The sequence below is a fragment of the Sapajus apella genome, unplaced genomic scaffold (assembly GCF_009761245.1).
Source record: "Sapajus apella isolate SASKATOON/1434 unplaced genomic scaffold, GSC_monkey_1.0 scaffold14, whole genome shotgun sequence".
Classification (NCBI taxonomy): domain Eukaryota; kingdom Metazoa; phylum Chordata; class Mammalia; order Primates; family Cebidae; genus Sapajus; species Sapajus apella.
Window position 1 is genome coordinate 14030622 of NW_022436954.1, and position 122970 is coordinate 14153591.

Here is a 122970-nt window from a genome sequence, read left to right on the forward strand (position 1 = left end):
ACTTCTACTGTGCTGACCCACCACTCATTAAGCTTTCTTGCTCTGATACTTACATCAAAGAACTTGCCATGTTCATATTCGCTGGCTTCAACCTCTCCAGCTCCCTCACCATCATCCTGATGTCCTATGCCTTCATTATTGCCACCATCCTCCGGATCAAATCAGCAGAAGGAAGGCACAAGGCATTCTCCACCTGTGGTTCCCATATGATGGCTGTCACCTTGTTTTATGGGACTCTCTTTTGCATGTATGTAAGACCACCAACAGATGAGACTGTTGAGGAATCTAAAATAATAGCTGTGTTCTACACGTTTGTCAGTCCGGTACTTAATCCATTGATCTACAGTCTGCAGAATAAAGATGTGAAGCAGGCCTTGAAGAATGCTCTGAGATGAAGTAGGGTCATGGCCATGGCAGTGCCTTTGTTTCCTAATAAATCTTAACTCAAAATCTTTGGCTCAAATGTCCCTGCATTCTGATAGTGAGTTTTAATATTCTCTGCAAGTGTATCTTGAGTGTCTCAGCTAGAAAGCTCATGCTGGGGAAAAATCAGATTTTTCTAGGCTTTGCCCCTCCAAACGTTCCATGAATCAGCAGCATGAGCTCTACCTTGGAGGTTGTTGCACATACAGAATCATGTTCTGCACCTCAGGTGCACTGTATTTAAATATGTGTTTTATCCAACCCCCTAGGTGATTTATAAGCACATTCAATTTTGAGAAGCACTGCTGTGAATGAAACATGGCATGCCCGGGAACACTGTTGTGCTCTTTTTGTTTACAACGGTAAAGAAAATTAGTGTGCTCTCAGCTCAATTTCTTGAATTTATTCTCTTATTCCCACCTGCTGTTTCAGCAGGATGTCTTTAGAAACCCATTCTTCTGTATTCCAAGAAATCTATTCTTTTGTACTCCTCTCCTGACTTGCTGAATTAGATCAGAAACTAGGGGTCTTAGTGGTGGTTTCTAGTTTTTATAAATGCGCTTATGTAGTGAAGAGTGGCAATGGGAAAAGAGAAGAACAGAATAATTGTACACTCTTAAACTTGAGTTTATGGATTTATCTCTCTGAATTACACAAACCCACCTCCTCATTCGCAGCCTCCAGTCTAGGGATATTACTTTCTGTCTCACCTGATTTTGAAAAATTTAAGCAGGTCGATCTGAGAATAAGGACTAAAATTAGAATGGGAAATAAAACAACCAATAGGTCATACAATAGAGTATGCACCTTGCTTTGAATATTCCTTCTATTCCTAATTATGTTTAGGTAAGTAATGTTAATTTTTCTTTTCCTTAGCACCAGCCTGTTTATATGTGCCATGAAAGGAAGGATTTCTTCTAGGAGAAGAGAAGAAATTGCTCTGGCATCTTCAAAAACCCTGAGAAAGTAGAGAGAATTCCTTTTTAGGCATTGTGCCAAAATGAATGATTTAAAGAAGAAATAAAACATTATTTTTTTTCAATATAGATTTTCACTCTGTCACCCAGGTTGAAGTACAGTGACATGATCATATCAATAGCTCTCTCCAACTCCTGGGCTCAAGTGACCCTCCTACCTGAGCCTCCTGAGTAGCTAGGACCACAGGTGTGTGCTACCACAGTTGGCTAATTTTTAAAATTTTGTTATATATCTGAGATCTGTCCATGAGCTCAGGCAGCTCATAAACTCCTGAACTCAAGCAATTCTCCTACCTCAGCCTCCCAAAGTGCTGGGATTACAAGCATAAATAATATGCCCGGTCCAGATTCTTCTACTCTCCAAAATTTCTTATGCTTCAAAATACTAAATATTTTCTAAATACCTTTACTAGAAGACAAGTTCTGCCATTACAGCATTAGAAAATAAAAGGCATAAAATATTTTGTCCATATAAGTATATATTAAGTTGTACATTAAATAATTCTAGTTCTAAGGCTTCTGAATTTTTTTCTTGTTGTTTGAGTTTGTTGTTTGTTTTATAAGTCAAAAAAAGCCCCAAGCTATCTAGGTCAACAAGGAGAATTTATTACAAATATATGGTTATATTTCACAAAGTATAAGACAAGAGTACAGCTGGATCTCAGTAATCCACCAAAATGCTGAACTCTAAGACCACGAGAAACCTTATGTCTCATTGTCTATTTTATATCTGTCACTAGGATATATAATAATTGAGTTTAATTATGACCGTCATGTCCAGCAACCCTGCTCATTTGTTTTAATTATAGTAGAATTTTTGTTTATTTCTTCTATAAATTCTGTAAAATTTATGGCATTTCATCTGCAAATTAAGAGATTTTATTCCTTTTCAGTATTTATGAGTTTTATTTATTTTTCCTTCCTCATTGCATTGCATTGGCTTAGACTGAAATTACAATGTCAAATAGAGGTAATGAAAACCAATATCAATGCCTTGTTCTTCATTTCATGTATTTATTTATTTATTTGAGACACAGTCTTGCTCTTATTGCCCATGGACTGCAATGGCACAATCTCAGCTCACTGCAACCTCTGCCTTCTGGGTTCAAGCAATTCTCATGCTTCATCCTCCTGAGTAGCTGGAATTATAGGCGCCCGCCCCCAGTCCAGGCTAATTTTTGTATTTTTAGGAGAGATGGGGTTTCACCATGTTGGGCAGGCTTGTCTTGAACTCCTGACCTTGTGATCTGCCTGCCTTGGCCTCCCAAAGTGCTGGAATTACAAGCGTGAGCCACCAGGCCCGGCCTTGTTCCTCATTTTAGGGGGAACATATTTAATGTATCATCAGGTTGTATAATGCTCACTGTAGAATTTTCATAGAGGTACTATATCCATTTGAGCAATTTCCCTTCTATTATTTGACTTAATTACATTTTATTTATTTATTTATTTATTTTGAGAATTATTCAGTTTTTGCTTGGGTCATTAGTTTGATTATTTTTTTGGAGTATTATTGAGTAAGATTCCATTCTAAAATTTGACATGTTTATTTATCCATCTGTTGTTAGAAGTGGTATTGTTTTATTAAGCATCAAATTATCTTAAGTTTCAGGCTTAATGATAGTGTTATTTCTGGGGCATAAGGAAGATTTTCCCACTTATCCAATATAAACTCATTCTATGAGAGGCGTAGCTACAACGATTAACAACCATGAATTTCTACTTTTACGTGTGCAGGATGCTGTGTTCTCTTTTTCTCATCTGGTCAAGGCACCGTGGCTCCAACATCCTCATCTATGGGATATCTTGATGACTTTTATAGGTAGAAGTAAGCATTTTCTGCATTGTGTCCTTAATCTACTTTTTAATTAGAAATTTTAGTTAATTTCACACTATATTCATTTCTGTGGTCAAAAATTCAAATAAAATTGTGAAGTGGCGTGGTGGCTGAAGGATAGTAATGATACGGTTAGGCAATTTTGGTAAGTCATGAAATATTTTTTTCTTAAATGAAGAAATCAGCTATTCTGCTTCATCTACTTATTGCTATTATAGAAAGCAAACTAAGTATAGTCAGATTATTTGGATTGTATAAGAATTTCATAATGTAATTAATGTAAAGTTTATGAATTTAAAAAAAATCATGTGAACCAAAACACTTGTGGATATAATCAAGATTCTTGCTTTCAATACATTAACTCAAAAAAAAATTATTGATAACTTAGCATATTCTAGGCACTGAATATACTGAGTGCTGTGTATACAGAAAATATACTGAGTGCTGTGTATACAGTGAATATAAAATACAGTTTCTTCTTCTCCTGGGTAACAGGCTAGAGGGGAAGACATATTTTAAACAAATAAATTAAACTGCACTTAAAATTAAGATTGTGACAAGTGGCATAAATAAATAGAATAAGGCAACAGGAGAGAGAACAATTATGGTGGTAAGCAGGTTTTAATGTAGGTAGAGGATATCTTCTCTTAGGATTGATATTTAAGCTGGCATCTAAAGGATGGTTAGGGAATAACTAGAGGAAGTTTGGGAGAAATAGAATTCAAAGCAGTAACTAAACACCACATCAAAAAGATAGAAGTATCTCAAAATAACAACCTAACATCACAACTAAATAATATAGATAGGCTGCTAGCTAGACTAGTATGAAGAAAAGAGAGAGGGCCCAAAAAACAAAATTAGAAATGACCAAGGAAGTGTTACCAATAACCATCAGAGACTACTATAAGCATCTCTATGCACACAAACTACAAAATCTAGAAGAGATAGATAATTCCTGGACACACACACTCTCTCAAGACTGAGCCAGGAAGAAATTGATTTCCTGAACAGACCAATAATGAACTCCAACATTGAATCAGTAATAAGTAGCCTACCAACCAAAAAACTCCCAGTGCCAGTTGGATTCACCGCCAAATTCTACCAGATGTACAAAGAAGAGACAGTACCATTTGTACTGAACCTATTCAAAAAAATTTAGGATAAGGGATTCCTCCCCAGTCATTCTGTAAGGCCAGCATCATTCTGATATCAAAATCTGGCAAAGACACAACAAAAATGAAAATTTCAGGCAAATATATTTGATGATTATTAATGCAAAAATCCTCAACAAAATACTTGCAAACTTAATTCATGAGCATATCAAAAAGCTGACCCATCATAATCAAGTAGACTTGATCCCTGGGATATGAGGTTGGTTCAACTCACACAAACTTAAATGTGATTAATCACATAAACAGAACTAAAGACAAAAACTACATGGTTATTTCAATATATACAGAAAAGCCTTTTAGTAAAATTCAACATCCCTTCATGTTAAAACCTCTCAGTGAACTAGGTGTTGAAGAAACATACATCAAAATAATAAGAGCCATCTATGACAAATCCACAGCCAACATCACATGGAATGGGGAAAACCTGGAAGCATTCCCCTTAAAAACCCACACAAGGCAAAGATGCCTTCTCTCACCACTCCAACTCAACATGGTATCAGAAATGTTGGCCCAAGCAATTAGGGAAGAGAAAGAAGTAAAGGACATCCAAATAGGAAGAGAGGAATTCAAACTATGCCTGTTTGCAGTCAATGTAATTTTATATCTAGGAATACAACTAACCAGAAAGATGAAAGAGCACTATAATGTGAATTACAAAATATTGCTTAAAGAAATCAGAAACGACAAAAACAAATGGAAAAACATTCTGTGGTGGTGAATACTGAGTGTCAACTTGATTGGATTAGAGGATGCAAAGCATTGATCCTTGGTGTGTCTGCTGTGGGTAACCCCTCATATAGGCACCAAGGAATGAGAGCTAAGCAGAACCCTGGCACAGTTAGGGACTGAGGACTATCTCAATTTACAGTGCTACTACTCAGCTATTTCCTGTTACATAATCCTTTACATAATCATATATTAGTTTATAGAAATAGGGCTTGATGAATCCCTTTATATAATCTTCTATATATAATCATATAATAGTTGATAGTATGAGTGCCTAAAGAATATTTCCGTACATATATACCTACAATTATATCTTAGTTCATAATCGGAGGAATGCCTAGAGTGGACACAGTACAGAGTATGGATTAAGGAATAAGCAGCTTATAATCGGAGGAATGTCTAGAGCAGACACAGTGCAGGGCATGATTTAAGGGAAAAACAGTTATACCAGGACAAGAATCCATGGCCCAGGCGGCAGTGTTCAGTATCGTAAAGATACCCGCTGTATGGCGGGCTTGGGGCAAGAGCCACTCCTCCTGATAAAGGAGTTGTAGGACCTTGTTCCAGTTCTTGTGGAAGGCTGCCCTCAGACCAGTAATCCACCTTGGTGACTGTGAACTTTAACAGCTCTTGCTACTGTGCTCGTTGAAAAGCATCTTCCCATAAAACCCATTGGAAGCTGCCAGAAGGTGGCGGTAAACTCGACAGTTCTGTCACTGCTATGTGACTTAAAGCATCTTCCTATAAATCTTAGAAGTAGTTTGCCCATAGATAGAAGTATTGTACACCGCACCCTCTGCACTGCGCACGGCCCACCTTCAAGCCTCGGTGACCTAATAGGGGTGGACCCCTTACTGCACACGGCCCTTGCCTTCATGGGAATGGGCCCCTTGCTGCACACTGTCCACCTCCTGGCCTAGGTGACCTAATGGGGGTGGACCCCATGTTTTATTTCTCACGACCGTATCACTATCCTTAAAGATGATTTCACTCAGTGCCCTGCCCCCTATCCTATACACAATAAATACTCATGCTTCTGGACATTCGGGGCCTCGCCGGACTCCACTCATAGGTGGCGTGGCCCCCTGAGCCCAGCTGCATTTTCTTTGTACTCCAGTGTCCTGTCTCTTTATTTCTCAGTTCCTATGCCTCAGCGCAGCATAAGGCTCACTCCACGACCCTGTGGGGCTCTCAGCCCTACATTTGTGAGGGTGTTGCCAAAGGAGATTGACATTTGATTCAGCTGGGAAAGGCAGACCCACCCTTAATCTGGGTGGGCACAATCTAGTCAACTGTCAGTGTGGCCAGAATATAAAGCAGGCAGAAGAACATGAAAAGGTTAGACTGTCTTAGCCTCCCAGGCTGCATCTTTCTCCTGTGCTAGATGCTTCCTGCCTTCAAATATTGGACTCCAAGTTCTTCAGCTTTAGGACTCAGACTGGCTTTCTTGCTCCTCAGTTTGCAGATGGCCTATTGTAGGACCTTGTGATTGTATGAGTTAATATTATTTAACAAACTCCCCTTTATATGTATATGTATATATATATATATATATATATATATCTCCTATTAGTTATGTCTCTCTAGAGAACCCTGACTAATACATGTTACATGCTCCTAGTTAAGGAGAATTAATATTATTACAATGACCATATCGCCCAAAGTAATTTATAGATTCAATGCTACTCCTATCAAATTACCAATGAAATTCTTCATAGAATTAGAAAAAAATATTTTAAAATATATAGGGAAACTTGAACCTGAATAAACAAGGAAAACAAAAGAAAAAAAAAAAAAAAAAAAAAAAAAAAAAAAGCTGGAGCATCACATTACCTGACTTCAAACTATACTACAAGGCCACAGTAAGCAAAACGGCATGGTACTGGTGCAAAAACAGACACATAAAACAATGAAACAGAATAGAAAGGCCATGAATAAGACCACACATCTACAACCATCTGATCTTTGACAAAGCTGACAAAAACAAGCAATGTGGGAAAGGTTTCCCTACTCAATAAGTGGTGCTGGGCTAACTGGCTAGCCATATGCAGAAGATTGATATTGGATCCGTTTCTTATACCATACACAAAAATCAACTCAAAATAATTAAGGACTTAAATTTAAAACCAAACCTGTAAAAACCTTGGAAGACAACATAGGCAATACCATTCTGGACATAGGAACTGGCAGAGATTTCATAATGAAGGCACCAAAAACAATTGCAACAAAAGCAAAAATTGACAAGTGAAATATAAATAAACTTAAAAGCTTCTGCACAGCAAAAGAAACTATCAACAGAGTAAATAGACAACCTACAGAATGGGAGAAAATATTTGCAAACTATGCATCTGACAAAGGTCTAATATCCAGCATCTATAAGGAACTTAAACAAATTTACAAGAAAAAAATGATCCCATTAAAAAGTGGACAAAGGATATGAATGGATACTTTTCAAAAAAAGACATAAGTGGGAGTCAAATAATGAGAACACATGGATACTAAGATGAGAGCAGACACTCAGTCCTACTTGAAGATGAAAGATGGGAGCAGGAAAAGGATCAGAAAAAAATAACTGTTGGGTACTAGGCTCAGTACATGGGTGATGAGATAATATGTACAACAAACCCCCATGACATGAGTTTTTTACCTATATCACAAACCTTCACATATACCCCTGAACCTAAAAAAATTAAAAGATTGAAGAAAGGCTCTGTGAAGTTTCTGAGTTTGGAAAGGGCTTGACCCAAGACCAGTATGGCTATACCAGGGAATGAGGGAGAGAGTGACAGATAATGCAGATGTAGATGTAGACTACAGCAAAAGTTTTTGTTTTGATAGATCATTGGAAGAATGTGCTTCCAATGAAGTACTCATGTATCTCTTTTGCCTTCATAATTAGGGCAAATAATTGTATTATTTGAGCACATGTACAGGGTACATCTTATATTTGTATCTCATAGTTAAGTGAAAACCAGATATTTGGTAAAAGGGAGGAAAAGTAGGCAAAAACATTTTTATCTTTATTCTGTTTGTTTTCATAGGTTGGGAAATAAATAACATACTACTAAGTTACACATTCACCAGGTTTTCCATAAAATATTACTTCCCAACACCTGGATTAAATACCATGAACTAACTCTACTACAACAATTTTGAGGTCAAAATTATTTTATCCAGTTGATTTTACAATTTAACTTCTTTATTCTAGCCATTTTGTGGAAGGTAGTGTGCAACACACAATTCAGACTGAAAGAGAATCACAGAAACATCAAAGCTCATGAATTGTCATTTTTTACCTTTATTATTCATTCCGTTTGCCTGATTGAAATAAATAATGAACCATAATGCAAAAACCCCATGTGAATAAACTCCTGATCCCAAAGCAATCATCCCCTAGTGATTACAAATTGTTGCAATCAAGTTGCTTAAATCCCAAGTTTCTATTGAGCATGAGTCTGTACCAATTACTGCTTTTTCCCTGGAGTTGTCTTTTTTTGTAACACTGCAATTGTTTCTTCAAGAGTATGTTGAAAAATATTTTAGTGATAAAAGCTGCAAATTAAAAGATGAGTATAAATCATTCTTGGTGACTCATCTTTTAGACCACTAGTGTCTGTGAGAATATCTTTCTTGGCATCAGGTAAAAATTCCGACTTCTGCACTTGTACTTTCTCTTCTTGTTTCAGTTTTGGATTTGTATCAGTAGGATTCAGGTGACAATAAAAGTAGCTTTGAATGTTAGTTTAGATTCTCAGCCTTTAAAATGAGTCTCTATGCATTTCTTATGTAGATGGATGACTAGAAATTATTATTACACTTTAATCGATATTATTCACAACAACTGTTTCACTTTACAAGTAGCATTCTCACCATTTATTCAAATATTGAGCACACCTGAATAACTACCAGAGTAAACATTAATATGACGATAAATTCAAGTGCTGAACAGACCTTGACTACCCATTGGGGTAAATATTAATAAGACAATCAATTCAAGTGCTTACTGAAATAATATCTGTTGAAAGGACCCCTCCCCCAAAAAACCTCTTTTTCAAAAATTCAAAAGAGATTGTCTTTTTAATGGCTGAATAGTATTTCATGATATCATAGATGAAACTGGAAGACATTAAGTAAAATAAGCCAGTAAAAGAACATTAAATACTCTATGTTCTCACTCACATGTGGAAACTAAAAAATGTTTATCTCAGAGAAGTAAACAGTAGAAAAGGGGATACTAGAGGGTAGGAAGGGTAGAGAGAAGGGAAGATAGGCAGAAATTTGTTAAAGGATACAAATTCTAGCAAGGTAAGAGCAAGATGTTCTATAGTAGGTAGGATTACTATAATAATATAATAATATCTGTTAATACTATATAGTTTCAAAGAGCTAGAAGAAGGATAGTGAATGTTTCCATCATATAAAAGATAAATATTTGACATAATGGATATGCTAATTACCCTTATCTGATCACTATATCTCATACACATCAAAACGTCACTGTGTACCCACTAAAGATGAACAATTATTATATGTCAACTAAAAATAAAATAGAGGGGAAAATTCAAAAGAGGAACAGATCAATTAATAAGAAATTGTACTTTATCTAGAAAACATAAAACTCTTATAGAACTTTATCCACCTTTTTAAAAATTATCAGAGAAAATTTGGGGCAAATTTAATATTAACTAAGAAGTACATTACTAGTAATGAGTGTAGGATAGAAAAATCTATAGTTGCAAAATCAGAATGTTAGAAATTATGGGCACTTAAGAAACTATATTGTCAAAGTCTGACATTATATAGATCAGAATTCCGAAGTCCACAGAGAAAAAGTCACCATATCGAGGTAAAGAAGCCGTTTTCTTAATGAAGACTCAAATGAGTTTTTTTTTTGACCTATCATAGGGAAGAATAAAACCACAACACATAACATGACCTAGAATTTAGGTTAATGCACTGTGATTTGATAATGTGCCCTGTTATTTTATTCGTAAGACACTAGAATGGAAAACCAAGATGAAGGGATGGTGCTGAAGTCAAATATGGCAGCACAGCAAAGGAAGGTGCTCCTTGCTGCGACATTGATATTCACAGGAGATACTTGGCTACACAAACTACTGTACTTATTCACCTCTGTTTTAATTGAAATTCTTAAAATATCATTATTTTCCCAGCAGTTCTTGCAGTTGTAAATTTCTTAATGCTCAGTTGAGGTCGTTCCTGAGCTCAATAACTGAAGATAAGCTTCAGTAACTTTTACCTTTATTTTCTATGGCCTTTTCCTTGGGTTCAGTTTCTCCTAGTCTCCCACTGAGTCCATTTTATAGGATGACATAATGGTGACCTGATGCAGTAACTGTGAAAGCAGTTCCATGCTATCCTATCCTGCTATTTCAAACATTTGTATTTTATTATTTTATTTTATTTTATTCTATTTTATTTTTTTGTGAGACAGGATCTCACTCTGTCACCCAGGCTAAAGTGCAGTTGGTGCAATCATGGCATCCTAGACCCAAAGGATCCTCTTGCGTCAACCTCCCAAGTAGCTGGGACTACAGGCATCCACCATCACACCTGAATTTTTTTTTTTTTTTTTTTACTTTTGTAGAGATGGAGTCTCCCTGTGTTGCTCAGTCTTGCCTTGAACTCTTAGGTTCAAGCCTCAGCCTACCAAAGTTCTGGGCGTAAAGGCATGAGCCACAGTGCCTGACCTTGCATTTTCACTGAAGCCTGAGGAAAGAAAGCTTGATCCCAAATGAACATTTCCATAAGTAGTTCAGATATCAGTAACATTCGTAGAAATTAACTTTGCAACTTTTATCGAATGATTGTAATTTTCTTTCTTTTTTTTTTTTTTTTTGAGTTGGGAGAATAGGAAAATCTTGAAACTCCAAATTTCACCCAAATATTTACCATGTTTATCAATTTATCATAAACTATACCTCTAGTTTTCTGCTCAACCATATACTTAAACAACCTACTAAATGACAAAGAATGCTACTTGAAAAAATATCTTTATGTAATAAAAATAAAAATGTGGGTACAGATATCCTTGTGAATCAAAATTCACCATCATAAAAAGTATCTGTTGACTTTGTTATCTAGTTTATCTTTGGTAATTCTAATACAGTGAAAAGTAAGTTGACATTGTTGAAGCAGTGAAACACTATTTGGAGTTTTATTTTGGTTATCTTTCTTGCAACAAGAAATATAGACTTTAAAAACTCACTGCTGTCTACACTGATTCCTAATTGCCCAGAAATTTCAGATTAAACAGCAATATCATGGAAAACCCCCTTTGAAGAAGGATATCTGGTTTAATCCATCACTGAGGCTTAATTATTTTTTCTGTGTGATATTTCTCACATAGAGGACAAAATATGTATATCTATTACAAAACTGATTCAGCCGTCTCTCATACTCTCATATGAATTACTTGGCACCCTATATTGAAATACAAGTTAGAAAATAATAAGAGTCATGAATGATAAATTTGGCTACTTTTTACACATATATTAAATAAATGAGCACTTTTTCTAAGCACAGGGCACCCTGGGTACGGTAAACATTGAATAAGAAGCCATCAAAGGCAATTCTACAGGCATTAAACATAAACATTAGATATATCTCAGCAACACAAACTCTCTAAGCATTTGCTCAAAGAACTAGAAGTAATCTTCAGATTAAGTGTTATCAAATATTTCGTAATTATTCAGCTATTTATTTTCTGCAGACTAAAGGCTTTCGCTCTAATGCAGAAATTTTAAATATATCATATGTTATCAAAAGTATTTTAAATTTACCTATAGTATTTGTTATATGCACACTTTTAATAATCTCAGTTGAGCACCTCTACATGCACACACACACATGCAAACACACACACACACACACACACACACACACACACACATATATATACACACATACATTTATATATATGGGTGCTTGTATGTTGCACTGAGGCCCTCTAGAAATGAAACTTGACTGTTTTAATATGACTAAGTTCACAAATAATCTCCTGCCCAGGAAGTTATAAATTAAAATCATTCCAGATCTTGAAGATCTTTTCTTTATTGAAATATTGAGAAAGACATTTCCCAAATACCTTGGCCTTTAAAATATGATTCAGGCAAGAAACTAAATTAGAGAGGTCTTGGGAAGAAGGGTGTGGATAACAAAAGGAAAACGAGGAGAGAAAAAACTGAGGGTGTATGATCAAAGAACAGGTTAACACGTAAAAAATTCAAAAAAGGAAAAAAAATTCCTGCAAGTTATATGAGAGTATTTTAAATATTTGGAGGTTGCCTCATGGATTACATCTATCTATTTTTCTACGTATCTATCTCTATATGTAAGTTTGGCTTATGCATTACTCCCCAATAAACGCTTAAGCAATCATAATTATTTTTTAAATATGATATGGTGAACAAACAAACGCTAGCATTTAGGAGTTTCCATTACAGACCGTTTGAGAGCAGAATGGATTCACATCCACCTGCAATTGATATGAAGAGCTCTGATGTCACATTCTATTTTATTTCTCTCAGAGTTTAAGATTTTTTTCCTCCTGTTTCTGGTTTCTCCCTATTTATGAAGTGCATCTTCAATGCACAGTATTTACCCCAAGCGTTTTTATTTTCTATAATCAATGATAAATTCAAAAGCACTTTAGTTCTCTACTAGTGGCAGGGCTGAATGAAGCTCGTTTCCCAAATAATGCAGGTTGCTTTACTTCCTTGAATTTTGTTTAGTTTTTGAGGTTCAGGGATGACGGCATTCCCTGCTGCTCAGTGTGAAATTAGGGATTTTTAGCCTAAAGAGAAAATTTGATAGTGCTCTTGAGTCTTCAAACAATTAAGGTTGGGAAATGCTGAATGCCTTTGCCTACTTCCTGGAGCTTTACACTGCACATGTGCGTATGAAAGGATCTGTGACATTCTGCAGTACAGAAACCTATTTGACCTTTCCCCCCTTAATTCCAGTATTTTCAAACTTTTTTCTTTTAATCATAGGCCTATTTTGTTGCCTGATATTCAGTGGTTCTTCTGAACAAAGTTTTGAAAATTCTAATTAAAAAACTCAGGTGACAGCAAGATTAACATGTTTGCAACCCACTTTCCTTATTCCTAATGATACTTGCCCTGTATTAGTTTGAGGGCTTTTCTAAAGGTGAAATAAACAGAAGCATCATGATTGCTTTGTAGACCTAAAGTGCCTATGCCAATGGGAAGAGATACTATTAACAAAGCATGAATTTTCTCTTTAAGCTGTAGTGGGTGGGTTGCTGCATATGTTTAAAGGAAAGAGTAGAACATAGAAAATTAAATTACAATCTCTTGTCCTTTTATTTTTGTCATTATTTTATTATTTGTTAAATATAATATGATGATTAAATAGGTGATAACATATAAGACATGCTGCATAAATGTAAAGATTAAATAAATACCTTTATGCCATTAAAGCATAAGAGTTACATGTACCAAGGTGAATATTTTCCAAAATGATGCATTCTTCTGCAAAGTGAGGAAAAGGTAGTTTTACTCTTTACATAAATTTTGATTCTCTAATTATTGCATTTTCCTTCCAAAGGCCAAAGTTGTAGATTTAAGACAAGAAATTACTTCAATTTCTAAGTAACAGGGAATGCCAGTTTTAATTCAACATCATCAGTTGGATGCCATACACACATAGGCACACACACTCAAAAACTACGCGTCAAAGACAAATTAAAAAATGTGCTGCCTTGTAGCTTTCAGAAGGAATGTTCGCTCTTCTTGTTATGTGATGAAGACTTCAAGTTTTGACTACTTACTGCTTATTCAACATCTTATTTGCCATAATAGAAAAGTCATCCCTGCATCTATGTAGAATATCTTTATCTTCAAAGTGGCCTGAGAAAATTTTCTGCATGTGTTGTTCATACTGCCTAAAAATGCTCCCCACCCTTATTCCTCTAGGAAATCTCTGGTTATTTTTCAAGCCCCAGCTAGATTATTATTCTTAGATGCTTACCCTGATTCCTGAAACAATTATTTTGGTTGAATTTTTATTATTGGACTAATCACATTTAACTTTAATTTTCATGCTCTTTAGCATGAAAATCAACCCACTCCTTCAAGGCAAGCACTATTATCAGTTGTCTTCAGTTCCCCAGCAAAGCAACTCGCATGCATGGAGTGTCCAGTGATGTTTGTGGACAAGAGTAATCGTATTATAATGGTTAAATCACCCAGCATCCTGAAAGTATCACAGAGTCGAAGTAGATAACTCTTGTGGACACTTAGTTCAATTTCCAGGAATAGGTTAGGCACTGGAAGTTTGCAGTTGAAGACGTTATTGTTGCAAGAAATTGTATTTCACTAACTCAAGCCTACAGACTTCTGTTTTGTGCCGTGGATTAAGATAAATTTAAAAATTGAGTGAATTGCCAATACTATCTTTGGTAGATTTCACATAAAAACAATGAATTCTGATATTTAAAATTTAAAGCTCTTAAGACCTTACAACACAAGGCCCCTGCTGACATAAAGCAAAATCTATTGGCCTGAGTGACTTCTGAGCCTACACTGAGAACCACTCTATATTTCACTTCAGTTGACTCTTAAACCCAGCCCACTCCACTCATTCTTATTAGCTAAAAGGGCTCCCATAGACGTTTAAGTTTTGATCTCTTATCTCCTTTAGTGTTTTACTTATAAAATAACACAAGACAACATTGAAAATTTATAATAAAAATTTACTGCATAGAATCCTAGCACAATAATTCCCATTGTTTCATTTCATTACAATTGATATCATCTGAATTAATATTACCTGAAAGCATAATCTGTTCATTATAATTTGTATTGTTTGAACTATACCAAGAATAATCCTATCTCTCTTGATTAGTTTTTGTTCTACTATTCGGAACATTATAATACTAAAATGAAGAAGTTTGAACTACTTACAAATGCTGCTAGAAAGCTGAATCAAATCTGTTTTCCGTCAGCGGCACACATTTGTCAAATTCTGTTATATGCTGTGAACCCCTTAAATGCATTCAGGGATAAATTAAAACATAAATTGACCAGTAGATAAGAGCTGTGAAATAACACTTGGCAACTTCTCTGGCTTTACTCCGCAAACACCTGCGACTGAAAATTCCTTCATTAGTAGTTCATACAGGCCTTTGTTATTCCAAATTTAGAAACCGTATCTTTGGTTTTCTCACAGAGAAATGACTTGCTTTTGTAAGTTATGGTATGGCAGTAAAAAAGAATATGGAAAACAAAACGAAACAGAAGAAAGAATTTCCTTCAAACACTTATAATTCTGGACTCTCTGAAACAGCGTGTAGACAATGAAATTCTCAAAGGTGGAGACTCTAAAGCAGGGGTCCCTAACCCTCAGGTAAAGTCCATGGCCTTTTAGCAACTGGGTCGCACAGCAGGTGAGCCAGCAGCAAGCGAGCATTCCTGCCTGAGCTCTGCCTCCTGTTAGATCAGCGCTGGCAATAGATTCTCACAGGAGCATCAACCCTATTGTGAACTGCATGCACATGCCAGGAATGTAGGTTGCATGCCCTTATGAGAATCTAATGCTTGATTATCCCCAACCACCCCACCCTCCAACCCCTATGTAATGGAAAACTTATCTTCCACAAAACTGGTCCTTGGTGCCAAAAAGTTTGGGGACTGCTATTATAAAGGAAGCCCATGCTTGTATAGTCAAATGAAAGAGGAAGTCGGTGGCTTAATCCATTTTTCAACAAACTTTAGGACACTATTTCCCCATTCCAAAGGACATTGGTAACACAGAAACCATTCTGTTTAGGAATCATCTGCATATTATACACACAGTTAATTGGGGCCTTTGTCTTTTTAAGACAACCAGGCCCTATATTCCGGAGTCATGCCTAACTGGCTGTGTGAGGGAGAGTGAGAGAGAAAGAAAAAGAGAGAATAAGAGAAAAATAAAAAAGAAAGCATGTAATGGACTTCTCTTTCACTTTCCTGATTTATTTTAATCCATTTAAGTGGAAAATGCTGGCACCTAAGAAAATGGTCAGAAGAAATTCTACCTTGGTGACTGAATTCATTCTCTTGGGATTAACAGATCTTCCAGAGCTTCAGCCCATCCTCTTTGTGCTATTCCTGGTAATCTACTTGATCACTGTGGTGGGGAACCTCGGGATGCTGGTGTTGATCAGGATAGATTCACGCCTCCACACTCCCATGTACTTCTTTCTTGCCAGTTTGTCCTGCTTAGATTTGTGTTATTCCAGTAATGTGACCCCTAAGATGTTGGTGAACTTCTTATCAGACAAGAAAACCATTTCCTATGCTGCTTGTTTAGTCCAGTGCTATTTTTTCATTGCCATGGTGATTACTGAATATTATATGCTAGCTGTAATGGCCTATGATAGGTATGTGGCCATCTGTAGCCCTTTGCTTTATAGCAGCAAGATGTCCAAAGTGCTCTGTATTCGCCTAATTGCTGGTCCATATGTCTATGGGTTCCTTAGTGGCCTGATGGAAACCATGTGGACATACCACCTGACCTTCTGTGGTTCCAATATCATTAATCACTTCTATTGTGCTGACCCACCCCTCATCCGACTCTCCTGCTCTGACACTTTCATTAAGGAGACATCCATGTTTGTGGTAGCAGGATTCAACCTCTCCAGCTCCCTCCTCATAATCCTCATCTCCTACATCTTCATTCTCATTGCCGTCCTGAGGATGCATTCTGCTGAAGGCAGGCACAAAGTGTTCTCCACCTGTGGGTCCCACCTGGTGGCAGTGACTGTGTTTTATGGGACCCTGTTCTGCATGTATGTTAGACCTCCCACAGACAAGTCAGTGGAGCAATCCAAAGTCATTGCTGTTTTCTACACTTTTGTAAGCCCTATGTTGAACCCCATCATCTATAGTTTGAGGAACAAGGATGTGAAACAAGCTTTTTGGAAACTGATCAGAAGAAACGTGTTTTTGAAGTAAAATCAGTGTATCTTTCTTTATAAGTCAAATAAAATATCTCTCTATGAGAACTGTATTTAACTTCAGTAACTTTATAGTAAAGTCAATTTCAGATCAATGAAAAGCTATAATCTAACAACAAAACATAGACATAGATACAGAAGATTTATGGTTTTACATGTAACATAAGAGTTGAATGTGTGTGTGTGCACATACGGAGAATAATTATTATTTTATGCACTTTTACATTCATAACAATACATTATTTTTACATTATAAAAAATACATTGTTGTAATAAAACATTGGGTCTCTATGGAAATGTAAAAAGTAAGATAGATTATTTCCTTTTCTTTCCCACATCCTGGTTTTTTATTCTCACTTCCTAGTGATACTACGATTAACAGTTTCTTAAGTTTGAAAAAAATTTCTAAGCATCTACAAACAAATGTGTGGAGATACACACACACACACACACACACACACACACACAAGATTGTTAAAACACAAGCTGACTGTCATGCATTGCTTTTTGGGGTTTACAATTCTGTAGCTATTACTACGCAGAAACTTCAATCTCGTGTTTTGGAGGAATGTCACAACTGCTGATGAGACTTGCTGTCCCCACTAGGAGAGAAAGCTTATGATAACACCTCTGTGTCCATGCCTGACACCCACTTATGTCTCTCCACTTGTGAGAGTCACTTTCAATAAGACACTTTTCTCCTTCTGCCACAACAGGACATCAGTACAGCTCAGCAGTTATTTTTCAGACATTAACTCTGGAAGCAGGCAGAGAATGGCTCCTATAAGGATATATGACTGGCCACAAATAACTGTGACTTCTGCAGAGCTTATCCATTAAATTACACACTTCCAGGGTCTAGTGTTCTTCATGCTTTCTCTCACCCCTGCTTTACTAATCTACTTTTTAAAGGATTGATCATGCAGTTTTATTGGCAGCATCAAATTTTACTCACAGTGGTCCTTTGTCATGTTAGTTATTATATACCTAACTTTAGAATGACATATGTCAACTTGTTTGCAAGTATTTTAGTACGAAAGGAAGCAAGAACAAGTTGATATTTTAAGGATGTGACTGCAGTTGATAACATACGCAAAATTGACAAATATGTGCCGAGTATCGACAATAACTCACACCGCTCCTAATACCAAGGAATTTTCAAGGAGCTCTAGAATGGCATAGTTTTACAGGGGTCATGAAACTGTAAAGAGAAAGATCAATACAGCCTGTTAAAAGCTATAAGAATATGGAGGTGCTAATGAAACTAAAGAAAGAAAAGATTATCTCTGGGCAAATTGAAACTGACCATGTGATTGTCCAAGACAAGAACTTATGTCTGTTTTGTGCACCTTCCTCAGCCCTCCCACAGCTCCTAGTATGATGATATGGCAGGTGGGGTCTGAGCAAGATAATTAAGAATCAATTTGTGATTAAATGTGTAGATATTACTTTCAATGAAAAGGAAAAAAAACCATAAAACTCTAACAAGTCATAACTGAAAAAGACATATTTTTTCCTCAGTTGTATTTCAAAGCTTTCTTTGTACCTCCGAGTTGCTCTCTTTTTAATATTTCCTATGGAAATTTTCAAACTCATTCATTTTATAGTATTGCATATAATTATTTTAAACTTTTTACTACCACATGTTCCTATTTAAATACTTTTATTTTGAAAGTCAGATTGCCTACAAATTCTGTTAAAACACACACATAAATTAAAAAGCTGTTATTAACAGATTTTTTACATTTAATTAACAATTTGTTGAATTCCGCTTAGACACATACCTAGATATATTCTTGTTTAACACACACTTATTTTTAGTTTTGTAAACCTGGTTGCTTGATTTATCAAATTATCTGATATCAGGGCCCATGCTTCTATCTGGACAGCCTAGCTTGGCACTGAAGAAAGGTTCAACAATGACTGCAGCATGAAAAAGTACACACCATAAAAATCAACTTTTAAAAGTAAATGAATGTTCATTTTCCAAGTAAACAAAGTGCCTCAATTTTAGAATATATAAGGAAAGTGTCTTTGAATGGACCAACAGCTGACTCTGAGGGAATATGTTATAGGTCATAAGCCAACTTACTTTTCAGAAATGCAAGTGACCATAATGTCGTTGATGTTTATGACTGACTCTAGCAATAGAAAACCAATAGTTATGCCCATAGGCACACAAGTTTAAGATAAAAGAGGAATTACAGCAAGTACTTTCATGAATTGACTGGCGAGCTGGGATCACATCAATCAGCCTGTTAAGACTATCTAAGTCCATATGGCATTGTGTTAGACATAAAGTAAATACGTGCTAATGAAAATCTTTGGTATTAGTACATTATTTTAGTAGACCCTGGATTTTACCTAAAAATTAAGGAATAATTTTCTTATTAATGACATTATAATCCCACTATTAAAGTCTATCATAAGGGATTTCAGGAAGAGTCTCCAATTTCATGTTTCTTTTCTTTCAAAGTTAATTCTGCTGAATTTCTTATTTGTTGAATAAATTAGGCAATACAATGAAGAAATAATCAGAAAATATAGACAATATTTACTGTACTTTTGAAAAGAACAATAATTATGATATATTTTTTTCCTCACCCATACAAAAGATCTGTTATTTCTTTTGGGAAAACTTATACATGTGTATAAAAGACTAAATGTTACAGGGAACAGTTATGTTATGAGCCTAATTTCTTTGCTCATACAACAGGTATTTTTAGGAGCAATGAATAAGTGAAAAATATTTAGACCCTCACACTCACACATATATACAAAAATAAGAAAAACAAATACTTTTTATCATAGTTCAGGTAATATTTTAAACATAAGTTGTTTTTACTTAATCTGCCCATCAACACTATGAATTCAGTATTATAATCTCAATTTTAAAGAAAAGAAAACAGATTTACAAATTGTTAACCTAAAATCGCATAGATAGATCGGAAGGGGATTTCAAATATGCCTGGCTTTAAAGTTTGTCTATGTTCTTATTATCATATATTTTTGTCACCATACTTTATTGAAGGGAAAATCATATTTTCTATTTTCCAAAAGTGTTGCTGATCATGTGTTTGACAGCTGCATGCACACTGACGGATATAATGCACTATAAAAAACATTCTTTTTATAATGCATAGATAAATTTAACTTGTTCCATAAGATAAACTTTTGTAGTCAGATCCTGACTCCATCATTTACTAGCTAAATGAGTAATTATGAGCATGAACTCTGGAATCTGATTTACTGATCAAGTTATACAACCTCTCTCTGCTCAGTGTTTTCCTCTATAAGGTGAAGACATAGTACTTTTTCATAGGGATGCTATCTTCATAGAAGATATTGATTAACACATAAAACACACTTAGGACAGTACTTGATACATAGTATTTACTCAATAAAAGGTAGCTGTTTTAATTATTAACTGGAAAGTTACTTTGCCTTTCTTAGACTTAGGTTCCTTCTATAACTTTCTGTCTTTTCTTTTAATACATTTGTCACTCTTTGGATATAATTAATGTCTGTGTTCTCTATAACATTGTGAGTGACATGAGGTCAGAAACGATGTTTTGAGAGCAATTATTTTCTATTTCTCAGCCTGGCGTGTAGTGTGTGATTCCTAAAAAAGGATCTATAGATAGGTGATAGATAGGTAGATGATAGCTAGTTAGCTAGCTAGCTAGAAAAAAAGAAAAGTAAAAAAAAGTAATGGTGATTATATTAGTTTTGTAAAATAATAGGATTTTTCTGCAAAACAAAGCACACTGATTGTATCTTCAATGTCTATATTTTATTCATGTATAATCAGTCTGCTTTTGTTTCCTTCAACAGAATTCATCTGGAAATGTGCAGAATAAATCAAACCAGAGAGAAGAAATTTATCTTCCTGAGGTTGACAAGTTGCCTGGCATTGCACCTTGTCTGCTTTGTCTTAGCTTTATTAATTTGTATTTTTCTTTTTCTTGGTCCTAACTCTGCACATCACATCCTCACACTGTCTCCTTGCCAGTCTGTCAATCCTACAAATTCTAGTTAACTTATTTGGCAAGTTCAATTCCACAGCCAATTTATATGAATGGCATAACATGGTCACATTCCTGTTAACCCGATGTTTTGTCCCTGTAGCCATCTATGAAAATCACATCCACATGGTCATCTGCCTTCCACGTAGCCACAGTATTGGGTCCAAAGTGCTCCACATTTATATGGTTGTCCTTCTCTATGTTTGCGTTTTGTGTAGACTTATTTAACAATGTGGTTGTTTTCCCAGAGCTGACCACGTGGAATAGCATCATGTTCTGCCACCTTGTGGCTACTCTGATCACATAAAACCCTATTATACTATGTGCCATGTTGGACCTCCATAATGTGAAGGAAGTATATGGGAATTCTAACAATATTTTCCAAACAAATTTGGAATCTTTATACTCTTTGTCAGCCAGAAAAACTTCTGTTTTTAAATTTTGCCTCATAAATTTGTCTAGGTAATGGTACCTCCTTGAAGGAATCAGTAACAAAATTAAAATAGTAGCTGCCCTATATGTGTGTGACTCTTTTTGAACCACCAAATAAATAGAAATAGAAAGAATGTAATGTTTGAAAGTAGTAATGTAATGGTTAATTTTATGTATCAACTTGACTGGGCTAAGGGCTGCATAAATACTTGGTAAAATGTCATTTCTGGGTGTATCTGTGAATGTGTGTCTGGAAAAGATTACCATTTGAATTGGAAGACTGAGTAGAGGAGAGTGGGCTGGCATCATTCAATCTGTTGAGGGCCTGAATAGAACAGAAAGGCAAAAGAGAAGTGAATTTGTTTTCTCTGGGTGAGTTGGGACATCAATCTTCTGCTCTTGGACAATGTTGGTGCTCCTGGGTCTCGGACCTGCAGACTCTGACCAGGACTGAAACTATTTGTTCTCCTAGCTATTAAATGTTTGAACTCAGACTGAATTAAACTACCAGCTTTCCTGATTTTCCAGCCTGCAGGCAGGGAATCATAGGACTTCTTGGCCTCTATGGCTGCATGAGCCAATTTCCATTGTGTGTGTGTGTATGTGTATGTGTGTGTGTGTATGTGTGTGTGTGTGTATGTGTGTGTGTGTGTATGTGTGTGCGTGTGTGTGTGTGTGTGTGTGCAATACTTGTATAATACATATTCTCTCTGGAGAATCTTGACAAATACAGATTTTGGTATTGAGAGTGGTTCTATAGCAACATAGTTTTAAGGATATGTTTTCTGATCTGTTTCTGAGGTTTCTGGAATTGGCCCTTTCATTAGATTTCAAGATGCTAATGACTATTTACAGTAGTCAAAAAAGCATTGATAGCCCATGGCATAAACTTGTTATATGTATATGCAAAGCATCTGCATTGAATTATCCTCATCAAACACTTATAAGATGCAAGGAGCTATGTGACTTTCTATATGATACTTTTACACTTTATTGGAAAGCTAAGGAATATAATGACATTGAGTGGTTACTCTTAATGTCACTGGAAAAAGTGCTGAAAGATAAGGATGGGCTCAGGGATTTTAATACCCAGTCTAACCCTAAGAGCTTCTATACGTGTCCTGAAGGAGATCCTTGTTTCCTGTGCTTCGAATATAGAATTGCAGAAAGGGATCCCATGTGTTGAGTTGGGGACTTGTGGGAAGATCCTGATGAAGCTTGAGAGAGTCAGCCCCTAAGTTCTGATGAGTGCTCCCTGACAGTGAAAGAGGTGTCCCTACTCCTAGTGGAATTGGCCTCCCCGATCCCAGTGGTATCAACTTTTTCACCTACGTATTGAGTAATTAACACCATATTGCCAGAATAAATGGTAAAGATGTCCCCTGAGGCAGTTTACATACAAGACAATACTGATTCTTTTGGGGGCCCACCTTTACCACCCCTCTTTGCTTCTAAACTTATAACTAAAGTCAAGTCCCAGCAGGCTCTGAAAGAAGTGCAATGCAAGATCATGAAGAGGTTGATCACACTTCTCATAAAGCAGATGAGTTTTCTAATTTATACAAATTTGGAAACCTGTAGAAATGGATAGTAAGCATATGGTAAAATAGTGGGATGGAGATAAAGTTGAATCAGGTCTAAGTTATTAATATGAACTCACTAAACATAGATTCTCCATTTAACGTTGCAACTTGGGGAGTCAGAAAAAGCTCTAAGTTTGGTTGTTTGGCTGAAACAGGCATCAAAAGATGGTCCACTGTGAGTAAACTGGACGTGTCTAACTTCCCTTGGTTTAATGTAGAGGAAGGAATTTAAAGGTTTAGGGAAATTAAAATTTAAGAGTGGATTTGCCATTTAAAACCTACTCATCTTTACTGGAAGCGTTCATAAGACAAACTTTTTGCCAATACATTGATAAATAAACTTGTGAGGGGACCCCTGGCATCCTTGAAGAGGTATGTGATGCTTTGCTCTGTAAGTCAGACCTTATAGTGGAAACTGGAACCACACAATTGGAAAATCAAAATGTAGTAACAGTAACTAGACCATGGGGTGGCAGAGGCCAAATGGTGACTTTCAATGGCCCAAGGCAAGGTGGGCATAGTTACCACAGTGAACAGCAGGTTAAGCCGTCAAATAGGCTAGTCTAACTGGCACACAGCTATGACGTTGGCTAATCATGGCATTCCCAGTGGTATAAGTAAACAGAAAGCCTACTAAATTCTTACTTGATCTGTATATGCAAAAACGTTTTAGGTCAAGGGACAGAAGTCTAATCTGAATTATAACAATTGATCGTTATGGTCCCTTAATTAATTTGTAGATTAGAGCCAGGATACAGAGCCAGAACTCCTTGAATGAAGGTGAGACAAAGTCTTCTCAATGAAGATTTCCATATATTGCTAGGTCCCACAGAGACCTAAGGCCTTTGATGTGGGTAACTGCATTGGAGAAAAAGAAATAATCAGACTTTTGAGTACCAATTGACGCTGGCTCTGCACTGACAGTTTCAGGAGACTCACAGCATCATTATGCCCCTTCAGTGAGTAGGGGCTTCTGATGATTAGATGATCCATGAATTCCATCTCAAAGTGGCCCCAGTGGGGCCCCGAACTCATACTTGGTTATTTCTCTGGTTCCAAAATCCATAAATAGAATAGACATACTTGGCAGAATTCCCATGTCGGTTCTCATACTTGTGGATCTTGGCTAAAAGAAATATTTGAAATAATTTATTTAAAGTGTTTTGTGAGCACAGAGAAAGGAAAAATAATAATTCTGGCAAAAAGATTTGTGGGTAATTCTCCCAGAGAAGGTAGCCACTGAGGTAGATGGGTTTTAAAAGTTGAGTAGGAATTTCAAAGGGTGGAGGGTAGATTGCAAAGACATTCCCTAAAGAGTGAACCAACTGATCAAGAAGAATAGCTTGGTTGTGCTTGTGACACAAATAATAGATAAGAAAGTAATAAAAGTTGAAGCTGAATAGTAAACTAGATCATATAAGGCAAGAATAAAATGCTTTGTTAACAGACTTAATTGGATCTGCATGATGCCATGGTTTACACGTATCCTCCAAAAATAATACATTGGAAAGTTAATCACCAATGTAAGTGTTAGGAAGTGGGGCCTAATGGAATGTGTTTAGGTCACAAAGGTTACAGTCTAGTGGGATTAATAAAAAGGCCAAATAAAGAATGACATTTAAAAAAGCCAATTATGAAAAGGCTTGAGGCTGCAAGTCTTTAACTTGCTGTCACCCTCTCTTGCTCTCTGCCTCCCTCCATGCTGACGCAGCATGAAGACCTTTGATAGATGCCAGTATAATGCATTTTGATCTCTCAGTTACCAGAACTATAAAACAGATATGTTTCTGCTTACTGTAAATTACCTAGTCTGTGCTATTCTGTTGTAGTAGCATAAAACAGACTAAGAGAAATTTGGTAATCAGAATTGAACTGTACTATATCAGCTGAACATGTGAAAATGGCCTTGGAACTGAGTCATTAGTAAAGGCCAAAAGATTTTGCAGGAACAGAGTAGAAAAAGCCTAGATTGTCATTAATGGAGCTTTAAGGGTGATTATGGTGAGGGTGAAGAAATGTAGAAAAATTCTGGAACTTCTTTTTTTTTTTTATCGCTTGAACCCAGGAGACGGAGGTTGCAGGGAGCTGAGATCACACCACTGCACTCCACCATAGGCGACAGAACGAGACTCCATCTCAAAATAAAAAAATAAAAAAATAGCTGAGTGTGATCGCACACGCCTGTAGTCCCAACTATTCAGGAGCCTGAGGCCAGAAGGATCCCTTGAGCCCAGAAGTTCAAGGCTGCAGTGAGCTGTGATTGCACCACTGCACTCCAGTCTGGGCTATATGATGAGACCCCCATTTTTTTTTTTTTTTTTGCCAAAAACTCCGGAGAATATACCAAATAAGAGACCCCCATCTTAGAAAGAAAGAAAGAGAGAGAGAGGGGAAGGAAGAGAAAAGAAGAAAAGAAAGGAGAGAGGGAGGGAAGGGAAGGAAGGAAGATTCCTAAATTCAATTCAGAAACACAAAGATTGGAACTTCTTAAAGATTACATAAGCGGCTGTCATCAGAATGCTGGTAGAAATATGGGTAGCAAAGGCCATTCTTACGAGATCTCATGTGAAACTGAAAATCAATGTATGGAAAACTGGAGTGAATGTCATCTTTGTTATACAGTGGCAAATAAATTGGCAGAATTGTGTCCATATCATAGGGGTCTGTGGAATACAGAACTTAACACATGCACACATATGTTCATTGCAGCACTGTTTACAATAGCAAAGACTTAGAACCAACCCAAATGCCCAGTAATATGATAGACTGGATAAAGAAATGTGGCACATATATACCATGGAATACTATTCAGCCATATGAAAGGATGAATTCATGTCCTTTGCAGGGACATGGATGAAGCTGGAAACCATCATTCTCAGCAAACTGACACAAGAACAGAAAACCAAACACTGCATGTTCTCACTCATAGGTGAGTGTTGAACAATGAAAACACATGGATACAGGGAGGGGAGCATCACACACCGAGCCCTGCTGGGGGGTGGGGGAACTAGGGGAGGGATAGCAGGGGGTGGTGGGATTTGGGAGGGATAACATCAGGAGAAAAACCTAACATAGATAACAATGAGGGGATGGATGCAACAAACCACCGTGGCATGTGTATATGTAACAATCCTGCACTATCTGCACATATACTCCAGAACTTAATGTATAATAATAAACAAAAAAAGAGTAGTGAGCTAGTTATCTGGAAGAATAAATACCTGAGAAGCTAAAAATTAAAGGTACTGCACAGCTTATTTTGGGTGCTTACGGTAAAATGAGAGAAGAAAGAGAAAAAGATGGTATTTTTAATGAAAAGGAAGCAGCATGAAACAATTTAGAAAACTTTTAGCCTGACCATGTAAAGAATTTAAAAAAACAAAACATGTTTGGGACAGAATACTAAGGGAGTGATCATTTGCTAAAGAGATTAATATAAATAGAGGGAACACAGGTTGGATTTATCAAGACAGTGGGAGGATGATCCTGACAGCATTTCAAAGACCTTGTGGGCAAGCTGGAATTTTGAGGGCAAAGTATCCAGAGGGGTAAATAGATATATGTTTATTTAGAACTGGAAGTGAGCTGGGATGTACTAGATGCAGTACAAACATACATTTTAAAGATGTGGAAACTGAAAGAGTGTAACTGGCCTAAAGCTAATGGACTAGCTTGTGAAGACAGGATTTCTCAGTGGAACTAAACTGCATTTGCTTGGTTTTCTTTCTAGTTAAATGTTGTAATGAATTTATCAGATATTTCTTCCATGTACCTGGGAAGCATAAACATTTTGATTCGTTGTAATCAATGTTTAATCATGAAATGAGATAAAGTAACAACAAGTGAAGCATGTTAGTGCATGTTAGTGGCTAGAGATAGGAGATTCATGGTCAGATCTGCTTTCTTTTCTCAGCGAGCTCACTCAACAGCTTTTTGAATCAGTGAAAATTGAATTTTCTCTCTAAGGCTCAGTTCCTTCAATATATAATGGGTCTAATCATATCTATTTCAGATTTTTAATATTTACAATAAAATTATACATTAAAAATTTTGTATATTGAACTTATGAAAACTTTTTATTTTACTAATCAAATATATTAAATACACGTAATCACCACAAATTTTAACGTCTGCATATGGCACATCATGGCCTAGGAAAATAAAGATTTATAAAAATTATCCTAATCATTTGCACTCTTTCAATTTCTTCAATCATATTCATTTACTTTTCTGAGAACAAAACAACACAAAATAAACAAAGAAAAAGAAGGGGAACCAAAATACTCCATGACTTTTTTTTTCAAATGAATGTATGCTCACTGTAATGATACTGTGTAGTAGGACGTGTTTTGATGTATTAGTGGCCAAGTGAAATGCGTGTGTAAGGTGCTCTCTTTAGAGCGCACTTCTTTCTGCTGAGTGACGGAGGTACTGAGGTAGAACAATGCCCAATGACACATGATGAGCAATAAGTAAAGTAATTACCTAGAGAAGTGAAAAAGATGACACAGAAGACATATTAAGCCAGTTTTAACTCCCATGTTAAAAGTCACTGAGCTGTCTTCAGGGAACATTTAATTGGCAGAACTGACTGCTTCATTGTGATTTCTTTTTAACGCAGCAGGGAAAAGGAGTCAACTTTATAAACACACGCAAACATTTCCTTATTTATTATCTTTGGAGCCCCATTGGTTTTACGACTTCTTTACAGGTAGGGCTGTCTAGTGTGTGTGTGTGTTTGAAACTAGACAAAGTGTTGCTATTTATACCTAGAAGCCAAATACTTATTCGCTAGAGACGATGCATGATTAGAAATAGTTAAATGTCTTCATAGGAGCATGGATGGTTATATACGTATCAATGCACAACAGTCTGACAATCTGCATTTGTTCTAACTACTGAACAAAGGAGACTAAGAAACTACAATTACTGTGTAATGATATATATAATGTATGTAAAGATCTGACAACATGTGAGGCACATAAAGCCACATAAATGGCTTTTAATCCTCAAAAAAATCCCTTCAACAACATTTCGAGGTAAGAAAACTAAAGCTCATAAAAGTTATGTAAGTTGTCTATAATTGTAGAACTAATATACAGCATGGTTGTAATTTTTAAAAATGAAATCAAGCAAATTCCAAAACTTTGGAGCTGATTTTGGGAGATGAATACCAGTACTAAGGATGTTGGAAACATTTTGGCACAAAATAATTTTAACACTTTGGAAAGTACAAATGTACATGGCAGACTGTTTCTAAGGAAGGTGGAGTGTAAGGATAGGGCATGAATGTAAAGAAGAGTGCAAGATGATAGCCTAGTGTTCTCCAGAAAAAGATGAGGAAAAGATGGCAAAGCATCTAGCTATTCAATCCTCATGAAAATATATGCGTGCACACTGAAACAATTAAAAACTATTTACATGTGTATGCATGCATGCATGCATGTATATATGTGTGTATTATGTATTTCTATGTGTATACATACAATATGCATAGTGTGGGAGACTTTATATACATAGTCAGGGGAAAAGAGAGACATGGAGACAAAGAGAGAGGCTGAATCACCATCCTTCTAAAAATAATGGTTTCTGTTACATGAAGAGCCTTTTAGTTTTTCAAAGCACCTCAATATGTCCACTAGGCAAAGTTGGAGCTAGAGCAGGGCTTGAGATTAGGAGACTCAAAAAGGTGAACAACTTAGAATAAAAATATAGAGAAAAATACAGTTTTTGAGGTCATTTTAGAAGAGAAGGAAGGAGGGGTGAGAAATAGGAGGAGAGTAGAATTAAGAGAAACCAAAGAGGTATCATCAATTGGATTAAGTGCTGTAAAGTAATCAGTGACAAATCCTGTATGATTAGGCTACAGGTAGGAAATTTAAGAAATATAATACATTTGATGTTTTCATTTTAATTTTTATTCTCTTTTGCAATGAATATCTTTTACTTGCCTTCCACAGAGTTGCAATATTATCTGTGTCTGTGTGCTTGCATACTTATAAACATTAGGGATTTCTAAGTGGCATGGAATAGATAGGAATTTTAAGATGATTTTGAAAGGTCTCAAGATGATGAAATCAGGATTATCTAAGCATTATCCTTATATTTTATAAGTCATACCATAGTCCTTGAATAAAATCTCTCACAGATTAATTAAATTCTATCTAGTCATCACTTTATACATTTTCATCTTATATAGCAGTCAAGTTTACAGTAATCTTATGAAACACTGACCTTAAGAGTGTATATATTAGTTAGAAAATGGATTAAATTCCTATGGAAGCAAAACAAAATAACAGTCAAACCAATTAGAAATGTATTTCTCATTTATATAAAATTCTGAGCTGGTATGTCAGATCAGCTCTGCGAAGGTTTTAGGAGCTTCAACGAATTCACTCTTTTTTCTCTGCTGCCTGTAAAGAGTTGTTCACATCTATGTGATCCAGCATGGCTCAGTGCTATATCCACACTACAGCCAATGGGAGGCAGTAAAGAAGAAGGGAAAGGCAAGCCTTTTTTGTCAAGGGATGGATAAAAGTAGCATACTTTTCTTTCATCACATTCTCTTGGCCAGAAGATACTCTATCACCACAGCAAATCTAGATTGAAAATTAAAAAAAAAAAAAAAAAAAAAAGAAATTATGGTCATTTTTTATTTTGTTTTCCTTTTACTTATTTACTTTTTAAAAGCTGTCCCATAAATATCAGCTCTGGCTCTGAGGAGCAAATACTTACCTGGTTATGGGAGAGGTACTAGCTTCTAGTGCAGGTTCAGACTCTGTCAAGTCTGTCTGTTGTCTGGATGTCTGGATGATCACTTTGCTCTCTAGTCACTTTGCTATTCATGCTCAGTATGCACAAATTTAGATAGACATGTTGGACAAAGTCATTTCCATGCTCTAATTCAGGTCTGTTGTTCCAAAAAATTACCTTCTCTGAAGTTGATGAAATTAACTAGAATAATGTTGGTGGACATTCTGAAAGCTTTCCTGCAATATTTTCAATTGGGCCTCTTCAAATATTTATCTTCTTTTATTTTCCCCCAAAAGTAACAGCTAGTCTAAATTAGCATATTCTGTTTATATCACAAAAAGAATGAGCTAAAATGTATTCTAATTTTTTCTAACTACCCTTATAACAAGAACCTAAGGGATTTTTATCTGATACAGCATGGAAGAATAAACTATAATCAGAAAAAAATGTCTGGTAGCAAGTTCTCAACTTATAGCTAAGTTATCAAAATAATTAATTCAGATAAGCAGTGAGTATTCATTTGCTTATTAGCACTGGTAGCAAAATCTGAAACCTCAAAATCTGAGGTAAATGTTTTGTTTAATTCAAAAAAAATTCAAAAAAAGCAAAATGTAAAAAAAATAAAGTAGAAATGAAGATGAGTAAGAAATTAAATGACATGAACCAAAAAGATTAACAGAAAAAGAGAAATAAAAGGGCAATTATAAAAGCAAAAGGTCTGAAACTGAGTGGCAATTGAGACATAGCAGCCAGTTGACTGTTTATTAATGCTTAAATGTTTAATCAGACCCTGTTTCAACTAAATCACTATTTCTAGTGTCTCCAGAGACAGCACAAAGTCTGAAAAAATTGCAGAGGAGGAACGCAAAACAATATTCTAAGAAAATATAAAAATGTTTGCCCTTTAAAAATGTCTGTACTAATCCAACATTCTCATCTCCCACTGAAGGAAATGATGAGAAGAAACTTCACGTTGGTGACTGAGTTCATTCTTCTGGGACTGACCAGTCGCCGGGAATTACAGATTCTCTTCTTCACGCTGTTTCTGGCCGTTTATATGGTCACGGTGGCAGGGAACCTTGGCATGATTGTCCTCATCCAGGCCAACGCTCGGCTCCACACGCCCATGTACTTTTTCCTGAGCCACTTATCCTTCGTGGACCTGTGCTTCTCCTCCAATGTGACTCCAAAGATGCTGGAGATTTTCCTTTCAGAGAAGAAAAGCATTTCCTATTCTGCCTGTCTGGTACAGTGTTATCTTTTTATTGCCTTGGTCCATGTTGAGATCTACATCCTGGCTGTGATGGCCTTTGACCGGTACATGGCCATCTGCAACCCTCTGCTTTACGGCAGTAAAATGTCCAAGAGTGTGTGCTCTTTCCTCATCACGGTCCCTTATGTGTATGGAGCGCTCACTGGCCTGATGGAGACCATGTGGACCTACAACCTAACCTTCTGTGGCCCCAAGGAAATTAATCACTTCTATTGTGCTGACCCACCACTGATTAAGCTGGCTTGTTCTGACACCTACAACAAGGAGTTGTCAATGTTTGTTGTGGCTGGTTTCAACTTCACGTATTCTCTCCTTATCATCCTCATTTCCTATCTCTACATATTTCCTGCTACCCTAAGGATCCGCTCTATAGAGGGCAGGCGCAAAGCGTTTTCTACCTGTGGCTCTCATCTGACAGCTGTTACTATTTTCTATGCAGCTCTTTTCTTCATGTATCTCAGACCTCCCTCAAAGGAATCTGTGGAACAGGGAAAAATGGTAGCTGTATTTTATACCACTGTGATCCCCATGTTGAATCCCATGATCTACAGTCTGAGGAATAAGGATGTGAAAGAGGCTTTATCCAAAGAACTGTTCCAAAGGAAATTGTTTTCTAAATAAACATCAGTACTGATTTTTGTCATGTTTATATTTTATTTAGCCTATGATTTTTCATAGCGTTTAGTTAGATACAAATTTATCCAAAAATATATATTTTCCTTGAAGGGCTGGGGAATTTTTATGGAATGTCAATAAAAGAAATATGAGTGTTTACACCAATTAACAGAAATTTTGAATTCAATATAGCTTTGTCTGCCCATGCTCCAAAAGTAAGAAGCTCTATAGTAAGAAATCAATGTAAATTAAAAAAAGATCTAATTTATATTTTAGAAAATAAAACCCTTAAAACCAGACCTGAATTTTTTTTTTTTTGGAAGGAGTTGGGCATGCAGTTTTAGACTGCTTCTTAAACGTAAATTAAGCTCTTTGTTATTGTTGTTTGAAACAGCATCTCACTCCAACACCCAGGATGGACTGGAGCGCAATGGCATGATCACAGCTTACTGCAATCTTGATCTTAGGGATTCAAACCATCCTTCCGCCTCAACCCTTCACCCCTGCCGCACTAGCTGGGACTATAGGTGTGCCACCATACCTAATTTTTGTATTTTTTGTAGACATGGGGTTTCATCATGTTGCACAGACTGGTCTTGGATTGCTGAGCTCAAGTGACCTGCCTGTCTGGGCCTCCCAAGGTAGTGGGATTACATGGGTAAACCACTGTGTCTGGCACACTAAGCTTTAAAAAACATCTCTTCTGCTAACTCTACCAAATACTTTTGCATCTCTTGTAGAGGAAGTCAGCATTCCACTTTACCATGTCCGAGCTGAAATGTGAGCCTCACCCCTTGCATACCCAGCTGTCATCTCAGCGCTAGCCTCTGCCTATACTAACCCCATCTCAAGCCTAAAACACAACAGTGCTTTGGCCCACAATGAGGCACATTTCTGTTTCCACAGTCCATACCTGGTTTATTTCTTGGCTTTTTAGAGGAAGAATAAATGACCAGTAGGCTTCTAAATTAAACGTTACCTAAAAGTCTGTCTAAGGAGATACAAAGCTAATAGATAATCTGTTTAATGCATGTTTAAAACCACATCAACCCAAAAGGTATAAAATGTGGTTGTAATGATATTACTATCTCACATTCACATAGGATCACTGTCTTCCAATCTTGAAGATGTGTATTTTGTGGGTGTGGAGGCCTGCAGTTCCCCTATAGGTCACCTAGAACGTAAGATATCGTCACATACAAAGAAGATGAGAGACTAATGATGGAGTGCGTGCAAGGTGTGAAATGAGAGCACAGATGCCCTTATGAAATTACGATTATTGAAGGGCTACAATGTCTACAGTAGCACAGAGTCAACAGCAGCAACAATAAGGATGAAACTAGTCCATCTAGGCTGTGTTTGATGGAGGAGTTAAACAGTCTTATTTAAGAATTTATGACAATAGATTAATGCTCATGTCAGCATTTGTATTTACACTAGTTTTACGGGCTATTAAACCTCAAGCTAAAAAAAAAACATAAAGAGGCCCAGGTGAGAAGAAGCCTCATGACACTGGAATATGCAAACATAAATATAAATCGGAGAATGAGTTATCAACCACTCAGCCTTCAAAGATTTCCCACAGGTAAAGCTCTAATCCACATAAATTGTCCAGAAAAATAAGAAATAAAAAGGACAAATGAATATCTTCAATTTATTTCAGATATTAGGATTATTTCATGCAAATTATAAAAAAATTTAATCATTGAAATAAATGTGAAAATCCAAATCCTAATACCGTATATATGTGTATATATGTATGTGTACATATGTATATATGCAAAGAAGAATTATATAAAGCAACACTTATATATAATATGCAGAGTTCTGAGCTCATTAGCAGGCTGAAGGAGAGTGTCCATATTTCATAGGCATTGAAGCATTTTAGAGAAGATAGATAGATAGATGATAAATTTTCACCTTGAAAGGAAGAGGAAGAAACAGCTAAGTTCCTCCCATGAGGCAGTAAGCTGCCTTGGAGAGGGTCTCAGCAGGGAGGCAGCTTTTCTCTTCTTCCTCCTCAGTAAATTTTCTGCAGACCTGGGCAGCCTAATCGCTACAGTCCTGTAGCAGTGAGTCCTCTGAACTGACACTATAGTTCACTGGGAAATGCACTCTTCCACCAAGTTCAGAGAAGTGACCATCCACATTGTTAAGCGGAATAAAACAAAAATTGACTTTGTCATTTACCTGACGTCGGCCTTGCTGTGCCATAGCATCATAAACTGCCTGGAAAGCCTTATTATTTTCAAAGCATTTTGCACTGTCTTCAAGTGATATTTTTCTTCATGTCAGCAATAAAATGTTTCAGGACTGACCATCCTCAAATTTTGGTTAATCTTGATTATTGGTCACTGCATGTATAAGTCTAATGACAGAAGTTCCCAATGGTCTGCTTCATGAGGTACCCTTTAGGACTACCTTCTTGTCTCTTCAGTCCTTCAATCAACTCTTTCCTGAAACTGTTGTATGGTGCTCTGATACAAACAGCAGACAGGTGCTGGCTCCCAGCCCAGTGCCACCTCTTCTAGCCCTAGCACATCCTTAAAGCACCCCTGACCAGCAGCGTCAACCTGACCCAACAATTTTTTCAGCATCTGCACGTTAACCTTCATGGGCTTGAGCTGCACCTTCGCAGATCACAAAAGAAACCACAACCCAGAGTAGAGGAAAAACAGTCTTTCAAAATTAGTAAGGTTAGGGGTGGTGTTAAAATATCACCCTGCTTAAAAAAAAATAGATTGTAGAAAAACAGGCAAAATTCAAACCGGTGCTGTATAAAAATATTTTCAAAGAACCAAGTAACTATGACCGTGTGCTCAACTTTAATAATTATTAGGGAAATGTACATTACAATTATATGATAACTGTACCTTTATATATCTGTACCCATATGTCTATACCTATATGTTGGAGAATGACAGAAAAAAATGATATTTTAAGCATTGATGTGACTGTGGAACAAATAAGCCTCTCATATAATCCTAGTGGGAATGCAAATAGACATAACCAGTTTGGAAAACTATTAGCATAAATTTAAGCTGAAAATATTTTTAGTCCAGAAACCGGTACTTCTGCCCATAATGTGTTCATAATTCAATGCAGAAATGCATGAATGTGCTCATGTACAAGACTGAATTTTGTTATAGCCACATCTGGAAGTACCCTGTGTATGTATCAATAGTAGAAAAGATACATTAATTTTGGTGTACTTACTAAAGAGCAGTGGAGATGAAGGAATTATTTACATATTCATCACGCTCATCATCATGAATAAAAATCACCAGCATAATATTTAGCACCAGTGTAGTGTTCACTGAAAGACTAGACTTCACAGGATATGCACTATATAATTCCTATTACAGAAAATTTAAAAACATACACCATTAATCTATAGTGTTAAAAGTGAAGATGTAGATAATTTGAGGTCAGTGACTAGGAAACGGCATGAGGAGAGATTGCGGAGTACTGTTAATGTTCTATTTGAGGATTTAGAGGCAAGTTATACAAGTATGTTCACTTTGTAAAAATCCATGAAGCTGTACATTTACATTTTGTGCATATTTTCTGTGTGTATATTAGACTTCAATACAAAGGTTACTAAAAACAAATAAAAGTAGTACTAGTCTTTAAGGAAGCTAAGCTTCGTTACAACATCAAATCATTCTATTTGTTCGTCAGTACACAGAGTGTATTAGTTTGCTAGGGATGCCACAAATAAGTACCATGAACTCGGTGACTTAAACATGGAGATTTATTTCCTCACAGTTCTAGGTGCTAGAGGTCCAAGATCAAAGTGTGAGCAAAATTGGTTTCATTCTGAGTTCTCTTCCTGGCTTGTGAATGACCACCTTCTCCCGATGTTTTTACACAGTCTTTTCTTTTCATATGTCTGTATTCTAATCTCTTCTTACAAGGATACAAGTCATATTGGATTAGGGAATGGCCCCCCGACTAGACCTTATTTTACTTAAATGTTCTTTTTGGATATTGTGTCTCCAAAAGTCATGCTCTTGGAGTTAGAACTTCAGCATATGAATTTTGGAGAGTGAGGGGAGGGCCACAATCTAGTCCATAACACAGATTAACAAAGGTTAAATGCCAGTAGAATTTTGACACAAAGTTTGTGGCACTGGTGTGGGAGAAACTGTATCAGAAAAGTTGAATTAAGCTGAAAGTAACATGGTAAAACTAAGGCAATGTGGGAATCCATGGCAGACATCAATGTTATCATACGGATTTTCTAATATAAAAAGAAAAACACTGAGACTGAGAAGGCAGAGAAAAACTAGACAGTGGGGGGTTCCCATTGTAAATTTGCCTTGTGTCAATGCCTTCTCTCTAGAGAAATTATTCAGTGAGAAAAGAAATCTAACAGAGTAATTGCTTCATCTTTGCATATTTGTGAAATCCCTTAGGAAAATGGAGTTGTCATACAAATATAAATTCTTCCTGTATTTGTCACCAGAAAAGCCATTGATATTCTTTGTAAGGACAGCTCTTTCCTTATACATAGGTAGGTTTCTTTTTTCTGCATGGGTTCCTAATCCTGGAACTGTACTTGTTTGTACAATCATATGCATTATCAGACTTAGATCTGTGATTGTGATGATTAAATTACTAGGTGGAAAGAAGAATTCCAACTACCAGAAAAATGTAGACATTTAGTATTTAAGGCACTTTTTTAAGTTATTGATTAATGAAGATGGAAGTTAAAGGAATAAGACTATAAGTGGCATGCTGTAAGATTTTTACTTGATATAAATGATAGCTAATATTTATTGAGGGCTTACCATACATTGGGCACAGAGCCATGCATATTAACATACTCCATTTTGTGAGATCCTAAAAATAGTCCTTTTGTATTTATTAATTTCATTTGTAATAAAAACAAACTGTAGACCAGAATTATTAAGAAACGTGACCCAGACTACTGAGATCAGAAGTTCTGACATCACAATGTGAATTCAACCAGTCAACTCCAAAGCACATGTTTATACCAGTAAGTATGCTTTATGGCACGTAGAAGAATTTCCTTCTTTATTGACCTTGAGCGAAATATGTTAGTCTGCATTATCTATTACAGGCAGAATGTCATAGAATTAGTTTGAGGGTCAAATGTTTTAAATTTATAAAATAGATTAGAGTTTGGCATGTAAGAACAACCATGTAACTGCCAGTTAAATTACTGGTAAAACTAAAACACAGAATAAGGAACATGTCAAAGGAATAAAGCAGTATTTCGGAAACATCTAACTTGAGATCCTGTGAATTGATTTCATGCTAAGGTTATTGTATATTTATCAAGGCACCCATCTTTTCTTTGGTCTAGTCCTAAAAATTAAGAAGTTAACCGGATGTGTGCGTTTGTCAAACACACAAATTTGTACACTTTAAATATGTGAATTTAACTGTTTACAAATTCTTGCAAAAAGAACATTAAACAACAAAACAAAGGCAAAAGCTGAAGGGAGTTTGGCATACAAAAATGAATGAGGGTGCATCACTACTATGACTGAATAAATGTAGACACAAATTTTACTGGCTGTTTTATAAAACACAAATAAAACCTTTGTTTCAGATATTCAAAGAATAACTTTCTATAGGATGTTCTTGTGATTATAGATGAGTTTTATACAGAAAAACAGAATGTACATTTTATTGATATCAGTGTTATCAGTTTTTGTTGTTGTTGTTGTTGTTGAAAGTAACAGAAGACAGCTCTGGTTATGCTAAGCAACACTGGAATGCTCTGAAAGGATGTTAGGGCTCCTAAATCGATGTGCAGTTAAAAGAGCTGGCTTAGAGAACAGATAGCAGCCTGGGCAGGTGTGGAGGCCGAGCAGCTCAAAATACACAGAATCAGTGTTTCTTTGCAACATCAGTCTGATCTTCAAACCTCACTGTAATCTATTTGATGAAAAAATATTTTGTCAACCTCGAATCATGAACTCACTTAAGCACAGGTTAACATCTACCCCCTGCTTACTCCTTTCTAAACAGAGAATCTGGTCTTTCAGTGGAAACTGGAAGTGGAAGATCGAGAGGAGAGAATTTCCATGACTCTTAACTCCACACAACGGAAAATTTCCTCCAAAAATTTAAATAGACTGTTAATGGCTGGAGAATTTAAGAGCTGTGCAACCATCAAAATGCAAATAGGTAGACTGTTTTTTTAAAAAAAGAAAAAAAGAATAAAAATTAGGTCCCTCCTGGTAATTCCCTATTGCATTGAGTCTGGAGGAATAAAAAGCAACAAATGAGCCCATCTTGTTTGCTCAGGCTACTTCAGGAGAGGAAGAATTGGCGAAAACTGGATTGCTGAAAACTAGTCACAAAAAGCAAGGTCATTCGGGCAAATACTGCTCTTTGATACCTTAACCGTTTCTCTCAACTCATTCTCTGCCAGCATTATAATCAGAAATAAAGAAATTGCTTAGGTTTAAATGTCATGTTATGGGGCAAGTCTACCTGGAAAGTACATTTCTCAAATAAAAGGAGGTGTAGAACAAGAGAAAGAGAAAATATAGAAAAAGAATAGAAACAGAAGTTGAATTAGAAGGGAGTGAGAAGAAAGAAAAGGGAAAGAAAACAGGAAAAATAGAGGGCAATATCACAAAAGGCAGAGAGATGCTTTGAATATCCCTTGTTTAGGTTACTTGAAACAAATTTCAGTAGAAATAGAATGAGGAAAACTGCTGAAGAGAGGGAAAAATTTTTGGTAGAACAATCATTACTGTAATAGTGATAATCATGGTGCTATTGTGTTGTAATCTAATATATATGCAAAGTTTCTTTCTCCCACTGAAGGAAATGATGAGAAGAAACTTCACGTTGGTGACTGAGTTCATTCTTCTGGAACTGACCAGTAGCCGGGAATTACAGATTCTCTTCTTCATGCTGTTTCTGGCCGTTTACATGGTCACGGTGGCAGGGAACCTTGGCATGATTGTCCTCATCCAGGCCAACGCTCGGCTCCACACGCCCATGTACTTTTTCCTGAGCCACTTATCCTTCGTGGACCTGTGCTTCTCCTCCAATGTGACTCCAAAGATGCTGGAGATTTTCCTTTCAGAGAAGAAAAGCATTTCCTATTCTGCCTGTCTGGCACAGTGTTACCTTTTTATTGCCTTGGTCCATGTTGAGATGTACATCTTGGCTGTGATGGCCTTTGACCGGTACATGGCCATCTGCAACCCTCTGCTTTACGGCAGCAAAATGTCCAAGAGCGTGTGCTCTTTCCTCATCACGGTGCCTTATGTGTATGGAGCGCTCACTGGCCTGATGGAGACCATGTGGACCTACAACCTAGCCTTCTGTGGCCCCAAGGAAATTAATCACTTCTACTGTGCTGACCCACCACTGATTAAGCTGGCTTGTTCTGACACCTACAACAAGGAGTTGTCAATGTTTGCTGTGGCTGGATGGAACCTTTCTTTTTCTCTCTTTATTATATTTATTTCCTACTTTTACATTTTTCCTGCTGTCTTAAAGATTCACTCTGCAGAAGGCAGGCAAAAAGCTTTTTCTACCTGTGGCTCTCATCTGACAGCTGTCACTATATTTTATGCAACTCTTTTCTTCATGTATCTCAGACCTCCCTCAAAGGAATCTGTGGAACAGGGAAAAATGGTAGCTGTATTTTATACCACAATAATTCCTATGCTGAACCCTATGATTTATAGCCTTAGAAATAAAAATGTGAAAGAAGCATTAATCAAAGCGCTGTCAAGGAATAAATATTTTTCTTAAAAATCAGCATTCTTTTGGCTCCAAAGCTCTTTTTTCTTAAATTGAGAAATACAGTGGCATCAGTGGAGAGCACTGCAGTTTTAAAAGCTTTGTTTTCTAAAATTCATATACATACAATTTTGTTCACAAAATTTTTATGTTTGTAGTTGTCATTCATCTTATTTAAATTCTTTGTCTTTGTATACAGTATAGCTTTATACTTCCATGCTATTAGGTCTAGGTAAGAGCATGTAGCTATTTCTGGAAGATGAGCTTAAAATTCACATATATCACTTCTCAGTTGAACATCTAATTGTTTGTGAGATCATTTCTGAGTGGATTTGTTGTTGTTTTTAATTTTTCCATGGTGACCAGCAAGATTTAATATAGTGGCTGCTCAGTGAGGAGACATGAAACAGTCCTCATCTGACTCACAATGGCCGTACAGAATGGCTGTTAAATATCCTTCTTTTTATAAGGTACTGTGATGTGTGGAGTTTGCTTGTTTCCATAGCACAAAGTGGTCTATTCTGATTGATGGCATATTCATTATACAAATTCACACAGGCTTCATTACATAACATAGAAAGAGAACATCACAAACTTTGAAGAAATCACATTTGAGAGTTTGTTTTGTGTTTCTTCCAATGCTTTTATATACACACATGTGTTTAGTAAAATTATTTATTATAATTACCATTTGAACTTACTTATGATTAATGTATACAGTTTTAAATGTCAAATGATATTACAAGCCATATATAAATTCCTGTCTCACTCTCTAACTTACCGCTAACTCCCTGTAGATAACATTTTTTTGTTATTTTCTTTGGCAATCAACCTGTTTTAAATCATATGCTTGTATTCCTCTTTGCTGATTTTTCAAATATGCACATAATTTATTGACATCTGTTTATAAAGATAAGGTTATTGTTCTTTCACCAATCATTCATCCCTACCTATAATGAACACTTCTTTCTCTCATTGTCATAGGGTCATATTTGAACTTTTGGCTTAATGAGTATTGACTGTTAAAATTGCTAGGAATGTATCATGAATACTACCTGAAGAATACTATGAGTAATACTTTGAGCATTACTAACACTAGTATTAATTACTAATAACATGAGTACTACTATGGTTGTAATTCTCTTCTTGCACAGTTATTGGATTTTCATAACATTAATAATAATGGCCTCCAGTTTCCAGTTTTGTTCTTCTGTTTGTACAGTGGGTACTCTTCCCCAAGCTTTGACTAAACTATAAAGCACATTTACGTGGTCAAACACAATAGGTGACCTATAATTTCATTTTTTTTTCTCAGACGTTCTCTTTTCCCATTGGATTCTGCTCTGTTTGCAGAACTGTTATTTGGAGATAATGACTCCAATCATTGGTTTAAGGCATTTCTGTTATTTAACTTGATTACATGAAAATATGCAACAAACTGAAGACTCAACAACAAGTGAGACAGAAAAAAGTCTTAAAGATAATTTTGAGGAACAATTAATGAACTTTTCTACCATGATGAGTGGTGCAAGGTCGGTGATAACTAGGTCCGTGCATGTTTGTCAGATTTTTTTCTTCAGTGTCAGATTTTTATTGATGCTATTTCAATCATAAAAGTCACGAGCTATGTGGGGCTCCCAAGCAGGCAATTCTCCTTAATACTTCCTGTTCACTCAGTAGTCAGAGCCATGGGCAAAGAGGCTCAAGTCATTTGACAATTCAGTCAGTATTGCAGTTCATGAATTACAATATATTTAATCAGTGTGTAAATGTTATAGATTACACATTCTACAACAAGGAAAGTAACATTTAACATTAAGAATAAAGGGATTGAAAATGGGTTAAGGAACCAGTCCAGGAGGAGTGACATGAACAAAAAGAAAATCCTACGCAGGCCCTGGAGGTCCATGAATAATATTGTAAAGAAGAGTCTTTTATGTAAGCAAAGCCTTCAGTGGCAAATGCCAGGTGCTTATCTCAAGTGATAACAATTTAGTGTCTTTTAAGATGGCTGTTTCAAGCTGCTGAAGTCCTGCTCTTTTATAGCCACAAACTCCTCTAGTAAGAACTAATAGTGGAAAAGTGACTTTGTTATGCCTTTATTTGGTTGGATACAGTCTTTCTTGGTTAGGCAAAACATCTGGCCCTTGTTGGCATGATGCCTTTTAAAATGTAAGATGAAGTCTTTTTCTAAGGTGGAGTAACTTATGTCAAGGGCGCTCTATACTATTATTCAGCCCCAGGTTTCCTTCTACACTTTCCTTTACTCTTACCATTTCAGACTTAGCTGAAGGGCTGGGTGCAGTGGCTCACTCTTGTAAACCCAGCATTTTGTGAGGCCGAGGTGGGTGATCACCTGAGGTCAGGAGTTCGTGACCAGCCTGGCCAACATGGTGAAGCCCTGTCTCTACTAAAAATACAAAAATTGCCTAAGCATGATAGTGGGTGCATGTAATCCCAACTACTTGGGAAGCTAAGGCAGGAGAATTGCTTGAACTCAGGAGGCAGAGGTTGCAGTGAGCCAAGACCGCACCATTGCACTCCAGCCTGGGTAACAAGAGTGAAACTCCATTTCAGATAAAAAGACTTAGCTGAAGGATTATCTCTTCCTGCAAGGTTTCTTCAGTACACTCATGATGTGTAGTGTCAACTGAGGAATGATGAGATTCATAAATTTAGAAAGGAGGACTTTCTCATAAAGGGTTGCAGGGTGGCCATTCTGACAGGCTGTGAAACATATTCTCCCGCTAGAAGTTGGAAAAATACCCTTCAAGGATATGAAGACTAAGACAGGGATTTATGCTGAATGGAATGACCAAATATATACACATATATAATAATACATATTCAATAGGCTACAGAGAAAACTGAATATTCACAAAGAAGAGGCACAGGCATGAATAATAAGCTAATGTACACAACATGCATCCCATGTTCACTTTGGAGTGGAGACTTCCCATATAAATCTGTTATGATTAGACCCTATCCGCCAAAAGGCGAAGCAGAGGACACCAAGTCCTTCTGGGCACGGATTCTGTAGACTGGCCACAACCACTAGGTTATTGGTGGTCTTGCATCAGGAAGGAATGCTGCTCAATTGCTGTGTTGAAACCACAAAAAGAGGAGTCAAGGTCAGGCTGATATCAGTGGTGATGTGAATCTCACAAGGGCAGGCTTGTTTAGCCCTTATAGTAGAAAGCCTAATTGTGCTTAGCAAGGGAGGGGATATAACAAGGCATGTCTGACCTCCCAACCTTCATGGCAGGAACTCCGTTTTTAAGGTTTCTCTGAGGTTCCCTTGACTAAGAGGCAGTCTGTTCAATTGACTGGGGATTAGAGTTTTATTTTTATTTTCCATTAGGTATCTCATTATGATTTACCCACAGACTTACAATTTTATTATTACATTCATAAATGGTTCTATAATTATATGCATGTATATCTGTTCCTTCCACTATTTTAGTGAGTTCTCAAAGGAAAGGACCACAACTTTTCGTTTTTAAATTTTTACCGCCTTAAGACAGTGTTCAGTAAAGAGATGATGCCCATGTGTTTTTGAATGAGTGGGAATTTTGCAATCCTTTCCTCTTCCTGCCTTTGTCTGTATTTATGGCCAATTATGGATTTCCTCTATGATACTCCCTTCTTCCATACTAATGTAGAGTCACGGCAGAACAATAGATCATTTGGTTTGAAAAAATCATGTTCAAGCTCTTTATCATAAATGGCCCACTGAAACCCCATTAACATGAATCATTACTGAGCAAGGATTGGAGGATGTAATTTTTTTTATCGTGTTTTAGGTTTTGGGGTACACGTAAGAAACATGCAGGATTGTTGCATAGGTACATACATGGCAATGTGATTTGCTGCCTTCCTCCCCTTCACTTATATCTGGCATTTCTCCCCATGTTATCTCTCCCCAACTCCCCACCCCCTGCTGTCCCTCCCCTAGATCCCCCCCCCACAGACCTCAGTGTGTGATGCTCCCTTCCCTGTGTCCATGTGTTCTCATTGTTCAGCACCTGCCTATGAGTGAGAACATGCAGTGTTTGATTTCCTGTTCTTTTGTCAGTTTGCTGAGAATGATGGTTTCCAGGTTCATCCATGTCCCTACAAAGGACATGAACTCATCGTTTTTTATGGCTGCATAGTATTCCATGGTGTATATGCACCACATTTTCCCTGTCCAGCCTATTATGGATGGTCATTTGGGTTGGTTCCAAATCTTTGCTATTGTAAACAGTGCTGTAGTGAACATTTGTGTGCATGTGTCCTTATAATAGAATGATTTATAATCCTTTGGATATATACCCAGTAATGGGATTGCTGGGTGAAATGGAATTTCTATTTCTAGGTCCTTGAGGAATCGCCAAACTGTCTTCTACAATGGTTGAACTAATTTACACTCCACAATGGTTGAGCTAATTTACAACAGTGTATACTGTTGGTGGAGAATGTAATTTTATTGGCACCAGACAGAAATGGTCACATACTCCATTCCCTTTTTCATAGCAGAGAGACAGAAAACAGTAAGTGCTGGACTACAGTAAAATGTGTTAAGGGAAATACTTGTAAGAAATAAATCTTTGTACCAATGCATTTTTCTTGATATGGAATCATAATTATCCATAGTATTTGGGAAACAACTGACAATTTTTATAACCTTTACAAATATTATTTAGTTTTGATTTTTATACCAAAGTTACAATGGAAAAATCAGCTACTGTGTAATAATTTTTTTTTTAATGAACAGAAATAAACTAGGCTTTCTGGGACAGAGGAAAGGGAAGGCTGAGTTATGATTTAAAGTGCAGGAAACAAAAGGGACCTCATTGTTGCTCAGACAGGAAAGAGGTTTGGTGGGAATCAGACAACAGACATATATTGAGACAAGGAAATATCCAATCCTTGAACAAGTACATTCTTGTACATCACTTTTTCATAGCCAGCTGTCCTAAGATTTATGCCACCTGATACACTGATAATAAAACATTCTCTTCAAGTTCAGACAGAATGCTGTTGTGGAAAAATATTTGGCCTTGTAATTATTCAGAACTGAACCTGAGTCCTGGTTTTATTATTGTTTTGTTAGTTTGGTAAACTTGAGAATTCCCTCTCAGTATCAGTGTATTCAAAGGCAAAACGGGATTAGTGACAGCTATTTCATGTACATTTTCCTCAACTGCATTTTGAGGCAAGTATGCTGAGTTCCAGTGTGGACTCAATTTCATGAAAGTTTTTTAACATGGAAAACATGATAGAAACAATAAGTTAAATAAGTTATACATTTATTTAGCATTATGATTATTGTCTATGTCTTATGATTATTGTCTATGTCATTATGATTATTGTCTATTACTTATGATTATTGTCTATGTCAGGCAGTCTTGTCATTGGCAGTCATCAGTTTCTTCTACCTGTTTCACTGTTTCTTCATCAGTCTCTTTCTGTTTCATTGTTTCTTCTATGTGTTTCTAAAACATTTCATGTTTTTTTCCAGAAATTAATTGTTTATACCTCGTATTGTTTACCTATCTTAGGCATCCTATCAAGATGCAAATTCCCTTATAAAAGATATGCTTTTAAAATATTTTTACTATACAGATTAAACAGTATTAAAGTTTGACTTAGTACATATTCCTGTGTGAACTTGATAAAGTTCCCACAATGTGAGAAATATGGTAGTGCTCTTGAGATAGTAAGGACAATTACCTGAATTCAGGCTGCATGAGAAGTTAAGTGTCCTCAAGCTATTTAAAATGTGGTTTTCAGTATTGGTATAAAGTGCTATCCCAGTTTCATAACAGGAGATCGCCTTGAACTCTCCTGAGGTATAAAACACAGCCTTTTTCTAACATCTTGATGCAAGATAGCATAGAACAACCAATTAGCATTTCTTCCTTTGAGAATGATCTCCACTGTGATTTCACTTCTAATTGCCTCTTCTTATACATTTGGGGATTCTCCTGAGATATATGCTGATGCCAGTGATGTGGGTATATATCTTCTAGCACTGGCCGGAATTTGACCTTTGGTGTCATGGAAAAGACACCCTTATTTTCACAGGTAAAAAAGGAAATGTTTTTGCATATCATTTTTCAATATCTAATAATGTCTGTATTCACTTGGTTAAATTGTGTACCTTTTAGATAGCAATGTGTTTAAGTGGGTAGTTTTGGGGCAAATTTGCACAGACAATGCATTTTCATGAAAGAAAATCTGTAGGGAGCTTACTTAGCTTTGTCTTTCACTTTTATGATATTGTCAGTGTTATTGAAACATCCTGATAGAATTTCACAGTACAAATATTTCATCAGATGTTTCCACTGTTACTAGTTTCAATAAATATTATTTTTGTGTTTTCCATTTGCCTAATGTCTTGGTGTCTACCGTCACCAGTCTCCACAAGAAAAAGACAAATTGAAAATAATTTAGGTTTACATAGTTTAATTCATCATATAAAATTTTTCTGATGCCAAAGTAAATGCTCAAACAGACTTTATTGTGACCACTAAACATATGAGAAAGTGGTCCACTAGATTCAGTATGTGGAGCTAACAAATTTGAACGAACTGATCTTTAAGTCCTCCTGGATTCTCTAGATTACGGGTTCTTTTCCAATGCCCTATATCTGTCTAGAGACCTACTTTTTTTTACAACCAATACTTGTGCTTCAGGGAGACTTCAGTTTTCAGAATTTTTTTTTCAACAATGTACTTGAAACATAAATCAGTCTGATAATAATGAAGCCAGTCTAATTATAATCAAATAACTAAATTGTGTCAAGGCCCTTAAACAGTAAGTTGATGAATAAAATTCTCACCCCTATTTTTCTAGGCTGCATTTTCATCATCAAAGTTACTGACTACATTTGGTTGTTCATTTTGAGTGTTTCTTGCCTCTCAGCAGCAGTAGACACATTTCTCATGGGCTCTATGTCTGTATATTAGTTGTCTCTGTTTGTCATTTTCTCACAATTCTAGAATTAAAATATGGTTAATGATGATGGTGTCCACTAAAAGTGCATGTCCACATGACCAGTGAGACCTGAGCAAATTTGCAAAGCTCATTACAGACTAAGTTAGGACTAAAACCAAGATCTTGTACTGAAGAAGTTGCTCATCATCTGAGAGTTAAAAGAAGCACTGTGCCTTCCTCTTGCTAATTAAGTTACAATTCATAGGCATTATTCCAGATTCTTGGCCCTTTTTTGCATTCTTTACAGTAGGGCACTGATACCCTGGCTGGCTGGCTTTCTTCTTCCTCATCCATCTCTTATCTTTGTTAGAGTGCCTGTCACTATCGTCTGTAACTCAGAGAAAGCTTGAATTCAAGATCCTTATTTGTTCATATTTGTTTCCTCAGTAACCCATAGTGTTAATCATTGGGGCAGGATAAGGAGGCAATAATATTAGATAAAGTGAATTTTAACACTTCTGGAAACAATTTCTATCATTACCCAGCCAGTCAATGCAATTGAAGGAAGAGAGAGATTTTCCTGGGAAAGTAAAATATTATAGAAGAAGGGCGCTGCTCTTGTTCTTCAGAATTATAATATAGGATTCCTCTTCTTTTTTTTCTGCTTCTGAGTTGTAAGCTAGGACCAGAATATAAAATGCTCTGGGCCTGGTTACTCACTTAACTAAATTTATTTCCTCTATATTATCCACTGCTCCACTTCTACCATCCAGCACCATGTCTAGAACTTGAAAAATGCTCAGTGATTATTTACTCTAAGCATACATGCATAAACAAATGCATGGCTGCCATCGTTTTGCAAAGTAAATTAGTTTTCGAACTATAAAATCTCACTGTAATAAGAACTTAACAATTTTTGTAAGACCTCATACAATTTTATAGAAAATATGTGTCTAATATTCTTAGATCAGGCAAAAAATAAAGAGCTATTCATATTGAGTCCCTGAGCCTGCTCAGAAGAGGTAAGTTTTATCAGCCTCTGACAAGTTCTCTAATAATGACATTTGCTAATATCTGAATTGCCCCATGAGGAAAAACAAATCAGATGTAAATTTCATTTTATAAGCAATTGTTAGTATACTGAAATTGTTTGTTAAACAAAATTTGGTGACAGATGAACACATGATATTTTAACCTAATTGAATATATATTTAAAATAATTTTTGATACGTTCAGTGAATATATAATGTCTGTATAAATTATAAGCTACAAAATGCAGTGACTATACATTAAACCACTACCTGGAATTAGAAATAATTTCTGTGCATTGTGTAAAGTAAAGGTACAATTTAATAATTTTTCCATTTAAATAATCCACTAAGCCAATAGTAATTACTAATAGTAAATAGCCCCTCTTTCCAACCCTGATCTGAAATTCCATCTCTGTTATATGTCACATCACCTATGTACATACAGCCACTTCTGGACTTTCTGTTCTGGAACATTGGTTAAAGTATATATTTTTAAAAATTTCATGTCAATAACACACTATCCTGAATACTGTTTTTATAGAAAATTTTGATATCTAATAAGTAACTGCTTATTGTCCTTGGGAGATATTGACTCTTCCCATTATATGGAAATATTAGAATCAGTTTTTCCACAAAAATTGTGATTGAATTTTGATTGGAATTTGATTGACTATGGATCATTTAGGAAATATTGATCTTTTTATTATATTGAATCCTTCCATCAATGAACAAAGAATCTCTCTACATTTTTTTAAGGCCTTTCTTTTCTTTTCTTTTCTTTTCTTTTCTTTTCTTTTTTCTTTTCTTTCTTTCTTTCTTTTTCTTTCTTTCTTTCTTTCTTTCTTTCTTTCTTTCTTCTTTCTTTCTTTCTTTCTTTCTTTCTTTCTTTCTTTCTTTCTTTCTTTCTTTCTTTCTTTCTTTCTTTTACTTTTTTAAGATGGAATCTCACCTCCCTCTATCACCCAGGCTGGAGTGCAGTGGCATGATCTCAGCTCACTACAACCTCTGCCTCCTGTGTTCAAGTGATTCTCTTGCCTCAGTCTGTTGAGTACCTTGGGTTACAGGCATGCATCAGCATGCCTGAATGATTTTTTGTATTTTTAATAGAGATGGGGTTTCACCATGTTGGCCAAGTTGGTCTCGTGCTTATGACTAGAAGTGATCCACTTGTCTTGGCCTCCCAAAGTTTTGGAATTACAGGCATGAGCCACCATACCTGGCCCATTTTTAAGGCTTTTTAAATTTGTGTGGCAATGGCATCAAAGCAGGTCAGACCACTTATTCTGGGGATATTAGCAGTGAGTAAGTATAGATTGAGAACCTGAAAATAACTTTTTCATCATCTTAGGTGATTAAGTTAATTCCTTTTATCCTCATGACTAAACTACACATCAGGGTTAACATAATGGAGGAGTGGAAATTCACTGATATAGGACTTCTTATGCAAAAATATGAAAGAGCACGTGAGCCAAGCAGGGGATTTTACTAGTGGTTCTGTGCAGCATGAGTGTAGTAAAATAGTGAGAAATTGAAATATAGGAACAAATTAAAATATAGGCTGAAATCTCAAAGATAATAAATATTAAATTGTGTATAGAATTGAAATATTGATAAAGGAGTATAAATACACATGTTTAACCCAACAGACAGGCTAAATTGTGGTGTGGAAATTAGAAAAAATACTTATAAACACATGAATCAATGTTAAAGACTCAAATGAAAGGCTTTATTTACGAGTTCCCAAAAACTAACTTACAAAACAAAGAAACAACATACACATCACCACCAAAAGCACTACTACCAAGAACAACAAAATATATAAATACACCTTTAAGGTTCAAGACAGTAAGTTGAACTTGATGAGATATATAGCATATTAGCAGATCACTGAATGGGGATGTATAAGATGCGTGTCTGAGTGAGATAAGTCACTTCATCTCTCTGAGGTTCAGTTTCTCAATCTTCAGAATAAAGAACTTTGCCTGAGTTATCCTCAAAGTCCTTTCCACCTCTCTGTGTAGCTTTGTATGTATATGAAAGCAGGTCAGTAGAAGTTCAAAGCATTTCCAAATCTCTATTACAATTTTATCTTTAACATATTATCTAGATTTTTAAATTTCCCAAAGTATAGGAATACTTCAATTTATAATGGTGCATTAAGTCTCCAATTTAATTACACAGTGTGATTACCAATTTAGCCTAAATGGAAGCCACTTGTTGAAATGTTTAGACTTGCTTCATAGTATAACTATGCACCTTGTTACAAAACTGCTACTGAGATAACATAATTAAAGACTTTTTGATCTTTTTATACAAAGCATGATATTTAACCAGGGTCTTAGTGATTTTTAAAAAGTTTCTACTTTTCCTTAGATAATCAGACCAATGCCTCTCCTATGAGACAAAGAAACGTCCAGAAGAAACTACACTGAAGTAACAGAATTTGTTCTCTTGGGTCTGACAAGCCGTCCAGAGCTGCGAGTGGCTTTCTTTGTGTTGTTCCTTTTTGTCTACATAGCCACTGTGGTAGGAAACTTGGGGATGATTATTTTAATCAAAATTGATTCTCGACTTCACACTCCCATGTACTTTTTTCTCTCAAGTTTGTCCATTCTAGATCTGTGTTTCTCCACAAATGTCACTCCCAAAATGCTAGAAAATTTCTTATCGGAGAAGAAGACCATTTCATACTCAGGTTGTTTGGTGCAGTGCTATGTTGTTATTGCCGTGGTCCTTACAGAGCACTGTATGTTGGCGGTCATGGCGTACGACCGCTATATGGCCATCTGTAATCCTCTGCTCTACAGTAGCAAAATGTCCAGAGGTGTTTGTGTCCGCCTGGTCATTGTGCCTTATGTCTATGGCTTTCTTCTCAGTGTGATGGAAACCTTGAGAACATACAACCTCTCCTTCTGTGGTGCTAATGAAATCAACCATTTCTACTGTGCTGATCCTCCTCTTATCAAACTGGCATGCTCTGACACGTACAGCAAGGAGCTGTCCACGTATGTAGTAGCTGGCTACAGCAATGTCCAGTCCCTTCTGATCATTCTCACATCCTACATGTTCATCCTTGTCGCTATCCTCAGAAGCCGTGCTGCAGAGGGAAGAAAAAAAGCTTTTTCCACATGTGGCTCCCACCTGACAGTCGTTACAATCTTCTATGGAACCCTCTTCTGCATGCATTTGAGACGCCCCACAGAGGAGTCCGTGGAGCAGGGGAAAACGGTGGCTGTGTTTTACACTACAGTGATACCCATGCTGAACCCCATGATCTATGGCCTCAGGAATAAGGATGTGAAAGAGGCATTTAAAAAAGCAATAGGAAGGCAAAAATTGGAAAAATGAAAATGCTAATATATCATTAAAAATTTGTGAAGTAATGAGATCGAGATATAATATTGTTGGGTTAGATGTCACATTTTAGGCTACATTTGCACAATTCATATCTAATTTTCTATGTTAGGTAGCTGACTGGATTAAGCTTCCTGTAAGTAGCAGGTTAAAATGGGAAGAATAGAAGATGCCATTTAGGCAATTTATTTATTCTCATGCCTGCTTGTATCAGCAAGTGTCATTTCTTGCAAAAAATAGCGGCTTAAACAAAACTGAATTTTTGCCTTATTTTGTTTTGATAATAGTCATTCCATTAAAGTTATTTTGTAAATCATGATGTTTAGGTTTAGTTGTGTTTAGATGTGAACATGAGCAGGGAGGCTCACTCCAGTGCAAGTAAATTACTATATTTTTACTTTCCTTCCATTTCACTCATCATGATACCATGAAGGGTTTTAATATGGTCTCAGCCAAATTACAATATTCCTTAATCTTTAGAGATTGTTAGAGAAGTGTCAACATTGCTGATGTTAAATCAATGAACAGCAAGTGTGTGCTAACATTTTCTTATTTAGTTTCTCCATTTATTAACATTGTATCTTACAATATCTTTTTTTTTTTTTTTGAGATGTGTGGGGTTTCTCTCTGTCACCCAGGCTGCAGTGCAGTGACACAATCTCACCTCTGCCTCTCAGGGCCAAGCAATCCTTCCCCCTCAACTTCCCAAGTAGCTGAGACCACAGGAGCATGCCACCATGCCTGGCTAATTTTTGTGTATTTTTAATAGAGACAGGATTTTAACAAAAGAGGACTTGTGGTCTTCATGGACCATTGTCCTAAGGGAGCTTTCATAACTGTGAAACCATGGTGTAAAAAAATATTCTAAGCCAGGCAGTCACAGTGGCTCATGCCTGTAATCACAGCACTTTGGGAGGCTGAGGCGGGAGGATCACTTGAGCTCAGGAGTTCCAGGTTAGAGTGAGATGTGACTACACCACTCAGCCACTCACTCCAGCCTGAGCAACAGAGAAAGACCCTGTCTCTGAAAAAATAAAATAAAATAAAGAAATAAGAAATAAAATTAAATCCAAGTATGAGGAAAGAGTTGGAATCAGGTTATTTGGCTGTTTACCCAACCGTCTAAAAATTCTTCTCAGCCTGATGGAAATCATGAGGTTCTATAACTCCCCTTCCGTGGTGCTAAATCCCAATCACAGATGTGATCTGTCTTGACAAGTGTGCGCCTTGCTGAAATAGTGCTTGAAACCTGATCATTTTTAGAATGCCCTAGAAGAAGAACCCACAGCATTTATCCAGAAAGAGCCAGTCTAAACAGAAACAAAACTGTTAGGGATCACAAGCTAAGTTACTGCATAGTAAGAGAAGTACTACCTAGCAAAGATGTGCCTGATATTCTAAGCACTGACCAAGCCTGATGGTGTTTCTTCTCATATATAACCCTGCTTTAAAAGTTAAAGGCATGGATAAGGCAGTAATTTAAATACAATGACTATCATCATTTTGTTATTAACTAATAATATCTAACCATTAGTTCAATAAAGATATATTTGGATTGAAAACAATGTTTCCCGTAGAGGTACAATTTATCCTGTTAATTGTTATGCTTAGGAGAAAAGGGAATATGATCTTCAGAGACCTGTGAGCATTTACTAGAATCTTACTGACTGACAGATAACCCAAAGAGTCTTTTGTTCTAGACCATAATTTTATTGAGTCAATATTCCATGATCATATATGACTGAAAGAAAATCAAACTGTTTTACCTTCAACACACTCACACACACTTTCAGGTCCTAGTGTGTGTGTGTGTTTTCCACATTCTCTGTGGTTACCAACTTGTCCTACAATTCAATTCAATTCTGACACTATCTACCTGGCATTGCCTCAGACTGCACAGGCTCAGCCCCGCAACACTCCTTTGCCTCCCATCCCCCAGCCACTTCAGATACTGATGGCTAGTCTGTGATCCAGCATTGCATGATAGCTCTAAAATGCTCTGTGTTATTTGAAGGAAAAATAGTGTATAAAATTGGGGGAAAAAATGCCAGGCAGAGTGGCTCATGTCTATAATCCTAGCACTATGGGAGGCCGAGGCAGGAGGATTGCTGATTAGCCTGTGCAATATATTGAAATGTTGTCTGTACAAAACAAAAACAAAAAACCAACCAACCAACCAACAAACAAAAAACGTAGTCAGGAGCAGTGGCACATGCCTGTAGTTGCAGCTACTTGGGAAGCTGAGGTGGGAGAATTGCTTGAGACTGAGAGATTGAGGCTACAGTGGGCCTGTATTGTGCCTCTGCACTTTCAGCCTGGGAAACAAAGAGATACCCCTTCCCAAAAATAAAAAATAAAGTACAATTGGGGAAAAATTAAGAGGTCTCAAAGTTCTGAATACAGAAAACTCAGCAGTGATCAAATAAGAATAAGAATATATCACCAGAATATAAGATCCATGAGCATAGATACAACTTTTTGGACTATGTTCCAGGCACACAATAAATGCATAAATGAATAAATAAATGAGTGCCAATATCTATAGGTGATGACATCAAGATTAAGAATTGTGCTTTTTCACCAGGTGCTGTGACTCATGCCTGTAATACCAGTGCTTTGGGAGGCTGAAGTGGAACGATTGCTTAAGCCCCCAAGTTTGAGACCAGCCTGGGCAACATAGCAAAACCCCATCTCTAAAAACTGTACAAAAAGAAATTAGCTGGGTATGGTGGAATCAGTTTATAGTCCCAGTTACTGGGAGACTGAGGTGGGAGGATGGCTTAAGCCCAGGAATTTGAAGCTGCAGTGAGCCAAGGTTACACCACTGAATTTCAGCCTGGATGACAGAGCAGACCCTGTCTCAGAAACAGCCATCACCACCACCACCATCACCACCACCACCACCACAACAACAACAACAACTAACAATTGTTTTTCAATGCTTTAGAGTACATTCACCTGCTAGAAATCAGACACAGCCCTGTGGAAAGCAGGAAGAGAAACCAATCAAGTTAGTTTTTTCCAAAGTAAAAAACAGAACCTCAAAATATTAATCAAGCTCAATTAGAGAAATAAAGTTGCATGCTTTACGATACAGAGATTGTGAACTGAAAGTATATCCACTACATTTTCAAACAATTATCTTTGTCAATATCAATTTAAATCATATTTCTCAAGCGGGTTAACTTATTTTTCCTCCTAAAGTGGTAGAAACCATAAAGACTAGGAAAATAGCGATTTGAAATCAGTTTTATCAATAAAAACAATAAATCAAGGAATTATTTTTAATATTAAAAAAGAACAAAACAACACAAACAACAATAGGAAATTATCAACCCTAACCTAGGAATTAAATTGGTTTTAAAGAGTTATATCAATTGTTTCAGAAAGGAGAAGCCCATTTAGTGTTTATCAATGACATATTCATAGGAAATGTATTCTCCTTTATTCTCTCATTTTTTTTCTAATTATCTTACTCTAAAAGGGAAGAGGCTTTCTTCATTAATACAAAAAAGTGGTAGTATGCCTATTGTGAAGTCTAAATTATTTCAAATATATGTTGTGGCTGATGCAACATGGACATGATTATTATCACATGGGAAAACAAGACTTTTTTTTTAATTGCACTTTAGGTTCTGAGGTACATGTGCAGATCATGCAGGGTTGTTGCACAGGTAAGTGATTTGCTGCCTCCATTCCCTCGCCACCTATATTTGGCATTTCTCCCCATGTTATCCCTCCCCAACCTCTTCATGCCCCACTGTCCCTCCTCTAGACCCCCAACAAACTCCACTGTGTGATGCCATTTTCCCGCTCCAAACAAGTACAACACAGTCCCTAGGATACCTAGAAAACATTTTAAACAGGAAGAAAGCAAAATCTCAAGTTTTCCCAACTCTTGTTTTTAAAAATTCTAATTCTGTTGAGAGACATTTTGCTTTTGGGGGTCACTTTACATTGCAGATGATGCAATATGTAACATTTTAATTACTTCAGGTTTCTACCTGTATTCCCTAGTGAGAAAGCCCCATAGTGAGAAATCCAACACTTATAAATCCTTCTGAATTATTCATTGATCATGGCAGATGGGATGCTCCCAAGAAGATTTTTTTTCCCCATGCACAGGTAGGTATATGCACAGGGAAAATCAATGTGTTTTTAAAAAATCTGTCTAAATTGTCAGTTCTCTAAGCTGTCCTAATTTCTAGTAGGAAGATTTCTAATTCTGTGGAAGGTTTATAGGAAGTATTTTAGAAAGGCTTCTCTGTGGCAATGGAAGTTGGATGTGGATAGTGCTTTGGACTTGATGTTCCCAGTGCAAGAACTACAATTCAATAAGTCAAAGAAATGTATATTACTTTATCTGAACAATGGAAACCCTACACACAAGTGTCACTAAGTGGTAACCAAAAAAATAGTGTTTCTGTTTCATTTACTAAAGATATTTTCTTGGTAATACAAGTGATATCATTGATTTCTCTTTCTTTGTGTCTCTGTCTTTCTATCATACACATGTATGGAGTCATTGAATTAAACTTTTATGCAGTATGAGCATCTATACAATACCAACAATATGTTTTCAAACTCAGTTATTGACATAGAAGCCTTCTTGTCCACAGACATTAATAAATGATTCTACATTACTTAGAAACCACCAGGTTCTTTTTTCATTCTTCTTTCTCCAACCTCACTGGCTGGAGCTTTGCATGGACACAGCCTGAGAGAACGAGTCAGCTCTGTGTATCAGCTCTGCGTGTCATTTATAATTCTCTGCCCTCTTACAGGTAGCACTTCGTTACAGCTAGCTTGTAAGTCCCTTGCAGTTTATATAATGGGCTCTGACACTTTGTAGGGTGACCAACCTTCTTGGTATGCCTAAGACCATGGAGTCTACCAAGATGCAAACCTTACATTCCTAAACTAGAAAATATCAAGACAAACTGAGTGACAGTTGTTCACCCTACATATATCTTACCACAACCGATAGTAAACTTAGATGGATTTCATGAGAGTATCAACCATTGGAATCTCATTGTGTTATGCAATTCAAATTTGTCATTAAACGTCTGTTAAAATTTGAAACCTTCTTGGAAACTTAACTAATTTGGCTTGACTTTATTCATTGACACACTGAGCATTTAAGTGACTGCAGACCAATATTATTTATTTTTTTCTTATATTTTGGACTAGAGTGGCCATAAGTGAAAAGAGGGCAGTTACAAATGTTTTCATAAAATATATATTTTCTTAATCACCAACTAAATCAACAAAGCTGTAAAAAATGTTTCCTCAGAATGTGTGCATAGAGTAAGCCTATAATGTTGTTTCCTTCAATCACTGCTAACCTTCCAAGAAAGGATGAAAATCATGTCACATTTTCCCAATCTCTCTTTTATTTCTGTCATGTGAATTCCAACAAAGAGATGAGTAATGGGAGAAGCATGTATATAATAAGAAATCTAAGATAAGGGCAATTACTAGGGAATGAGGACAGAAGGACAGAAATCAGATGATAGGGAGCAGGAAAAGGGACATGTCTTCACAGACAAGAAATAGAGTATTAGTAATAGCTATTGATTCAAGAAAGGTGAAACAGTGAGTTTCCTGGAAAACATTAAATAAATTAATAATAACAAAACTAAATAAAAGAGACTTACACTTAAATATGTGACCAAGGACATTTAGTTCCAATTATGAATTAAGCTGGTAAGAGCATACACTTGTACACATGATCTAAAATTAGTGTGTGTTTTTGTATTGAGTGACACAGTTTGGCAGGAACAAAGCTGCTTTCCAATAAAGGGTTTGATGAAAGGCTTCTAGTAAGAAGGAATTGATGAAGATGTTATTATAAATGCATAAAGGTAGAATCAATTATAAGAAGTATGGTAATAGCAGCTAACTCTATTTAGTGTTTCCTGTGTGCTAGATATTTTTTACACCCTTTCCTTGTATCATCTTAGTTAATCCTTACAAAAACTTTATGTTTTTTTCAGAAGAGGAAACAATCTTCAAGACATGAGTAACATTATTTTAAAGCAAACAATCAAATCATATTATGCTGTATTGTAAGTGAGATACTAATCTTTAAAGAAAAATATTCCTTTTAAATGTTTCTATTAGGGCTAGAGCTGAATGTATAATTTTTGTTACTGATCCAAGGTATATTTGTATTGCCTCTAAAAGTTCTGTGGAAAAATATTTTAAATAATTTTCTACATTCTATTGTTGTACTACTATGCTTTGGAATATCTTAAAGATATTTTCTCATGTAATATCTCATTCATCTTCTTTATACTTTTATGAAGTAGGTCAAAATATTCACTATTTATGTAATAGAGAAACCATTATATCAGTTGTTTTTATGCAAATTGTATGAATCTGTGTGTATGTGTGTGTGCATGATTTGTCCAATAGTTACTACGAAGTGTGTAGGATACATATTTATGTGTGTGTATTTCTATTATTTTGTATTTATTTATTTATTTTTGAGATGGAATCTCACTCTGTTATTTAGGTTGGAGTGCAGTGGCAGGATCTCAGCTCACTTCAACCTCTGCCTCCCGGGTTCAAGCAATTCTCCCTGCCTCAGCCTCCTGAGTAGCTGGGATTACAGGCGCCAGCCACCAGACCTGGCTAATTTTTGTATTTTTTTTTTTTTTTTTAGTAGAGAAGGATTTTTGCCATGTTGGCCAGACTGACCATGAACTCCTGACCACAGGTGATCCACCCGCCTTGGCCTACCAAGATGCTAGTATTACAGGCATGAGCCACTTTGCTGGCCTCAATTATTTTAAAATGAATACTACATTTTACAACCACTTTTCTTTTTCTGAATACATAACACACTAAAATATAGTACTCAAAAAACAAGGCCAGAGAATGTTAAAAACTAAAAGCCAAAGTCTTTTATTTCTAAAATAAAATTTTAGCTATTTCTACTGAAGTCATTTCCATTTTGCAAAAAAAAAAAAAAAAGAAAAGAAAATTAACTTACAAGAACATTTGAGATTCATATTAAACTTTTTTACTCATCCGAATATTATGTTTATAGTAATTCAAAAAACACACAATCCTAATATGAGTTTTTTATGTGTAACTCTCTTGACCATTACAGGTTCAGAACCTTCTTCACACAAATGCATGACTTTCTTAGCCATTATTGGACACTCAAGTTGTACAGTGTAATGAAAGATTCTTCACAAAAACTCTGAAGGAAACCAAATGTTTCCTATGACTCTTCTTTTGTCACCTGATGATAAAGTAAAAACTATTAAGAAAAAACAAAAATGTTAACTTTTTTTTCTAAAGGCATAAAGGAGAATGCCAAAATATAATTGGGATTATGTTAATAGATTTTTATAGAATGCTTAATATTAGTGAAAGTCAGTGGGTTTAACCTATCTGATGATTTTTACAAATAAGAAAATTGGATCTCAAATTAAAAAAAAATAACTGAGTAAGAATACAGCTTGGCATTTTCATCAGTTTATCCTTTTATGATACTTCATGTATATTATCTTTCTTAATTTTCATGGCTCCCTGAGGCATACCCTTTCTGTATCCCTATTTACTCATGAAGAAACTGAAACACAGGGCTTAGGTCTAAGGTCAAATGCACACCTACTAGATAGCAGAGTAGCAGAGCTCGAAATTAAACCCAAGAACCTCTAACCATTTTACTGTTAATGAAATATTTCAACTTTGTTAATATATAATATCTAATGGAACAAATGGATCACCTGAGTCATTAATTTTCATTCTCTCTCAGCTTAACATCAATGGAGACCAGCTGGGAAGTGATAGTAATATGTTTCTAGCTTGCTTTTAGGTGGCAAATATAGGGTAGTTTTATGGAGGATGATCAGTCATGCATTCTCTTGGTCCATGAATAAATGTAGCATAAGTAGAAAACTGCTGCTTGTAAATTAGCTCAAGATATTTAAAGTAGAGTATAAGACTCTGCTAGAAGGTAATGAGAATCAAGATAACTGTCTTAAACTGATGTAGTCAAAAACGAAAAATACCTTTCTCCCTAAAGTCTTAACAATTTTTTAGCTTGCTTGTACATTTTATGGATTTTATTAATTAAGCTATATACTTAGAGAAGAATAATGTAGTCCTTTGCCCAGTATTTTATTACTCTTATGTTACTCACCCTTCTAAGAGAGGAAAGAAGACACTGGCATAGAATTTGTTAATCCTTTAAAACCAACAGAGAATAAGATTCTAAAGAGGAGATGATGCTTGAGTTTATGTTTATCAGACTTGTTTAAAACAGAGTTACGGCTAGCAGTGATTAAATTTTTTTAGAATGATGTAAACAAAATTAATAATTGCCTAATTAACTAAAAAACTATTCTTTTTTGATATGTGTAATGATTTTATGTTAAGGCATGTATATATTTTTATCAAGTCATTTTTCTAATACTGTTTCAATTTTGCAAGGTGATTAAATGGAGGTACCATATAACTTTCTCATTATGGAGATTTTCTTGGCCATCGCTTTAAATAAAACACTAATATGTGATAGATCATCTAATCTCTACTTAGTAAAATGTTAGCACCTTCTGAAAGTTAGGACCAGTGTTAAGTTTTTGTCTTTCCAGTATATGGCAAAAATAAACATTATGCTTCTGAAATCTCTATTTTTAGGCATGTAAAAACTAGATCTCGTTAAGTTATATCACTATATTTCTGAATTTTTGCATTATTTTACCACTTTCTGCTTAAAAATCTTGCATATATATTTATATTTATATGTAGCAGAAGGAAATACTGCTAACAAAACATGTATGAGAAAGAAGAGGGGAGAGATAAAAGGAAAACTAGCAAAGGTGTTGAAAGGAAGTGAGTTAGAAAAATATAAATATAGAGTGATAATATTCCATGCATGCATTTACTTATTTATATTTGTTTTATTAGATAAAATGCATCTATCTCTGGATCAGATTCAAGAAAATGTTCAATTTCACTGATGTGACAGAATTTATTCTTTTGGGATTAACTAGTCAACCTGAATTACAGCTCCTTTTCTTTGTGGTTTTCTTACTGGTCTACATCATCACTTTGGTTGGGAACATTGGCATGATCATATTAATCAGGATCAGTCCCCAGCTCAATAGCCCCATGTACTTTTTCCTCTGTCACTTGTCTTTTGCAGATGTGTGGTTCTCCTCTAACATCACTCCTAAAATGTTGGAAAATTTGTTATCTGAGACCAAAACCATTTCCTATCCTGGATGTATAGTGCAGTGCTTTTTCTTCATCGCTTTTGTCCACGTAGAAGTCTTCATCCTTGCTGTGATGGCTTTCCATAGATACATGGCAATTGGAAACCCTCTACTTTACGGCAGCAGAATGTCAAGAACTGTCTGTATTCGACTGATCTCTTTCCCATATATATATGGCTTTTTTATCAGCTTGATCTCAACACTCTGGACCCATGGTTTGTACTTCTGTGGAAACATCGAGATCAACCATTGCTACTGTGCAGATCCAGCTCTTATCAAAATGGCCTGTGCAGGGACTTTCATTAAAGAATACACGATGCGCACACTGGCAGGTCTCAACTTCTCTTATTCCTTATTGGTCATTATTGTCTCCTACATTTTCATCCTCATTGCCATCTTAAGAATGCGCTCAGCAGAAGGGAGAAAGAAAGCTTTCTCCACATGTGGGTCCCACTTGACAGCTGTCACCATATTTTATGGAACTCTCTTCTTTATGTATCTTAGAAGCCCAACTGAGGAGTCCGTGGAGCAGGGGAAAATGGTGGCTGTTTTCTATACAGCAGTCATTCCTATGTTGAACCCCATGATTTACAGTCTCAGGAACAAAGACGTAAAGGAGGCCATGAGCAAAGTGATGAGTAGAGCATTTTAAAATTAATAAGAACTTAAAATGCACTGTGAGCTTCTAGTTCATTAGAAGAGGCAGAAATTAATAATTTCTTTTAGATAATTTTTAAGAAATGTGTTATTTATATTTTCAGTGATAAAAAATAATAGATAATTGGAAAAAAATAAAGGTATTCAGATACTAGAAGTATATTGTAAACAAGACCCTCTGAGTCAAAAAATCTGAAATGATGAAAACATGTTGACAATACCATCTATATATTTTCCTTTCCACACAATGTCAAATTCAGTAGGCTCTTTTGTAACTGGGGAAGCTATTTATGATTATTTAATACTTCATAAATCCATTCTTTCAATTACATTTTCAAAACAACTGGAATGTTCTCTATGCTTTTTTTTGTTTTGTTTTAGGTTTTGACTCTAGATTATGTTATTATTGCAAAATATAGAAGTAGAATATGGTTTTACCATTTATCATTGTTATAATGGGAAACAACACTCCTGATAATGGAATATATTATGTAGAATATAGTATAAACTCTAAGTCAAATTAAATATTGTATACTGCATGAGTATTCATTTTCAAGTATATACTAATTAATTAAATAAAATTCATTTATGAATGACTTATTTAATACCCTCCAATACCTATTTGAGGTCTTACGTATGTCTTACCATTTAAACAACATTAGAAAGTGATGACACAATCCCACTGGTGTTTTGGAATTTAGAGCATGCTCCTCTAAGTACTTTAGTAAATCACTTTTGAAATGTTTTGAGCATTTATAGAGATATCTTTACTTTTTTTCCTTGGTTTTGTTTTGTGTTTTTGGGTTTGGTGGTAGAAGAAACTAGCTGTCTCCCTAGAAGTTCTAGTGCATTCATTTCCATTATGTCTAACTTTAATTTTTTTTTTTTTTGAGACAGAGTCCCGCTTCGTCTCCAGGCTGGAGTGCAGTAGTGAGATCTGGGCTCACTGCAACCTCCACCTCCCCGGTTCAAGCAATACTCTTGCCTCAGCCTCCCAAGTAGCTGGGACTACAGGCACGCACCACCACACCCAGCTAATTTTTGTATTTTTAGTAGAGATGAGGTTCCACCATGTTGGCCAGAATGGTCTCAATCTCTTGACCTTGTGATCCACCCGCCTCGGCCTCTCAAAGTGCTGGGATTACAGGCATGAGCCACCGCGTCCGGCCCATCTAACTTTAAAATTAATAAATCATAATTTTTGTGCAGCAGGAGCCTTATTCTTTGCTATTTTATCATAATGTTGCCTCAGTTTTTAAAAACTTTGCTTTGAAAAGCAATTTAAGGCACAAAGAGCTGAGTTTGATTGTGAACGTATAAAATGTATAATATTTCTTGTCGGGACAAATGCCCTAGTCATCATCGCTTATTTAGCAATAATTTTAAAAAGACATTTAAAAAATTAAACTGAAGCTTTCACAAAGAAAGCAAAATTGTGCATTATAAATACGTACAGACACATGTACATATGTGTTTATGTATATATACATCTATGTATTCATACATAGATGTATATACGCTCAGGGTATGGGCGAGTGCTTGTAGTTGTGTGCTTTTTTCAGAGTAGTTAACTTGATCAGAATTTTTTATAAGTTCCTCTTCAGAAATTTCTTTCAGTACCAAACTTTGGTATTACATAAAAATAATATTACTTATATTAATTTATTTTATTTATTATATTAGTATATTATATCCTATCATATGATACCTTTGTGTAGTATCTTATTTTCCCTTCTATTACATTTAATTTTATAAATGCCTACTTCATCAACAGACCTTTTTCCTCTATTTAGCTATATCCTGACAATAGATCTTAAACTTAGTCAATTTGAAAGGCAGATTATTTCCTCACTATTATACTTTAAATATGCTTACGTACTGGTGAAGTTAAATGTTATAACATGCTCCTCAGGCATTTGAATTCTGTTTGTTGATGTTGCTTATTTTTTCTTTCTTGGACAATTCATATATTTCGAAATGAAGTGATTATCCTAATTACTTTCTGAAATTTACTGAATTTTGCTGAGTTTTAACTTCTATCAGAGAAAAGATCATTTCTGACTTAATCATCACTGTAATACCAGTATCATAAACTCCCTACATAATACCTTAATAAATATTTGTTAATTACATAAATAAACTGATTATTAGTTATATATGCCACGTGTTTTGCTTAAAGCTTTTGGTGGTGCTTTAGAACATATTTATATTTTTAATGTTTAGGTAGTCAGACATATCAATTTGTTCTTTCTAGTTTCTTCACTAATGTTATTATACAAAGATCCTTTTTTAAATGTGGGTTTGCAAAGTCTGTTATATTGTCTGCAAGTCCAACTTCCTCTTCCTTTTTAGTAAAAAATAAAATAAAAACAAAACCCTACAAAGCTAGATATATTTATCAGCTTCCTTGCAGTTTCTATGTCCAAGTGTCTGAGGTCTACTCAAGAGCATAAATGCAGAAGAATTGTATACTGTTTTTAAGCCCAGCCATAAAAGTCTTCCAGGATTCATCCTGTATTTCATCTTTTATTTTTTGTCTGTCCCACCCATAGTTGCAAACAAATGTCTCTGAGGCCCCAAATGATGATTTACAGTCACAGGGTGAAATATTTGGTCACTGAATCACTGTGATGATCTCCTGACAACATGCACATTTGCCTGTTATATGATCGAGAAATGAACTTCAGCTGTACTAAGCCATCAAGTTTTCAGAGACTGCTATGGTTGCCAGTGTTATTTTAACTAATATGGGTAGACTACATAACCAGTCATATAAAAGTTCACCTAATGCATGAACACTCAAAATACTTACAGTTGATTTAACTCATCGAGAATATATTTTTGTATATGATTTGAGGCAATAATTAGGCTTAATTTTTATTGAAATTAAGCATCATCACTTATTTAATAATCCAGCTATCCCCACTAATTTTCAAATGCCAATAATAATATACATAAAATTGTTTTGGTCTTTCTCATCATTCTAAACCTTTGCTTAGTTAATTAATTGATTCATTTTACACATATTAGGTGAGTGACTATTATGTACTAGGTCCTGTGTTAGTTATTTGTTATCAATGAGCAAAAAAAAAAAAAAAAATTAACAATGAACAAAGAAAAAAAGAAGTTCTTGATCTCATGAGGCTTATATTCCAGTGTGTGGTGTGAAACATTTGTAAACAATTAGTGTAATGCTTAAATGATTGTGTTAGACTGTGGGGCTATGGAGAATAATAAAGCGGAATAAAAGAGCAAAGGGGTACACCTGATGTAGGTACACCTGACAGTGACAGCAGATTTTATTGAAGAGGTTATAGCTGAGTAAAAAACACATGTGGTAGTTAAGGAATTCATTTCATAGATTTTTGAGGTGCAAGGTTCTGGGCAGATGTGAAAGCCAGTGGAATAATAATAAATGCAAGCTGATATGGTTAGGCTTTGTGTCCCCACCCAAATCTCATCTTGAATTGTAATCCCCAGGTGTTAAGGGAGAGATCTGATGGGAGGTGATTGGATCCTGGGGGCAGTTTCTCCCATGCTGTTCTGGTGATAGTGAGTGAGTTCTCATAAGATCCGATGGTTTTCAAGGCAGCTTTCCCTGTTCTTGCTCGCCATTGTCTCTACTGCAGTTCTATGAAGAGATGCCTGCTTCCTCTTTGCCTTCTGCCATGATTGTAAGTTTCCTGTGACCTCCTTAGCCACATGGAACTGTGAGTCAATTAAACTCTTTGTTTATAAACAACGCAGTCTTGGGTAGTTATCTCTATAGCAGTAGGAAAAGAGACTAAAAAACAAGCATTCAAGAAGTGTTTCAAAGATAGCTTAGAAGTCATTTTGGGCAATGAAAACATGTATGAAATATGAGGTCAGAGACAAAAAAAGAAGAAAGATCAGAGGCGTAATGGGATGAGTGACCAATGATTTAATATACTTAATTTAGAAAAGTGGGAAGCCTCTGGAGGATTCCTAGCGAAGCAGTGATATGAACTCACTTACGTTTTAAAAAGACCTCTTCACTGAAAAAAACCCCACACACTCAACAGGTGGCTTTTTCTCTAGAGATGTACTTCCCAAGGGGTCATTTTAAGGAAAAATTCTTAATTGCTCCTTGTTTTCTAAGGCAAGCACTTGAGGGAGGCGTTTCTCTTGTGAGCTTCTCCCAATTTCTCTGTGTCAAGTTGAAGGTGTTTACCATTCCCACATATAGCATGCACTTTTCAACTCTATATCCTTATTGGAAATATTTCTCTTCATTCTCATGTTGGCTAAAAAATACATCTATCTGGAATTGTCAGGTGAAGCTTGCATTGTAGATTTTATTTCTTTTATGATTTATAGGAATGCATTAATAATTTTATCTATGTTATGTTATGTGTATATGTGTGTGAGACACATCAAAGAGATACATTTCAATACGATTATATTGTTTGATAATTACAAATGATTAATGGAATGTGTCTGATAATTATTATTATATTTATTATGTGTTAATATATAATATCTTTCTTGATAATCACAAGCAAACAATGAAATGGATGTTATTATTGCTATTAAGTCATACTGAGAAACAGAAAATGTAAAAACAAAACAAAACAAGAATAAAACATGTTCAGTTTTATAAAATATGTCATAGAGCCTGGATCCAACCAAGGTCTGATGATAGCAACAGAACTGTTTAACTGGGTTACTTAATATTGCTTCATACCTGGTCTGGAAAATAATTCATATTATTGGTAATTTAATTTGAAATAAAGTGATATGGTAAAGGAAGAGGACGTGTGTATTTTGGACATCAGGTGGTGAGGAAATCCTCTAAATACTCTTGAGTTCCCCAATTATCTATTTTTTGAAGACCTTGCACCCCCTAGGATCATATTTAACTACTAGTTTCCTTTAATTTTACTATTGCTCTTCATCACCTGGCTAACCATCACTCAGGGCTCTTTGTATTTAGCTTGTGGGGAGAACTGACAATACCATCTTCTACATTCTTGTTTGTGCTGAATCATCCTTGGTACTACAGAATGAGATATGACTTTCCAAATAAGAATCCCCCTATTGCTTGTCTTTGAAAATTACATTAAGAAGAACATTTCAGGCAGCCATAGGTATAAATTGTTGAATCAGATATCTGGAGTTATCAGTTGATATGTATGTAATCTCTGTTTGCTTATGAATCTAAGGATCTTAGAGATTTTAACAATTCTGTAACAAATTTTACAGTTTATTTATAAATATATCCTAAGGCAGTTTATATAGTTTTCAGAAATTCAACTATTATTCATTTTAAAAAATTTATCCACTAATTAATGCTTCAGGTTTTTATTAATTAGACCAAAACTCTGGAGTCATGTAGAATGTAATCTGTTTTAGTTGGTAATTTTCTCCTCTATCCAGAGAAAAATTTCCTTTCCAAGCTTGTGGTTGAAAAGTTTTGGATGATCAATGTGTAAGTGTTCATTTATTTTCACAATGAAAGTTACCTCCTGCCTACTCTCCGAAGTTTTTGGTAACTACTAACCAGTAATAACGATAAATTTTTATCAAATTTTGTTTGAACACGGTTTAACACTGCATATTACAAGAAAGATCTTGGGAATAATTGTTTGTTTTAGAGACAATTTATAGCTATTAGAAGATATGACACAATCCCATCTCCAACAAATATACTGTCCTGCTGACAGGCTATCTCGAGATTCTTATTAGACAGACTTGCACTCTGTGTTCTACAGAATGTGAATGTTCATTGACAAAATATCAAATTAATGAAATTTATCTCGCACATATATGAGAGAAATATATACAAGCTATATGAATGTTTATAGACATATATGTATGTGTGTATATATACATATGTATATACATATATATAGAGGGACATGGGTATGTGAGTGTGAGTGTAAGTTTTTAAGTTAAATGAATGATGTGTATGGTAAACAACTTTACTAGGTAGGTTGTGAATCACTAAGAGATTTGATGGAGCACAAAGATGTCCAATTTTATGGAGAAACATTTGTAAATTATTCTCCACTGTATCTATTAACATCATGCCTAGCACAAATGTTTTCTTAGAAATGTAATTTGAGAAACATTTTCTAGAAGTTTCCTATATGATACATCCTATATTTGAAAATAAATTTGCAAAATATCCAAGAAACCTTTTTCTAGAATTCCACTAAATCCCCAATGAAGAATCAGTCATTTCTTAAATTTCTGTCCCTATTAGAACTCTATAAGAACACATCCAAGTTTTAGAAACTTGGATTTATGTTAGTATCTTCATAAATACTGACATTAATCTGTATGTCGTACTTATCTTTGAATCTCTAGAACATAGCAGTATATGATATCTAGTGGTGATATCTATGATATCACTTCCCCCATATCCAGGATATGTACATACAGTGTGAATGTGGAAAAATAACTTACCCATTAACTTGACTTTGATGGTTACTGTAATCAGTCTTTTGTTCTTCACTTGAAAAGAATGGAAATATGAGATTAGATTAAAAATATTGTTATGACATTGTAGGCTGATAAATTATTTAATCACATGGTTTTCTTCTCTAATCATTGAGAATATGCTTATATTAAAAAAGAGATTAGGTTTAAAAAGTACACGTTTTTAGTTCTATTACAAAAAGAACTACAATCTTCTGTAATTATCTTAAAAATATGAAACTCAAAACATGCCATCATTGGAAATGAGGGATATTTAAGAAGTAATCTTACAAATGTGACTACTCACAATACTTACTACCAGTGTATTTCAGTCACTAAACTTTGTATAATTGTTACATAATAGGGACTGTCTACATTTATTCACCATAAAGCCTATTATATAATAGGCGCTGATAAAAGATTTGTGAAAATAATGCAAAGTGTGATCACAGATATTTTATAAAGGGAGCATAAATAAAGGTATAAATTAATAAACAAAAATCCTAATTTTTCCATTTATTTTATTTTATTTATCGCAGAGATTTGTAACTCCTATTGACTTAGAATTGGAAAATGCTCAATTTCACTGACGTGACAGAGTTCATTCTTTTGGGGCTAACCAGCCATCGGGAATGGCAAGTTCTCTTCTTCATCATTTTCTTGTGGTCTACATTATCACCGTGGTGGGCAATATTGGCATGATCATGTTAATCAAGGTCAGTCCTCAGCTTAACAGCCCCATGTACTTTTTTCTCAGTCATTTGTCATTTGTCGATGTGTGGTTTTCTTCCAATGTCACCCCTAAAATGTTGGAAAACCTGTTATCAGATAAAAAAACGATTTCTTATGCCGGCTGTTTAGTACAGTGTTTCTTCTTCATTGCTCTTGTCCATGTGGAGATTTTTATTCTCGCTGCGATGGCCTTTGATAGATACATGGCAATTGGGAATCCTCTGCTTTATTGCAGCAAAATGTCAAGGGTTGTCTGTATTCGACTGATTTCTTTCCCTTACATATATGGTTTTCTGACAAGTCTGGCAGCAACATTATGGACTTATGGCTTGTACTTCTGTGGAAAAATTGAGATCAACCACTTCTACTGTGCAGATCCACCCCTCATCAAAATGGCCTGTGCTGGAACCTTTGCAAAAGAATATACAATGCTTATACTTGCCGGCATTAACTTCACATATTCTCTGACTGTAGTTATGATCTCTTATTTATTCATTCTTATTGCCATTCTGCGAATGCACTCAGCAGAAGGAAGGAGGAAGGCCTTTTCCACATGTGGGTCCCATCTGACAGCTGTCATCATATTTTACGGTACTCTGATATTCATGTATCTCAGACGTCCCACAGAGGAGTCTGTGGAGCAGGGGAAGATGGTGGCTGTGTTCTATACCACAGTGATCCCCATGTTGAATCCCATGATCTACAGTCTGAGGAACAAGGATGTGAAAGAGGCCATGACAAAAGTGATCAGCAGATCATGTTAGACAAAATAAAATGGAATTGGAATTTTAGCTTCTATTATTTGTTTGGAGAAAGGTTATTGTCCAGTACCTAGAAACATTAAGATAAAGATATTCTGTGGGTTGAAAAGAAAAATGAAAGTGATGCAAATTGAGAAAATATAAGGTAGAATGAATCATTTCTGTTGATGTGAGTAGTGGAGATTAATTAAAACTGAACAAATAAATTAATAGAAAAGATGATGTGTGACAAAGTTCCTAGGTGTACTAATGGAAATTTCTCAAATACCTAGCTGCAATGAAAATACTTTTTCTTATGCAAAAGTGCAATTGCATTAATTTAGGAAATATTTATTTGCTTACTTAAAAACAAATTTTGGGCCAAAAACCCCCAAAACATGAAATTGCCCATTGTTTAATGCTTCTTTCACTCTATGGGATTGGGTCTGTTCAGAGACTGCTACTTTGAAAATAGTAATGTAATTGTATTTCATGCTTTTTAACTTTTTGGTGTTTCTGTTTTGATGCAAACAATATATAGCTAAAGAAATTTATATATTTTGAATTCTACATTTAAATAATTAAAAATTATCTGCAAGGATGTGAATATAAAACAAGATTGGTGCCATCTGAGAAAAAAGCATTCTTTTATATTTAGCTTTTAAGTTCGTGGGTACATGTGGAGGTTTGTTAGATAGGTAAACTTTGTCATAAGGGTTTGTGGTACAGATTATTTTGTACCCAGGTACTAAACCTAGTATCCATTAGGTATTTTTCCTGATCTGCTCCCACCTCCCAATCTCTACCCTCTCATAGGGTTCAATGTGTATTGTTCCCCTGTATGAGTCCGTGTGCTCTCACCATTTAGCTCTCACTCCTAAGTGAGAACATGACGTATCTGGTTTTATGTTCCTGCATTAGTTTGCTAAGGATAATGGTCTCTAACTCAATCTATGTTCTCATTTAAATGACAAAATCTCTTTTTTTCCCCTTATGGCTGCAGAGTATTCAAAGGTATACATTTTCTTTATGCAGTTGATCACTGATGGGCTTTTAGGCTGATTACAGGTGTTTGCTATTGTGAATAGTGTGGCAATGAATATACCCTTGCCTGTTTCTTTAGAGTAAAACAATTTATATTCTTTTCGGTATACACCCAGGAATGGAATTGCTGGATATTTCTGTTTTGAGGTCTTTGAGAAATCACCACACTGTCTTCCACAGTGGTTGAACAAAGTTATATAAGTTCAAGGATCATATGAAAAAGTTCAACATCACTGATCGTTAAAGAAATGGAAATCAAAACCACAATGAGATACCATCTCACACCAGTAAGAATAGCTACTACCAAAAAGCCCCCACCCCTGCAAAAATCAGATGCTACTGAGGTTGTGAAGAAAAAGCAACGTTTATATGCAATTGGTGGAAGTCTAAAAAAGTGTTCTTCTTTGTCCATTATTGAATTTTATTTACCTCAAGAGAAACCGCAAATCCAATGAACTCATTTCAACATGCATACACATAAATCATGGGCAACATTTTAAAACCTTTTGTATATATAAACAAACTGCCAATTCAGATTCAATGGTAGTATTACTGTGTCTGTGCCTGAAAGATGTTAAACCTTGAGGGACTTTAATATGTAAGGTACAGGAAATTCTTTTGGAATTATTCCAAAGTTAAAAGCAGTTTATTTTGGCAATAAAAACATTGATTTGCCATTTTGGGGGAACTCTTGATATACCAAATTAGTTTCTTATTATTAATAAATTTCAAAATGTATTTTGAAAGCATTCTATCACTTGTAGCGTGTTGGCAGGTAAATTTGAACCATCTTTGTTATCTCTTTAAAGGTGAAATGCGTTTTCTTTTTATTTGTTTGGAGAGTTAGTTTAGTGTTACATAAAGAATAATGAGTCAAGGTCAGTGGTCAAACTACGTTTCTGGTTTCAGTTTCCAAATTTCAAGCAAATTTGTAGATGAGCTTGGACAAGTCACATTTTGTCACCCATATAATTACTTTTAAGGTTGTAAACTTTGATCCCATTGCCATTTCTGCCTAATAATTTTCATGAGTCTCCATTCTTTGGCAGAGCTTAATGCAGTTTTTCCATTCGAACTTCAAGATACTTCTGGAAAATACTTTTAAAAATAGATAGTATTATCACACCTATTTCTATATCTATCAGCTTAATGATATTTAAGCATTTCTGACATCTAATCAGGAAGCCAAGTTTTCTCTTTCTCTGTTTCTCTTCTATGTTTCTTTCTTTCTCTCTCTCTTTCTCTCTCTCTCTCTCTCTCTCTCTCTCTCTCACACACACACACACACACACACACACTTTCTTCTTTTCCAGTCTACATTTTCTTGAGATATTGTATATGAAGTTAAAATTGCCTAGTGTCAAACTCATCTAATAAACTTTCTCAATAGTGGGGTCTGGTGGGGGGCGGCCAAGGGAGGGACAGCAGGGGGAGAAATGCCAGATGTAGGTGACAGGGGGTGGAGGCAGCAAACCACATTGCCATGTGTGTACCTGTGCAACAATCCTGCATGATCTGCACTTGTACCCCAGAACCTAAAGTACAAGCCTATACATATATATATATATATATATACACACACACACACACACACAAATCAGGTGGGTGTGGTGGCACGCACCTGTAGTCCCAGCTACTTGGGAGTGGGAGGCTGAGACAGAAGAATCGCTTATACCAAGGAGGAGAAGGTTGCAATGAGCCGAGATAGTGCCACTGCACTCCAGCCTGGGTGACAGAGCAAGACTCCATCTCAGAAAACTAAACAAAACCAAACATAAACAAAACAAAAAACATGGGTGATAAACACAATTAATGAAGGCTCTGTATTTTGAACTCTGAGAACACCACAACTTCATAGAGACTGCTGGTTTTCTGCAATTAGCAACATGAGTCCTGACTCAAGCAAGTCCAGACTAGCAAAAGATAGAGAGAATGGGCTCTGCAGAAGACACATCCAGACAAGCCATGATTCATGCCACCTGCAGCCACACGGGTGTCAATACCAAGAACTTGCCATATGTCATCAAGAGTGTATTAAATGAAACCTTCTCAAGAGTTATTCTTTTGTGCTCTGTCCAAATCTGGAGAAGCCTTCCAAACACTGTTAAAGATTGCTATCTTGAGCATATAAAAAATAAAAAAAAATAGGTGAGAAGAAATTTATAAATTCTGAGTAGTTTAGCACCAAAAAACTTTGCCCAAGCACAATTCTGTTCATAATTTTCCAGACTAAATTGATGAAGTATACATTTTAGAGTTTACATAATCTAAGTTTGCATCCACATTCTTTGCTTGATAGTATCTAAACTTGCCAGTACCACATGTTCTTACTTATAAGTGGGAGCTATAGAGGGGAACAACAGACACCATGGCCTACTTCAGAATGGAGGGTAGGAGGAGGGAGAGGAGCAAAAAAGTACCTATCAGGTGCTATGCTTCTTAGCTAAGTGATGAAATAATCTGTACCCTAAGCCTCAGTGATACCCACTTTGTCTGTATAACAAACCTGCATAGGTACCCCTAAACCTAAAATTAAAAAAGGAAAAAATTAACATCACAATTTTTTTTTGAGATGAAGTCTTGCTCTGTCACCCAGGCTGTAGTGCAGTAGCATGATCTTGGCTCACTACAACCTCTGCCTCCTGGGTTCAAGTGATTCTCCCACCTCAGCCTGTCAAGTAGTTAGGATTACAGGAACCCACCATTATGCCTGGCTAATTTTTGTAATTTTATAGAAATGGCGTTTCACCACGTTAGTCAGGCTGATCTTGAACTCCTGACCTCAGGTGATCCATCTGCCCCGGCCTCCCAAATTGCTGGGATTATAGGCAAGAGCCACCAAGCCCGATACATCATACTTATTTCACATAGGAATAATTTTATCCTTCAATGTAAGGATAATATTAATCACAACCCTAAAGAAGTGGTAAGATAATACCAGTAAACTGTTTAGAGGTAAAACTGCACAAATAATGAGAACTTCTGTGTGTCTCACATACAACAGGCATTGGGAAGAGAGTTATCCCTATATTATTCTAAAATCACCTCAACAAAAATGTAAGATAATAATTTCCTTATTCTACAGATGAGTACTTTGAGACTCAAAAGTACATTGCTTGTTCAAGGCAGCATAGTGAAAAGGGTATAGCAAAGGTATAATTCCAGACCTGTCTGACTTCAGTAATGACTTCTACTTGTAGTCATTCTGCTAATGATTTATACTCTGAGTATCTGACATCTAAACACAATCAAGAGATGCATGGGACGTACATTGGAATGATCATCTATACTGACAGATGGTGCTTTTTAGAACAGTTGTTCAACCTGAAAGAAAGGGAATCACTGAAATTTTATATAATATAATTTTATATAGTAATTATTTTATATAATATAATTTTATATAATGTAAATTTTATACAATGTAAATTTATATTATATAAATATAATTGCTGAAATGCATGGTTGTCAATGTGTAATAACAGAGGACAGAGCCCATGTGAAATTGAGAGATAAGATTATGTTATGATCAAGAATTTTGGCCTACTTTATTTAAAACTTTTTCTTCTCATCCATGTTCCTTAACTGCTTCTACCCCTGAGCTGTGTACAGAATTTTACATATTATTCCTTTCGTAATTACCTGGAGAGTCCTTTAGGGAGATGATCCCAGTGTTCCTATGTTTAATGTACTATTATAAATAGTGAGAAGTTATCATTTGCTACTCTCTGTGCTGAAGGTAGGTCTGCAAGTTCTTCACTTTTTGCAATAGAGATTGATGCAGTCAAATCTTTTAATTTCAGTCTCTGTCTTGAAGAGGAACCTAACACATTATTCACAGTCTTATTTATTATCAGAGTATTTTCTTCTATGAAATTATATTACTGGGAACTTTTTATACTTCTATCCCCGGTTTATTCAAAACTTTGTAAGAATGAGCTTATTATAATGCAGATTTGCAAAGCTCTTTATTTCATTTTTTTGTCGTCTCATTCTCCTTTACAAACAAAAACTATTAACTTTCATAATATTGTTTAAATATATATGTGAATTGAGGTGGGGATATAGGGTCAGAGGGCATGATTGGTCCAATAATTTATATCTTCACTGTTTTTCTTGAGGGATAGTTCCTAAAATATTAATAGAAATGAATTTTGGTTTTCTATTTATAAATTACAATTTCAATCTTCTTGATTATTTTGATAGGTGATACACATTTAGGTATTAAATTTATTTTCTCCCGGAAATCATTGCCATCTGATCCAGAAATGATGAAATCACCTAAACTTGGAGAAGTAGAGAGTTGCAATGATCTACTATCTTAGTGGTCCAGGCTGCTCTGGATAACCAAAACTCTTAAAAGTCTATTAAAGATGAACTATTAAAGAGATAACTTCCTCCCATTGTGGAGGATAAGCAAACCGAATTTTAAATGAAATGTAATGGTAGAAGAGGCTGTCAAAAAGGCAGCAATAGAAGATTATTAAACATACAACACTGAAGTAATATTTTTTTGTATCTCATTCCTGCTAATTAGTAGATTTCTGACCCAGAAAGACTTTCTTAATGTCTCAGTGTTTAGCTTCCTCATTTGTAAAACAGGCATACAAATAAAACCTGTTTTGTAGAATGTTTGCATGCCAGAGTTTTCATGGACATTCAATAGCAGTTAGCTATTCTTAAACATATTACAAGGCTGGAACTGTTGCCTCCAGAAAAATATTTTTTAGAGAGTTTAAATAATTCTGGATTATTGTATTATGTGAAGTGCATCTAGAGATCAGGGCATGTAGAAATCATATGAAGAACTATCTCTGAATTTCTGTTAAATGTAACTACTAAGCAAGACAGCCTCAAGAGTTTCAAGGTAAACAAAACACACTAATATTGGTGCAAAAGTAATTGCATTTTTTGCCATTGAGAGTAACAGCAAAACCCACAATAACTTTTGCACCAACCTAAATATTAATAAGAAAAACACGTCACACAGTGACTGAAACAAAATGAAGTAGTGTTAGTTTATGTCTCTTAGATGCCACAATGCTTTATTTCATATATTTTATGCTTAACACAGCAATAAAACTAACCTAAGTCAAATTCTACTAATGAGAGAAAATCAGTGGAGATTAGAAATTTTTACATAGGAAAATCTCTGACTGCAGCATCTGCAGCTCTTTACCTATTTTGACGTTTATGATGAGCCAAAAAGGTGAAACTACAATCATGGACATCTACAGCAAAAGGGGAACTTAGATCAGAACTAAAACTGCAATGTCTATTGTGTTACGTATTCAGTTCATTTTACATATAGTGTATTTAAACCCTGTATTATACATTTTTCAAAGTATACGTTGTTTTTAAATTATTTGAATTAAAATAAGGGTAAATGCAACTCAAAGTTTCCAGAATAAAACAAATCCATTTACCTCCTTTTTAAAAAAATATTCTCCATAGGCGACACAGACTTGGTCTATACTAAGGCAATGCCTAATTTCACGGATGTGGCAGAATTTATTCTCCTGGGGCTGACCTGTCGTCAAGAGCTACAGGTTCTCTTCTTTGTGGTGTTCTTAGCTGTTTACATGCTCAGTCTGTTGGGAAATATTGGTATGATCATTTTGATTAGCATCAGTCCTCAGCTTCAGAGCCCCATGTACTTTTTCCTGAGTCATCTGTCTTTTGTGGACGTGTGCTTCTCCTCCAATGTTACCCCTAAAATGCTGGAAAACTTACTATCAGAGACAAAAACCATTTCGTATGTGGGGTGCTTGGTGCAGTGCTATTTTTTCATTGCCCTTGTCCACGTGGAGGTCTATATCCTGGCTGTGATGGCCTTTGACAGGTACATGGCCATCTGCAACCCTCTGCTTTATGGCAGTAAAATGTCCAGGACTGTGTGTGTTCGACTCATCTCTGTGCCTTATGTCTATGGATTCTCTGTCAGCCTAATATGCACACTATGGACTTATGGCTTGTACTTCTGTGGAATCTTTGAAATCAATCACTTCTATTGTGCAGATCCCCCTCTCATCAAGATTGCCTGTGGGGGAGTGCACATCAAAGAAATCACAATGATTGTTATAGCTGGAATTAACTTCACGTATTCCCTCTCAGTGGTCCTCATCTCCTACACTCTCATTGTAGTAGCTGTGCTACGCATGCGCTCTGCCGATGGCAGGAGGAAGGCGTTCTCCACCTGTGGGTCCCACTTGATGGCTGTGTCTCTCTTTTATGGGACTCTCATCTTCATGTATCTCAGGAGACCCACTGAGGAATCTGTAGAGCAGGGGAAAATGGTGGCTGTGTTTTACACCACAGTAATTCCCATGTTGAATCCCATGATCTACAGTCTGAGAAACAAGGACGTGAAAGAAGCAGTCAACAAAGCAATCACCAAGACATTCGTGAGGCAATAAAACTGCAGGGGATATTGTTGTCCCTATTATAAATAGGATCCTATTATAAATGGTCACATGTAAAAGTCGAAGCTCAGACAGTGCTATGTAAAGGTAACTCTTTCATACACTGTGAGGTTCAACGTAACAGAGTGATGCTTTACCTTATGTATGGACTCCAAATGCTAAGCATATTTTCTCCTACATGTGCGCCCATATTATAAAAGATTACATGATGTTCATTCACAATATGCTTAAAATTGGGCTGAGTGTAGTCACTGGAGGAACTGACAAGTAAGTGTAGATATATACATGTTAAGTTGGAGGTACACTTGTTAGTGTTGGATGTTATTTCCCAGATTATTTTATACATCTACATGCTTCTCAAACTAGATTTCATGTGAAATACATAAACTCCCAGAACAAAGTAAACACTTCATTTATTTTTCATGACCATAGAATATTGATGAACAGTTTACCTAAAAAGTGTTTAAAATTTTGAAAATGCAATTATACTTAGAATTTTAAACTAGTAATATAATCCTGTTTGTCATAATTTTGCATAATTTGATAGTTAATAATGTTTTGTTTCAATGGTTTGTTTTCTTACCCTAACTTTACTTCTTGATGTGTACTCATTCACACATTTTCTGATGTTAATCAGGTGAACTCTCTCTGACAAAAGATTTTCCTGCCCTTATCATAATGAAAAGATGAGCCAATATAAATTTTCTGACAAATAGTCTGAGATTTGGCAATACTATAATGTCTCATTAAATCATTGGTTGATAGTATGATTTGAAACTTTTCTTTGCTTCCAGCTCCTTTTCACTAACATTTAATTCTTTGACTCTGTATATAGCAACTTTAATCGGGCTTTAAGTGTCTAGAGTTGATGAAACAGACAAGAAGCACTGTTCAACTAAATGCTGCTGAACTGGGCATGTGTTCAAATGTGACCGACAGAGTTCTAAATTGTGTCCCATTTGGGCCTGGTTAAAAATCTTCAAAGCCTCACTGTCTAGATTGGTGCTTCCATAGCTTACTTGTTCTACATTATATTCTTGCTACAGATAACAATGGAAATTTGTTTACCTAGGTGACTCTTGCTAAGCTAATTTCATAAAGGTAAGTGTAAGATAAAGGTGATTGCTGAAGAGTTAGTTTATTTAGGATGTGATAATCCGACTATGAGAGTGCACAATTCAACTAATATGTACAAGTTGACTCTGAGAAGTAAAATACAGTTGCAATAATGCTTCTAGGAAGATGGACTAATTCAAACACAGAAAGCATTGCTGTTCATGCAAATTTACCATTGTTCACTTTCCTAGCAACTAAGAATGGATCTGAGTAAAGGTAGGTGGGATACATACTCTTTCAGAAATTTGCATTCTGACAGCAAAGTATGAAAATTGTTTCTAAACCACCCATAATTGCTTCTAAAAAGTCAGGATGAGGTACAAAATGTAGGGCTACTCAAGCTAACGACTGTTTTTACAGAAATGGGCTTCACAATCTGACATTCTAAGGCCATATTTTTTTTATTGCATTTTAGGTTTTGGGGTACAGGTTTTGGAAGATTGTTGCATAGGTACACACATGGCAGCGTGATTTGCTGCCTTCCTCCCCTTCACCTTTATCTGGCATTTCTCCCCATGCTATCTCTCCCCAACCCCCCACCCCGTGCTGTCACTCTCCTATTTCCCCTCAACAGACCCCAGTGTGTGATGCTCCCCTCCCTGTGTCCATGTGTTCTCATTGTTCAGCACCCACCTATGAGTGAGAACATGTGGTGTTTGATTTTCTGTTCTTGTGTCAGTTTGCTGAGAATGATGGTTTCCAGGTTCATCCATGTCCCTACAAAGGACAAGAGTTCATCATTTTTGATGGCTGCATAATATTCCATGGTGTATATGTGCTGCATTTTCCCTGTCAAGTCTATCATTGATGGGCATTTGGGTTGGTTCCAGGTCTTTGCTATTGTAAACAGTGCTGCAATGAACATTCGTGTGCACGTGTCCTTATAGTAGAACGATTTATAATCCTTTGGATATATACCCAGTAATGGGATTGCTGGGTCAAATGGAATTTCTATTTCTAGGTCCTTGAGGAATCGCCGCACTATCTTTCACAATGGTTGAACTAATTTACACTCCCACCAACTGTGTAAAATTGTTCCTATTTCTCCACATCCTCTCCAGCATCTGTTGTCTCCAGATTTTTTAATGATCGCCATTTTAACTGGCATGAGATGGTATCTCAATGTAGTTTTGATTTGCATTTCTCTAATGACCAGTGATGATGAGCATTTTTTCATATGTTTGTTGGCCTCATTTATGTCTTCTTTTGTAAAGTGTCTGTTCACATCCTTCGCCCACTTTTGAATGGACTTGTTTGTTTTTTTCTTGTAAATCTGTTTTAGTTCTTTGTAAATTCTGGATATTGGCCCTTTGTCAGATGGGTAGACTGCAAATTTTTTTTCCCATTCTGTTGGTTGCTAAGGACATATTTTTTTGTGATCCTCATGGCAGAGCTATTCATTATTTTCCACCATTTCATTTTTCCTTTAGACATAAAAGTCTGGCTATCCAACTGTACGTAAGAGTTGTAATCTCTCCTTATTATCCTGATATACATTTTTGGGGACTTTATTTTTTTTAAACAACTTAAACAGCATAAATTTATTATTTTGGAATTACTATTGGTTATGAGTTCAGGTAAAGATTAAATGGGCCTGCTGCTCAGGGTCTCCCCAGGCAGAAAACAATTTCTTGGTCAGGTCTGTTGTTCCATCTGAGACTCTGGATCCTCTTTCCAGTTAATAAATGTGTTTATGAATTTAGTTTCTTGCAGTTATAGGACTGATGTTTTCTTTTTTAAAAAATTTCAATTTTTATTATATTATATTATATGATGCTGAGGCTTGGGATACAAATGATCCCATCATCCAGATGGTGAGCATAGTACAGAACAGTTAGTATTCCAGTCCTTGCCCCACTCTTTTCATCCCACTATAATAGTCTCCAGCGTCTATTGTTCCCATTCTTATGTCCACCAGTACCCAATGTTTAGCTCCCACTCGTAAGTGAGAATATGCCGTATTTGGTTTTCTGTTCCAGCCTCCATTTACCTAGGATTATATCCTCCAGCTGCATTCATGTTATTGAAAAGGACATGATTTCATTCTTTTTTAAGACTGTGTAGTATTCCATGGTGCATATGTACCACATTTTCTTGGTGATAGTGTATATTTACCACATTCAGAAAAACGATTTGACCACTGACCTTAACTAATCATTCTTTATGTAACACTAAACTAACTCTCCAAAAGAATAAATAGAGGCTGAGCATGGTGGCTCACTCCTGTAATCCCAGAACTTTGGGAGGCCGAGGCAGGAGGATCATGAGGTCAGGAGTTTAAGACCAGCCTGACCAACATGGCAAAACCCCATCTCTACCAAACATACAAAAAAAAAAAAATAACTGGGCGTAGTGGCACACACCTGTAATCCCAGCTATTTGGAAGGCTGAGGTAGGAGAACTGCTGATCCCAGGAGGCAGAGGTTGCAGTGAGCGGAGATCAGGCCACTGCACACCAGCATGGGCAACAGAGCAAGACTCTGTCTAACAAGAAAAAATAAAAAGGAAAATAAATAGAAAATGAATTTCACCTTTGGAAAAAAAGAGGTAACAAAGGTGGTTCAAATTTACCTGCCAACTCGCCGCAAGCGATAAAATATAAAATGCTTTCAGAACATATTTTGAAAAGTATTAATAATAAGAAACTAATTTGGCATATCAAGAGTTTCCACCAAATGGCAAATAAATGTTTGTATTGCCAAAAAATATTACTTTTAGCTTTGAAGTAATCCCAAAATAACCTTGTGTACCTTATATATGAAAAGCCTATAGAAGTTTAACAATTTTCAACCAAAGACACGATAACACTATAATTGAACCTAAATTAGCAATTTGTTTATGTATGCAAAAGGTTTTACAATGTTGCTCATGATTTATGTGTATGTATGTAGAAATGAGTTCATTGCATTTGTGGTTTCTTTTGAGGTAAATAAAATTAAAAAATGGACAAATAAAAATGCTTTTTTACACTTCCACCAACAGAGCACAAACGTTTATTTTTCTTCACAATCTTGCCGGCATCTGATGATTTTTGCATTTTTGATAATAACCATTCTTACTGGTATGAGATGGTATCACATTAGGCTTTTGATTCACATTTTAAAAATTATCGGTGATTGTTGAGCTTTTTCATGTGATTCTTGGCCTCATATATTTTAGTTCAACCATTGTGGAAGACAGTGTGTTGATTCCTTAAAGACCTCAAAACAGAAATACCCAGAAATGGAATACAAATTGTCCTATTATAAAGACACAGGCAAATGTACATTCATTGCAGCACTACTCACAATAGCAAACGCATGCAATCAACCCAAAAGCCCACCAGTGACAGGCTGTGTAAAGAAAATCTACATATACACCATGGATTACTATGCATCCATAAGAAAAAAATGAGATCTTGTCTTTTTCAAGAACATAGTTGCAGTGGGAGACCATTGCCTTTAGCAAATTAATGAAGGAACAGAAAACCAAATACTTTATGTTCTCACTTGCAAGTGTGAGCTAAATGATGAGAGCACGTGGACACATAGAGAGGAACAACAAACATGGAGGCCTAGGAGAAGGTAGAAGTTGGGAAGAGGGAGAGAATCAGGAAAAATTACTAATAGGTACTAGGCTTCGTACCTGGGTGACAAAATAATCTGTACCATTAACCCTTATGACACAAGTATTCCTATGTAACAAACCTGTACATGTACCCTAGAACTTAAAATGAAAGCTAAATAAAAAAGAAGAATGCTTTTTTTCTTAGATGGCACCAATTTTGTCTTATATTCATATCTTTGCAGATAATTTTTAATTATTTAAATATAGAAATCAAAATGTATTAATTGCATTTCTTGGCTATATATTGCTTGCATCAAAACAGAAGGTGATTATATATTTATTCATTTGGTCTGAGGACATAGACTTTGATGAAATAAGTTGCAGCTTCATTCTTATGCTTCGTGAATAAGGTGCAAGAGAGATGTCAAATTATGTTCCTATTATTATGTCAGAAAATGTTATTGATGACAACAAATAGTGCATCCAAAATACGGAATTTATTTGAAATGCAAAAGTTGATTAGAATATGTAAGTGCCATATTTTGGTCACAGGTGTACCAAATATCCCGCATGTAATTTATCCTGTGGAATTTGAAGAGGCTTGCTTTTACAATGACACTATCTTCCACTAATTTTCCTACTCTTCAGAGTGAAGACACTGGCCTGGGCAAACCATAGCTTGGTGACTGGCAGTCTTAGAATTGAAACACAGCAGTTACTGTGATCTGTGAAAGAGAGACACTTACCGTGTTGTTTCTTAAGAAACACCAGAAGGTTAAAAAGCATGAAATACAAAAGTATTGCTATTTTCCAAGTATCAGTCTCCGAATAGACCCAACACCATGGAGTAAAAGAAGCATTAATCAACAAAAAATCTCATAAGCATTAGTGAGACGGCTATTTTATGTCATTATATTGGAAAGCCACGTTAAATATTTTGAGTTTTTTTTTCTGCCCCAAATTTGCTTTTAAATGGGCAAATAAATATGACCTAAATTCATGCAACTGCACTTTTGAATCAGAAAATGTCTTTTCATTTCAAATTTGAGCATTTCCATTAGTACACATATGAAATTTGGCACACATCACCATTTCAATTAATTAATTTATTCATATTTAATTAATCTCCATACTCACATCAACAGAAATGATTCATTCTACCTTATATTTTCTCAATTTGCATCACATTTATTTTTCTTTTCAACCTACAGAGTATCTTTTCTTAATGTTCTTAGGTCCTAGGAAATAACCTTTCTCCAAACGAATAATAGAAGACAAAATTGGCCGGGCGCGGTGGCTCAAGCCTGTAATCCCAGCACTTTGGGAGGCTGAGGCGGGTGGATCACGAGGTCAAGAGATCGAGACCATCCTGGTCAACATGGTGAAACCCCGTCTCTACTAAAAATACAAAAAATTAGCTGGGCATGGTGGTGTGTGTCTGTAATCCCAGCTACTCAGGAGGCTGAGGCAGGAGAATTGCCTGAACCCAGGAGGTGGAGGTTGCGGTGAGCCGAGATCGCGCCATTGCACTCCAAGCTGGGTAACATGACTGAAACTCCGTCTCAAAAAAAAAAAAAAAAAAAAAAAAAGACAAAATTAATTCAAATTTGACTTTATTTTGTCTGACATGATCTGCTGATCACTTTTGTCATGGCCTCTTTCACATCCTTGTTCCTTAGACTGTAGATCATGGGATTCAACATGGGGATCACTGTGGTATAGAACACAGCCACCATCTTCCCCTGCTCCACAGACTCCTCTGTGGGACGTCTGAGATACATTAAGATTAGAGTACCGTAAAATATGATGACAGCTGTCAGATGGGACCCACATGTGGAAAAGGCCTTCCTCCTTCCTTTTGCTGAGTGCATTTGCAGAATGGCAATGAGAATGAATAAATAAGAGATCATAACTACAGTCAGAGAATATGTGACATTAATGCCGCCAATTATGAGCATTGTATATTCTTTTGCAAAGGTTCCAGCACAGGCCATTTTGATGAGAGGTGGATCTGCACAGTAGAAGTGGTTGATCTCAATTTTTCCACAGAAGTACAAGCCATAAGTCCATAATGTTGCTGCCAGACTCGTCAGAAAACCATATATGTAAGGGAAAGAAATCAGTCGAATACAGACAACCCTTGACATTTTGCTGCAATAAAGCAGAGGATTCCCAATTGCCATGTATCTATCAAAGGCCATCGCAGCGAGAATAAAAATTTCCACATGGACAAGAGCAATGAAGAAGAAACACTGTACTAAACAGCTGGCATAAGAAATCGTTTTTTTATCTGATAACAGGTTTTCCAACATTTTAGGGGTGACATTGGAAGAAAACCACACATCAACAAATGACAAATGACTGAGAAAAAAGTACATGGGGCTGTTAAGCTGAGGACTGACCTTGATTAACATGATCATGCCAATATTGCCCACCACGGTGATAATGTAGACCACAAGAAAAACGATGAAGAAGAGAACTTGCCATTCCCGATGGCTGGTTAGCCCCAGAAGAATGAACTCTGGCACATCGGTGAAATTGAGCATTTTCCAATTCTAAGTCAATAGGAGTTACAAATCTTTGTGACAACTAAAATAAAATGAAAGAAAAAATTAGGAATTTTTTATTTATCATTTTATATCTTTATTTATGCTCCCTTTATACAATATCTGTGATTACACTTTGCATTATTTTCACAAATCTTTTCTCAGCGCCAGTTATATAATAGGCTTTATGGTGAATAAATGTAGACAGTCCCTATTATATAAAAATTATACAAAGTTTAGTGACTGAAATATGCTGGGATTAAGTATTGCAAGCAGTCACATTTGTAAGATTACTTCTTAAATATCCCTCATTTCCAATGATGGCATATTTTGAGTTTCATATTTTTAAGGTAATAATAGGGAATTATGGTTCTTTTTGTAATGGAACTAAAAACGTGTGCTTTTAAAATCTAATCTCTTTTTCATTATAAGCCTATTTTTAATAATTAGAGAAGAAAATCATATGATTAAATAATTAATCAGCCTAAAATGTCATAAAAATATTTTTATTCTAATCTCATATTTGCATTCTTTTCAAGTGAAGAACAGAATACTGATTACACTAGCCATCAAAGTCAAGTTAAAGAGTGAATTACTTGTTCACATTCACGCTACTAGATATCATATACTGCTATGTTCTAGAGATTAAAAGATAAATAAAATTTACACATTAATGTCAGTATTTATGAAAGTACTAATGTAAATACATACTTTCTAAAACTTTGATGCATTCTTACAGAGTTTTAATGGGAACAGATATTTAGAAAGTGATTTTCTTTGGGAATTCAATGGCATTCTAGGAAGGTTTCTTGGACAGTTTGCAAATTTATTTTCAAACACAGAATGTATAACATGAAAATTTTTCTTAAAATTGTTTCTCAAATTATATTTTAAATATATTAGAAATAGAATTAGTACTTTGCATGATGTTAATAAATACAGGTAACATCATGCACTATTAGTGGTTGACATGATGTTAGCAGATATAATGGAGAATAATCCACGAGTGTTCCTCCAACAAATGGGACATCTTTGTGCCCTGCCAAATTTCTTAGTAATTCAGAATCTACCTAATAAATTATTTACTGTACACATCATTCATTTAACTTAAAAATGTACATGCACACACACATACATGTCTGAATATATGTATATACATATGTATATATACACACACATCTATATGTATATACACATACATATAGCTTATATATATTTATTTAATATAGGTATGAGAGAAATTCCATTAATTAGATATTTTGTCAATGAACATTCATATTCTGTAGAACAAAGAGTGCAAGTCAATCTAATAAGAATCTTGAGATAGGCTTTCAGCAGGACAGTATATTCGTTGGAGAATGAATTGTTTCATACCTTCTCATGGCTATATATTATCTCTAGAGCAAATGATTATTCCCAAGACCTTTCTTGTATTCTGCGGTATTAAACTATGTTCAACCACAATTTGAGGAAAATAAATCTCATTGCATAGTGAAAATAAGTGCACCCTTATTCACAGTGGAAATCCAAAACTTTTCAAACACCAAAATTAGAAAAAACATTTTTCTATGCATAGAGGAGGAAATTACTAACTGAAATAGATTACATTCTACATGGCTTCAGGGGTTTGGTTTAATTAATAAAAATTTGAGACATTAATTAGTGGTAAATTTTTAAAAATGAATAATAAAGTTCTAAAAACTGTATAAACTGCCTTAGAATATATTTATGTATGGGCTGCAACAATTTTCTTACAGTGTTGTTAAATTAATATCTAAGATCCTTATATTCATATCTAAACAGAGATTACAGACCCGTCAACAGATAATTCCAGATTTCTGATTCAACATTTTATGCCTGCAGCTTCCTGAAATATTCCTCTGTATGTAATTTTCAAAGACTGACAATAGAGGGATTCTTACTTGGAAAGTCTTATCTCATTCTGTAGCACCAGGGATGATTCAGCATAAACAAGAATGTAGAAGATGGCTTTGTCAGTACTTCCCACAAGTTAAATATAGAGCCTTGAGTGATGGTTATCTAGATGATAAATAGCAATAATAAAATTACCGGAAACTAGGGGTTAGATATGATCCTGGGGGGTGCAAAGTCTATGAAGAAATAGAGAAATGGGGACCTCAAGAAAATTTAGAGGGTTTCCTCACCCTGTAAAGTCAAGAATACACAAGTAAACTTTGCTTATTGAATCACTCTATTTCAAATTAAATTACCAATAAATATGGATTATTTTCCAGACCCAGTATGAAGCAATATTAAGTATCCCAGTCAGGCCGGGCATGGTAACTCATGCCACTAATCATAGCATTTTGGGAGGCCGAGGCGGGTATTTGGTCTGAGGTCCGGAGTTATAGTCCAGACTGGCCAACATGGAAACACCATCTCTACTAAAAATACAAAAATTAGCTAGGTGTGGTTGTGTGCCTGTGATCCCAGCTACTTGGGAGGCTAAGACAGGAGAATTACTTGAACCCAGGAGGCGGAAGTTGCAGTGAGCCCAGATTGCACCACTATACTTCAGCCTGGGCAACAGAGCAAGACTCCATCTCGAAAAGAATAAGAACGAAAATGTATCCCAGTTAAAGAGTTCTGTTTCTATGGTCAGATCTTGGTTGGATCCTGGGTCTATGACTTATTTTATAAAATTGGACATGTTTTACTCTTAATTTTTGCTTTTTCTGTTCCCCAATGTGACTTAAAATAATAATAATATCCATTTCATTGAGCATTTATGACTATGAAAAGAGATATTACATATTAACACATAAAAATATAAAAAATTATCAGATGCACTCCATTAAGCATTTGTAATTATCTAATTATATAATCTTATTGAAAAAATGTCTCTTTTATATGTGTCTCTCTCATACACCTACACACATAACATAATAGATAAAATCATGAATGCATTCCTATAAATCATAAAAAAATAAAGTCTACAATGCAAGCTCCATCTGACAGTTCCTGATGAATGCATTTTTCACCAACCTGAGAATGAAGAGAAATATCTCCAATAAGGATGCAGAGTTGAAAAGTGCATGCTGTATATGGGAACGGTAAACACCTTCAACCTGACAAAAGGGAAACTGGGATAAGTGCAAAGGAGAAGCCTCCCTTAAGTGCTTGCCTTAGAAAGCAAGGAGCAATTAAGAATTTTTCTTTAGAAATGACCCTGTGGGAAGTACATCTCTAGAGAAAAAGCCATCTGTTGAGTGTGTGGGCTTTTTTTGTTAGAGTTTTCTAAAATTTTATATTTCCCCAAACTCCAGTTATTTTGAATGGGCACTAAATCAAATAAAATTTGGGAAGGGATTTGTATCATACTAAACTTGTTTATGGGGTTACCCAAACTGTATATATAAATTTCATGCTCTATCCTTCACATTCTCTGCCTCTTGGGCTTTCCCGCTAAGATGGGTCAAACATTATTTCCTATAATTAAGATTATAGCATATTGAAGCAGAAATAACTATTTTCTTCAATTCCCTCATTTTATAAATGAGGAAACAAGTAGTACTACTACTAATAATAGCAATAATAATGAATTTTTAAAGTAACGCACACCGGCTACTAATTTAATTATTGTAACTCAACTCTGTGGCAATTATTATAACTCTCATTTTATAGACAGGAAACTGAGTCTTTCAGAGATTCAGTGACTTGATCAATGTCATACTTTGGATGGATCAGGAACTAGATTCCTGATTCCAGAATTTGTATCATTAACCATCTCATCCTTTGGTTCAACAAGTAACCATTACAAGGAATGAGACCAAATTTATTATTTCCTAATCCTAAAAGACTCTCATGTTCATTACCATGTATATGATGCATTGCATCACAGTCTTTATGGGCTTAAGGGAACATAAATATATTTTTTGTATAGCCAAAAAACTGTGGATTGTTTCAGTGCTATATGCAGTTGATCACTTTACTTGGGTATCTGACAATTTTATCCCATAGCTCAAAGGTGTTCCCTCTTCTGCCCTCCCACTGAGCTACATTAACACTAGCCATGTTTACATTCCTACAAACAATGTCGATTATCATTTATTAAGTAGTAGAGAAAATGGCTGGATTCTTCTCACATTCATTTTTCCTTCTTCATGGTAATATAGTTTTGATTAAAGGGCCACTAACTGTATTGCCCCAGCCCTGCCCCTGTATTTATAATGGTATTTGGCACATGGTACGTGTTCACCAAATATTTGTTAACTAAAGAAAATAAAGTGGTTGAGTTTTCAATTGATGAGTACATAGATAGGAGGGGTAAACCTCTAAGTACACTTAAGTACTTCTCAGGATAATGTTGGATGTTTCAGACATAAAATGAAGTTGTAGGGTAACATGGAAGAACCTTGGTTAAGACTGTGCAAATTGGAACGCTGAGTGCATCTAGAGAGAACAATTGTGCTACCTATTGCCAGGAGTTTACTATCCACACAAGTCATGGGCCTCAAATAACAAAGGGTAACCTGCAGATCTCTGAACACAGACTGCTTTTCAATTGCAAATCAATTAATTTTTGTCTGTACTATATCGTGTTAGGTTTAATTTTTAGGTCAGTCTCTACAAGACACTAAATAGCCTCATGTGATTTTTCTGGGTTTTATGTTGTAAACGAGCTTATCGGTTACTGTGAAAAGCTGTGAGAGCCACTTATTTAGCACAGAGAAATCCAGATAAGACTCATTCCACACGCAAAGAAAGTAAGCTTTTCTTCTTCTAGTCCTAATTAAAGTCCTCCCCAGGACAGAAAGAAGGTACCTTAACTCAAGAGTTGCTTACTTGAATCATGCAAATGGTGTTTTCTCTTAAACACATCCTGGAGGCTCCCATGTAAAATTAATAATCTTTACTCCTGCATTTTGACAGCCACTAGCCCATATTGCTCATAAAGTAGCTATCACATTTTATTACAGTTCATTTTAAGTTACACATTTCCCTAAATTGTATAAAACCTAAATTGTATCTGCATCCTGACCACCTCGGGCACATGTTCTCAGGTCCTTCTGAGGGCTGTGTCATGGGCCACAGTCATTCATATTTGGCTCAGAATAAACTGCTTCAAATATTTTACAAACTGACTCTTTTTGCCTTCCTGACAGAATTACTTCTTAATTGTCATGCCTCTTAATACCATCACAATGGAAATTAAATTTCAATGTGAAATTTGGAGTCAACATTCAAACCATGGCACATAGCAATGTGAATATGGAGGCAGAGATTATTATGCTGCCACAAACCAAGAAACGTCTGGAATTATCAGAAGCTAAAAGAAGAAACAAAGGATTCTCCTCTTGAGATCAGAAAGGAGGATGGCCTTGTAGAAATCTTTATTAGGGGTTTCTAGCCTCCAGATCTGCACAAGAACACATTATTGTTGTCTTAAGCCATTCAGTGTATGGTACTTTGTTGCAGTAGCTAAAGAAAATTAATGCTTTACTCTTCAGTTTGAAACTGTCATTTATATGAGCCTTTATTAGTCTCCTTGTCTAAAGCCTAGGAAGGTGGGCTGTTTTTCCTACTCCTCTGGGACTTCTTCAAATGGATCCAACTCTTGGATTGTGGTTTTTCTATATCTCGACTGGATTTAGAATGCTACATAGTAATGATGGGGACAGGGTGCAGAGAAATTCTAGACAGATGGGGCAGGTCCCTAGCGAATTCCCACCCTCAAGCTGAAAAGTCCGACCCTATGCCCAAAGTGAGAACTTACATCCATGTTTTTCTGCTCAAGTGTTGCCTTTTCTTAAATCATTCATGGCCCTGCCCTTCCCCATCGTGTGCCTATAAAGACCCCAGACTCAGCAGGCAGAGAGGAGAAGCAGCTGCATGTTGGGGACTACAGCTGGATGTCAGAGAGAAGTGGCTTGTCTTCAGAGGGACAGCTTGATGATGTAACTTTGGAGAAGTATCCAGCCAGAGTGGGCTGGACTTCAGGGGAAGACTACCTACTCTCCCCATCCTCTTCTCAGCTCCCCTTCCCACTGAGAGACACTTTCACTGGTAATAAAATCTGCATTTACCATTCTTCAATTCACTTTGACCTCATATTTCCTAGACACTGGACAAGAACTCAAGAACCAGCTATTTTTTTTTGTTGTTGTTGTTTTTAGTAGAGATGGGATTGATTTCTTTCTTTATTGCATATGGCTTCTTTCATCCTAGTCTCTATTTTTCCTATTGCCTACCACAGTCACAAAAATTCTTAGGCTAGAGTTTGAAAGAAAATTAATGGAGGTAAAAGAAATCTCTTTATTTCCTGATTTTCATTAAGATGTCATTAAATGTCTTTTTCTCCATTAAATACGATAGCGACTACTACTAATTTGTGACAGATTGTCTTTATTATTACACTATTTTTCTTATTTCTGTTTTTTTTGGAGCTTTATTTATGATGAGAGATTAATTTTTATCAAACACTTTCTAAAAAAAGTATGGTGAAAACAATGAAATTCTTTCTTTTGTCTCATTAATTTTTTGAATCACACCACTAAATTCAAACAATGAAAATGCATCTTTAATTAGAATAATGTTTACCTTTACAAATACCAGGCAAATAAATATAGTGTCTTAAAAATAAACTTTTTTTAATACTTAATTCTATCAGATAATGATAGCAGCAGGAGGCAGGCTAATGCTAAGCAGATAGGGGAGGGTTCTCAGTGAAATCGTACCTCTAAGCCAAACACAATTTAAAGCCTGAAAGCCAAGCTACAAGTCAAATCCCAGAACCAAATTGAGAACCTTTCTTCCTGTTTGACATGCTTTTCTCTTATTCATCTTCACTCATCATCTATTTTACATATACCTATATTTCCCTAATTGTTATCTTCCACTGTCATGCCCAACTTTGAGTTGTGCCTTTGTTTTAACTTTTTTTGCATACTTACAAACCAATCAGCACACTCTTCCCTATTTTGAGCCCATAAAAGCCCTGGACCCAGCCACACTGAGAAAAACCAGCCAACCCATGGGTGGGAGACACCGCCTCACACCCATATCCCCTCTCTGCTGAGAGCCATTCTGCAGCTCAATAAAATTTTTCTTCATTCATCCTCACCTTCAATTGTCAGCATATCCTTATTTTTCGCGGACACAGGATAAGAGCTCAGGAACTACCGAACATGGGTACAAGCTATAACACAGGCAAGCTGAGTTGGTGGGGTGCCTCCAGCAGCAGGCCCAGGGCCGAACAAAGCCTGAGTGTGGGGGCATTGTGGGCTGTGGAGGTCCCCGGATGGCAAAGTAGTCTAGAAAAATCCTGAGTCAATAGTATTATTAATATCTATCTTTTCTCTCTAACAATATCTTTTCTGCTGCTAATATATGAGCATTATTGAAAATATAATCGTGTTTGCTAGCGTGGACCATTGTTAATATATAGGCAGTGCGCTTGGCTAGTATACTGGCGTTGTACTAATAACTTTTCACAAATTCTATCAACTGACCCTTTATAGTAACCCCTGATTTCAAATTTTCATATTAATAATATTAATAATATATTTTTCTGCTCTTTATTTACATGTGAATAAATTAAGGTAGAAGCAAGACTAGGTGCTCAATGTCACACAAGTTGTTTAAGTTTGAAACAGGGAATATAGTTTTCTCCCCCACCTCCCCCACATCAATCACATCAATCTTTTAACCATTTGTTGTAGAGATTTCTATATTAATTTTTTCTTTTATTTCTAATTTGCAACTCAGCTTACATCAGCCTTGTTTCTTTTCTCAATTTTTGGAATTTAATTTCAAATGCACCTAGTTAGACTCTTTCTTATTTAACTGCAAAGTGGTATCGTGCTGTGCATGAGTAATGTTCTGCATGTGCCTTAATTTGTGAGCAAATACACACAGAGACAATTATGGCCCTGATGTTTTAAACTGCAAAATCAATATTTTCTTTTAAGAAAGGTTATTTTAGTAGCTTTTACAAGAGTGATTTACTTTGATACGTTTTGATACAACATTTGTTTTTCAATATTTGTCACCTGTTATATTTCTAGAAAAATAATTAGACCATGGTCATAAGTATTTTGTCTTATTTCAGCTCTATTTATGCTCTCCAAATATGCAGTGACCAATGATCTGCCCAATTGTTGAAGCTCATAAATCATCAACTCCATCCAAGCTATGCAGATGTAGCATATGCTTTGTTATATTATTAGCGTGTATTTCTCCACAAATGATATTTATATCCTATCTACCTGTGAGTAGGGCTTTAACTGGTTGTCTGTCTTGCACTTCTTTGTTCAGGAATTACTTTCCTTTAATGCATTCTAATAGGGAATTCTTGCCATAGAACATGTCAAAATTTTTTATTGTGATAAAAGTGGTAGTTTGCCATTGAATGTGAAAAATATTAATTGGTGATTATATTCCCAAATAATTTTATACAGATTAATATGTACTAGCTCACCAAAGAATTTAAGATCTCCGATATGAAAGGAGTTAGTTTAGCAATTATATTTCTAGCCAGGCTTAAAAAATTCAGAGTATCTGGAAAAATTAAGAAAAATACCATTTTATGTAACTGCCATTCTTCCTCTGTTGCTTTTAATTAAATAATTGCTGATCATTATGTAAAGAGAAATGAAGTCAGAGTTTGCTTCAGCATTGATGATGAAACTGTCTCTCTGGGTCTCATTACAAACTTCTTCATTGCAAACACAATTCCTTACCGTAATTGCTATAAAAAGTTGATTTATTACTAATCAGTTTCCAAGGGCCTTATTAAAATGATTGGTTTCTCAGCTTTTTCATGGGGACATATTAACTGAAAGCAATCTCAATAAACACAAAGTTTCAGCTTTTTCATTAAGATTAATGAATATGCAGTTTAGTTTGAAAGTGTTGAGATAATTATCTGCTTCCTCAGGGATGGCCATTTCCTCTACCTTGAAGCACCTTCCTTTGGGGGACAAGGTATTTTAGTGGGAAGAGAAGAGGATTTGGAGCCAGACCTAGCTTTGCACCCAGGCTCTTCTATGTACCTATGCCCTCTTGGGAACGTTATAAACTCAGAGCCTCAATTAAGAAATGAAAATACTACTTACTGCAGAGGCGTATTTTAAAACTTACACTTAGAGTAAATATGAAATTACTTTGCAAACTAGAAATTAATAATATTATATGGATTATGAGTAAAATGATAACACTAATGATGATGACAATGATAGTGTTAACATTTACTCACTGCTTATTCTATTCAACACAAGGTGCTAAAATATTTATACGTATTGTATCATTAATCTTCATAAAAACATCAAGATATAGGTAAAATGAGCCCACATTTTGGATAAGAGGCTCAGATCAGATAATTTAAATACCTTGCCTCAAGCTACAGCTGATAAATGTGTTAGCTAGAACCCAGATATGAATATCGAATAGATATTTTTAACAACTATGTGCTTATCCTCTCCCTTTCTATTTTTTCAGAATGTATTCTAAGATACTCAAGCATGCATTATGATTGTGTCTCAGTAAACTGTAACAAATTTGGCACGCTCATGTTATTTGTAATGAGAGGATAAACATTGTACTCAAAATATAGATAAGAGACAGATAGATATATACATACATACCTACATGATACGTACACATGACAGAAATTCTTTGCTTGGCCAAACTTTTGTGTGGCTCCTGAGCCTTCTCCTAAGCCCCTCTACGCACTTGTTTGTAAAATTCAATTTTAGCAAATAACCCTGCTAAGTCAGTTTAGCAAGAATCCCCTAACCCCTGATATCTGATCGCTTTCAATACCTGATCAGGTTCTTTATCTTCCACCATCTCCTACGCGATATCTGATCATGCTGGACTGTTTTCCGCAAGAGTCCTGGTTGGTTTGGCCAGAAGCTCCTTTACCAATCATGTTTCCCCTAGTCATTTTCCATTCACTGACCCCCACTCTACCCGCTGGCTCTACATTTCTACTTGCCCATGCTCTACTGAGAGCTGAGCTCAGACTCTCTCCCCTGCTGCAAGACTCCATTGCAGTCATTGCTATATCTACACCAGTGGTCCTGAATAATTTCTTCCTTACTGTGCTTTAACAAGTGTCATTAGATATGTTTTTTTTCTTTAATACATGCACACACTTATACATATATTATTAAATTCCTCAAATAAGACTATCAGTCTTCTAACTGTGAATCCAAGTAACACAATCCAGAGAACAGTAAACTAAATGCAGAAATATCTAAATGTTAACATTTTTTAAAAATTTCATACACACAGACTATAATGTGTGTGATTTTTTATATTTTGAATTTTATTTTGTTTTTATTAATTTTCCCACATATTATCCTCTTTCAAAGTTGCCAGATGGCATTTCATTGTGTTAAGCCCCTATGTCATTGAAGGACCCTTTGAAAATGCTACTTCTAATTATATCAATCTTATATATCTGGCTGGTGCAAAAGTAATTGCAGTTTTGGACCACCATGTTTTAAATCATTGTAACTAGTCTCAAGCACATTTTTACTAATTAAAATAGGAACAATTACAATCAACACATTTTTGCCAATGAGACATAAAATTGCTTACTCCTGTAGAATAAAAATTTGTGCTTTGGGATTCGACAAACTCTTGGAAAGCATTTTCTGCATCCTGTTGGTTGTGGAAGCATTTCTCCTGCAAAAAGTTGTCAAGATTCTTGAACTGGTAGTGAATTGGTGAAAGGTCAGGTGAATATGGCAGATGAGGCAAAACTTCATAGCCCAATTTGTTCAACTTTCGACGTGTTTGTTGTGTGATGTGCAGTTGAGCATTGTCGTGGAGAAAAATTGGAGACTTTCTGTTGGGGAATGCCGGCTGCAGGTGTTGCAGTTTTTGGTACATCTCATTGATTTGCTGCACATACTTCTCAGTTGTAATGATTTTGCTGGGATTCAGAAAGCTGAAGTGGATCAGGCTGGCAGCAAATGACGATGACCTTTTTCTGGTGCAAGTTTGGCTTTGAAAAGTGCTTTGGAGCTTCCTCTCAGTCCAAACACTGGTTTTCACTGGTTGTCATATAAAATCCACTTTTAATTACACATCACAGTCCAATTGAGAAATGGTCTATTGTGAGGAATGGGAATATGACACTTCAAAATGATGATTTTTTTTTCGCTCAGCTCATGAGGCATCCACTTATTGAGCTTTTTCACTTTCCAGTTTGCTTCAAATGCTGAAGGACCGTGGAATGTTCCATGCTGAGTTCTTCGGCAACTTCTCCCGAGGTTGTAAGAGGATCAGCATTTATGATTGCTCTCAGTTGGTCATTGTCAGATTTTGATGGCTGGCCACTATGCACCTAATCTTCAAGACTCTTGTCTCCCTTGCAAAAGTTTTTGAACTACTACTGCACTGTACATAACAAATCTCAGATTTTATGACATTTTTGAATATTGGTGTTCTCCAGGCAAAGACTATCGGGCACAAAGTGTAGTCAAAGTTGTGTTACTCTTGCTTGTTTCAAAGAGAGAAACAACAGTCCATGTAAAATAGGAGCATCTCAAAAGAGGATTTATGGAGGAGCTTGCTATAGGATTTGGACTCGTATTAGGTTATTTACAGGAGGATTTAAGAAAGCAGGGTTTCTCTCTGTGTTGAGTATTGTTAGCATGTGGCAGCAATTCTATGATTTGGCATGTTAAATAGAAAATGGCTAAGGCTATAGTTGGTTAAAAAAAAAAAAAAAGAAGCAGTTCCTCATATTAGTCTGGTGATAAGGATGTTAGGCCATTTCTGGTTTGGACAGTTTTCCTGATTTAGTCTGTTCTCCAATGTTATTGCTAAATTATCCTGATTTTGTCTTGTTTAATCATAGTTACCCACTAAATTTTTCTCATGTTTATGTTCTGTGGAATTAGTGTTAGATCAGCCCCAACTGACAGTTGTCAGAGGATGCTTTATTCTTGAGTACATCCATGCATATTTAACTTCAAATATATAATTTTGATCATGTGAATAAAATATGAAGAGTCAATATTTTAAGCAGATAGTAGAGGTCAATGAACTTAACGAAGTATTGCCTCATTTCTAAGAATGCCAATCCGGTACATTTTTATAAAGTCTTAGCTTAAGTGCTTCGTTTTTATCAAAGGTCGTAGAATGCACCCACCCCCACCTAAATACGTAGAGATGATATTAATTCTAAAAAATTCCCAAAGCTTTAAACTACCAAGGAAAATGTTAGATAAATTGCAAGGAAATTAGAGAATTATTGGTCAGATTCCTGCAAAGAAACAACCCACAATATCTCAAACAGAGAGATGTAAAAAAACATGGGAAACTGAGTACCTGGGATCTAACCATAACATTTTATTACCACCTCAGTGGCTGAAGGGACTCCAAGAGAATCAAAAGCCCACTGATATCTAGGGTGTGAGTGAGAGGTTGCCTGAAAGGAGCTGAGGACAGGGATGCCTGTACTGCCAGAGACAGTGACAGCCATAGGCCAAGAGCAGAGAGAGAGCAGGACTAAGGCATCTTGGCCTCTCTCTCCTCATCCCATTTGATCTCGTGTTACAGGTTCCAATTGGCTGCAACTTATTGAATCCGGCCATGAAGTATTCCTTAGAGATGCAGTCCATGGGAATTAGTATCTTCATGTTTAGAGAAGAGAAAGAAAGAAATGTGTAAATTAATGGCTATGTTTCTGGAGTTAGTCAAAGTCCCAGTTTGCTGGTGTGTGGCCTTGAGCAAAGTGCCCGGCCTTCCTAGACTTCAGTTTCCACCTTTGTAAATGGGGATGATAATACCTCTTATAGGGTTGCTAGGACTAAATATGCTAATGTATGAACCTCTTAAAATAGTGCTAATATGAGTATTATACGTACAATATGAGGGACTATAAATGAGTTTGTTGTCTTATTTATAATGAATATTATTACTGTGAAAGACTGTGATGTTCTATTCTTCACTCATAGACACAATTAAGAGAGACAATTTTGAGAGCTCAAGGAGTCTTGGTTTCCCCATCTGTTTAAATGATCATGTTAAACTAGATGATCTTAGAAGGCCAGATAGAGAATGTTGCAAATAATTAGTTGTAAGACCTTAAGAAATTAAAAGCAAGGTTTAAAACACATTTTTTGTTTCATCTGATTCCAGTTGTGTTTGTGTGTGCTTATATTTTACAGAGCAAACTACTTTTAAAATGGACTGATAGGCAACTCAATTTTAAAATATTTATTTTTATTTTTTATAGTAAGACCTGTGCTGGAATGCAGGGAAACAGTGTTGAGAAAATTGGACATGGGCCCTGACCTCACAGAGCTTATGATTTACTGGGAGAGACTTAAAATAAATGGCTACAGAGGAACGTATAATTATCAGCTCTGATTATTCCTTTGAAGTAGAGATGCATGATGCTGAGAGAATGGGAAGGGAAATCCAGAATGGTTCAGCTTTCAGCAAAAGTCTTCCTGGTAAATGATGCTTGTTTGAATTCCCAAGGATTTGCAAAAGGGGTGGGAGTAGGAACAAAATTTAAGCAGAAAGAAAACAATATTCTGAGTCTCGAAGCAGGAAGAAACTTGCAAAATCAGGAAAAAATGAGAAAAGCTACTATGACTAGAATAGAAGTAAATTTGAGGTAGAGCAAGGCAGAGCTGGAGAGGAAAGTCTTAGATCATGCAGGAGCCTGAATACAATTGCATAAAATTTCACCTTTATTTTAACAATATTTGGAAGTCATTAAAACTTTTAAAATCAATATGACTATTCTATTCAATGGGGTTTGTGTTTCAATAAATTTATTAAAGACTAATTAAAATAATATTTTAGCCATTATAGGAAAGATGATGTTAGTTGGGATTGGAGGATGGCAATGGAGAGGGAAGGAAAAGCATGGATAAAGTGAACATCTAAGAGGTAAATTAGATATAAAATTGGAGAAATAAAGAAGAAAAAGAAGTGAAGGATGAATACTAGTATATGACTTGCCTAGTAGGATAGAGAGTAGGGATGAAGCACACAGGACAAAGACCAAATCTGAAGTCAAGATATTGGGAACTTGGCCTTGTGAATGTGGAATTTGAGTTCCTTTTAAGCCATGCAACTTAAACTCAGTACTAGGTATTTAGATATAACACTCTGAAGCTACAGGATTTGGTAGGATGGAGAAACGAATGTGAGAATCATTGATAATTGAAGTTGTGGGGGTAAAAAAACAGTCTACAAAAACGAGGAACTGGAAAAACTAACAGCTGAACAGAGGAGGCCAAATCCACAATTTGTAAGAGAAAAACAAAGAAAATGTGATGGCATCACACAAGGCAAGGAGTGAGACATTGTACAACATTTCCAAACTTCAGAAGAAATTCAGCTAAGAAGGGACAATTTTCCATTGTACCTACCAATAGTGAGGCAATCAGTTAACCTAGAAAGGATTGGCCTCAGTGATAAGTGGAAAGCTGGATTTGAAAGGGCAAAGGATTATGAAAAATTGGAAGCAATAAACAGCAAGTTTTGAGAATTCTGACTAGTGCTACAGAATGTGTTTTACATATACGTATCTAATACATATATAATAGTTTTTCAGTTTGTAATTTGAGAAGAAACTGAATTTTACCACTAATAATAAATAATATATTTTTCAATATTAATTTAAAAAACATGAACTGAGTCAATAAGGGTTCTTTTTTCAGGTATACTTTTTTTTCTTTCTTTTTTTCTTTTAATGTTTAGGTTTATGTGTACATGTGCAGGCCTGCTATAAAGGTAAGCTTGTGTCACAGGGATTTGTTGTACTGATTATTTTGTCTCCCAGGTACTAAGCCTAGTACCCAGTAAATAATTTTTCTGAACCTCCCCTTCTCCCCACCTTCCATCTTCAAAGAGGTCCCAGTGTCTGTTGTTTCCCTCCAAGTGTCCCTGTTTTCTTATCATTTAGCTCCCACTTAGAAGTGAGAACATGTCATATTTGGTTTTCTATCCCTGTGTTAGTCTGCCAAGGATAATGGCCTCCAGCCCCATCTATCTTTTTTTATGACTGTCTAGTATTATGTGTGTACATGTATCACATTTCCTTTATTCAGTCTACCATTGATGGACATTTGGGTTGCTTTCATGTCTTGCGACTGTGAATAGTGCTGCAATGAACATATGTGTGCGTGTGTCTTTATGGTAGAAATTCTTAACGCACTACAAAATCAATGTCTTCCAGGATGATATAAAATAAAAAAATAAAGGTATAATCCTTTCTATTGAAAGATACTTTTAGAAGTTGTAGAGAGACAAATCAATCAGAAAAGATAGATTCTGTGGCAAAAATGAATGAACAGTGAGAAAACATGATAATGAGATGAGATGTAGACCTTAGGATGATGAGCCACATGTGTCTGTATATGTATATATACATATATAGTGCTGGGAGAGAGACAGATACATGAGTAAATGAATTCTGAGGAATACGTAAAATTACTTTAAAAAAAGACAGCATAATGTACGCCAGAAAGATTTAATAAATTTTCCAGATTCACCTAGATAGAGGTTGAAACTGATAGAAACGGTTCTGGTTTTCTTGTCAGCTTTTGGACTATCTTAGTTTTATTTGTGGTTCTGATTCCTTCTTACTTGTTAAAAAAGATATCTTCAAACATTTACTGCTTACCCAACAGTTGACTGAACTCTTCACATACAGTAACTCATTCAATAATCTCAAAGACGTGATAGAGAAGGTATAATTTTACTTCATTTTAAAATTGAGGAGGTTGAGGCTCAAAAAGTCATAGACCTTTTCCCAAGATCTCATTAGTAAATTACTCAGGGTTTATGTGCTCATTTCATTATTTCACAAAACTTGATTATTAATACAAATGAACTGTTATGGTTTATTATATCAATTTCCAGCAGTAGATCACACATTTGCCCTCATGGATTATATGATTAGTATGTTTGAAGTATGGTTGTCTCAAGAATACAGATAGTTTGAAGGGTTTAAAGAAATCTCCAGGGTAATTTGTCCAGCTCCTCTCACATTGAGGGAAAGATAGGAGGAAACATCAAGCGTTCAGATACCTCTAAAGGTTCAAGTTTAGGTCCAGTGGGACCTAGGAACTAATAAACCATCCGAATAACTTCCAGATGAGCTCATTAGGAGTCAAGATCACTGCTAAGCAGGTAAGTGAGCCTGTATATGGAGCCAACAGGCATCCCTCCACTCATGCTCCAGATCCTCATCAGAAGCCTCTCTCTCTGGTAAGTGTAGGGTGTTAAATGGACTCAGACTGCATCCTAACTGTGTTTCCTACCTTTACACTGTCTGCTTTTCCAAAACTGTCTAAAGGATATCTGTTTGTATTTAAAATACTTCATTATTTGTATTCAAAATAATACTTCATTGGCCGGGCGCGGTGTCTCACGCCTGTAATCCCAGCACTTTGTGGGGATGAGGCAGGTGGATCACGAGGACAGGAGATCAAGATCATCCTAGCCAACATGGTGAAATCCCGTCTCTACTAAAAATAATAATAAAAAAATTAACTGCATGTGGTGGCATGTGCCTGTAGTCCTACCTACTCTGGAGGCTGAGGCAGGAGAATTGCTTGAACCAGGGAGGCAGAGGTTGCAGTGAGTCAAGATCACACCACTGCACTCCAGTCTGGCAACAGAGTGAGACTCCGTCTCAATAATAAAAAGAAGAATACATCATTAACCCTCAGTTCTGTCTCTCTCTCTCTCCCTCTTATGCACACACACACACACACACACACACACACACACACACACACACACACAGTCTCTCTCTCTCTTTTTAAATGACGACATGCTAAGCTGACCAGAAAACCTCTTAGGAGTTACCGTGCCTTCTGCAGTAGTTCCCACAAATAAAGAGTTGTTACTTTATGGACGATGGAGAAGAGATGGGTGCAGATGTGATTTACTGACTAAAATTCTTTCGAAGTTCATTTACCAAAAATCTTCCTCCATTTAAGTTCTGGCAATGAGCTTTTCAATAATCCATCCTTAACCTTGGCAGACATTGAACATGAAGTAAACATTTCCCTCCTAAATAAAAATGAATACTCACTATACATTTTCGAATGCTGTAATAAAGTAGAAACCTATTGGCATATTATTTACCTAATATTGCTTCTCAGGTCTAAGTATCTGGCCTTATCTAGAGCTCTGAGGTGATCCAAATCAAACCAGTGCTTCCCAACCTTGTTTCATGCCATATCATGGCAGTTTTACGTGTTGAGTTACATCGATGGCTGAAGAAGTCCCCAGTTTTGAACACCTATAGCACACTACTGGCGCACAGGGTGTCCATGCAGCCTGTTGCTAAGAGCTGGTGAAGAAACCAAGCTGGTTGCAGCCCTAGAATGAAGAATGCTTGACTTGAAAAAGCCCTGAACACCCTGATAAAGCACAAGGTAGGACCTGAATAGCACTAGGCAGTGAGTAAATCAGAAAATGTCTTGATTGATAGGGCAGTGGGTAGGTGAGAAGAGATCTCCATTAAGCTTTTGCTTTTCCCTTATTGAATATTTTTTTCTGTGCAAAGCATTGCCATTGTAATAGGTGCCAAAGCGTTTAAAACATCAGAAATATGTTCCTAATTCTTTTTTAAAAAATTTTATTATTATACATTAAGTTCTGAGATACATGTGCAGAACATGCAAGTTTGTTGCATAGGTATACACGTGCCAAGGTGGTTTGCTGCACCTATCAACTTGTCATCTACATTAGGTGTTTCTCCTAATGCTATCCCTCCCTCTAGCCGCTCACCCTGTGACAGGCCCCAGTGTGTGATGGTCCTCTCCCTGTGTCCATGTGTTCCCATTGTTCAACACTCACTTATGAGTGAGAACATGTGGTTTTTGGTTTTCTGTTCTTGTATTAGTTTGCTGAGAATGAAAGTTTCCAGCTTCATCCATGTCCCTGCAAAAGACATGAAAAAAAGGATTTCCCTAATTCTTAAGAAGCAAGGCAAACCCTTCAAACATTAGTGTTTCAGAGAGAGATTTAATTTATTTTGCAACTGAGTTTTGAGACTCTAGGTGGGCAAATATGACCTACAAAGACTTGAAGAGAACACAATAAATAAAATTGCCTAATTTTAAAGAATTAGCTAACTATCAGAAAGGCCTAAAAAAACAATTACTAATTGGCCGGGCATGGTGGCTCTTGCCTGCAATCCCAGCACTTTGGGAGGCCAAGGAGGGTGGATCACGAGGTCAAGAGATCGAGACCATTCTGGCCAACATGGTGAAATCCTGTCTCTACTAAAAAAAATACAAAAATTAGCTGGGTGTGGTGGTGTGCGCCTGTAGTCCCAGCTACTTGGGAGGCTGAGACAGGAGAATTGCTTGAACCTGGGAGGTGGAGATTGCAGTGAGCCGAGATTGTGCCTCTGTACTCCAGCCTGGTGCCTGGCGACAAAGCAAGACTCTGTCTCAAAAAAACAAAACAAAACAAAACAAAACAAAACAAAACAAAACAAAAACACAAAAAGCAAACAAACAAACAAAAAAGACAATTACTAATTAATTTTGGTACTCAACAAAATAATTAGAAAAACAAATATTTTCTTCAACATGCATAGTTAAGTGAATATCTAAAATTTTCGACCCATAGTTTAACTAGGTACTAAGATGTAGTTTTTCAATGCTGTAAATATTGGCATTTAAAATTAAATATAGATTTAAACAAATGCCTGAAGTTAAATGTATATTAATATAAAATAATTAACATAACCTATATTATTCTAATTTTGATGAGTGATTATTAAATATGAATTTAACTTATAGTGGAAAGTTGTCTTATTAATGAGATGGGGGTCATATTAATGGTGTATTGATTGAAATAATTATCCAAAGCTCAAGTCTTTTACAATCCAGGATATTTTTACACCTGAGGGCAAGAGATCATAATAAGATTCCAGATGGATGACAAGTATGCCTTTTGTTTGTAACATGGGAAAAGGAATGATTTTGAAAATATAAGAGAAAAAAGAATCAAGAGCACAGGCACTTTCACAGTCAAATCATTTTAAGAAAAAGGGAAATATAGAAATAGAGGAACTGAAATTGACTTTTTAAAGACTATTTTTGTTCACATAATCTTTGATGGATCTTTTCATATAAACAGAAATAGGCATACTTCAGTTGGGATTCCACTGGCCCAGTGGAGTGTTATACTCAAACTAATTCATAGGTAGGCCAACAAATCCTAAAAAGAAATTTTGAAAATATTTTCAATAATATTTTTGAAAATTTAAAAAATAATTTTGAAAATATATCTTAATTCACGTTGCCATTCCAAAAAGCAAATGTGTCCTTTTAGATTACTGGTTGTCAAACACGGTTGTGTATTAGAACCACTTGAGCCTCAGTGCCCCATGATGTTCTGACTAACTGGTATTGGGTGCCTTAGAATTGGTATGCTAAGAGCTCTAATTGATTCCAATGTGTGGTAAAGTTTGAGGCAAAGCTTGCTTTAGGAAAGATAACGTGAAGGAAGAAACATTAGTGCTTATGAAAGAACTCTTTGGTTGAAATGTGGCAATGATTTTAGATTCCACTACAAATTGATAAAGATGAAAATGACTAAATGGATGATGACACTTTGGGAAGATGATTATTTCAGAAGAACCCAGAGAAATTAATTGGAGGCTATGAAGAAAAACTGCTTTTAAAAACTTATAAAAACTAATAAAATAATGTAGAGAGTTGTAAGGTAGATGCAAAATCATAAATGCTGTATTTTATGAGCACTGTAACAGATTTTTTTAAGTAATTTTATTTCTATGTGATTTTTAAGTTTATTGAATTTGGAATTCAAACTCCAGCTTAATATGCAGCTTCGCTGTGGACTTTGTTTTTTCTACCATAATGTGGTGTTTAAATATTCCATGTTACTTAATAGCATATGTCCACCATAGTTAATGTTCTTACTGATACATCTATTTTCTCACGTGGCTCTCTCTCATTTGGTATGACATGTAACTTGGAACCACCACAAATCTTGAAGTTATATACAGGCAATAACACAAGAAATGCTTACATATAGATGAACTTTGTTACTTAAAAAATAAAATGAAATAAATGATAGATAAACCTCTTTCCCTGACGCTATTTTGCAGTATAAGTGATCTATTTACTTTTACATTGTGGGATAGCCATATAATTATCCTCAATTAGGGTTCAAATTGTAACTTCACAGATAGAATTGACACAAAAGCCTTTGCGAAAAAAATTGAGCATGTTCAAATTCCATATATAAGTCCGATAATCCTCACTTCTGAATATTCATGAGTGAAACAGTTATTTACTGAGAATAGCAATATATAAAAATAATTTTTATTACATATACAAGTTTTATGTATGCATAAGTTATATATATAAAGATATATGTAAATATATAAATAAACAGAAACAGGCGTACTTCAGTTGGGATTCCACTGGCACAGTGGAGTGTTGTGCTCAAACTAATTCATAGGTTTTCAAAATTCTAAAAATGAATTTTGAAAATATTTTCGATAATATTTTCTGTGTATTTATGTATGCATACAAAAAATACATACATACATACAATATACATACATATACAATACATACATAAATATATATACATAAAATACATATGATAGGTTTATGTATATATACATAAAAGTCTTATATATCTACATAAGTTTTAGGAAACTTCTATTTTACTTTGACCTAGAATATGAAAAACTTAGCGATCTTTGGAAAACTGCAGTTTTCATGTTTGCCTTCTCTCACCTTTAAACATTTAGTTTGACACTTTAGCGTTGTTCTTCCATCCCGTTGATTAAAGCTTGAGGAACAAGCTCCTACATTTGGGCAGCATAAGGATGATTAGAAATATGGGCTTTGCTATCAGTTCTATGCAGTCACACTAATAGTCTGTGACCATCATCAGAAATTGGGATTTTTCCAATGTTTATAAGGAATGATGGATGAAAGCCTTCCTCATGGGGTAAGCAAGAGATGATCTTTTAATTCATGTAATGCACTCAGAATATCTGATAAGGACATCATTCAATTGCAATAGATAAAATAATAATAGTACTAATCAGTGGAATATGAAAGATCAAGTGGTTAGATACGATGATTTCTCAAGGCATTTTCTAGTTAATATTTCATGATTCCACTTTGTGAAAAATAAAGCCAGGAGCAAAACTAAAGTTTAAATAGGCTAATATTGGGCTTAACAAGATGAATCCTCTTTTTCAGGGCTGGTAGAAATATAAATAAGTATAATTATTCTAAAAGATGCATCAAAAACTTCACCCACCAGTAAACGTTTCCATAAAACTTTTTACAACTGAGTATTTTCCTAGAATGCGTTTCTAAAATTACAACCAACTACAGTAAGTGCCTTGGATTTTTTAAGCCCTGGAAATATATTGATACATTTGTGCAGGAAATTATTTTTCTATGTGGGATTTAACTATGATAAACTACTTGATTGTGTTAACTCTTTGAACAGTACACTTCCAAATATGTTAAATTTTGAACTAGAAAATGTCCTTTTAATTCATATGTAAATATAATTGTATGTTTTCTCATATTTCTGATCAAATTTCTTTCAGCTTCTATATCACAAATTACTTATTCTATATAAATGTGGGAAGGGATATAGCAAAGTGAATAGTTGGTGGCAGCAAAATATATCATTTTGATATATTTTTAATATATTTTATGGAAGCATGCACAAAACAAAAATAATGAAATATAAATGTGGTCACTTCTATAAATTCAGCATTTTTGTGCTGCTGTAATTTTATATGCATGGAAAATATATAAGATTTTTAATGGCAGCCACAACACTGAAATAGCAGTGTCAGTTGTCTCAAGCGGTTTCATTCTACATAATTTTAACCAACATTCTCTCTTACTTTCTAAAATTACAAAGCAAAATAATTCTTAAGAAGACTATTCTGCCAGTAAAAGACTCCCCTCCTTCAGGCAAGATTGGTCTCTGTCATTAGAAAGGTAAGATGTATGTTTTTGTCCACATGATGATATGATTCAAGGCAAGAAGATAACAATGATCACCTTTACCCAACACTGACAGGGAACATGAGAAGTATCATTTTCACTCTTTAACTGCAACAAAATTTACAAAACTTGTTAGGATAAATGGCTGAAGTTAATATCACTTATGTCACTGAATTCATTCTGAAAGGAATTACCGACCGGCCAGAGCTTCAGGCCCCGTGCTTTGGGGTGTTTTTAGTTATCTATCTGGTCACAGTGCTGGGCAATCTTGGGCTGATTACCTTAATCAGGATTGATGCCCGACTCCACACTCCTATGTACTATTTTCTCAGCCACCTGGCCTTTGTTGACTTTTGTTACTCCTCTGCTATTACGCCGAAGATGATGGTGAATTTTGTCGTGGAACGCAACATCATTCTTTTCCATGCTTGTGCAGCCCAACTGGGTTGTTTTCTCACCTTTATGATCACGGAGTGTTTCCTTTTAGCCTCCATGGCCTACGATCGCTATGTCGCCATCTGTAGTCCCCTGTATTATTCAACACTGATGTCAAGAAGAGTCTGCATTCAATTGGTGGCAGTTCCATATATGTACAGCTTCCTAGTTGCCCTCTTCCACACCATTATCACTTTCCGTTTGACTTACTGCGGCCCCAACGTCATTAATCATTTCTATTGCGATGACCTCCCCCTCTTAGCTCTGTCCTGCTCAGACACACACGTGAAAGAAATTCTGATTTTTGCCTTTGCTGGCTTTGATATGATCTGTTCCTCTTCCATTGTCCTCACCTCCTACATCTTTATTATTGCCGCCATCCTAAGGATCCGCTCTACTCAGGGGCGACACAAGGCCATTTCCACCTGCAGCTCGCATATGGTGACTGTTACTATCTTCTACAGCACGTTGATCTTTATGTACCTGCAGCCCAAATCAAACCACTCTCTGGACACAGACAAGATGGCTTCTGTATTTTACACAGTGGTGATCCCCATGTTAAACCCCCTAATCTATAGTCTAAGGAACAAAGAAGTGAAAGATGCCTCAAAGAAAGTCTTCAATAAAGGTCGTGAAAACTTACAGATCTTAAAATTAAGAAACTAATAATAAAGCTTTATTAAATGGAAGCAGGAAATCAATCAAACTTTTTCTTGTAATTATTTCCCAATGAACTGAAAACGTAGCAGTTACTTTAGCAGATCTTGACATTTTCTACAAGGGTCCAGGCAGATCATAAAAAATAAGTATGAATTAAAGCATCCAATTCAGGCCATCACAGTCTTGGCAGAACTGAAATCATGTTCAAATACAAACACAGACACACTCATATATGCAAACACTCATAGATGTATTCCAAGCAAAGACAGCAGCATGTTGTTAAGAGTTTGGGATTCTGAAATAAGACTGAGTTTGAACACAATTTCCTTCATATTAACTCTGCAACCTTGGAAAATTGAGCTAAATTATGTGTAACTTTGTTTCCATGTCTGGGAAATAATAGGACCTAACTCATTGCTCTTTTTTATTAAGGATTGTACAGGTCTATATTTATGAAATGCTTAGAAAAATATCCAGTGATAATAAGTGTTTTGGAAGGCTTAGATATATAAATGTTTGTTATATAAAGTTAGAAATGAATTTATTTGGCCTGGCACAGTGACTCACACCTGTGGTGCCAGTACTTTGGGAGTCCAGGGTGGGAGGATTGCTTGAGCCTAGGAGTTCGAGACCAGCCTGGGCAACATAGAGAGACCTTCTCTCTCTCTTAAAAACAAACAAACAAAAATAAAAACAATTAAAAAATAAATTTTTTAAGGTCTCCAAGGCTTATTAGTCATTAACTAGGAGAAACAAACCCTGGTTGGGTTTTCTACTGCCTTCTAGACACTTAATCAAATAGTCCTACTTCTACAATCAAATAAACATAAGATATGTGTGAAGTTCATCTCTAAATTGAAAGTCATATAACTAGCAATATAAAAATTCTAAATGCAAATTTAGATCTATCTGAATTTTTTTTAACACTGTGGGTGTTAAGAATGAAGGCTTTTATAATATAGTTTAATTTGATTTAAATGTGTCATTATCAGGTTTTTAAAAATATAATTGGAAGAACATGTTTCCAAGGAAAATGTGGCACATATACACCATGAAATACTATGCAGCCATAAAAAACAATGAGTTTGTGTCCTTTGTGGGGACACGGATGAATCTGGAAAGCATCATTCTCAGCAAACTGACACAAGAACAGAAAATCAAACACCGCATGTTTTTACTTACAGGCAGTGTTGGAAAATGAGAACATGTGTTCACAGGGAGGGGAGCATCACATACTGGGGTCTGTTGGGGAAGACTAGGGGAGGGGCAGTGGGGGGTAGAGAAGCTGGGGAGGGATAACATGGGGAGAAATGACAGATATAGGTGACAGGGGGATAGAGGCAAACCATATTGCCATGTATGTACCTATGCAACAATTCTGCATGATCTGCACTTGTACCCTGGAATCCAAAGCGCAATAAAAAATATGTATATTTAAAAAAAGAAATTATTTTTAAAAATAAACACCTTCATTGTATTTGCATATCTGTTCAATTAGAAATTACCTTAGGTTATTATGTAATTTATCCATGCATGCTATTTATTCACTTACCCTTGTAGGTGATGGAATATGATTTAAAAATAGTAATACAATATATTTTTATTATTTTGTCATTTCAGAAAATGTAGTAGTTTAAAATTATCCTGTATTTTTTCTATTTCACAAAGAGATTATGATACTTGCAGCCATTATATAAAATACAATGTGAGGTTTGCAATATACTGTGATTATTTCTTCTTCTCTACTTTCTTTGTAAATGACTCAGATATGCTACCATAAGGTGCTTTTAGAACCTTGTAAGTGGAGTGAATTATCTGATTTTTAAAACGGGTTTAACAGAGAAACCTGGATTTTCTACTTTCCACACTTGGTCTGGTGAGTGTATATTTATAGATGGACACATACAATATTCTCATGTATCAGAGACATGACAAATAGGAATGTCATAGATCATCTTTCTTTTTACAGGTAGTGGGATTCAGGTCTATAAATCCTGAAAACTCACCTGGAGAACAATGATCTTCTGTGGTTTCACTGTACCTGCCTGCTTTATAGAATTATTTACAGTAGCAATGTTTAAGCATTAATTGAATTTTTCATGTCTTTACAGAATTATAACTCTCTACTATTATGAATCACATATTGAGATATGCCTAGATGTTCTAAAGGAAATGAGCTAAGAAATTCAAGTATACTCAATAGATATATATTTCTGTTTATTTTTGAGCAGATACAGGCAGTTCTGTGCAGCCTCTAAAACTATCAACTGAAAATTGCTCTGGGTCACTGGGTTCATCTCCTAAAACACCAGTCCTTCAGCCAAAACGTTGAAATAAACACTATTCTATCTCCAGGCATATTTAAATAAATATATTTGTCACACCTCTGTTTGTGATCTCTACGATGTTTATGTATCTGAGTAAAGAATACAGAGACTGACAAAAATCATAGGTCTTTAGCAGTGTCAAAGATCAGTGAAGAACATGCTTGATTCTAGAAAGATTTAGCCCCAGATTTGAGTTTTGATACTCCTAATATATTATATGTAAAGCTCAAATTACTTGTAAAATAGTGAATTTCACAAGCTACGGTCTGAGTACGTAGTAGAAACATGTATGGAGATATTGGCATGATAGCTGGCACCTAAAAGAACCTTAGTAAATAGCAGCCTTATTATTATTGGTGAAATCATTTAGATTTCTGGCTTCTCTCTCTGTGTGCAAACAGTTGAATGAATGGTAAAAATCACTGTTTATCTCTTCTGTAAAGTTTTGATTAATGCAAAAGAGAATTCTGAGGCTAGTCTTTAACTGATATATTCGTGCTATGAATTTGTTTTCTGTGTTGAGGGGTACCTCAGGATAAAACATGGGTTTAGGACCCCATAAGACCCCATCTTAAAATGACGTATTTGTGCTATGAACTTGTTTTTCTGTGTCGAGGGGTACCTCAGTATAAAACATGGGCTTAGAACTATATAAGCTTGCTGCTCAAATAGCCCAGAAAGGTGGTCAATATCAAACTTTCCTGCAGGTTTCTGAAACAAACAAACAAAAAAACTGGATGTAGTCTCCATCTCCATCTTGCTTTATGTCCTTGGGAACTTGACTTTGCAACCACATGGCAGTACTTTCTCTTAGTCTCTGCCTTTCAGGGAACAGGAGTTTTAGGGTTTATGTAATAGTTAGCTCTAAAAATTACCTTGACTACTAAAAGCCTCTGAAAGCTCGAAATTTAACTAGTCTAGACTCCTCCTGGGAAAAGCAATGGAAGTTTCCATATGCTATAGCTCAGTAGCTAAGGTTTTGGTCTTTCACACTGGTGGTCTGGGTTCAATTCTATGCTTATGAAGTAAGTCCTTTCTGTTTTAATATATGCATTAACTTGTCTAGAGTCTTCTCCTCCATGGACTATGTTAAATTTTCCTTTCTCTGAGCACCTGGGAGTTTACCTTTGGTAACATTTAAAGGCAAGAATAATTGGCCATTTGGCCTGGCTAAAATTGGGTAATAAAGAAACTTAAAAGGACTTTATTAAAGAGAACTATGTTTAAAAGTCAGCTTAATTAAAAGTGGATATTCAAGCTTTAAGAACCTACACTCCTTGGGAAAAACAAGAGGCACTAGAGAAGACCCTTTTTCTACCCTGTTCTTCTGAAGGCTCCACCCTAAAGTCAATCACCAATGAATAAATTTAAAAATTGGCAAATTAAAACTCTTAAGAACTACTGTAGCACTCTTCCTCTGTCTGTCTGTCTGTGTAATTACATATGTGTTGTACATAATGTTTGTATAGAAGAATTCTAATTAATTGACATAAAAATAAATGCTTAAATCAAGTATTTTGAAAGCAAAATAAAAACTGTAATGACTTTTAATATATGCAACTTTAGTAATCTTTGGAAAATGAAAACAGTTTGAAAGATTATTGATAAAATAAAGACATTTTGACTAAATTAGGCAAGTCAGATATTAGGTTTGCTAAATGCTTTAAGGTCATAAACTGCTTTGACTTTTGAAAATTATTCAATTTATTTTGAAGACATTAAATTCTAAATAAGGCCTGGGGATATATGGAATTAGCTGTGACCCCCAGCTATGCAAAGAAGGTTATAGAGAAAATAGATTTTATATAAGAAATGAGGTTGCATGGTAAATTCTTGTCCCGAAGTAAAATGACTGGTTGTGTAAAAAGAGGAATATTTAGGAGAAGTCAGAAAGTCTAAACATGCCATTACATGGTCTATGTAAGTTGTGAAAGAATTTATTAAAACAAATTTATGCCAAAAATGTAAAATTAAAGGTGATTGGACCTCCTAAATGCTTCATAAAATGCTATTATGACTCTTAACTGTACAGCTTCCCTTCTTTACAGCTAGGTAAGGCCTGGGACACATGGAGTTAGATCCTGGAAAGACTCAGGCCTTATCTGAATTTCCGTCTGGGTCTAAGGCTCCACTACGTAGTTAAAATTACTTACTGACCAAGGCTTTCACCAAAAGTAAAAGTCGCTTAGAGTTGACATTTTATTATGTAATTGAGACTACTGAAAAACAAGTTTACAACAGTATTTGTAAGGAGAATAAAATGTGTTTTTGTAAGAGATTATAAAAAAGTATAGGAATGTAAATTTTTGACTAGGTTAGAGGGTTGAAGGATTGTTTACATAAAGCTAAAGGTTTGAATAAGTTGTGAAAACTTTATAGAAATTAATTATAAGAGATTCTATGTGTGAAAGTAGTGGCTAAAGTTAAGATGGCATTATTCAGGTTTTGTTCTCCATAAATTGGACATTGGAATAGAAACACAACAGAGTTTTCTTAGATCATTGCTCTGCTCTGAGGCAAAAGCAATGTAAAGGAATGTAAAAGATTTATAAAAATCTTACCTTATGGTCAAAACAATTAAAACTGAATAGATTTATTAAATGCTATTAAAAACTAATTTTAAAATACATTAATGGAAACATAAAATTTGTTTTTCTCTTTTCAAAAGGATTTTTATGTAATATTAAAAGATAATTAAATGTTTTTGTTTTTCTTCTAAGGAAATTACAGAAGAGAAAAGAGGCAGTAGGAAAGAAGGGAGACAGAGTCAGTTGCCCTCATGTTGTCTTCATTGGGTCTTGTTTGGAAAGCTGAGTCTCCTCTCTAACAGAATAGTTTTTTCCTTCAAAAATCTTTGAGTGATCATTTGAGCTAAATGAATGAATTATGTAACATAAGATTCTATTTAGTAATATCCAACTTTTTAAACTTTTGGTATTGAACAAACCTTTCAAAATCAAGTTCTGTATTATGATAAATCAGCCAACACTAAAATTGTTTAAATATACAATTTAAATGAACTCCATGGTCTAAGTCAAATTATTTATGATAACCCATTAAGTTATCAGTGCTATGCACCTATGCTGGATAAACAAGGGGTATTTAAGAAGACATACGTTCAGTGGTAATCATGAACTCATGAAGAACTGGCAATCCCATTACTGGGTATTTACCCAAAGGAATATAGATTATTCTACTATAAAGCACATGAATACGTGTGTTTATTGCAGTGCTGTTTACAATAGGAAAGACATGGAACCAACCCAAATGCCCATCAATGATAGACTAGATAAAAAATAATGTGGTACACAATGGTGTACTATGTAGCCATAAAAAGAAATGAGATCATGTCTTGCAGGGACATGGATGAAACTGGAAGCCATTATCCTCAGCTAACTAACACAGGAACAGAAAACCAAACACGGCATGTTTTCACTCATAAGTGGGAGTTGAACAAGGAGAACACATGGGCACAGGGAAAAGAACAACAAACAGTGGAACTTGTTGTGGGGTGGGGGCCGAGGGGAGGGAGAGCAACCAGGACAAATAGCTAATGCATCAGTTCAGCAAATGTGCTGGCTGAATGTGAGAGTAATCGGTGAGGGATCATGCTTCAGTGATCACATAAAAATATTCAGTCAAATCAGTAAGATATTGTAAAGTGAAGGATAATCTAACTTGTAAGGGATATTCAAACCAAAATCTTTCAACCAAGCATCTTGCTATTTTTCTCCCAGTTCAGCTACAGAAGAAAACCTTACCTGGTACTTGCAATATTATATGCAATAATAATAATGGTACATGTCTCTCAAGATAATCTAAAATTCTCAATATTGTAGTGAAATAAGGTAAAGTTGTAATTTCAGGGTGCTTTCTTCTTTATTTCTATTTAGTGTTGAAACATCTCATGGCTAAAGAGAGTAGATTATTCTTATCTCTCTTTTACAGTTCAACAATAAAACGGGCATTTATAAAGTGCTTATCATTTGTAAGCCAAAGCAATAAAAATACATATTTTCAAGGAAAATAAGCCCCACAGGACAATGACTTCTACATATACTAGCGTTTTACAAGACTTGATTCAAAATATCCTGACTCTGTATGTGGCATTTCTTTTAGTACCAACAGATTTTACTACTGATTACTAGAGTACATCTTTTTAATAATCTTTTTCATAGCATTTTTTACCTCTTGATTCCTCAAGCTATAGATCAATGGATTTAGCATGGGAATCACCACTGCATAGAATACTGAGGCAAATTTGTCTTTATCTAGTTCATGGCTTGACTTAGGCTGTAGGTACATAAAACTGAGGGTCCCATAATATATGGAAATAGAAAACACGTGAGAAGCGCAGGTAGAAAAGGCCTTCTGTCTTCCTGCAGCAGAGTGGATCCTTAGGATAGCAAAGACAATAAAAACATAGGAGATGAGAACAACGATAAGAGAACAAAAAACATTGAACCCAGCAATAATGAACAACATCAACGCCTTGACTTGTGTATCTGAACAAGCCAGAGCAATCAGAGGAACATCATCACAGTAGAACTGGTTAACCACATTAGAGTCACAAAAAGACATGCGGAATGTGGCCATTGCTTGTATGAGTCCCACAGTGAATCCATAAATATATGAGCTAGTGACCATTTGAATGCAGAGCCTCCTAGGCATGAGAACTACATAGAGTAAAGGTTTGCAGATGGCAACATACCGATCATACGCCATGACAGAGAGCAACAATAATTCCCAAACTGAAAATGTGATAAAGCAACACACTTGAGTGGCACATGCATAAAATGACATGCTTTTAATTTCACGCAAAGAGTTGACAAGGGTGTTTGGAGTGATAGCAGAGGTACCATAAAAATCCACAAAAGCCAGATGGCTAAGGAAAAAATACATTGGTGTGTGAAGCTGAGGACTGATTTGGATTAGCACAATTAAACCAAGATTACCCATAACAGTAACTAAGTAAATCAGTAAGAATACACCAAAGAGAATGACTTGAAGTTCCGGATTATCTGTGAGCCCTAGGAGGATGAAGTCAGTCACTGATGAATGATTGCCTTTTGCCATGTAATAGACACAAGATTCTTCTAAAATGAACTCCAGAGCACACCTTCTGAATAATCTTGATGCTATAAGAAATGATCAATTAAATGTGAGAAGATAGTCATGGCTTACCAGGATATTACATTAAATTTAATTACAGTTCTGATAAGTACTCTGAGTTATACATAAATTTTCCTTATCCTTTTTGAGTCACATAATTTGGTTCAGACAGAAATTCTAAGATATGTAATTCATTAAGGAGTTTAAAATAAAAGAATTTTAAATCAAATACTGTAATTAATACAAAAGTAAAATCTATGTTGTACCAAAAAAAAAAAAAACAACCACACACACACATTGCAATGCTAAGAATGTAATAGTGACAATATATATAAAATTATTTCTTAAATTATAAGTTTATTTTATGAAATTATACACAGATATATTTGTTCACAAGGATATCACAAATTAACAAATGAGGACAATCTAATATAAAGAGTTAAAATCAAAATATTAACACTATTTATCTTTTTGGACATCCAGGTTGGAGTAATTTTAAAATTTTATTTTTTTCCTTATCTCTGTTTTTTCTTTAATTGACATTTAATATTAATATTAAAGAATAACAGGATTTTTAAATATTCTGGCTTTGTCTTTCTGGAAGAGTGCACACCCATGAACAATTTTACAGATTATAAACAGCTTTAGCTGACTGAAAAACATGACTTAACTTCTGTCTTTAGATATCTAAATGGTCCAAAGTGTATAGCATTTGGGCAGCATTTTGAAGAGCTCAATTCTGCAGACCATTTTCTCAAACCCAAACTGGTCTCTGATGGCTTGAAAACTGGCAGAATTAAATTGCTCCTTGCATTTCTCAAGCAGAGCACAGGATAAGTTAACTCGATTTTCCTTCATAATTATATTGTCTCAGGTTGCTTTACATGTATCTTGCAGATCTTCAAGGCAGGTAAAATACTCTTTTCTGTCACTTTCACTTCTCAAACATCTTAGAGCAGGCCTCTACTTTATCAACTGTACTCATAACTTAACCAAGTGTAATTTGCCTTCCTTTCCCATTAAACCAGAACACCTCCTTACCAACTTCACTATTGAATTCACTATCCCCAAATCCAATCCAGCCTAGTTTTCTTTGGCAGAGTAACAGCACTGGAGTCTGTTAATACACCTTAGGTTTCCAAAACAAAGTAGTCTCTAGGTTGTTTATTTTGATTTGTACCTTGGAGGCTCTGCTTCTATTATATATGCTTTGTGTGACATGTACTTCAGATTCTAAACCCCTGTGCTCTCTTCTTTACACTTTTTTTGTTCAGTGATTTTATTCAAGCCTATGTCTCCAGTAAGCATCTATATTCTGGCTATGCACACATATATATTTCTATTTCAGATTTATTTTCTCTATTGGCATCTCTGCATGTTAAACCTAATATTCAAGACCTGGGGTATATACTTTCTGTAGGTGCATAGTGACATTATTCACTCAGTTTTCAAATCAGGGATCAATCATTTTTTACTATGCATTCCTGTTCTTTATGCCAATATTTCATTGTTTCCAGTTACTAACAATATTATATCTAACATGCTTTAAAAATCTGTTAACTTACATTTTTCTCTTGATGCAACAATAATTAGTTTTTTTTTTTTTGCTTTATTGTAACTGACAACTGACTCATATTCTTGCCCTCAGTCTTTCCTCCTTCTCTCTCTTCCTTACATCGCAGCTGAAATAAACTCTACAGATACAAACATTATTCCAATATTTTCCTGCTTAAATCTCTTAATGCCTTCTCCATTGCCCTTAAGATAAAGTCCTAGGCATCTTTTCTTTTTTTTTTTTTAATCTCTTTTTTTTTTTTTTTTTTTTTTTTAACATGGCTAACATAGTTCTTGAAAACCTAGGCCCTGGCCAGACACGGTGTCTCACACCTGTAATCCCAAAACTCTGGGAAGCCGAGGCGGGCAGACAACGAGGTCAAAAGATCGAGACCGTCCTGGCCAACATGGTGAAATCCCATCTCTACTAAAAAAAAATACAAAAACTAGCTGGTCATGTTGGTGCACACCTGTAGTTTCAGCTACTTGGGAGGCTGAGGCAGAGAATTGCTAGAACCTGGGAGGTGGAGCTAAGATCAAGCCACTGCACTCCAGCCTGGTGACAGAATGAGAGAAAGAAAGAAACAGAGAGAGAGAGAGAGAGGGAGGGAGGAAGGAAGGAAGGAAGGAAGGAAGGAAGGAAGGAAGGAAGGAAGGAAGGAAGGGAGAAAGCCTAGGCCATGAGTCTCAGACCACAGCATTCTGCATGTGGCCTTCACATTCCAGATATGATGAACTATCGCAGTTATTCAGACATGATCTACATATCTATATGGGTTTCCTTCTGTGCCCAGAACACTTTTCTTCCACTATTATTACCTATCCCTGATTTTTCTTCTACTTAACTTAAAATTATTCTGTTAAATAATTTCCTCCTAGAGGCTTTTATGACCTTCTAGGCCAAAATTGGTGCTTCTCATATACACTATTCTGCATCCACTAATTGCTTTAAGATAGCACTTATCACACTATATTGCAACCAACTGTTAACATTTCTGTAACACACCTTAAACTTGAAACTCTTCTTTTCAAGCAAGTTTTAATTCCTAAATTATACCCATCTTAATTACTTACCTCTAGTAGTATCTAGTATAAACAAATCATCAATAACTATCTGTTAAATGATTAAGCGAATAGAAGTAGTAGTCATATAAGTTTGATGCCTTTCCCACAACTCAGTTTGAGTTTTTTGTTTTTTCTACCTATTGTCTTTCTATATTCAAAATGCTGTCTTTCAGTTCAACAACAAATCTCCAAATAGTACATTGCACCTGAAAGCAACCTTTGTGAAACCACTATTTAAAATTACCTGGATGTGAGACAGCTCTGTATTATTTTTTTTTATGGTCCCTCTGGAAACTTTGTATTTATTGTTACTTTTGTTAAATAAACATTGCAAAACAACATAATGATGATTCAGTAACAGGCAATTATTTGATGTTTAATGTTTGGGGACAAAACTATTTCCCTTGAAATGGTAGAGTAGTCTTTCAGCTATTAGTCAATAAATGAGTGGGGAGTAGAGGAATATTTTAATGATCTCTTTTGGGAAAACAATTTGATTAATGGCTATATCTGCTTTGATTATTTCCTACACTTGCTTTAATTTTGTTACATCGTCTTTTGATTACAATTATGAATTCATTTAAAATAAATGTTGAGCTTGTGGGCCTCATACATAGCAGCAAATTTTATAAAGTTTTAGGTGAAAGGTAACTTTTCCAGTTAATAACACTTAAATCTGCCTTCTGAGATTAATATCACAACGTGTTGTTATAATTGGCATTGTAGTTCAACAGCAAGGATTAATTTTTAAAAAAAAATTTTGTTGTCCTCCCTAGGAGAGGAATGCATACAAACCACAGGTTAATTGGCACCTAGCTGTTGTCATTCAACAGAAATAGATGAACTCCTTCATCCAGAAGAATGTTTGCTAATAATAGCTGAAGCTTGTTCTAGAAATTCTCTAAGATGGCTCCTTAAAGTCTATATTGAAACATGTATGACATTATATGAAACAGACAACTAGAAATACTCTCACATAGTAATGAAGACACAGGAAGAAAATTGAGAAATGTAGGAGTGTGATGATGAATTTATTATGTAGAAATAAAAACTCCTTACCGGTCTTTGTTTTTAGGAAGTCACAGAAGACACTGTCTTTGCTTGGGCAATAAGGAATGCACTAGCATAGAGGGAACTGGTATGCTTTTCAGGGGCTCAGTAGTGGCTGTGCCTCTACTTTGGCTTGTATGAATGGAGTGGACCTACAGACCTGTGCTCTCTAATAACAGTAAGGGATGTTGTTATTCTGAAATGGCGATAACAAGGTGGATTAAATACTGGTATTGGGTTAAAATACTTTGTTAGGCTGTAACTGAGGTACTTAACCCAGTTTCTATGGTAATGGGTTATGGATCGTGGGTTATAGATGAATGGGCAGTTGATGTTGTTTAATAATTGTATGTAATTCTATAGTTGTAGGGGACACATAAAGCATAGCATGTTAAAATATTTTTTCCATTTGTGTATTTAGACAAAATACAGAGCTCGTGAAAAAAAAAAGCTAATAATACCAGTCACAATGAACATTTTTTTCCTTAGGATTTTTTCATAATTAAGTCCAAACATAGATTAAAGAGAACACATGCACACAGGCAGAGAACCATCATACACCGGGGCCTGTTGAGGAGTGGGGATATAGGGGAGGGATAGCAGGGGGTGGGTTTTAGGGGAGGGAAAGCATTAGGAGAAATACCTAATGCAGATGACAGGGTGATTGATGCAGTCAACCACCATGGCACATATATACCTATGTAACAAACCTGCACATTCTGCACATGTACCTCAGAACTTATAATAATAAAACTCTTTTATTGAAATGAGAACTGAATTTCCTTGAAGCAGGACCTTCCTAAACTACAGCATGTTAATGCAATAGCTCCTTTTCAGATTTTTTCCAAAGGAATATACCCAGTGCTTTGGATATGAACATAAGAGAATATTGGAAACTTAATACGCCATAATTAGGAATGCTGCTCTAGCTCATTTTTCAGGCACAGTAGATTAATTAGTCGAGTTAACAGCCCCAGTTAAAGGCTTCTTTGTAATCATGCTCTTTTTCTATAAATGTGTAATACTTCTGTATTCTGCCTCTGACCTCAGTCTTGTGACTTGTTTTTAGCTGATGTTTTGATAACAGACTTGACACAAATGTAGGCCTGAGAAAGGCGTAGTGTATTTCAACTTCCTGTCTTGCTCTTCTGCCTTTGCCAGGACCACAGATGCATGCTAACCTGTTGGCAGATGAGAAGTCATATGGTGCTAAAGTAGTTTTCACAGGTGGGGACATCTTAGGGCAGCTTGTTTCCAGGCAACACACAAGCTGAGTACAAACTCATGAGTGGATGCAGACAAGATTAGCCAAGCATAGTCCAGTACAGAAACTGTCCTACGACATGTGGTAAATAACACATTGCATTTGTTTAAGCCATTATGTTTTGGATTTTTAAATTCATCATTTTTTTTGTGTCAATAGAAAGCATTTATGTAATGCCAGTTGTGAATGGACATGGAGAAGATATGGGAGCTCCAAAACAGTCACAAACTGCAGTGCGCCCTTCCCTGCTACTTAGGACAGGAGTTTTCTCAGGAATTCTTAGTTATGCTGAGTTTCCTGGGGGCATTTGCATTGCTCTTCAGGGCTAAGGTCTTCATGATCTGTTCTGCTCATCTTCGAGCTGTAGCTTTCCAAGTCCTTCAATGATTTCCCTAATCTTTATTTCCTTATCAATCTTTCCCTAATCAATATTTCCCTATTCTTTATTTCCTAAATGCTCCATCATTCTTATTAGCCCTTATTCTTATAACAAGCCCTTTCTCTGTTTCTGTACAGAACTAACTGTGGCACAGGAGTGAAGGAGACAACAGGCATCTGAGGAAGGGAACACCAGGCGGAAAGATGGCTTCTCAGTGGGCATTCATAGTATCTTTCTGATCTTCTGTCATTAAGTATGAAAGTGGGGTATAAATTAAAGAGTGAAACAAAAATATTAAATGATAGGTATGAGTCACAAAATCAAATCTTTCTTAAGCTAAATGATGGGAACACATAAACACATAGAGGAGAACAAAACATACTGGGGCCCTTCGGAAGCTGGACGCTGGGAGGAAGGATTCAATCAGGAAAAATAACTAATGGGTACTAGGTTGAATACCTAGGTGATGAAAAAATCTATACAACAAACCTCCATGACACAGTTTACATGTATAACAAACCTGTACTTCTACCCATGACTTTAAATAAAAGTTAAAAAAAATACTTTAAGATTATGACACATACTCCCTCTATCACATTTATCATTTTATCGACTGAGTTGAACAATAACCCTCATTTATAAATTACTCCCTCAAGTTCATGTGACTTATAATTAGTAGGCTAGCATTCAAGTTAGCAGGTTCATGGAAGGAAGGGAAATGATATGCAAGTGCCTACCATGAGCTATTACCCCTTTCCATGTTGCTTAGTCCTCAAAAAGTCTCTAAACTGAGTAACATTATTCTCATTTATCTGAGGAATAAACTGGTAAGAGCACACATGGAGACCAATGCCATGTTTGGAATCTAACCATGTTCTTTGACTATAAGCCGTGTGCTTATTCACTTAGCTACATTGCCTACTGGGTTCATTGTGTTATAAGCTATACCTTAATAAATAATGACCAGCTTATCTGAGCTTTGCCAAACACAACTTCATGTAATCCTTGTTACTGGTAAATGATTTATGATGATTCAATTACTGTGAATATATATGTTTGAATTATAATGCCCTCCCCTACTCCCTCCAGAATTCTATCCCTGAGTTACATTTTTCACATTTTGGGAAAAAGTATAATGAGATCTTGTAGGCATAAGAAAAGCATTCTCTTAGAGAATTAGTCTTCAGAGAGAACAAGACTTCCAGGAATTAAACGGCATGTTCGATCAGTGCCATAGGTGAGGTTAGAAAGCAGTACTCTTTGTATAATAAAGGCAATATATTAAATGTATAAATATGGGACATTTTTATATTGTCATATCTTTTTTAAAAAAATTAGGAATTGAGAAAGGAAATATTTAGATGATGTGTCTTTATTTTTCATGTGGGATATTGTAAATACAGCTTCAGAATCCTGAACCGGAGATGGATGACAAGAGTTAACTTTTCTCTGTGCTCTGAACAAGATGTAGTAACTAATTATATGTCTTGATGATGACTTTTTATACTCTTCATTTGGGAAATGGGAAAATTTGTATAAAATATTATGCAACGCAATTAATAATTTTAATATATTTTTCATTTGAAAAATAAGAGAAGCAGTGTAAATTATTATAGTTACTTTTACACTGGACATTCTAAGAGAAATTCTCTAGAAAATTGTATTACACACCACAAATATGTATGTATAGATAGATCACATATTAAGAAATAGCCATTCTGATAACTTCTACTGGGGAAAAAAATCATACCATGACAAAAGCCCATTTTTACATATTCAAGTCACTTACCTAATTTAATAAACACAAAAGTCTGGTTTTTATTAATGATGACTTTCTTCAGAGCTTCTTTTACCTCCTTATTCCGAAGGCTGTAGATGAGAGGATTCAACATGGGAATGATCACTGTGTAGAAGACAGAGGCCATCTTGTCTGTGTCCAGGGCATGGTTAGAGCTAGGCTGTAAGTACATAAAAATCAGGGTCCCATAGAATATGGTGACTGTCAGCATGTGGGAGCCACACGTTGAGAAAGCCTTTTGTCTTCCCTCAGCTGAGCGCATTCTCAGGATGGCAGAAATGATGAACATATAAGAGACAAAGACAATCAGAAGGGAGGAAATGAACATGATACCAGCACAGGCAAAGATCCATAGCTGTTTGGAGCTAGTGTCTGAGCAAGTTAGCCTGAGGAGAGGCATATCATCACAATAGAAATGGTTGACAATATTGGAGTGGCAATAGGAGAGGCGGAAGGTGAGGATGGTGTGAAACAGTGCAACCAAGATGCTGTAGCTATAGGGAGCAGCCACAAGCTGAATGCAGATTCCTGGGGACATTACCAGTGTATATGTCAGAGGGTTACAAATGGCCACATACCGGTCATAGGCCATGGAAGCCAGTAGCAAGCACTCAGCTGTCATGAAGGTCAGGAAACAGCCCAACTGAGCAGCACATGCATTGAAAGAAATAATATTTTGTTTGTACAAGAAATTCCCAAGAATTTTGGGTGTAATGACAGAAGAGTAACAGAAATCAACAAAGGCTAGGTTGCTAAGAAAAAAGTACATTGGTGTGTTGAGTTTTTCATCTGCTTTTATGAGTAGGATCAAACCCAGGTTGCCTACTACCGTGAAGAAGTAGATGGATAAGAACAGCACAAAGAGGGGCGTCTTCAACTCCTGACGATCTGTGAGGCCCACAAGAATAAACTCTGTCACCTGGGTGCAATTGATCTGAGTCATACTTCTTGAGGTTGTCTGGATAAAAAGAGAGTTTAATCAAGCTTATACATTGTTTTTTTTAATACCTTAATATCCTTAAAATCAATTTTATTGTTAACATGTAAGTGGTAATTTAGTATTAAAATTATTAGCTCACTTGGGATATGGGGGTGGGATGGGATGAAAGGTAAAGAACATATTTTGTGGGAACACATTTCTCTCTGGACAAAGTAATTATAAAGGTAAGAGCTGTAAGGGTAGTATAGCTTTGATCCACATTGGCTCAAAATCTGTTTAAAGTTCTGTGCATTATATTATTTAAAATTTGGCAGTAATTTTTAAATGTTTAAAACAATTATTGACATTTAACATTTATTGGAATATGCTAGCATCAATAGCACAAAGGAAAACAAATCTTGTCTAATGACATCACTCTGACATATTTGTCATTGTATCTCCACAACAGAAACTACATATTGCTGTGATACTGACGTACATAAAATGCTCTATTATTTTATTGTTCATTACTTACCATAGAGAGATTTCTATAGCTTTCTACACAATCTTCATAATTGTTTTAATAATCCAAATACTGAAAAGACGCAACAGTATGCTTCATAGGTGTTTATTTCATTTTTTATTGTGCCCATAGTAAAAATTAGGGAAAAAGTCACAGAGAGGTTAAGTACCTGAAGTAAGTAGAATGTAAATGTGTTTTTCTGACACAGGAGTCCATGCACCTCACTATTATGTTTGTAATATATTAAATTTATTCCATCATTGCATGCCTAAATTATCTCTCTACGTGTTCCTTGATATGTAGTTGTAGAAACATCTTTATATGTAAAGCGTTAACTTACCTGACGAAATACAATGGATACTTACACGTTTAGAAAATATTTTGCCTAATTAAAATAAAGAGGCATTTGCTTTTCAATAGATTTACATCAATTTATCTGGGTCCTGCCTCTTTATTATATATTTGAAAACATATACAGTCAGCCCTTCATATTTTTGTGTTTCACATCTGTGGCTTCAACCAACCAAAGATCAAATGTATATATTATACATATATCTATATTCTCTGTGTCATTTGAAAATTTAT

The 122970-nt window shown here is 35.6% G+C and overlaps 10 protein-coding genes and 1 pseudogene across 10 annotated transcripts; 8 read left to right on the forward strand and 3 right to left on the reverse strand.

The window, feature by feature from the left end:
- Nucleotides 1-16159: 16159 nt before the first annotated feature.
- Nucleotides 16160-17116, forward strand: LOC116554417 (olfactory receptor 1030). Its single transcript, XM_032282390.1, has one exon. The coding sequence runs from the start codon at nt 16160-16162 to the stop codon at nt 17114-17116; it is 957 nt and encodes a 318-aa protein (XP_032138281.1).
- A 13747-nt stretch (nt 17117-30863) lies between these two features.
- On the forward strand, nt 30864-31805 carry LOC116554418 (olfactory receptor 5M8-like). Its single transcript, XM_032282391.1, has one exon. The coding sequence runs from the start codon at nt 30864-30866 to the stop codon at nt 31803-31805; it is 942 nt and encodes a 313-aa protein (XP_032138282.1).
- A 6791-nt stretch (nt 31806-38596) lies between these two features.
- On the forward strand, nt 38597-39622 carry LOC116554419 (olfactory receptor 5M8). The gene has a single exon (XM_032282392.1). It carries the CDS (start codon nt 38613-38615, stop codon nt 39549-39551), a length of 939 nt encoding a protein of 312 aa, XP_032138283.1. The 5' UTR covers nt 38597-38612; the 3' UTR covers nt 39552-39622.
- A 10254-nt stretch (nt 39623-49876) lies between these two features.
- LOC116554543 lies at nt 49877-50839 on the forward strand (annotated as a pseudogene).
- An 8967-nt stretch (nt 50840-59806) lies between these two features.
- On the forward strand, nt 59807-60730 carry LOC116554545 (olfactory receptor 5M3-like). Its single transcript, XM_032282465.1, has one exon. The coding sequence runs from the start codon at nt 59807-59809 to the stop codon at nt 60728-60730; it is 924 nt and encodes a 307-aa protein (XP_032138356.1).
- Nucleotides 60731-67749: 7019 nt separating this feature from the next.
- Nucleotides 67750-68672, forward strand: LOC116554420 (olfactory receptor 5M3-like). The gene is given in 2 exon segments (XM_032282393.1): nt 67750-67828; nt 67831-68672. Coding segments are annotated over 2 exon segments (921 nt in total).
- Nucleotides 68673-75172: 6500 nt separating this feature from the next.
- On the forward strand, nt 75173-76105 carry LOC116554421 (olfactory receptor 5M9). The gene has a single exon (XM_032282394.1). The coding sequence runs from the start codon at nt 75173-75175 to the stop codon at nt 76103-76105; it is 933 nt and encodes a 310-aa protein (XP_032138285.1).
- Nucleotides 76106-82386: 6281 nt separating this feature from the next.
- On the reverse strand, nt 82387-83319 carry LOC116554423 (olfactory receptor 5M3-like). Its single transcript, XM_032282395.1, has one exon. It carries the CDS (start codon nt 83317-83319, stop codon nt 82387-82389), a length of 933 nt encoding a protein of 310 aa, XP_032138286.1.
- Nucleotides 83320-105440: 22121 nt separating this feature from the next.
- LOC116554424 (olfactory receptor 5R1) lies at nt 105441-106411 on the forward strand. Its single transcript, XM_032282396.1, has one exon. It carries the CDS (start codon nt 105441-105443, stop codon nt 106398-106400), a length of 960 nt encoding a protein of 319 aa, XP_032138287.1. The 3' UTR covers nt 106401-106411.
- Nucleotides 106412-112855: 6444 nt separating this feature from the next.
- LOC116554425 (olfactory receptor 5AL1) lies at nt 112856-113833 on the reverse strand. The gene has a single exon (XM_032282397.1). The coding sequence runs from the start codon at nt 113795-113797 to the stop codon at nt 112856-112858; it is 942 nt and encodes a 313-aa protein (XP_032138288.1). The 5' UTR covers nt 113798-113833.
- Nucleotides 113834-120924: 7091 nt separating this feature from the next.
- Nucleotides 120925-121886, reverse strand: LOC116554426 (olfactory receptor 8U9). The gene has a single exon (XM_032282398.1). The coding sequence runs from the start codon at nt 121884-121886 to the stop codon at nt 120927-120929; it is 960 nt and encodes a 319-aa protein (XP_032138289.1). The 3' UTR covers nt 120925-120926.
- Between the last annotated feature and the right edge of the window lie 1084 nt (nt 121887-122970).

Excerpts from the sequence above, each read along its gene's own strand:
- LOC116554423 (XM_032282395.1), bottom strand. The coding sequence starts at position 83,319 with ATGCTCAATTTCACCGATGTGCCAGAGTTCATTCTTCTGGGGCTAACC.
- LOC116554424 (XM_032282396.1), top strand. The coding sequence starts at position 105,441 with ATGGCTGAAGTTAATATCACTTATGTCACTGAATTCATTCTGAAAGGA.
- LOC116554419 (XM_032282392.1), top strand. The coding sequence starts at position 38,613 with ATGATGAGAAGAAACTTCACGTTGGTGACTGAGTTCATTCTTCTGGAA.
- LOC116554418 (XM_032282391.1), top strand. The coding sequence starts at position 30,864 with ATGATGAGAAGAAACTTCACGTTGGTGACTGAGTTCATTCTTCTGGGA.
- LOC116554417 (XM_032282390.1), top strand. The coding sequence starts at position 16,160 with ATGCTGGCACCTAAGAAAATGGTCAGAAGAAATTCTACCTTGGTGACT.
- LOC116554421 (XM_032282394.1), top strand. The coding sequence starts at position 75,173 with ATGCCTAATTTCACGGATGTGGCAGAATTTATTCTCCTGGGGCTGACC.
- LOC116554425 (XM_032282397.1), bottom strand. The coding sequence starts at position 113,797 with ATGGCAAAAGGCAATCATTCATCAGTGACTGACTTCATCCTCCTAGGG.
- LOC116554426 (XM_032282398.1), bottom strand. The coding sequence starts at position 121,886 with ATGACTCAGATCAATTGCACCCAGGTGACAGAGTTTATTCTTGTGGGC.
- LOC116554545 (XM_032282465.1), top strand. The coding sequence starts at position 59,807 with ATGTTCAATTTCACTGATGTGACAGAATTTATTCTTTTGGGATTAACT.